The sequence below is a fragment of the Somniosus microcephalus genome, chromosome 12 (assembly GCF_052327205.1).
Source record: "Somniosus microcephalus isolate GS21.2 chromosome 12, FLI_Smic_1.0, whole genome shotgun sequence".
Lineage (NCBI taxonomy): Eukaryota > Metazoa > Chordata > Chondrichthyes > Squaliformes > Somniosidae > Somniosus > Somniosus microcephalus.
In genome coordinates this window covers 158,990,236-159,134,414 of record NC_140998.1, presented here as the reverse complement: position 1 = coordinate 159,134,414, position 144,179 = coordinate 158,990,236, and the positions used below count along the sequence as shown (strand labels likewise).

At 45.7% G+C, this 144,179-nt stretch overlaps 1 protein-coding gene and 1 long non-coding RNA gene across 2 annotated transcripts; both read right to left on the bottom strand.

Moving 5' to 3' along the window:
- Nucleotides 1-37,202: 37,202 nt before the first annotated feature.
- On the bottom strand, nucleotides 37,203-78,460 carry LOC147109627 (DNA repair protein RAD51 homolog B). The gene is made up of 7 exons (XM_086002331.1): nucleotides 78,409-78,460; nucleotides 72,292-72,383; nucleotides 70,804-70,898; nucleotides 58,894-59,007; nucleotides 46,677-46,806; nucleotides 43,493-43,614; nucleotides 37,203-38,231 (listed from the first exon to the last, which is right to left on the bottom strand). The coding sequence occupies exons 1-7, from the start codon at nucleotides 78,458-78,460 to the stop codon at nucleotides 38,108-38,110; spliced, it is 729 nt and encodes a 242-aa protein (XP_085858457.1). The 3' UTR covers nucleotides 37,203-38,107.
- A 26,958-nt stretch (nucleotides 78,461-105,418) lies between these two features.
- On the bottom strand, nucleotides 105,419-141,934 carry LOC147109626 (uncharacterized). The gene is made up of 3 exons (XR_015080323.1): nucleotides 141,631-141,934; nucleotides 125,124-125,214; nucleotides 105,419-105,551 (listed from the first exon to the last, which is right to left on the bottom strand). It is a non-coding gene; the product is annotated as an uncharacterized LOC147109626 (long non-coding RNA).
- Nucleotides 141,935-144,179: the final 2,245 nt, after the last annotated feature.

Sequence of the window (144,179 nt, the reverse complement as noted above, 5' to 3'; positions counted from 1 at the left end):
CGATCCTGTCACTGCTTTCCAAGTGCTCTGCTATTACATCTTTTATAATAGACTCTAGCATTTTCCCCACTACCGATGTCAGGCTTACTGGTCTATAATTCCCCGCTTTTTCTCTACCACCTTTTTTGAATAGTGGGGTAACATTAGCTACCCTCCAATCCATGGATACTGTTCCAGAGTCTATCGAGTTGTGGAAGATGACCAGCAATGCATCTACTATTTCTAGGGCCACTTCCTTAAGTACCCAGGGATGTAGATTATCAGGCCCTGGGGTTTTATCGGCCTTCAGTCCCATCAATTTTCCTAACACCATTTCCCTACAGATACTGATTTCTTTCAGTTCCACCCTTTCATCAGACCCTATGTTCCCCGGCATCTCTGGGAGGTTATTTGTGTCCTCCTTTGTGAAGACAGAACCAAAGTATGAATTTAGTTGGTCTGCCATTTCTCTGTTTCCCATTATAAATTCCCCCGATTCTGACTGCAAGGGACCTACGCTTGACTTCACCAATCTTTTTCTCTTCACATATCTATAAAAGCTTTTAGTCAGTTTTTATGTTCCCTGCAAGCTTACTCTCATATTCTATTTTCCCTTTCTTAATTAATCCCTTTGTCCTCCTTTGTTGAATCCTAAACTGCTCCCAATCCTCAGGATTATTGCTTTTTCTGGCCAATTATATGTCCTCTCCTTGGATAAGAACATAAGAACATAAGAAATAGGAGCAGGAGTAGGCCAATCGGCCCCCCGAGCCTGCTCCACCATTCAATAAGATCATGGCTGATCTGATCCTAACCTCAAATCTTCTATCACTCTGCATCCACCCGAACCCATGTGATCTCCCGGGAGAGGCGAAAAACCAGATAAAGACCCAATGGCCAATTTGGGAGAAAAAAATCTGGGAAATTCCTCTCCGACCCATCTAGGCGATCGAAATTCTTCCAGGAGATCACTCTGTCCCTATATTTTCTACAGTACTTACCTTCTGTAAAGGCGATCTCCACCCCAGCCAGGAACAGGAATAAAACCATCTCCTGAAATCTAACACAGAATTAGAACACAGTAGGTGCAGAACAAGGCTACACGGCCCCTGGGCCCGCTCCACTACCCACAGGGCCATGACCATTCCGAACCTAGACTCATGTCCAATTTCCTGCCCGCTCCCCGTAACCCTCAATTCCCTTTACTTCTAGGAAACTATCTATTTCTGTTTTAAATTTATTTAATGATGTAGCTTCCACAGCTTTCTGGGGCAGCAAATTCCACAAACCTACCACCCTCTGAGTGAAGAAGTTTCTCCTCATCTCAGTTTTGCATGAGCAGCCCCTTATTTTAAGATTATGCCCCCTAGTTCTAGTTTCACCCATCATTGGGAACATCCTCACCACATCCACCCGATCAAGCCCCTTCACAATCTTATATGTTTCAATAAGATCGCCTCTCATTCTTCTGAACTCCAATGAGTAGAGTCCCAATCTACTCAACCTCTCCTCATATGACCACCCCCTCATCCTCGGGATTAACCGAGTGAACCTTCTTTGTGATCTTATGCTATCCCTAATTTCCCTTGTTAGCCACGGTTGAGTCACCTTTTTTGTTTTATTTTTATGCCAAACTGGGATGAACAAATTCTGTAGCTCATCCATTCGGCCTTTGAATGTTTGCCATTGCCTATCCACCGTCAACCCTTTGAGTGCCATTCCCCAATCAATCCCACCCAACTCGCTCCTCAGGCCATCGTAGTTTCCTTTATTTAAATTGAGGACCCTAGTCTCCGAGTCAACTATTTCATTCTCCATCTTAATGAAGAATTCGATCATATTATGATCGCTCCGACCCAAGGGGCCTCGTACAACAAGATTGCGAATTAATCCTTTCTCGTTACATAATACCCAGTCTAAGATGGCCTGATCTCTGGTTGGTACCTCGACATATTGGTCCAGGAAGCCATCCCGTAAACACTCCAGGAATTCCTCCTCCACAGTATTGTTACTAATTTGGTTGGCCCAATCTATATGTAGATTAAAATCACCCATGATGACTGCTGTGCCCTTATTGCGCGCTTCTTTAATTTCCCTTTTAATGCCATCCCCAACCTCCGCCTTACTGTTTGGAGGTCTATATACCACTCCCACTAATTTTTTTTCCCCTTAGTATTTCTCAATTCTACCCATACAGATTCCACATCATCAGAGCTAATATCCTCCATTACAATTGTATTAATCCCTTCTTTAATCAGTAATGCTACCCCACCTCCCTTTCCTTTTTGCCTATCTTTCCTGAATATCGAATACCCCTGGATGTTGAGTTCCCAGTCTTGGCCATCCTTGAGCCACATTTCCATAATCCCAACCAAATCATATTCGTTTACCTATATTTGCGCAGCCAATTCATCCACCTTATTGCAAATGCTCCTCGCATTAAGACACAAAGCCTTCAGGCTTTTTTTAACGCTCTTAGACCTATTAGAATTATTATTTACTGTGGCCACGTTTGATTTAAACCGTTGATTTCTCTGACTGCCACTTTTGTTTTTCTCCTTCCTATCTTTTGCTTTTATCCCTGTTTCCCTTTCCTCTGTCTCCCTGCTCAGGTTCCCAACCCCCTGCCATTTTAGTTTAAACCCCCCCCAAAACAGTGCTAGCAAACCTCCCCGCAAGGATATTTGTCCCGCTCTGGTTCAGGTGCAACCCGTCCGACTTGTACAAGTCCCACCTTCCCCAGAAGCAGGCCCAGTGATCCAGGAAACTAAAGCCCTCCCTCCTGCACCAACTCTTTAGCCACACATTCATCTGCTCTATCTTCCTATTCCTATACTCACTAGCACGTGGCACCGGGAGTAATCCAGAGATTACAACCTTTGAGGTCCTACTCTTTAATCTGCTACCTAGCTCCCTAAATTCTTGCTGCAGGACCTCATCCCTCTTCCTACCCATGTCATTGGTCCCAATGTGAACCACGACCTCTGGCTGTTCCCCCTCCCCCTTCAGAATGCCCTGCAGCCGTTCAGTGACATCCTTGACCCTGGCACCAGGGAGGCAACAAACCATCCTGGAGTCACATCTATGGCCACAGAAATGCCTCTGTTCCCCTTACGATAGAATCCCCTACCACTATTGCTCTCCCATGCTTTTTCCTCCCTTCCTGAGCAGCAGAAGCACCCCTGGTGCCAGGAAGTTGGCTGCTGCTGCCTTCCCCTGGTAAGTCATCCTCCTCAACAGTATCCAAATTGGTATACCTGTTTGAAAGGGGGATGGCCACAGGTGTCCCCTGCACTACCTGCCTGCCTCTACTGCTATGCCAGATGGTCACCCATTTCCCTTCTGCCTGTGCAGCCCTAACCTGCGGTGTGACCAACTCACTAAACATGTAATCCACGACCCTCTCAGCATCGCGAATGCTCCAAAACTCATCCATCCGCAGCTCCAGCGCCTCAATACGGTCCGCTAGTAGCTGCAGCTGGATGCATTTCTGGCACACATGGTCGTCAGGGGCAGCGTCCCTGAATTCCCACATAGAGCAAGAGGAGCACAACACGGGGCTGGGCTGTCCTCACATGACTTACCCTTTAATTAATTTAATTAAATCAATACCACCAATTAAAGATCTACTCTAGGGCGCTTATTTACCAACTGTCCCCACTACACCACAGAGACCCTAGAAAATATAAACCGCAGAATTTAAGCTTGTAAAAAAAAGAGAAAATACTCACCAACCAATCACTTATCTGCTTTCTGGTGACGTCACACTTCAACTACTTTTTACCTCTCTCTCCGCTCGGAGCTCTGAGATTGGAGATTGGTGGGGCCTACCTGGTCCTTGGGGTCGCTTTTATATCCGCTCCGCTGCCGCCGCCTCTGCTTCCCACACAGGTCCGACTCCGCTCTGGGGCCTACCTGGTCCTCGGGGTCTCTTTTATAGCCGCTCCGCCGCCGCCTCTGCTTCCCACAGAGGTGCGACTCCGCTCTGGGGCCTACCTGGTCCTCGGGGTCGCTTTTATAGCTGCTCCACTGCCGCCTCTGCTTCCCACACAGGGGAGATATGAGGCCAATTGCCTATTACTCCACCCAACAAACCCCCATGGCTAAAGGAATGGCGAGATGCATGGTGGTCCTCGACTGCGCCGCATGGGCGGTGCAGATATGTGAGCCCGTCACTATGTCAGGACAGCTGATATTACACACGCAACACAGTGTGGACCTGCTAAAACAGGTAAAATGAAGGCTGTATCAGACAGAAGGAGGGCGGTTTGGGAAGCAGTATTGATACCCAAGGACAGATCAGACCAGATTATAAGGGACCATAGAGTTAACCCCGCAGAGAGAATGCTATCAGAGGGTGAGGCACACGAGTGTCAGTTAGTATTCGAAGAAGAGGTCAGAGGAACCGTATCAGAATCGCCCCTTGAAAATCCCAAAACCACCTTTTATGTAGATGGATCTCGCCGATATATAGATGGAGAGCCACACACTGGTTGGGCAGTAGTATCAGAGAATGGAGAAACAGTCGCAAAGGGAGTGCCTGAAGGAGGAACCTCAGTGCAGGAGGCAGAACTAGTGGCTCTCATGGAAGCATTGAAATTGGCAAAAGGAAAACGAGTAAATATATACACAGATAGTAGATATGCGTTTGGGGTAGTGCATGATTATATGATAGCGTGGAATAGGAGAGGATATGTAACCTCCGGAGGAGGACAAGTACAGCATGAGGAAGTAGTGAGAGACCTAGTAGAAGCAGTAAAAGGAAAAGAGGTAGCAGTGATTAAAATAAAGGCACACCGCAAGATAGCGAGCGAGCAACAAAAAGGAAATATGCTAGCTGATCAGGCAGCAAGAGCAGCAGTGGACACAGAGATGCCTACACCAATAGCAGCAGGTAGAATAACAGCAGAGGAAGTGAACATTAAAAGAATCGAAGAGGAGACCAAAATGGAGGAGCAGGAGCAGTGGACAAAGAGAGGCACAGCCAAAGGTAGAGATGGAATATGGAAAAAGGATCACAGGGCGGTAGCCCCTCGCTGTATTCAGGAGAATTTGTTGAAAATATACCATGAGCCAGACCATGGGGGGCGGAATGGCTAAGTACAGATTGGTGGTGGAGTGGAATGGGACAAGATGTGGCAAGATACTGCAGACGCTGCATCATCTGTGGACAGCACAACCCGGGTAGGCCCATAAAGGTTAGAATGGCCCTCCAGCTATGACCCAAAGGCCCCTGGGAAAACTTCCAGATAGACTTTACTGGACCCCTGCCTAACAGTAGAGGGTAGAAATACTGTTTGGTGATCATAGACTAGTTTACAAGGTGGGTAGAAGCATTCCCTACCAGAGACTGTAGTGCTGAGACTGTGGCCCAAATATTTGCATACGACGTGATACCGAGATGGGGGGTCCCGTTGCAAACAGATTCAGATCAAGGTACCCATTTTACGGGAAAGGTAATGAAAGAAGCTGGTAAGTTACTAGGAGTAAGACAGAAGTTCCATATCCCCTATCATCCGCAAAGTTCAGGCATGGTAGAGCGAATGAACAGAACCCTGAAAACAGCCTTAAGCAAGGCCATAGCCGAAACCAGACAGGGATGGGTGGATGTCCCTCCATGTATCCTGATGAGGCTGAGAGCCACCCCAAACAGGGTGACCGGACTGACACCATATGAACTCATGACTGGACGAGCAATGCTTCTGCCGGAAGGAGTAGCATCTGGTAGTGAGGGACTTTAACAAGAAGTTAAAGAACAATAAGACATCAGAGATAAAAATACACAAGAGCAGGAGGCCTTGGAGCCCCCACCCAAGGTGGGCAATTAGGTATTTGTTAAAATATTGCCAGAGAGATCAGGATTCTCACCTAGATGGACTGGACCATTTGAGGTTATCATGACCAGCGATACATGCGCATGCATAGATATGAGGGAAAAGGGAGATGGAAACATTAGACCCAATTAAAACGATATAGCAATAACCCATCTGATCTTAATTCCCACAGGAACAATGGAATAAACACCGGAGATAAACTAACCTCTGGTGACGACCAGGCTTCTGCTTAATTTACAGGGAAGCTTCACCATGAAGGTGGGATTACTGCTGGGAATCGTATGCATCACGAAATAAGTGAAGGGACATCCCACATTACACGACAAGTACATGATGAGGAAGCACCATGTTTTAATGGAACGATCACATTCGGAGTCTCATCCACGGCTCCCAATACACAGAAAGAAGAGACAAACAAACCGAGGATGCTACAATGTCCAGATATGAAACCTGGACCTATGAATGGACGAGTAGTATTTACCGAGGGAGAACAATTGTATGGTAACGGGAGACACAAAATTGTACCGGTGCTAAGGAACTTAACTATGTTGCAATGGCCAGGATATTGTGAAAGGTTTACTAAAACTAGAGAATTGTATGCCTATATGATGAAGAATGTAATTAACCAAGCTGCTGATGCGAAAGGGGCCACTAGTTTCAGGGGACATGCTGCATTCCACCAAAGGATTAAGAGGAGCTTAGGAATCGATATACTCACGGGAATAAACATGGGGACATCATTCATTAATGCCCTAGATATACAAGGAGTCCAGAGTAGTGTGGAGCGACTACAAAGGGTATTACAACAGATTTTAGAGAAGGAAACTACTTTGGTTCGACAAGGATCAGAGTTAGGAGAACACACGATAAGGAAATTACTCGAGTGAATCAAGGTTATAGAGGACCATGCTAGCATTATCAACAAACTAAACCATAGAGATGAGGAACAGACAAAAGACAGGGTAGGGCGAGGCATGTGTCATGCCTATGGCCAATGGATTACCGGATAGTTAAAACATAATCTGGCACAGATACAGCAAGGCGAGGTACCAGACTGGATTGACAGCACACAGCTCCATGGCCTGAGCCAGAATCCAGGCCCTCGGAGTGCTTGCATCCTCAAAGGGATGACCAGAGTATATCCGGCGATACAAAAATGTAAAGCAGAAGTGACAGCAATGATAGGCATGGTACTCCTGATACCAGTGGGGGGACTAGGCACGACTCCATACCCACAGTACCAGGTAACAAACATAGGCATAGTGAGGGGTGAGATATACCTCCAATACTATCCAATTGATACCTATGCAATCAGAAAGAATGGTACTATGAGAGGAGTCTCCCTAAACGGATGCCATGGGAAAGGCACGCTTACGATATGCCCACACCTGCTTGGGATATAGAGGCGAAGGGGAGTATTGTATAGCCACCACAGAGACTGAGTACCAATATAGTAACATTGCATGTGCAATCACAATGCCTAAACTTCTGCTTTATGCCAAAGATCCCTGTGACAATTGGACACACCAGATTGGTGTATGTACATTCAAGGAAGGAGATAAAACTAAATGTGCCAGATAGTTTAAGGGATGAGTTGGTCAATTATGGAGATCCAGTAGGGGCCACAATACCCCGCCTGCAAGAGGATCTGCAAGAAATGAAAGAGGATTTAAGTAAGATGGTGAAACAATACATAGTGTTGCAAAGGAATCTTGGAGAATTAGAAAAGGACATGGAGGTAGAGCTGCAGGAAGTCCCGTGGTGTGAGAACTTGTGGGATTGGGGAATGAATGTCAACATACACCCATGGATCTGCACCATTTCTTATATATTAGTGATAGTACAGTTAGTCATGGCTTTGGATGGGGAATAGCAGCATGCACCGCTTGTAAAAAGAAACGGACCAAACAAAGAGCTAAAGCGAGTCGAAAAAAGCTGGAAAACACAAGGTTGCTCTAAACATGATGGGTATGCGGGGCCTCCCGAATCAGCGACAGATCATTGCATGGGGCAGGAGGCACAGCGATGCTTATACATGTGGTGTAACTTGGGCAGGGGCCAAGTACCAAAAGGGGGGAGGATTACAGTGGGGAAAGAGTTAAACTGACATCGCTGGCAGTTTCACTGAAAGGTGTAAGGAAGATAGGGACTAACATGAAAGACCACATCCATAAAGATGCGGTCAAAGATAGCTGACCTTTGGAGAGATATAAAGCAATTAAATGGAGACAGGATGTCCAGCATTTCAACTGCCCGTAAGAACTTTATTACCTAGCTTACATTCCAAGGTATCTTTTAATTAGCATTCAGCAGTTTGAGTGATTGATTGAAGAGGCAGCTTATACATGTTTATATTAAGATTCGTAACCAATCCGTGAAGGAGCATGTGGGCCAAGATCCAATCAGGTGGCAGGAATGAATTGTGCATGAGATGGCCATGTGTATTGTAATGTATAAAAATGTAGTGTTTGCTGTAATAATTTGGAGAAGTCTGGCTAAGACAGAGCAGACTGTTTCCCCACCAGTGTAATAAAGACAACTTGACTATCGATCTAAAACCTTGTGTCGAGTGTTGGTTTAAAATACTCCACAATCCCCCTCACCAGTTAGTCTCAAGCTCAACCTGACTGTTCACAACCTCAATCATTGTATTTGATCCTGAAGTGACCTTATGACCCCATAATCCTCTCCATCACATAGACTACCTGCTTCCACCCCTTCCTCAGCCCATCTACTGAAACCCTCATCCAATACTATTGTCCCATTCTCCACACTCCGTAAACATCAGCTCATCCAAAGCTCTGCTGCCTGTATCAATGTTCCCGTTAATCTGTTTTGGTTGCATGGCCCCTTTAAATGCATGGTTTTTGCCACTGAAAAGCTGGTGATCCAGCTGCGTGGGAGGTTCAGAGTTGCGCGCAGCTTAAGGGGAACATTAGCCATCACCGTTGTCCTTGCTGAGTGACATTAACTCACGGTCCCCCAATGCCTCCAAGTTAAAGTTCTCATCCTGTGTTTAAATCCCTTTATGGCCTCACCCCTCCCAATCTCTAACCTTCCACCTGTACCATACCACCTCCAAACCTCTCCGTTCCTCCAACTCTAGCCTCTTCTGCCTCCCCCGACTTTTTGCAGCGGTGCCTTCAGCCATCTAAGGTCCACACTCTAGAATTCACTCCTTAAACCTTTCTGCTTTTCCACCTCCCTCCTCCTCTAAGAACCTCCTTAAAACCCACCTCTTTGACCAAGGAGGTCACCTCTCCTAATATCTTCTTCTTTGGCTTGGTATCCATTTTTGTTTAATTTCTCTGCAAAGCACATTGGGCTACTTTAAAAAAAAATAAAAGATGCTGTTTCAATGCAAGCTGCTGTTGCAATCTTTCAATGAAAACAACAGTCTACTGTGAAAGCGAGTAAACAATAATATTGTGATCTATTGGTTAAGGTATGTTTCACCAAAGAAGGTATATAGCATTGTGGGATGTGGAAATGGTTGACAATCTCAACCATGAGACATCACGCCTCAACACTTATACAGCCCAGGGAAAAAAAAGCAAAAAACACTGGCTCTAATCTGGATGGAAACCATAGAGTCGTAATTTTCCAAAATGCATTTTTTGCATTAAAATAAAAGTAAGAAAGGGACACGCATGCAACCTGAAAAATTGCAGTACAAGGTCATAATACTGCCGAATATGTTGATTTTAAAAAAAATTCTACATATAAAACTATACTATAAACAGGTAACAGATTGTATATCCTACAAGGTCTTCAATCTTCAAATTAAAACATCCTTTACATAGGTCATTAAGTGCAAGTCGTCAATGAAGGAAAAGTGCAAGTCGTCAATGAAGGAAAAAATATCACTTGGACATTACCAATAAGATTATATGATGATGAAGCACCATCCAAGAGGCTTTCCCTTCCTGTACAATATAAAGGTGATTTTGTTTTTCATTTAACGTCCTGATGGAGTAAGAAATCTAACAGCAAAACTACATACAGCCACAGATGGGCTTTGGGGCTGGTTGGTTGGTTGGTTTCTTGGCACGTAGAATATTGCTTTTGTGGGAGAATCATGCCAGCCCTACAAGATATATAAACCTTACTTGCTCCTTCATTCCGACACCCTTCACATCTAACAACAGTCTGTCCCAGTAACACCGCACCTGTACAAAGCAGATTAAAATGACAGAGAAACAAAGAATTCAAATCACAATGGGGAAACCCCATAACCCCACACTTCAGAGTTCACATACAGATGAGGGAAGCTATTCAGGCCATCCATCCAGAACAAAGCAGAACTTTACAGCACAGAAATGGGCCATTTGGCCCAATATGTCTACATAGGATATACGGCACAGAAACAGGCCATTCAGCCCAACCAGTCTATGCCGGCGTTTATGCTCCACACGAGCCTCCTCGCATCTTTCCTCATCTAAATCTATCAGCATAACCCTCTATTCCTTTTTCCCTCATATGTTAGTTTAGCCTCCCCTTAAGTGCATCTTGACTATTCACTTCAACCATTCCCTGTGGCGGTGAGTTCCATTCTCATCACTTTTTGGGTAAATAAGTTTCTTCTGAATTCTCTATTGGATTTCTTGATGACTACTTATATTGATGGCCTCTAGTTATGCTCTTCCCCACAAGTGGAAACATTCTCTCTGCATCCACTCTATTAAAATTTTCATAATTTTAAAGCCTTCTTTTTTCAAGAGAAAAGAGACCCAGCCTGTTCATCCTTTCCTGATATGTATACCCTCGCATTTCTGGTATCATCCCTGTAAATCTTCTCTGCACCCTCTCCAGTGCCTCTATATCCTTTTTATAATATGGCGACCAGAACTGTACGCAGTAACTCTTGTAAGTGTGGTTCGATACAGATTTAGCATGATTTCCCTACTTTTCAATTCTATCCCGCTAGAAATAAACCCTAATGCTTGGTTTGCTTTTTTTATGACCTTGCTAACCCGTGTTGCAACTTTTAGTGATTTGTGTATTTGTACTCCGAGATCCCTTTGTTCCTCTACCCCACCTAGACTCACACCCTCCAAGTAATGTGACCTCCCTATTCTTCCTACCAAAATGTAATGCCTCACATTTATCTGTGTTGAACTTCATTTGCCAATTATATGCCCATTCTGCAAGTTTACTAATGTCCTCCTGTAATTTGTTGCAGTCCTCCTCAGTATTGACTATCCCCCCCAATTTGGTGTCATTCGGTATTTATACTCCACATGGGCCTTCTCCCACCTTACTTAATCTAAAAACCCCATCAACATATCCTTCTATTCTTTGCTTCCTCGTGTACTTATCTAGCTTCCCCTTAAATGCATCTATGCTGTACACTACAACCAGTCCATGTGGTATCGAGTTCCATATTCTCATCACTGAGTAAAGAAGTTTCTCCTGAATTCCTTATTGGATTTATTGGTGACCAAGAGGGAGAAGATCAGAATTGAAGGTGTGGTAGTGATAGCGGATTCTATAATTAGGGGTATAGATAGCGTCCGCTACAGCCACAAATGAGAATCCCGAAGGGTGTGGTGCCAAGGTAAGGGATATCTTGAGGCGGCTGGAGAGGAATTTGGAAAGGGAGGGGGTAAATCCAGTTGTCGTGGTCCATTTGGAACAAACAACATAGGTAGGCATAGAGAGGAGGTCCTGCTGAGGGAGTATCAGGAGTTAGGAGCGAAATTAAAAAGCAGGACCTCGAGGGTTATAATCTCTGGATTATTGTCTGAGCCACATGCAAATTAGCATAGAAACAGTCAGATTGGGAGAATTAACATGTGGCTAAAGAGCTGGTGTGGGAAAGAGGGATTTCTTTTCATGGGACACTGGCACCAGTACTGGGACATGAAGGAGCTGTACCGATGGGACGGGCTCCACCTGAACCGGGCTGAGATCAGTGTCCTAGCGGAAAGGGTAAATAGGGAGGTGGTGAAGGCAAATAGGGATCTACAAGAAATGAAACCAGCCTAAATATAAACAAAACAGGAAAGGAGAACATAGGAAAGAATAAAGTAAGGGAGGACACTGATGACCAGGGAATAAATAGAGTTATAGAACAGGAGTGTAAAAGATGGTTAACAATAAAGTGAGAGGAGCTACTATTAATAATGAGTTAAACTGTCTGTACAGCAATGCGCACAGTGTCCGTAATAAAACGGGAACTGGAGGCAATAATACGTTGCGAGGAACCAGATATAGTAGGGATTACTGAGACATGGCTACAGAAAAATCAGGACTGGGAATTAAACATTGCAGGGTATAATATATTTAGAAAAGATAGAGGGGGAAAAAGGGGAGGTGGAGTAGCTGTACTTATTAGGGATAACAACGTCAGTAGAAAAAAGTGACACAGATATCAGCAAGACAAAAGATAGAGATAAAAGATAATAAAGGTTCAATCACACTAATAGGGGTACTCTACAGACCACCAAATAGTGGAAGGGAGGTGGAGGAAGAAATATGCAAACAAATGAGGGAATTGAGTAAAAAAAGAGTAATAATCATGGGGGATTTCAACTACCCCAATATTAACTGGCCAGAACAAATAGGTAAAGGGGATAAGGGAATGGAGTTCCTACACTGTGTACAGGACTCCGTTCTAACCCAATATGTAAGAAGCCCAACAAGGGAGGATTCGCTATTGGATCTAGTAATGGGGGATGAATCAGAGCAGATAAAAGAAGTAAAAGTAGAGGACCATCCAGGCAATAGTGACCATATAATACGTTTTAAGATAATAATTGAGAAGGATATAAGTATGACGAAGATCAGGGTAATAGATTGGAGAAAAGCGATTTTGCAGGGCTGAGAATAGAATTTGGGATAATAAAATGGACAACAATTTTGGCAAACAATGATGTAAAACAGCAGTGGGAAATATTTAAAATGGTGTTCAACAGAGTCTGGGAAAAATATATTCCACTAAAAAACAAGAACAAGCTAAACTCTAATGAGACACCATGGATGAATAAAGACTTGAGGGAAAAATTGAGGGTAAGGAAACAGGCATACGCTAAGTACATGGACAGCATGACGAGAGAATGCAAAGGAATTAGGAGAGAAGTTAAAAAAAAATTAGAAAGCTAGAAAGGAACTATGAAATTAAATTATCAAGGAACATAAAACAAAACTGTAAAATATTTTACAGGCACATAAATTTTTTTTAAAAGTCAGGATGGAAATAGGGCCACGAAGGGATGGACAGGATAATATCACAGGCAGCGATAGGGAGATGGCATGAATATTATGGCCCAGAAATTCGGGTCCCAACACGTGAGTACGGATGGAGTACTCACGCGTGGACCCGATGGAAGTGCCGGAATCTTGCATGCGCGGGAAACCGGCACTTCCGATCCTCTGAACCAAGGGGTTCAGAGGTCGAACGCGCGCGCGAGTCTGTGCGTGCGCGTTGAACTTCCTTTTTTTTCCTCCAGGTTTTAACGTGCGGGTAAGCCTGTACATTTTAGAAATGTAAAAAGCAGCCGTAAGGACTTCATTTTCAAAGGTAAGTGGTCAATTATTTAAAATTAAAACATTTTTCCCCCACAGGTTTTTTACTTTTAAATAGTTTAAAGCAAGGTAAGTTTATTTTCAGCCCCGTTTTTAATAAAATTATTTTTTTCAAAAATTTAAATTTTTGTTTAAAATAGTTATTTAATGTAATTTATAGTTTACTAGCTGGAGTGCCCGGTGGTGCCGAGGCTTTTTTGAGGGCATGTTGTTGTTGGAAGAGAGAGAGAGAGAGGGCGCGACTGGGGGGGGGGGGGGGCAGAGAGAGGTCGCGGCTGGGGGGGGGGGCAGAGAGAGGGCGCGGCTGGGGGGCCGGAGGGAGGGCGCGACTGGGGGGCCGGAGCGAGGGAGGGCGGGGGGGGAAAGGGAGGGCGGGCGGGTGGGGGGGGGAAGGGAGGGCGGGCGGGGAAGGGAAGGGAGGGCGGGGGGGAGGGGGGAAGGGAAGGGAGGGCGGGGGGGGAGGGGAAAGGGAGGGCGGGGGGGAGGGGGGAGGAAGGGGGGGCGGAGGGAGGGCAAGGGGGAGGGAGGGGAGGAAGGGGGGGAAGGGAGGGGAGGGGGGAAGGGGGGAGAGGGGGGAAGGGAAGGGAGGAAGGGAGGGCTTGAGGCTGAGAGACGGCCACGGCCACGCCCGGTTGCCGGGGTAACCCTGCCGCGCCGCCCCGCCCCGCACTCCCGAGAGCCCCGCTCTCGAAGCCGCAGCCGCCCCGCACACCCGAGAGCCCCGCTCTTCGAGCCCGCCCCGCTCCCCAAGCCCCAGCCAGCCCGCACTCCCGTTGCCGGGGTAACCCGATCCGCGTGGCTGATGCCGTTGCCCCGGGTAATGTGACACCGGGTTTTGTGGGGGGGGGGAGGAGCTTAGCAGCAGCCCAGTTACCTAGCTCGGGCCTGGCTGGGCAAGAAAGGCCCAGGCTTTCAGGCCTAAGAAAAAAACAGGCAAAGGTAGGAAAAAGAATGTTCAGGTGAGATAAAATATTTACAAATGAGTGATTTATTTTAAAAGAATTTAATAAATTGAATTTTATTTTGCTGGAAATGTATATTTGAAAAGAAAGACGCAGAAAGCAGAAAAAAGAATGGAAGCAAGATGGCGGCGACTCACCTCGGTTCAGAACGATAAGGCCCGCCCACACACGCACCGATTGGTCGACCGTCAGGTCACCAAAGCGCAGGATTGGTCAATCGTCCCGTCACTCGACCGTAGGAGGGCCTGGCCGCACGCGGCAGCAAGCCGCCATACGATTGGTCGACCTCGAGGTCACTCTGTCGCTAATGAGCAGATAATGGGATGCTAATGAGCAGAACGTTGAAGGTTTTTCGGATACCGCGGGCGCTCTTTTAGCCCGGCCGAAACGTAAATACGCTTAAAACCGTCTCGGAAGCGTAAGCTTTCTTTGGAGGTAACTCACGCGTAGGTACGCCCTGTAACTTTCGAGCGCATAGCCCGACAGACGCACAGGCGAAGACAGACAGACAGACAGACAGACCGATTTATATATATAAGGTTTATAATACAAAGTGTGATTTTAAAAAAAAAATTATTTGAAGGTAAAGTACAGTTTTACAGCCTCAGCATTTATACGTTTTGACAGGTCTGTCAAGATTATGAATGGAGCATTCCCTGCTCCGATTGGCTGCTTGTTGCTCACGTGATCCCAGGGGACGCTTCGCACTAACTACGCCCCTGGGACACGCCAGCATAGCGCGCCGGCCTCTGGGACAGGCCTCGGAGAGGAATTCCACGCAGGCCAAGAGGTCAACTGCTGGTGCGCTAGGTAAGTGTAGGTCGGGGGCTTGCACCTGCAGGAAGCCCCCGACCCGAATTTCTGAGCCAATAAATACTTACTTTCTTCAGTATTTACCAGGGAGACAGAACAGGTGGACATGACATCAGATGATGAGATTAGAAATGAGATAACTGCATTTAAAATAAAAAGAGGGGATATATTAAATAAACTAATCAAACTCAAAGGGTATAAAACCCCTGGTCCGGACGGATTACATCCACGCATTTTAAAAGAATCTAGGGAAGAGATAGCAGAGGCATTACTACACATATTTCATAATTTGTTCGAACAAGGTGTACTGTCAGAGGACTGGTGGATAGCTAACATAATACCTATATTTAAGAAGGGAGATAGAACATGCCCAGGGAACTACAGATCAGTCAGCTTAACATCGGTGGTAGGAAAAATAATGGAATCCCTACTAAAGGAGAAAATAGAACATTTGGAAACCAAAAATATAATAATGAATAGTCAGCATGGATTTCAAAAGGGAAAATCTTGCTTGACCAACCTCATTGAATTTTTTGAAGAGGTAACAGAGAGTAGACAAGGGTAATGCAGTAGATGCAATTTATCTAGATTTGCAAAAGGCCTTCGATAAGATACCACATAATAAACTAATGAATATGGTTAGAGCATGCAGCGTCAGGGGACAAGTAGCAGAATGGATAGCTAGCTGGTTTCAAGACAGAAAGCAGAGAGTAGGGGCAGAGAGTGGCAGAAGGTGGTAAGTGGTGTTCCACAAGGATCAGTGTTGGGACCACTGTTGCTCACAATTTATATTAACAATTTAGATTTTGAAATCAAAAACAATTTCTAAATTTGCAGATGACACCAAATTTGGGGGGGAAGGAGGGGGGGGATAGTCAATACTGAGGAGGACTGCAGCAAATTACAAGACAACATTAATAAACTTGAAGAATGGCATATAATTGGCAAATGAAATTCAACACAGATAAGTGTGAGGTATTACATTTTGGTAAGAAAAATAGGGAGGTCACATATTACTTGGAAAATATGAAACTAAGTGGGGCAGAAGAGCAAAGGGATCTCGGAGTACAAATACACAAATCACTGAAAGTAGTGACACGGGTTAATAAGGCCATAAAAAAGCAAACCAAGCACTAGGGTTTATTTCTAGAGGGATTGAATTGAAAAGTAGAGAAGTTATGCTAAACTTATATTGAACCTTTGTTAGACCATATTTGGAGTACTGCATACAATTCTGGTCGCCATATTTTTAAAAGGATATGGAGGCACTGGAGAGTGTGTGAAAAAGATTTACAAGGATACCAGAAATGCGAAGGTATACCCATCAGGAAAGGATGAACAGGCTGGGCTCTTTTCTCGCTCACTAGAGGAAATAGTTTCTCCATCTAAATTCATTTGCCATTTACACACCCATTCTGCAAGTTTGTTAACGTCTTCTTGTATTTTGTTGCTGTCTTCCTTAGTATTAACTATACCAAGTGTAGATTACTAATTCAGTGAACCTCTTCCTGGAACGTGCCCTTTTCCGAGTTTTAACCTATAACCTGTTGTGCTAGTATCCTGGTATACCCTGAAGTAGTGCTCCAGATTTACTTTATTTACAACATTTAATTTCTTTGCATACTTCTTCAAGATCCCCTCTCAGTCACCTTCACCGAAGGTGAAAAGGCCCCAGTTTCTCCAGTCTTTTTTCAGGATTCAATGGTTGAATGGCAGTGATCAGCATCATGGCTCGAATATTTCCTTCCAACTTGGTGACCAAAACTGAACACAGTACTCAAGGTGTGGCCTGACTAGGCAATATACAGGCTTAGCATAACATCTTCCCACTTCTACTGAATTGATCTGGCAGTATGTTGACAAGGAACACATTAGTTCCTCAGGACACTGGAACATTTTCAGCATTTAAATTACTGAATAGCAATCTCCCATCCTCAAACAAAATTAGGAAAATTCCTGTAAAATATACAAGTATTCAAACATGTAGTTTAAATTGCAGCAAATGTAAATATAATGGTCTTTAGGTACAGAATGCATTTATAAATGTTCCAATAACACATATCTAGTTTTGAATTAATCATTCCAGGTGAAATGCTAAAAAAAACTATTACGACTAAATTATCTCAGACACTACACATAGATCAAACATTTATTGAGGGAAAAAATGAACACTCACCTGTTCTGACAAGATGTTTTTAGTTTGGAAGGGTGTGACTCCCTCAAGTATTTTCCCCCTTTATTGCCCACAAAACATTTCATTTGCATTGAGAAGGCTGGGCAGCAATGCCACTCTAAAGCCAGTTGCCAGGAACTATTTGGAAGTGACCCGAGACAACTCCCTCGATCCCACCTCCCCCGTTTCCCTTTATCCCTATGGGAAGGCCACTTGGCACTTCTACAGAGCAGAGATCAGGAATTCAGATAATGCTCTACCATTCTATGGTGCAGTGTATTGGGGCTTCAATGTTGTGAATCCCACTGAATCATCATTTTTGCACTGTACATTACTTTATTAGCTTGCAATTTAAAACCAGCAGCTCTAACACTTCATTTGTGGAAAAACTATTTAAATTAGCATAACGGTGACATTCTCATGGAATAGCATTCTTTGTCGATGGCTACTTTATGGAAAGAAAGTGAAATAAGGCTTAAATTGTGGGTTAAGTGCAAGTGAAATATAAACCAAGATAAGTGATATGGCATTTTATTTAATGTTACACTTTCTTGATAACCCAATGCTTTTCTGTTCTTTGCCTTCCTCCCCAAATGAAAGCTAGTAATCCTGCCACCCTTGCTTTTGTCTCCCAATTGCATTAAGTACTATTTAGGGAAAAGAGAGATGGACATGACTGCAAATTATAATTTCAAGGGAGCATTCACTGAGATGCACTCATTTTTAATTGAAATACTATTGTCCAAATGGCTCCTCTCTTCACTAGTGCATAGCAATCCAATGCAACATAATGTTAATTGAGACTATGTTACTTACCGACAGCACCATCACAGACACTCTGGTTTAAGTTCAGGCTTTCAAGTGAATTTGAGCAATTACAAGATCACCAGAGAGTGGAAGAAATGGATGCGATGGTGAAGTCACGCTGCTCAACAATGTGAGGTAGGGGCGCACAGGGCTGCCACTGGAATACCTCACGTTGGTAAGCATGCACAAATATACTGGATGGTCAATGTCATGTTAGGATCACAGCCAACTGAATGCAAGACATTGTGGCATGCATTTGTAAACATAAAAAGCTTCGCCAATTCATAAAGATGAAGAACATTTTGAAATTTAAACATCAGAAACTGCAGGGGAAAAAGTGATAACCAAACCAGCCAGTTACAACAGTATTTTTACATGTGGAAAGAGCTTTAAATAAGTCACTTGGCAGTATTTCTGCACATTATTTTCACAGGCGTTACTTATCACACGTAACAGAAATCGGTTGAATACAACACATCTTAAACATACTTGCTAAAGCACATCTAACAACAGGAATACCAATACTAATATGACAATAGGGAATTCAGTCGACTATTTTGGATAATCAAACAAAAAATTTAGCCCAATATTTTGCTCAGCCCCTGGAAATTGCATCTCAGGATATTTTAGCATCTAACAGCTAATAACTTCACACAATGTGCTGAACCAGAAAGTTAGTTATAAATAATGAAAAAAAGCATGTCCAGCAGCCTTTCCGCAAACAGTGTAGGCAGCAAATGTTCCATTGGGAGACAAACGTTTTTTGTTTTTTTTAAAAGCAGCATTTGATCTTGCAATTATCAGAAGCAAGAGTAAATTTAACCAAATAAACCAATACTATAATATAAATGTGTTCAGTGTCTTGCATTTCGTTTTAGATATTGTGCTGAAGGAACAATGGCTCTTTTGAACCTTATGTTTCTCAACTGAAGATACTGCTTGGATAATAGTTTAAATGAGGTGGATCTCGGGCAGGGGTTCTCAACCAGGAGTCCAACAAAAATAAGATTCGAGCAGCTAGAACCTTATTTTTGGCGGACCCCTTGAAACCATCTCTCGACCCCTAGCTGACTGCCTTCCGCCCAGCACCACCTCTCATCATTGACTGGCAGCGATGCCCTTTATGCCCTTATTTATAGCGGGAGGGCGAAGCTGTGGGAAAACAGCTCAAAGCAAGAAATACATGCATTTATACAGGACCTTTCATAACCACTGGTCGTCCGAAAGCACCATACAGCCAATTAAGTACTTTTTGAAGTGTAGTCACTGTTGTAATGTAGGAAACGCGGTAGCCAATTTGCACACAGCAAACTCTCACAAACAGAAATGTGATAATGACCAGTTAATCTGTTTCAGAGATGTTGATTGAGGGATAAATATTGGCCAGGACACCAGGGATAACGCCCCTGCTCTTCTTCGAAATAATGCCATGGGATCTTATACGTCTGCCTGAGTGTAGACGGGGCCTCGGTTTAACGTCTCATCCTAAAGACAACACCTCAGACAGTGCAGCACTCCCTCAGTACTGCACTGGAGTGTCAGCCTAGATTTTTGTGCTCAAATCTCTTGAGTGGGACTTGAACCCACAACTTTCTGACTCAGAGGTGAGGGTGCTACCAACTGAGCCACTGGCCGACACGATAAGGATTGAGGGTGAGGAACAATGTCAACTTCAATTTTTTTTTGTGCGCAGTCCGTTTAACTGGCTGCACGACCCATTCAAATTTTCGCACGTGCAGTTTCTTCCATGTAAAAGCCAGTGAGCGGCCTGCACGAGACATCCAGACGGCTGCACGGCCAAGCAGCTTAGCAGGAATGTTGATGCGGAGCGCAGAGCCGATCAGAAGTGGGGAGCATCTCAACCATGCTGCAGCGTAGCTCACGTGGTGCCAGCTCACGGAGCTGCAACATGCCCGTAGACTTGCACAAATAGTCGGGATCTCTCGCCCTGACGGAGGTGGACGAGAAGTCGGCGCGGCTTTTCCATGTCAAATATGACAACGTGGACATAGATGTGCTGGCTGAAGTGCTGACCCCGACCCAGGTACTGACTGCAGCTGAAAGCCGAACACACAGGATCCATTACAGAAACTTGGAGCGTACAAGAGGCAAAAAAGAAAGACGAATTCATCTGCGTGTAAAGTGCCTAATGGCACGTGAGGGAATCAATCCAGCTGGTGGAAATTATAATACTGATCGGGGGTGGGGGGGAAAGAGGGACCACTGTCGGGCTGACCTGAACATTGGGCTACACGCTGCGTGCCGTTGTATCTGTTGTGTATGTACCTTTAAGAGAATAACTGGTCTCATGCTGCAGTACCGGCAGTGACCACCCCTGTATAAAGGCGCTAGTGAGCCTCTGTGTTTTTAGTTTCACTATGGACTTCCACCAGTAAAGACTTATTTTGTTCACTCCTGCTGTCCGTGTCTCAATTATTCACGGACGTAACACTGGCGACGAGTAAGAAACAAACTTTCCTGCAACTCGGCAGCACCTCAGACGACGTTATTGAAGGTCAAAGCCAGAAGAAAAAATAAATAAATAAAATCCAAAGAAACTCGAGAAACGGGCGTCGACCGTGGGCAACCGCCCTCCAAATCGTCGGATTGAAAACTTGCAGGAGAGACTGTCCAGAGCCAGGCCTGGTTCCTCGGTCTGTGGTTTCCCAACTAATCGGGCTGGTGGCAGGTAGTGCACTGATCCTTCCTGGGCTGCGGCGGGCTAGAGCTCGATCGGGTGGCTTTTCAACGGGGCCGGGCAGCGAGTCGGGAAGCAAAGAGAGAGAGGGTGGAGCACACAGGGCGCGGCCGGTGCTTCGAAGCCGGGCAGCGTTCGGACCTAAGAAGAGGGAGGGAAGTGTCCCAGAGGGGCCGCTCCACGACGGGAAAATAATAAAAGAAAAAAAATCAATATTAAACGCGCAAGAAACCGTGGAAAGCAGCGCTAACAACAGCAGGGAAGAAGGCAAAGCGCGGGAGGCGCCATTTTGTTAAATCGGGGAAGAAGGCAAAGCGCGGGAGGCGCCATTTTAGATTTGCAAGATGCCGAAGACTGGCTGTATCACTGCTTTTGATAATACAATAGAGGACTGGACCACGTATGTGGAAAGAGTCGAGGTATATTTTGAGGCAAACGAAATAGCTGAGGAGAAAAAGGCATCGATATTGCTAAATTTAATGGGCGCTAGAACGTACGGCCTATTGCGGGACCTGATTACTCCAGCCAAACCGAAGGCGAAGAGTTTTAACGAAATTGTTGCTGTCCAACAGGAACACTTAAACCCTGCACCGCTGTTGATAGCAGAAAGATTTAAATTCCACAGGAGAACTCAGCACAAAGATGAGAGCAATGCTGAGTATCTTACGGAACTACGCAAGCTATCAAAGCACTGCCAGTTCGGCGCAGGACTGGCAGATACCCTACGGGACAAATTTGTCTGTGGACTCCTGAGTGAAGGAACACAGAAGAAGTTACTCGCAGAAAAAGAGCTGACGCTAGAGAAGGCTTTCAGCGTGGCAGTATCGTATGAAGCAGCAGCCAGGGGAGCTGCAGAAATTCTACAAAAACCACAGGAATACGGCACCCACGAAATGACACGGGGATTTGCAAAATGTTATCGCTGCGGCAGAACTAACCATGACCAGAAGGACTGCTGGTCCAAAGACAAAATATGCAGGCAATGCGGGAAGATGGGACACATTGCACGAGTTTGCAGGTCTGGGAAGAAGACCAGCGACAACAAAAAGGCTACTAAGGAACCGTACAAGAAAGTACAAAAGATGACGGACAGTAGTTCCGAAGACCAGATGAGCGATAGTGAATCCGGGAACAGGAGACTAAGCTGTCTCAAACTTCACAATGCAATCGCAAAAGAGGATCACCGAACCATTTGGGTCACCCTCACGATAGCAGGGTCCCAAGTTAAAATGGAATTGGATACAGGATCAGCGCTAACCGTCATGAATCGATGAGACTATGAGCGGCTATTTTCACACATACCCTTGAGAGAGACATCCATCGTCTTGACGACGTATACGGGGCAAAAAGTATACCCCAGAGGAAAAATAAGGGTGCCTGTCGAATACAATGGCAAGAAAATACGGAAATTGTATCTCTACCTACTGCCAAATGGTGGACCACCGTTATTGGGACAGGAATGGATCAGGAAGATAAACTTAGATTGGCATTCCATTCATGCAATGACGGTGGACGGTAAAAAAGATGAAGACGTCACTCCTGGACGATTGTCAACAATCTTAGCTAACGCCAAAGAGGTATTTCAACAAGAACTGGGCACACTTAAAGGCGTAACCGCCTCGATAAAAATAGGAGAGAATACAGTTCCCAAGTTTTTCAAAGCAAGACCGGTACCATATGCAATTCGCCCAGCCGTCGAGGCGGAGCTGGAGAATCTGGAGAAGGCGGGCGTGTTGTCTAAGGTCGACTGGAGCGAGTGGGCGACGCCCATCGTTCCTGTCATGAAGAAAACGTTAAGCAATAAGTCCGGGGAGCCAAGGAAGATTCGCATCTGTGGGGATTTCAAGGTGACGGTGAACCCAGTCCTTCACACAGTACAATATCCTCTTCCAAGGATAGAAGACATCTTCCCCTCACTGTCTGGAGGGAAGCGTTTTACAAAAATTGACCTAGCACAAGCATATTTGCAGATGGAGGTTGAAGAGTCCTCTAGGAAGTATCTCACGATAAACACTCACAAAGGTCTTTACCAGTATCATCGATTGGTATTCGGAGTAGCATCGGCTCCGGCGATATGGCAAAGAGCGATGGAACAAGTCCTGCAAGGGATTCCGGGGACTCAGTGTTACTTGGACGACATCCTTGTAACAGGTGAAGATGACAGTCAACACCTTAACAACCTAGAACAGGTGCTCACTAGACTACGGGAACATGGGCTGCGAGCCAACCGCCCCAAGTGCGAATTTCTTAAGAAACAGATATTGTATTGTGGCCACGTGATTGATGAAGAGGGGTTACATAAGTCCCCTGACAAAATTGAAGCGGTTGTTAAGGCCCCAGCGCCTGAAAATGTGTCGCAACTGAGGTCGTTCCTCGGATTGGTGAATTACTATCATAGGTTTTTGCCGAATTTGTCGACAATTCTGCACCCACTGAACGCCCTGCTACGAACAGGGGTAGCATGGAAATGGAGCGATGATTGTAAGCGTGCTTTTCAGAAGAGTAAGGACTTAATCACTTCAAGGGAAGTTTTGGCTCACTACAACCCAGCACTGCCAATCAGGCTGGCGTGTGATGCGTCTCCCTACGGCATTGGGGCGGTACTGTCACATAAATTCCTTGATGGTTTAGAGAGGCCGATAGCTTTTGCGTCACGCTCGTTAACTTCTGCCGAGCGTAACTACGCCCAGATTGGGCAGCACCTCAGACGACGTTATTGAAGGTCAAAGCCAGAAGAAAAAATAAATAAATAAAATCCAAAGAAACTCAAGAAACGGGCGTCAACCGTGGGCAACCGCCCTCCAAATCGTCGGATTGAAAACTTGCAGGAGAGACTGTCCAGAGCCAGGCCTGGTTCCTCGGTCGGGTGAAGAAGTTCAATCACTACCTGCACGGTCAAAAATTTACTCTACTAACCGATCATCAACCTCGTCTCCATTTTCAACCCTCAGAAGGGCGTACCGATAATGGCAGCACAACGGCTGCAGAGATGGTCCCTTTTCCTAGGGGCACACCAATATGACATCGAGTACAAAGGAACTAAACAGCATGGAAATGCTGATGGATTGTCACGTCTACCGTTGCCGACGGTGGAAGAAGACCTTGCAGTGGATCCAATGGAGTTATTCCACTCGACCATAGTCGAATGGCTCCCTGTGACGAATGCAAACATAGAAAAGGAAACACGGAATGACCCGACACTATCACGGGTCTATGATTTAACGGTGAAGGGATGGCCAGCACATGGCGAACCACTGCTGCCAGCATTCTCGCCGAGAAGAGGACAGCTGTCAGTGTGCAGAGGAACCTTGATGTGTGGATCCAGAGTAGTAATTCCACCTAAGTTGATGGATAGAGTGCTCAATGAGCTTCATGAGGGTCACCTGGGTGGGGTAAAAATGAAGAGCTTAGCCAGAGCGTTTGTGTGGTGGCCGGGAATCGATAGAGAAATCGAAGAGATGACCAAGAGCTGTGCAGGATGCCAGAAGGTCCAAAACGCCCCACCACAAGCTCCTCTACATCCATGGGAGTGGCCCTCATCGCCATGGCAAAGGGTGCACATTGATTTTGCTGGTCCCTTCATGGACTCGATGTTTTTAATTGCGGTGGATGCACATTCAAAGTGGCCAGAGGTAATAAAAATGTCCTCAACCACCACGGAAAAAACTATCACAGTTTTACGAACCATATTCGCCAGGAATGGGCTGCCTGAACAGATTTGCTCTGACAATGGACCACAGTTTGTGTCTGAGGAGTTCCAGAGGTTCTTAAAGAACAATGGTGTTAAGCATTACACATCTGCCCCATATCATCCAGCCACTAATGGATTGGCCGAGAGGTTTGTCCAAACATTCAAGAAGGCTATCAAGGCAATGTGTAATGAAGATATACCCCTACAACACAAGGTGGACAACTTCTTGTTTGCCTACCGGAATGCGACACATGCGGTTACCAACCAAACTCCAGCCATGATGTTCTTCAATCGAAGACTACGATGCCGCTTGGATTTGGTTAAGCCAAACGTCCGAAGAGATGTGGAGAACAGGCAGTTTCAGAATATGAATGAAAGGCCGACCAGGAGTTTTAAGATAGGTCAACCAGTTTTGGCCCGGGACTACCGCACTGAGAAATGGCAGCCAGGAACGATTTGTACACGACAAGGACCTCTCATGTATACTATGGACATTGGGGAGAGCATTGTAAGACACCATGCTGACCAGATTCTAGAGTCACTGGAAAACGTCAACTCCACACCACGATCTGATACACCTGGTAATGAAATCGACGTTCCAATTGCAGCTACCGCAGAACCGGTAATATTGGAAGCAGATGAACCAAACAACGACATTGATCCCGACTCAACATTGCCAGAAGAACCTGATACCCCAAAGAGGCGTTATCCAGACAGAATCAGGAAGCCTCCTCAAAGACTGAACTTATAATTGCTTAAACTTAACCAATGTATCTAGCAACAGTAATTGTGATTGTAATTAGTTATCATTTAGTTGTTAAATGTTATGTACTGTTTATCTAAAAGGGGAGGAATTGTTGTGTATGTACCTTTAAGAGAATAACTGGTCTCAGACTGCAGTACCGGCAGTGACCACCCCTGTATAAAAGGCACTAGTGAGCCTCTATGTTTTTAGTTTCACTATGGACTTCCACCAGTAAAGACTTATTTTGTTCACTCCTGCTGTCCGTGTCTCAATTATTCACGGACGTAACAGTATCACCTTTGGCTTCTGTTATTATTAAACCTGGATTTCAATTTTATAACTATTGGAAAGCAAACTGAATACTGAAATATTTCTTTAAAAGTGACTGCAGAAGCTGTGTTTATCTTGCTGCTGCCAAGTTGGCTGCCATACTCTTACACCACGTCTTGAGCCTCCTGCATGAGCCCGTTCGACTGTTGGTCGCAAACTTTCCAGAGATTAAAAATAAACAAACCCCTTAGGGAATTTTGATATAATTTTTTTTAAAGTTAGGAAAAAGTAAGTATTTATTTTTATAGACATCTCCACTTATGTCAAGTTCTGTGTAGGCTTAGAAACACGCAGTTGTTTGTAGGATACGTTATTTATAATTTTATGATGAAAGCTGGGGCAAATGCCGCGGGAGATTTTCCCGCCCCGCCAGAAGCTCTGAAATTTCCCGGTCATAGTGTACCAGAATTGCTCTGCAGTCCGTCTACTGAATACCATGGGACCACCACTTATAACTAAATCAGTTTAGTCAGACTTTTAAGAAAATGTGGTCCTAGGGTCTTTCCACAAGATCATGATAATTACAGATGAGGTAGGTCATTCAGCTCACCTTAATTCAACCATCCAAATTTCAGATTAAGTAAAACAAAAATATATATATATGTTTAATTGTATGACTGATTTTTTTACCCAGAAAAATGCTTGGGTGCTGTGTTACAGGGGGTCCGTGGAAATTTTATAACACGGGGGGGGGGCCTCAGAAGTAAAAAGATTGAGAACCCCTGATCTAGGGTATAGAGATACACAAATCATTAAAAGTAGCAACATAGGTTAATAAGGCCACAAAAAAGCAAACAAAGCACTGGGGGTTCATTTCTAGAGGGATAGAAAATAAAAGCAGAAGTTATGTTAAACTTGTATCGAACCTAGGTTAAACCATACTTGGAGTACTGTGCCACAGTTCTGGTCTCCATATTAAAAGGATATAGAAGCACTGGAGAAGATGCAAAAAAAATTTACAAGGACGATACCAGAACTGAGAGGTTATACTTATGAGGAAAGACTGAACAGGCTGGGGCTCCTTTCTCTAGAAAAGAAGGCTGAGGGGTGACCTAATAGAGATCTTTAAAATTATGTAGAGATGTTTCCATTTATTTTGGGGGGGGGGGGGGGTGAGGGGGAGACCAAAACTAGGGGCCAAAAATATAAGATAGTCACCAATAAATCCATTAAGGAATTCAGGAGAATCTTCTTTACCGAAAGAGTGGCAAGAATGTGGAACTCGATACCGCATGGAATGGTTGAGGTGTATAGCATAGTTGCATTTAAAGGGAAGCTAGATAAGCACGAGAAAGAAACGAATGGAACGATATGTTGATGGGGTTAAATGAAGAGGGGTGGGAGGAGTCTCATGTTGAGCATAAACGGCATCATAGACCAGTTGGGCCGAATGGCTGTTTTCATGCTGTAATTTCTATGTAAGTATGCATGTATTGTCAGCTGTCCACTGAGTATGCCAAAGGCCAAAAGGTAATATCCATCTCAACAAGACCACTCCTCTGCAGAAGACACAAATGACCAATTCCAAAAGAGGATAGAGCACTGCAATATGCCAATGTGTCTGACTGAGCAAATCAATGTGATTAGCAGAAAATGAGATAATACTTTTGAGTAGATCCTACCACATGAAATTGGCCCATTGCTAAATCTATACAAACTGTTAATGCAATGGGTTAGACACTGGTCTTTCACCTTTGGGATCTAGTTTTAATTCCTGCTCAGATTGATGGGATAGAGTCTTGTTTCTGCTGGCTGCAAGGTTCTCAAGTGAAATGAATCTGAGCAATTGCAATCTAGTTCCTAGCTGGCATGGATGCAAGGCACAAGTAAGGAGTGTGATGGGATACTCTCCACTTGCCTGGATGAGTGCAGCTGCAACACTCAAGAAGCTCGATACCATCCAGGACAAAGCAGTACGTTTGATTGGCACCCCATCCACCACCTTAAACATTCACTCCCTCCACCACCGGCATACCGTGGCTGCAGTGTGTACCATCTACAAGATGCACTGCAGCAACTCGCCAAGACTTCTTCACCAGCACCTCCCAAACCCGCGACCTCTTCCACCTAGAAGGACAAGGGCAGCAGGCGCATGGGAACACCACCACCTCCAAGTTCCTCTTCAAGTCAAACACCATCCTGACTTAGAAGTATATCGCCGATCCTTCGTCGCTGGGTCAAAATCCTGGAACTCCCTACCTAACAGCACTGTGGACTGCAGCGCTTCAAGGCAGCGGCTCACCACCATCTTCTCAAGGGCAACTAGGGATGGGCAATAAATGCTGGCCTTGCCAGCGATGCCCAGATCCCATAAGCAAATAAAAAACTGTCCTGAGTGAGGTTGTCAATTTAAGAAGTCACAGGTTGGCTGATGTGGGAAATGGACATATTTCACTGAAAGTTCAGGGCACTCTTCAATGGTTGGAGCGGAGACAATTTAATGGGAAAAATGGAGGAAGCTTTACTTTGTATAACCAGGCTATCCTGACACAGGAATACAGTATGGTTTGTGGTAAACCACTGTTATTGTATATTGTTACCTCTGGGTGGCGCTGTGTACCAAGGCATGCCTCAGCTGACTCTGCCCACATGACCAGGTATAAAGGTGGGGGTTTCGCCGACTCACTTCCTTCTTGGAACCAGCCACCCACGAGAGGCATGCTCTGTTCTCTAGTTAATAAAAGCCTTTTCATCACCTTCCTGATTCATCGTCTTTTATGGAGTAATTGATAAGCGTATCAATTTTATTAACTAGAAGTAAAATGGCGACACCTGAACAGCAACAACAGCAGGCGTTGCTGCGAGCCCTCAGACCGGCATGCCTGGACCTCGGCCCTCAAGCAGCGGGTTCATCAACCAATTTCGAACACTGGCTGAGCTGCTTTGAATCCTTCCTAGGAGCCTCCGCCGTGACATCGGAGAACAAACTAAAAGTTTTGACCGCCCAGGTGAGCCCTCAAGTATATACGCTCATCCGGGACGCTACTACGTACGCGGCGGCCCTCGAACTACCAAAAGGGCAATACACGCGCCGAGTGAACACGATTTACGCCAGACACCTCTTGGGATCCCGCAGGCAGCAACCGGGGGAATCGGTAGAGGCATTTTTACGGGCGTTACAGACGCTCTGCAGAGACTGCGACTGTAAGGAGGTAACGGCTGCGGGGCACGCGGAGGGACTTACTTGTGATGCCTTCGTCAGGGGCCTCCAGTCCGACTACTCCCGGCAGAGACTGCTCGAAAGCAAGGAGCTCGACCTGAAGACGGCCGTAGCCCTTGCGCTCTCGCTAGATGCGGCCCACCGAAACCTCGAAGCATACTCACGTAACGGCGCCGCGCCATGGCCATCGCGACCGTGGGACATGGGACCGCCGCCCCCGGCACCAACTGCTGCAGCGATGTCCCGAAATCAACTGGGACAGCCGCCCCCGGTAAGAACCGCAGCGATGCCCTGTAACCAGGCCCAAAAATGCTATTTCTGTGGCCAGTTAAAACACCCTAGAGCGCACTGCCCGGCTAAGACCGCTACCTGCTCGGGCTGCGGGAAGAAAGGCCATTACGCCAATGCCTGCAGGGGGAAACCAGCGAACGCCAGCAGCGCCGCGTGCGAACCATGGGGGCAGCCATCTTATCCGCCATTTTGTGCACCTCCGGCCGCATGGCCGCCACCATTTTATCCGCCGCACTCAACCGCCACTTCGTCTCCGGACTCGACCACCGTCTCGTCGGACGACCATACCGACTCACTAAGCCATACACTGGCCTCCGTTACGCTGGATCAAGCCCTCCCTCATCATCTATCCAGCTCCATGATGGATATCACGGTAAACGGCCTCGCCACCACTTGCCTAATCGACAGCGGGAGCACAGAGAGTTTTATTCACCCAGACACTGTACGCAGCCACTCCCTCACGGTCCTGCCGACGCGCCATCGGATTTCTATGGCGTCCAAGTCCCATTCAATGGACGTCGGCGGCTACTGTGTGGTGACCCTTTCGGTTGGGGGCACAGAATATAAAAATTTTAAACTTCTAGTCCTGCCCCGTCTCTGCGCTGCCGTGCTGCTAGGGTTGGATTTTCAGTGCCACCTTAGCATACGGTGGACCCCTCCCCCCACTCACAGTCTGCAACCAACACCTTTTAAATCGCCCGCTGCAAACCACCTGCAGCCTTTCCACACTAAAAGTCCCACCCCTCCCTTGTTCGCTAACCTCACCCACGACTGTAAACCCATCGCTACCAAGAGCAGGCGGTACAGCACCGGGGACAGAGCTTTCATTAGCTCTGAGGTGGAGCGGCTCTTGAAGGAGGGCATTATCGAAGGGAGCACTAGCCCCTGGCGAGCCCAGGTTGTAGTCGTTAAAACCACTGATAAACGCCGCCTGGTCATTGACTACAGCCAAACCATAAACCGGTACACTCAGCTGGACGCATACCCCCTTCCTCGCATATCTGATATGGTCAACCAGATTGCGCAATACCAAGTATTCTCCACCATTGACCTTACGTCAGCATACCACCAGCTCCCCATCCGCCATGAGGACCGCCAGTATACTGCCTTCGAGGCGAACAGCCGCCTCTACCACTTCCTTAGGGTTCATAAGAACATAAGAAATAGGAGCAGGAGTAGGCCAATCGGCCCCTCGAGCCTGCTCCACCATTCAATAAGATCATGGCTGATCTGATCCTAACCTCAAATCTTCTATCACTCTGCATCCACCCGAACCCATGTGATCTCCCGGGAGAGGCGAAAAACCAGATAAAGACCCAATGGCCAATTTGGGAGAAAAAAATCTGGGAAATTCCTCTCCGACCCATCTAGGCGATCGAAATTCTTCCAGATCACTCTGTCCCTATATTTTCTACAGTACTTACCTTCTGTAAAGGCGATCTCCACCCCAGCCAGGAACAGGAATAAAACCATCTCCTGAAATCTAACAGTAGGAGCAGAACAAGGCTACACGGCCCCTGGGCCCGCTCCACTACCCACAGGGCCATGACCATTCCGAACCTAGACTCATGTCCAATTTCCTGCCCGCTCCCCGTAACCCTTAATTCCCTTTACTTCTAGGAAACTATCTATTTCTGTTTTAAATTTATTTAATGATGTAGCTTCCACAGCTTTATGGGGCAGCAAATTCCACAAACCTACCACCCTCTGAGTGAAGAAGTTTCTCCTCATCTCAGTTTTGAATGAGCAGCCCCTTATTTTAAGATTATGCCCCCTAGTTCTAGTTTCACCCATCATTGGGAACATCCTCACCGCATCCACCCGATCAAGCCCCTTCACAATCTTATATGTTTCAATAAGATCGCCTCTCATTCTTCTGAACTCCAATGAGCAGATTCCCAATCTACTCAACCTCTCCTCATATGACCACCCCCTCATCCCCGGGATTAACCGAGTGAACCTTCTTTGTACTGACTCGAGAGCAAGTATGTCTTTTCTTAAGTATGGACACCAAAACTGTATGCAGTATTCCAGGTGCGGCCTCACCAATACCTTGTACAACTGCAGCAATACCTCCCTGTTTTTATATTCCAACCCCCTAGCAATAAAAGCCAACATTCCATTGGCCTTCTTAATCACTTGCTGCACCTGCATACTAACTTTTTGAGTTTCGTGCACCAGGACCCCCAGATCCCTTTGTACTACAGTACTTTCCAGTTTCTTGCCATTAAGATAATAACTTGCTCTATGATTTTTCCTGCCAAAGTGCATAACCTCACACTTTCCAGTATTGTATTCCATCTGCCAAATCTCTGCCCACTTACTTAGCCTGTCTATGTCCCTTTGCAGGTTTTTTATGTCCTCCTCACTCACTACTTTCCGTCCCATCTTTGTATCATCTGCAAACTTTGATATGTTACACTCGGTCCCCTCCTCCAAATCGTTAATATAGATTGTAAAGAGTTGGGGACCCAGCACTGACCCCTGCGGAACACCACTAGTTACTGGTTGCCAATCTGAGAACGAACCATTTATCCCAACTCTCTGCTTTCTGTTAGAGAGCCAATCCTCCACCCACGCCAGAATATTACCCCCAATCCCGTGATTTTTTATCTTGAGCAATAATCTTTTGTGTGGCACCTTGTCAAATGCCTTTTGGAAGTCTAAATACACTACGTCCACTGGTTCCCCTTTATCCACCCTGTATGTTACTTCCTCAAAAAACTCAAGCAAATTTGTTAAACATGACTTCCCCTTCATGAAACCATGCTGAGTTTGCCCTATTAAATTATGTTTATCCAAATGTCCCGTTACTGTCTCCTTAATAATGGACTCCAACATTTTACCAACCACAGATGTTAGGCTAACAGGTCTATAGTTTCCAGCCTTCTGCCTACTACCCTTTTTAAATAAGGGTGTTACATTAGCAGTTTTCCAATCTGCCGGGACCTTTGCTGAGTCCAGTGAGTTTTGGAAAATTATTACCAATGCATCCACAATCCCTACCGCTACTTCCCTCAAGACCCTGGGATGCAAGCCATCAGGTCCAGGGGATTTATCCGCCTTGAGTCCCATTATTTTACCAAGTACCACTTCCTTAGTGATTTTAATTGTATTTAGTTCCTCCCCCCCTAGAGCCCCCTGTTTGTCCAGTGTTGGGATATTCTTAGTGTCCTCTACTGTAAAGACTGATACAAAATAATTGTTCAGTGTTTTTGCCATCTCCATGTTTCCCACCATTAATTTCCCGGTCTCATCCTCTAAGGGACCAACATTTACTTTAGCCACCCTTTTTCTTTTTATATAACTATAGAAACTTTTACTGTCTGTTTTTATATTTTTTGCTAATTTACTTTCATAATCTATCTTCCCTTTCTTAATCAATCTTTTTGTTATTTTTTGCTGTCTTTTAAAGACTTCCCAATCTTCCATCCTCCCACTAGATTTGGCTACCTTATATGCCCTTGTTTTTAGTCGGATACTATCCTTAATTACTTTACTTAGCCACGGATGGCTATCTTTTCTTTTACACCCTTTTTTCCTCAGTGGAATATATTTTTTTTGGAAGTTGTAAAATAACTCCTTAAATGTACACCACTGGTCATGTACCGTCTTACCCTTTAATCTATTTTCCCAGTCCACTCTAATTAATTCCGCTCTCATACCTTCATAGTCTCCTTTATTCAAGCTCAACACGCTTGTTTGAGATCCAACCTTCTCACCCTCTAATTGAATATGGAACTCAACCATGTTATGGTCACTCATTCCAAGGGGATCCTTTACTAGGACATTTTTAATTAATCCTGTCTCATTACACAGGACCAAATCTAAGGTTGTTTGCCCCCTGGTCGGTTCAGTTACATACTGCTCAAGAAACCCATCCCTAATACACTCAATGAACTCTTCCTCAAGGCTGCTCTGCCCAATTTGATTTGTCCAGTTAATATGATAATTAAAATCCCCCATAATTATAGCTGTTCCCTTATTACAAGCCTCAACTATTTCCTGATTAATACTCCGTCCAACAGAGTTGCAACTGTTCGGAGGCCTATAGACTACACCCACTAGTGTTTTTTTCCCCTTATTATTCCTTACCTCCACCCAAACTGTTTCACTATCCTGCTCCTTTGACCCAATATCATTTCTCTGTATTATAGTGATTCCTTCCTTTATTAACATAGCCACCCCACCTCCTCTCCCTTCCTGCCTGTCCTTCCTGATTGTTAAATAACCTGGTATGTTTAATTCCCAGTCATGGTCACCCTGCAGCCATGTTTCTGTAATGGCCACAAGATCATACCCATATGTCATTATTTGTGCCGTTAACTCATTCATTTTGTTACGAATGCTACGTGCATTCAGATAAAGAACTTTCAAATATGTTTTGTAACACTTAGTTCCTGTTTTTTCCCTTTTTAGTACTTTACTTTTTACTCCATACCTTCTGTCCCTTCCTGACACATTGTTTTTTAATTCCCCCACTGCTACCTAAGTCTATGACCTTCTCTGTTGTCATTTCTATTATTTGCTCTCTAGAAACATCCCCCCCACTAATTAGTTTAAAGCCCTCTCTACAGCCCTAGTTATATGATTCGCCAGGACTCTAGTCCCAACACTGGCCAAGTGGAGTCCGTCCCAACAGAACAGCTCCCTCCTGTCCCAGTACTGGTGCCAGTGTCCCAAGAAGCAAAACCCATTTCTCCCACACCAGTCTTTGAGCCACGCATTTAACTCTTTAATTTTATTTATCCTAGCCAAATTCGCTCGTGGCTCAGGTAATAACCCAGAGATTATTACCCTTGAGGTTCTGTTTTTTAATTTGACCCCTAGCTGCTCATACTCCTTTAACAGAACCGTCTTCCTTGTCCTATCTACGTCGTTTGTACCAACATGGACCACGACAACTGGATCCTCCCCCTCCCACTGCAAGTTTCTTTCCAGCCCAGAAGAGATGTCCTTAACCCTGGCACCAGGCAGGCAACACAGCCTTCGGGACTCCCGCTCTTGACTGCAGAGAACCCTATCTATCCCCCTAATGATACTATCCCCTACCACTACAACATTTCTTTTTACTCCCTCCACTTGAATGGCCCCCTGTACCACGGTGCTGTGGCCAGGTTGCTCATCCTCCCTGCAGTCCCCGCTCCCGCCCTCACAGGGAGTAAGAACCTCGATCCTGCTGGACAAGAACAAGGGCTGCGTCTCCTTCAACACTACATCCTGGATCCCTGTACCTTCCTCACTCGTAGTCACACCGTCCTGTCCCTGACCACGGACTACATCTGCAGTAATTAACTTTAGGTGTGACCATCTCCTGAAACAGAGAGTCCAGGAACTTCTCCCCCTCCCTGATGTGTCGCAGTGTCCGAAGCTCGGTCTCAAGCTCCATAACATGGAACTTGAGTTCCTCTAGCAGCAAACACTTGTCGCAGATGTAATCACCGTTAGCCTCAATGGGGTTCACCGGCTCCCACATCTCGCAACAGTAACACATCACCTGCTCCATTCTATATAATTAATTTAATTTCTTATTATTAGTTATGAAGACCCTGCCCGGATATATATAATATCATACCACTATTCAATAGGACTTACCAACTTAAAGGTATGAAAGAGAAGAGAAGGAAGAAAACCAACCAACCAGCTGATCACCAACCTCCTCCTTGAATACTGTCTGTGGAGCCTGTTTGGTTGACTCGTCTCGCTGCTCCGCCTCCACAGTGCTGTCTAAGCCTGGGAGTGGGGAATAAAACAGAGCAAAAAACACACCCTCACCTCCCACTTAGCAAAACTCCAACAGCACTCAATGCACAAAGCACTCCGTGCACTGCACTAGCCCCTCCCCTTTTATACCCGGATTCTACTTCCTGTTTAAGGTTCCCTTCGGCGTCACCAACGGGGTTTCGGTCTTCCAAAGGGAGATGGACCGGATGGTTGACGAGAACGCGCTGCAGGCCACCTTTCCCTATCTGGATAACGTCACCATCTGTGGCCACGACCAGCAGGACCATGACGTTAATCTAGAAAAATTCCTCCGTACGGCCCAACGGCTGAACCTAACGTACAATAAAGAGAAATGTATGTTTCGCACCAAACACCGCCATTCTCGGCTGCGTGGTGGAGAACGGAGTCATCGGGCCCGACCCCGACAGAATGCGCCCCCTAATGGAGCTACCCCTCCCCCACTGCCAAAAAGCACTGAAGAGATGCCTGGGGTTTTTCTCCTACTATGCCCAGTGGGTGCCCCACTATGCAGACAAAGCTAGACCCCTCATCAAATCCACCTCCTTCCCCCTGACACCAGAGGCGTGTGCAGCCTTCACTCTTATCAAGAGCGATATCGCGAAGGCCACAATGCACGCAGTGGATGAGTCGATCCCCTTCCAAGTGGAGAGCGATGCATCCGACTTCGCCCTAGCTGCGACCCTTAACCAGGCGGGCAGACCCGTGGCCTTTTTCTCAAGGACCCTCTAGGGCCCCCGAGACCCGACACTCCTCTGTCGAAAAGGAGGCCCAGGCTATTGTGGAAGCGGTGCGTCACTGGAGGCATTACCTGGCCGGAAAACGGTTTACCCTGCTCACTGACCAGCGTTCAGTAGCTTTTATGTTTAATAATAAGCAAAGGGGCAAAATCAAGAACGACAAGATCTTGAGGTGGAGAATCGAACTCTCCACCTACAATTATGATATCTTGTACCGGCCCGGGAAACTAAATGAGCCCCCAGATGCCCTATCGCGTGGTACATGCGCCAACGCGCAGGTTGATAGACTGCAGACCCTCCACAATGACCTCTGCCACCCGGGGGTCACCAGGTTCTTCCATTTCATCAAATCCCGTAACCTGCCCTACTCCATCGAGGAGGTCAGGACCATGACCAGGAACTGCCAAATCTGTGCCGAGTGCAAACCGCACTTTTATAGGCCGGACAGAGCAAGCCTGATCAAGGCCACTCGCCCCTTCGAGCGCCTGAGCGTCGATTTTAAAGGGCCCCTCCCCTCCTCTGACCGCAATGTGTACTTCCTCAACATAATTGATGAGTACTCCCGTTTCCCATCCCTTGCCCAGACATGACCAGTACCACGGTCATCAAATGTCTGAATGACCTCTTCGCCTTGTTCGGGTTCCCTAGCTATATACATAGCGACAGGGGCTCATCTTTCATGAGCGACGAACTTCAGCAGTACCTGCTAGCGAGAGGTATTGCTACGAGCAGAACCACCAGCTACAACCCCCGGGGAAACGGCCAGGTGGAAAGAGAGAACGTGACGGTTTGGAAGGCCGTCCTCTTAGCCTTAAAATCTAAGGGCCTTCCGACCTCTCGCTGGCAGGAGGTCCTCCCTGCGGTGCTCCACTCCATCCGGTCACTGCTTTGTACTGCCACTAATGCCACCCCTCATGAGCAAATGTTCGTTTTCCCCAGGAAGTCCACATCGGGAACCTCGCTACCGGCATGGCTGACTTCTCCTGGGCCCGTCCTACTGCGGAGGCACGTAAGGACCCATAAAACGGACCCCCTGGTCGAGAGGGTGCACCTCCTACACGCCAACCCCCAGTATGCCTGGGTGACATACCCAGACGGGCGGGAGGACACGGTCTCATTACGAGATCTCGCACCCTCGGGTACCCCTGAACTACCACCGTTATCCCCCACCACCCCTCCCAATCCAACCCCTGTAGACGACATGCCGGAGCCCCAGGACCCTTCGTTGACCACCCAGACACCAGATCCGACGTTGGATGCTGCAACACCGCCGCCGCCACCACGACGATCAGGACGTCAGACAAGGCCTCCTGATAGACTTAACTACACGAACTTGTAGTACCCTTCACCCCGCCGGACTTAATTTTAAACAAGGGGTGAATGTGGTAAACCACTGTTATTGTATATTGTTACCTCTGGGTGGCGCTGTGTACCAAGGCATGCCTCAGCTGACTCCGCCCACATGACCAGGTATAAAGGTGGGGGTTTCGCCGACTCACTTCCTTCTTGGAACCAGCCACCCACGAGAGGCATGCTCTGTTCTCTAGTTAATAAAAGCCTTTTCATCACCTTCCTGATTCATCGTCTTTTATGGAGTAATTGATAAGCGTATCATGGTTGAAATGGAAATTGCTTCACTCTGCATTACTCACACCCCTCAGTTTGAAGAGCACATTTGAGCAAAGTAAAAACTGCACAGATTAAAAAAACTAATTGTCAAAATAGTTTATTGATATGAATTTCAAGTTTTCCATCATTTTCAAGAATGGCTTTTTTTTAGCCTTGCTTATAAAAGAAAGATAAATGGCACCCTGTTAAGAGTACACTAAAAACAGAAGCATTTCAAATTCCTCTGTTAAAATAGTATGTTATATCATTGTTACCAAGTTTAACAAAATTATGCACTAGGTGTACCCATTTCTACAACCTCAACAGATATCTTCCTACATAAAACAAATCAAAAAAAACAAAACCAAAAGAAGGGAATCTGCTTTCTATCAGACCCTTTTTTGCAGCACAGATAGATTCAGTGACTATTAGGATTGACATATGAGCCAATTTGCTATAGATCTTCCATGGTTACGACGTGGTTCATTCTCTCTCTCCATCTCCAAAAGGGTACTTCTCATCTATAAAGCTCAGAAACCCACAAATAGTCTTACATGCAGTGCCAGCTATCATTCCTTATGTGCTCAACAAGTTTTCCAGTTTGCTACCAATGGCTTCCAGTGGTGATCCATCACAGCAGAGCCTTGAGTTACTGCCACTGAAACTGCAGCTAGTCAATCTGGAAATAATTTAACACAAACACTTAATGAATCTCTGTTCAACTAGTTTTCTCTGCCCACTTTCACCTCATCCAAACACTATAAACATGGGGTCAGAATAAATCAATCCTCCCTATGGCCCCCATTTTAATATTAGATCTGTCCGAAACATTAGATAACAATTAAGTGCGGCTTTATTCCCTGAAGCTGAAAGCCGTCAAAAGTTCCAAGCGCTTACAACACTCAGCAGGTTAGTGTGAAGTCTGCACATAGGATTACTGATCGTCTTGGGGATGTTTGTTTGTTGTCAGTAGCTTCCAGCACAAGACTAGGAAGGGTCATTCACATTTAGTCTTTAGCATCCCCAACCCCATCGGGATTGATAGCAAACATAGCCTCTGCCTCAGGCAAGCAGGGAGAGTCGTAAATCTTACAGATTCGTGTTTCACCTCGGCCTTTCCTCAAGTACAACCTGAAAAAGAAATAAAGAAAAGATAGGCAATGTGCAATTGTCTGGCAGCTGTCCCCACAACTAGTCTGGGCAATGCCTTTTCATCATCATTTATTCTCCATTCACAAGAATATTTAGTTCCTACTACTTCAAAAAAGCAGCTTAAAAGGCTCCCCGGATGGCTTCGCTAGTTAATTCAGTGAGCAGCTGAGCCATAGGAACCATGATGGTTCAATTCCTGATAGATGCTGAGTTAGCTCTTAGTGAAACAGAAGGATGCTACAATTGGCCTCAGTTGGGGAGATGATCAATCAGGGTCCCTTTTCCTCATTGTTATCCAGCAACCTCTGCTGGAAATCCACAAGTGGATGTCAGTTGAGGACAGGATCAACCTCCATGGTGGACTAACCTGTCAACACATCAATATCTATATATATATAAATCGGTCGATCTGTCTGTCATCGCCTGTGCGTCTTGCGGGTATGCGCTCGAAAGTTACAGGGCGTACCTACGCGCGCGTTACCTCCAAAGAAAGCTTACGCTTCCGAGACGGTTTTAAGCGTATTTACGTTTCGGCCGGGCTAAAATCCCGCCCGCGGTATCCCAAAAACCTTCAACGTTCCGCTCATTAGCATCTCATTATCCGCTCATTAGCGACAGAGTGACCTCGAGCTCGACCAATCGTACGCCGGGTTGCTGGCGTGTGCCGCCGGGCCAATCGGTGCGTGTGGGGCCGGGCTTTATCGTTCTGAACCGAGGTGAGTCGCCGCCATCTTGATTCCAAACTTTTCCTTTCTTTTTCCCGCTTTCTGCGTCTTAAAAAAAAACATTGCTTTTAAAACGCATATTGTTTTTTTAAAAAATGATTTAGAAAGTAATTAACTTATCTAATCTCATTAATTTTCCTACCTTTCCCCGTTTTTCCAGGTAGGCCTAGAAGCCTCGGCGTCTCCTCCGCACCCACGCCCGAGTTAGGCACCTCCCGGCCCCACTCGAAGGCTGGAGGGCCGAGCCTCAGCCCAGCGCCGCTAGGGTGCGCGCGCAGCAGGCGTTACCCTGGCAACCCCGGCCTGCCGTCTCGCACAGCCGCAATCGGCGGTCTTCACCTCGGGGGGGGGGGGGGGGCGCGGCGACCCTCGGGGGAGGGGGGGGGGCCGGCGACCCTCGGGGGAGGGCGACCCTCGGGGGAGGGGGGGGGGCCGGCGACCCTCGGGGGGGGGGGGGCCGCGCGCGCAGCAGGAGCAGCTGAGACGCGGTGTCTCTCTCTCTGGCTTGGTCAGCGTCACGGTTACCCTGGCAACCGGGCCCGCCGGCCCAGCTAGAGAGACGCCGCGTCTCAGCTCCTGCTGCGCGCGCAATCGGCGGTCTTCACCTGTGGGGGGGGGGGCGCCCCCTGCCCTCCCTCCCCCCCCCCCTTTCCCCACCCGCCCCCCCCGCCCTCCCTTCCTCCCCCCCGCCCTCTTCCCCCAGTCGTTCTCTCTCTTCCCCCCAGTCGCTCTCTCTTCCCCCCAGTCGCTCGCTCTCTCTTCCCCCCAGTCGCTCGCTCTCTCTTCCCCCCAGTCGCTCGCTCTCTCTTCCCCCCCAGTCGCTCGCTCTCTTCCCCCCAGTCGCTCGCTCTCTCTTCCCCCCAGTCGCTCGCTCTCTCTTCCCCCCAGTCGCTCGCTCTCTCTTCCCCCCAGTCGCTCGCTCTCTCTTCCCCCCAGTCGCTCGCTCTCTCTTCCCCCCCAGTCGCTCGCTCTCTCTTCCCCCCAGTCGCTCGCTCTCTCTTCCCCCCAGTCGCTCGCTCTCTCTTCCCCCCAGTCGCTCGCTCTCTCTTCCCCCCAGTCGCTCGCTCTCTCTTCCCCCCAGTCGCTCGCTCTCTCTTCCCCCCCAGTCGCTCGCTCTCTCTTCCCCCCAGTCGCTCGCTCTCTCTTCCCCCCAGTCGCTCGCTCTCTCTTCCCCCCAGTCGCTCGCTCTCTCTTCCCCCCAGTCGCTCGCTCTCTCTTCCCCCCAGTCGCTCGCTCTCTCTTCCCCCCAGTCGCTCGCTCTCTCTTCCCCCCAGTCGCTCGCTCTCTTCCCCCCAGTCGCTCGCTCTCTCTTCCCCCCAGTCGCTCGCTCTCTTCCCCCCAGTCGCTCGCTCTCTCTTCCCCCCAGTCGCTCGCTCTCTCTTCCCCCCAGTCGCTCGCTCTCTCTTCCCCCCAGTCGCTCGCTCTCTCTTCCCCCCAGTCGCTCGCTCTCTCTTCCCCCCAGTCGCTCGCTCTCTCTTCCCCCCAGTCGCTCGCTCTCTCTTCCCCCCAGTCGCTCGCTCTCTCTTCCCCCCAGTCGCTCGCTCTCTTTTCCCCCCAGTCGCTCGCTCTCTTCCCCCCAGTCGCTCTCTCTCTTCCCCCCAGTCGCTCTCTCTCTTCCCCCCAGTCGCTCTCTCTCTCTCTTCCAACAACAACATTCCCTCAAAAAAGCCTCGGCACCGCCGGGCACTTCAGCTAGTTTAGGTAATAAATGAAATACCAAAGAGCCCATTCCGCAGCAAAATGTGAATGTTTTCGAGAGAGGAAAAGGAGGAGAAGCTGGCAGTCCCAAGTTCCTCAATGGGACGGTGAAGCATTCGAGCTGGATGCTCCTACTGTGGTCAAGAGACAATGTCTTGAGAGGACATAAAATGCATTTGTACACTGCCTTTAACGTAGAAAATGTTCCAAGGTAGAGGAGGGAGAAAAAATAGGAATAGATAACTAGATCGACAGAGGGCTGACCAAAACCTGGTTGAAAAGATGAGTTCTGAAAAGGTTTTTAAGGTGGGGAGGGGAGAAGCTGAGGGGGTTTCAGAAGACAGTTCCAGAGAGTAGAACCAAAGCAGCTGAAGGCTCTTCTACCAATGGTGGGACAAATGAAAGGGAGATAGAGAAAGGCCAAAGTTGGAGGACCAATAGGGGATATAAAGCTGAAAGGAAGCTGCAGAAATATGGTGGGGCAAGGCCTCAAGGGAACTGAAGGGCAAGAACTTTAAATTTGCCTTGTGGGGGGGGGGGGGGGCGGGCGGGGTGACTGGGAACCAATGTAGACTGATAAGGGGGGGGGGGGTGGGGGGAAAGAGGTTTTTTTTGGGTGAGCTGGATGGTGCAGGACAGGTTCCAGGCAGCAGGCTTTAGGAACTTTTGGAGCTTATGGAGGGTGGAGGATGGGAGGCCAGTATGAAATACATTAGAGAAAGCCGAGAGAGTGTCAAAAGCATAGGTTTGCATCTCAGTGGCAGATGGGTTTTGATGAGTGGAAGCAGCCAATGTTGCAGAGGTGAAAATAAGCAGTCTTGGTAATGGGCTGGATGTGGAGTTTGAAGCTCAGCTCAAGGTTTGACATGGTCTGGCTCAATCTGATGGGGGCCAGGAGAGGATAGACACCAGGAGCAGCAAGGAAACTATGATTCAACCTTCACATTTTCTGCGATGAAGTGCTGGGTCTTCACCGGACACTGTTTGTTGCAGGTGAAAAAAAACAATGAATTCAGTCTTCCTGATGTTTATTTGGAGAAAGTTGTGACTCATCCACGATAATCTTGGGCATACAATCAGATGGCGTGGATGTGGTCAAGGAGAAGGAATGGTTCGGCAGAGCTGGATATCATTAGCATACATATGAAAACTGACCCTGTACCAGCAGACAATGTCAATGAGTGCAGATGGTGGCTGATTTGGTTCGAACAGTCAACTTAGTAGGTCAACAGCAGAGGTATAATGACATGGGGTAATCGATGGTAAGTGAGATGTTCTCATCGAGATCAAGGACTTGGAAATGGAGAGGTTGGCGGAGTAGCCCTTATAAACAGAATATGACTACGTGTCACAAGGTCCTTCACAGTTGCATTCCACTGCAAACGCTCCATTTACTAAAACTAAACATTTAAAACAGGTGTCGCACAGCACGTTTAAATCAAGTGCTGTACCATGAAGATTTTTTTTCTGTTCATGGGATGCGGACGTCGTTGGCAAGGCCAGCATTTATTGCCCATCCCTAGTTGCCCTCGAGAAGGTGGTAGTGAGCTGCCTTCTTGAACCGCTGCAGTCCGTGTGGTGAAGGTACTCCCACAGTGCTAGTAGGAGACTGATTCTTGTCCACACATTGCTTTGCCAATCTCGGCTGCATTTTCACTGGGAAGCGCCAGGTGAAGGCCTGGCACTTCACCACAGAAAATGTGATGGCTCAATCATAATTAATTGTGTTGTGCATCTTCTGGCAGTTGGTTTCAGACTGGCATTGATTACAGCTTGAGGACAGGTCATCAAACTGCTTAAATGGCGACACTACATAGTGTTTCAAGAAAGAGAACAAAAAACAACCAGGAGAAAGTTTGATGCTATATAGAACTGCACTACAGTTCAGACAAACACCTGCAACAAAAAGTGAACACAAGCACCAAAATGGTGCTGTGATGAAATACATTAGTTACAGTTCCAATAAGTTTATTGGTGTGGAAAACATTTAATCATCATGAGGGACTGTGCACTTCTGCCACATTCATAGCAGCATGAGCTGCAGGAGGTGGGGAGGGGAAAAAGGAAACAAAGGTCATAGCAAGACTGAGACATGTTTAATGCCAAACAGAGCAATGGCACCCAAAGGTACAATTAATCCCATAGTGAAACTCTGACCATTCACAAGCGGGATTTCTCAAAAAGGTAGATAATAAACATTGCCAAAGAATAACACAAGTGGCATGGGTCTTAAACAATGTGATTCACTACCATTTCTTAGGCGGTTCCTGGAATCTGTACCCATAAAGTGAATAATTTGCTAGGGTTTTCACCCCAATCACCATCCAGCATTTATCACATGACAGAATCAAGTGTTATCCCCTATAGTGAATAGTCTGCCCATATTCAGCGTCAAGGCTCACATGAAGAATGACCACTTGGGTGAGGTATCAGAGGGTGACCGACATCCATGGAACCATAACCCAGCAAGGGAGTCAATGCTTCCAGGTGTGGAGGGGAAACAATTGGAGAAGATTGGTGAATAATTGTCAAATAATTGAAATTAATAATTGGAAGGACAACTTTAGGGTGATAGTCTCACACAGTTGGACTTTGTAAATTGCATTCTAACTGCAGCCAGTGCAAAACAAACTTTAAATCAGATAGTCACCTCTACCATCTAGAAACTTGATTTATAACTATTTAACACAGACAAACAGCCAACTGTCCTGTCAGCTCTGCTCAAACACATCTATCTGTTTGTAAACGTAGCAAGCATTGAATGGAGAATGTGCTTTTTTTGTAAACTTTGATTACCACCTTATAATTCCATCTTACCTCGTTGTAGACGCATGAGCAATGATGTTTCCACCAATTGGCTTTTTTGGATCAGCAGCAAACATTGCTGCCCCATCGACCAGGGCCACGACCTGGTTAGTTATTACCACAGCTACCCCAAACTAGAAGAAAAATAAGTGCAAGATGTCAAGATGTGATGCACACCACTCTAATTTCTGTACAAGTTATAGAAATCACAATTCTTCTCTTTCAGTTTCCATGGCCGTGATTTCGTCAACCGTGGCAAGTCCGGTGCGGCCGGAGTAGGTGGCAGCTTCAAACCCTGCTCGTGTCTTCATCCTGCCGCCAAGTGATTTTGCCCTGATTGGGCTCGTTAAGCCCACCCTACGAGGTCCCCGGCCAATTAAAAGGAAGCCGGTCTGATGACATCATTTGATGACACGTCATCAGCCGGTTTCCTTAAAGGGCCATGTCCACATTCATTTGACAGTTCTGCTGTCAGTGTTCTACAGCATTGAGGTGCTGCCAACACTGATGAGCACTGCACAAAGGTGTACGGCTGCACTCAGGCTCTCCCATGACTCCCTCCATGTGCTTATGGAGGGAGTCACAGCATGCAGGGAGGTTCCCTTCCCTTCCATTGGGCGGAAGAGACCTCCCCAGGAGACCAACGCAGCCTGGTTGCACACTGCACAGGAGGACACAAGCAGGGATGTCATCAGGAGGACCAGGCTGCAGTGGCACAAACATTTCTATGATCTCAGTAGATCATGAAACATTACTGTAAAGCCACACTCAACCGCATTCTGCTGTGCCACTCATCACATCCCCATCACTCTGCCTTCCCTACCCTACTCCTGAACATCCTTACTCACACCAGCTTACCTTATACCTCCACCCATCCCTTTCTATCTGTATTATCACTTCCACCCCATTCACTCACCCTCATCCTTGTCCAATCATACCAACTAACAACACACAAGGGTAGGCACTTGGGTGTTTCATGCAATGTTCATGTAGTTTCTGTAAATGTGGTGTCAAACATTGAAACCTTTATTTTCAACACGTTGCCTTCTTGGACAGATGTGTGTGCACTTTTGGAAGTGGCTTAGTGAGTTCCAGTAAATGGTTAGACATGACATCCCCCAACCCCAATGGTGATGAGTGTGAAAGGAATGGCTTGGACATTGTAGGGGTGCTTTATGGTGCTGGTGTGGGGTGGTGCCAGCCTGGCACATCATGTGGCAGCCAGGGTGTACAGCGTCAACTGAAGTAAATCTGGCCATGGTGAGGCCATCGCTGGCATCCCGGGCAGCAAGGTGGTCAGGTGCTGATGCCATGTAGCATCAGGTGGTTGCGGAGAATGTTGGTGTGCCTGGTGATGTTGGTATTGGGGCTGATCGTGGTGGGATTCCGAGGACCAAGGTGAGATTTTTTCAAGGGCACCGATGCTGCTGGAATAGCTGAAGTTGAGATAACAGAAGCGATCTGTCAATGCTGAGAGGTGTTGCTCCAAGGAGATGACAGTGGGTACAGAGTTTACTCCAAACACTTCCAAACTGCATACAGCTCAAAAGTGTCTTCCAAATCCTGAAGGCTCAAGCTTCTGACATTGGAAAAAGTGAACAGCTGTGAAATGGTAGCGTTTATACCACTTTTGCAGCTGTCACCTATTCACAGCAATGGAGAGTCATAGAGATCCCCAAACGACAGGAACCTTGTGGAAAAGTTGAAAAAATGGCCAGAAAGGTGGTAAAATGCTGTTCAACTACCTATAAAGAGCCTCTTAATTATCTCAATTGGCTGACCCGCCGCTTAGTGCCGGGTCTGCAAAGCACAGGCAGACACCGCACTTCGGAAACTAACACGGAGGTGGGTTCAGAGCGGTATCCTGACCCACTGTCAACCTTTTAGATTTTGACAGCAGAACCACCTCCGAACCCGCCCTCTGAGCATCAGCAAAATTCCGGCCAGTGTCTTTTTTGAGTCCGCTAAATTTATGCACAATGGAGATATTAACATTTCAGAAAGCTAAAGTAAACAAAGCTTTTGCCAGCAGAGCCAATAACTCAAAATTACAGAACCCTGTGGCACAGATTAGTATTTAAAAGAGTAAGAACCATTAAAGTGACAATGGATTCAGGCACTAAACACACTGCGTAGCAGACCCACTAACTCTAAGCATGCAGACCTGAAAGTGCAGGAAAACAGGGCTAGTGAACTTTCAGTAAAAACACACTTTCAATGGTCTTGGCCTAGTGCCAATCTTGCATAAAAAATCTTCTTCCCAGCATGCAATATGCGTTGTATTGCAAAACGCTATGGTTAAATGCACATGTTCAAAGCTGTTAAGCATCTTTGGTTTCGAATGAACTATACAATTTAATAACTTGGTTCTTGCAATTTACCAATCAAATCCCGAGTACACCCAAGCAATTGTCCTTCATTTCAACAAAATAATACAGAAGATTTAGAATTATGAAGCGTTCTGATGGGCTAACAAGGGCAAGCCTATTTCCTTTGGACAATGAGTCAGTGATGAAGGTCAACTATCACAGAGTAAGCAGCGAGGTGAAGAGCAAATGTTCTTACGCAGAGTTGTTGGAGGGTGGAATGCTTTGCCAGAGAGATTAGCTGATGCAAAGATCATTATATCACGTGAAAAGTGGAGAAATACTTGAAGTATAAGAAGATACAGGGGTATGGGGAGAGCACAGGGCAGTAGGATTAGGGTTAGGAAAAAAGCTGCTGGAGGCACAATGGATCAAATAGCCTTCTCGGTGCCGTAAGTGCTTATGGCTCTGGAGAACATTCATGGAATTTCCCTCCCCTATTCTGGTCTAGAAAGAAAGAAAATTCAAAAATAATATGGCGTTGGGTAAACACGCTGAACACTGGAATATCTTTAAATGTTTCAGTCATTTGGATTCCACTTATTGAGAATCGCCAGCATCCACAGATTGCCCCTTACAAGACTAAACATTCACACAAAATGTTAGCAAGCTGGTTAGCAGTGATTCTCAACTCAAAGCAAACTTATGCTGCATTTTTCTTCCCCATCCTTTCCTACAGACATTTGATATAAGTCTTCACTGCCTCTCTACCCCCACCCCCCGAAAAACGTATCAAGACTGGCTTAATCCCTACGAACCTTGATACACAAATGTCTCCAAATTCAAAATTTGAGCCAACAATGTTATACAAATTTGAGTGCAAGTCTTACCTCATCTGCCAGTCGCAACAACATCCGTAGAAACCGTGCAAGATGCATCTGCCGAGCCGATAGTTCGCCTCTCCCAGAGTAGTCGGTCCTGTACAAGGCTGTTGCACTGTCTACAATTAACAAGGCATATCTACAAAGTGGGAAGACAACTTTTTTAAAAACTGCATTCAGCAACAATAGCAGAACTCGACAATACAAGGAGAGAAGTAGTCAAGGAAAAACTAAGGAAAAGCTATTTGCCCCATCATTTAATTTACTTCAAGGTAATTTTCCGGGTCTGCCTTGTCTACACCACTTAATATTGTATATACTACAATGGGACAGCCCCCCCCCCTTGAATGCCTTCTTTCTAGACCAGTTCTCAATCTTTTTGCTTCTGAGGTCCCCAATCCCGTGTTATAAAAATTCCACGGACCCCCTGTAACAACACAAGTTTTGTTTCTGTATAAAAATTCTCAGCGCCACTCCCACTCACCATGTTACTGCTGCTATCCTGGCACTGCAGAAAATAGTAGTCCCCATGCCCATCCCACTCCCTCTTTCCCTCCACATGAGCCCCAATCACCTGACGCCCCCCCCCGCCAGTCGCCCTCTTTCCTCCGCAACCCCCGACTCCCTCATTGACTGTTCCCGACATATCAGCTGGTCCCCAGTGCGCTGCTTGATTGTCAGTCAAACAGTCTTTTTCCCCCATCGCCAATGTTTTTATAACTAATAAACAAAAGTGTACAATAAGAGTGTGTTTTTTCATTTTCAAGGCCTGTATGATTTTTCTCCCAAATTGCTGGCAGCAGTGTCCAGATTAATGTTTTATTCCTGGTGGCTCCAGGACAATCCTGGAAGGTTGAAATCCTAGCTGGAGGCCAACATTGGGTGTGAACAATCAGGCCTACCTGTGATGCTTTCCTTGGCAGAGCAAGACTGCTAACACTCAAGGTTTAGGCTTGCAGGTGAAGAATGAATGAGGTTAGGCACCAAAGGGCAGCCAGCACCTTTGTAACTATACTACAGTGTGAATCAACACTTTGAAGACAGCAGGAGAGAAAATGGGGGAAAAATTAGACAGTGCAGAATTTTTAAATGAGTTTGTAAACTGTTTCGGTTTTGTTGGTAGCAAGTGTCAATCCTAATAGTTTCCCAATGTTGACATATCCCGCTCTTCTTCCTCCCCAAAGACAGCGTCTTGGTGATTGATCCCAGCAACTCCTTTCCTCCTTGCAGCTTGTGGTAAACCACTGTATTGTATATTGCCACCTCTGGGTGGCGCTGTGTATGGAGGCATGCCTCAGCTGACTCCACCCACCACTGTGTGGGTTTCGTTCAGACTTGTTCAGTCGCTCACGAAGAAGCATGGTCTCTTCTTAGCTAATAAAAGCCTTATTCATCTCTTCTTTCGACTCGTCATCTCTTCTTCGACTCATCACCTTTTATGAAGTAATTGATAAGCGTATCACAGCTGCCGCCTATTTCCTTGCCCCTTCATTTGATTGACAATCTCGACTACGTGAATAACAAACATAGGACAAATCTGCCGCTGACATTGCAGACGTTCGGGAGGGAGGGAACAGAGGTCTGAGTCGGGGCCAGAGCTGCCAGTTTGCTCAGCTCGATCCCACCTTTACATGACGATGTATTTTTTTTTAAACTTACTTTTTTTTTAATCCCACACCCCTTGGCGGACCTCTTGAAATCTTCTCACAGACACCTGGCTGTGAATCCATGTTCTAGACTACAGATTTCAAATTTCATAGAATCATTCAGCCCATCGTGCCTGTGCCAGCTCTCTGAAAGAGCTATCCAATTAGTCCTACTCCCCTTCTCTTTCCCTATAGTCCTGCAAATTTTTATTTTTCAAGTATATATCCAATTCCCCTCATTTTCTCTCATCTTTCTTTATAGCACATCTCCTTTAGACAGGATCAGTTTTGTAATTCTTCTCTGCTCCCTCTCCAAAAATATGTTTGTGTGGCATGCTAACCAGAATTGAACACTTCCAAGTGAAGTCTTGTACTCTACTCCTCTAATTGCATACCCAGCATGTTATTAGCTTTAATTGCTTCAACATATTGTCTAGACAAAAAGTAATGGGCCTGAATTTGCGGTCAGAGGCTTCCCGCGGGCAGATGTCTCTGAACCACAATAAATCTACGCACCTACCTGATCCTGGATCCACGGAGACTCACGCTCCTGGGCCTCTACGCGTAGGCCTGCGTATCCCAGGGGCGCATGCGGTTCGCAAGTGCCCCTCAGATCACGTGGGCCGGCTCAAGTAATCAGAAAGGGGATTCCCATTCTGCTTATGGGGATTCCATTTATGTACAGAATCCCCAAAGGCTTAATAAGAATCACCAAAAAACACATGTACACACTGAAATAAAAAAACTTACATGTTTAAAATAAATTAAAATCCAATTTCATTAAACATTTAAAACAAAAATTTAATTTTGTAAAATAAATGTCAACATTGTTTAAGGGGCCAAAAATAAAAAAACTTATTTTACAGGTTTTTGAATGTTAAAATGATTTAAAAATGTTATTTTAATATTTATTTTACCCTTACACTGGTAAAAGCAGGCCTTACGCCTGCTTTTACCAGGCGCAAGAGTTTCATTGATATTTGCTGGGTAAGAGTTGGGCAAATAGCCAAACTCTCCGCCAGCAAATGTCCATTTCCTGCGCATGTGGAGGATCTATCAAGAAGATTCTTGACAAATTGCAAGTTCCGGGTTTTTGCACACGCGCAGCCCATGCGTAAACCTGGAACTTGCGAGGCACTTACGGCCAAGTACGCATCGCGTACGTGGTCATAGGCCACAGAAAATCTGAGCCAATGAGTCTACCATCCCTCCCAGATCCCCTAAGATTTCCTCTGTCTTTTCAGTTCTTTGCTCTGCAGTTGGCTGCACTATACCTGACCTGGGAGTGCTTGATGCTGAAATGGCAATGTGTTCCACTGCCCAGCACAAACGCCACTCACATTGATGAGCAAATAATTACAAGCTGAGATGGGCAGAAAATTACTTTTGGGAGCCCTAGAGCACTATAGCTAGCAGTCTGCCTAACTGTAGCTGGACTTCGGAGAGAATACAATAGTTTACTGCTGTCGGTCAACTTCTACAAAGCAGGAGTCAGAGGTTCACAAGCAGCCACTAACTAGAAACCAAGTTTCCCTTCGTCTTGTCATGCAATGTAAATGTTAATATACACCCCACTGTTCTTATACTAGTAATTAACTTCTGTTAGGCCTGACTAACAGAGTTCCATCAACAAGTTTCAAGACGCTTATTTTCAGGAGAGTGCAGGAATAGGAGAAGAAGGGAATACCTTTTCATGAGCAATCCTGGTGAATAAAACATTGTTACCATGGTACCCATTTTCAATTTCAAATACTTCCATGTCAGAAACACCACAGACATATGCAAAGTAAAGCATCAATGAACCTTGACCTCAACTTCAAGAGTATCTGCTACTGTGTGAATATTAACATTTCCTGTACTAGCCATTTTATGTTTTCTGACTGAGATTGATTGACAATTTGTGCCAGATTTGGGAAACTGCTAAATGGTAGGCCTGCACTCACTGGGGCCTGGGTTAAGAAAGGTTTAAATAGGACACTTAAAGCCTGCAATTTAGAATCATAGATATTTACAGCACAGGAGGCCGCCATTTGGCCCATCTTGTCCGTGCAGATCGACAAAGAGCTATCCAGCCTAATCCCACTTTCCAGCACTTGGTCCGTAACCTTGTAGGTTACGGCACTTCAAGTGCATATCCAAGTACTTTTTAAATGTGAGTTCCAGGCCCCACCACCCTCTGGGTGAAACAATTTCTCCTCAAATCCCCTCTAAACCTCCTAGCAATTACTTTAAATCTATGCCCCGGTTATCGATCCCTCTGCTAAGGGAAGTAGGTCCTTCCTATCCACTCTAGCTAGGTCTCAATTTTATACACCTCAATTAGGTCTCCCCTCAGCCTCCTCTGTTCCAAAGAAAACAACCCCAGCCTCTCCAATCTTTCCTCATAGCTAACATTCTCCAGCCCAGGCAACATCCTCGTAAATCTCCTCTGTACCCTCTCTAGCGCAATCACATCTTTCCTGTAATGTGGTGACCAGAACAGCACGCAGTACTCTAGCTGCGGCCTAACTAGTGTTTTATACAGTTCAAGCACAACCTTCCTGCTCTTATATTCTATGCCTCGGCTAATAAAGGCAAGTATCCCGTATGCCTTCTAACTACTTTATCTACCTGTCTTGCTACCTTCAGGGATCTGTGGACATGCACTCCAAGGTCCCTCTGAACTTCTCAGTGTCCTACCATTTACTGTGTATTCCCTTGCCTTGTTAGCCCTCCCCAAATGCATTACCTCACACTTCTCCAGCTTGAATTCCATTTGCCACTGTTCTGCCCACCTGACCAGTCCATTGATATCTTCCTGCAGTCTACAGCTTTCTTCTTCATTATCAACCACACGGCCAATTTTTGTATCATCTGCAAACTTCTTAATCATACTTCCTACATTCAAATCCAAATCATTGATATATACCACAAAAAGTAAAGGACCCAGTACTGAGCCCTGCGGAACCCCACTGGAAACAGCCTTCCAGTCACAAAAACCACCCTTCAACCATTACCCTTTGTTTCCTGCCTCTGAGGCAATTTTGGATCCAAGGTTTCGACCCGAAACGTTGACTCTCTCTCCACGGATGTTGCCTGGCCTGCTGAGTTTTTCCAGCATTTTCTGTTGCCACTTTGCCTTGGATTCCATGGGCTTTTACTTTCGTGACCAGTTTACCATGCGGGACCTTATCAAAAGCCTTGCTAAAATCTACATAAGCTACATCAAATGCACTATCCTCATCAACCCTCCTTGTTAGCTCCTCAAAAAATTCAGTCAAGTTAGTCAGACACAACCTTCCCTTAACAAATCCATGCTAAATGTCCCTGATTAATCCATGTCTTTCTAAATGAAGATTTATCCTGTCCCTCAGAATTTTTTCCAATAATTTTCCCACCGAGGTTAGGCTGACTGGCCTGTAATTACTCGGTCTAGCCCTTGCTCCCTTTTCAAACAACGGTACCATGTTAGCAGTCTTCCGGCACCACACCTGTAGCCAGAGAGGATTGGAAAAAAAAAATGGTCACAGCCTCTGCTATTTCCTCTTTTACTTCTGTCTGGGGTACATTTAATCCGCGCCTGGGGATTTATCCACTTTCAAAGATGCTAAACCCCTTAATACTTCCTCTTTCACTATGTTTATTTAATCTAATATTTCACACTCCTCCTCTCCGATTGCAATTTCTGCATCGTCCCTTTTGTGAAAACAGATGCAAAGTATTCATTAAGAACCATACCCATGTCTTCCGCCTCCACACACAGGTTAACTTTATGGTCCCTAATAGGGCCTACTCTTACTTTAGTTATCCTCTTGCTCTTAAGTGCATTTATAAAACATCTTTGGGTTTTCCTTGATTTTACTTGCCAGTATTTGCTTTCCTAATTTCCTTTTTAATTTCACCCCTGCACTTTCTATACTCCTCTAGGGTTTCTGCAGTATTGAGCCCTCAGTATCTGTCATAAGTTTCCCTTTTTTTCTTTATCCTTCCCTGTATGCCCCTTGACATCCAGGGAGCTCTAGATTTGTTAGTCTCACCATTTTTCTTTAAGGGAACATACAGTAAACTCTTTCGTATCCGGCAACTGCGGGACCGGGATGGTGCCAGTTGATTAAAAATTCTGGATAATGGAGAGGTATACCTACTGAGGCAATTTATATAATCGGCCGACCTCGGACCAGAAGAGACAATGGAGTGACAATGGCCCAAGGTACGAGAGCCCCGTTACTCAGCCACAGGTGCAGGAACCCCGGTTACACAGCCACAGGAGCCGCGGTTACACGGCCACATGTGCAGGAGCCGCAGTTACTCGGCCACTTGTGCAGGAGCCTTGGTTACACGGCCACAGATCCAGGAGCCCCGGTTACACAGCCACAGATCCAGGAGCACCGGTTACACGGCCACAGATCCAGGAGCCCCGGTTACACGGCCACAAGTGCTGGAGACCCGGTTACACAGCCACAGGTACAGGGGACCCGGTTACACAGCCACAGGTACACGAGCCCCGGTTACACAGCCAGAGGTGCAGGAGCCATGGTTACACGGCAAAAGGTACGAGAACCCCAGTTACACAGCCACAAATATACAGTAAAACTTACCTTTGGGTACTCCTGAATTTTGCCAGTTATTAAAGAATTCCGGATGATTAAAAGTACCGTTTAAACAAGAGTTTACTGTATTTGCTCTGAGCCCTCATTACCTCCTCCTTGAATGCCTCCCACTGCTCTGCCACTGATTTACCTTCAAGTTTCTGTCTCTAGCCCACTTTGGCTAAATCACATCCCAGCTTAGTAAAATTAGCTTTTTCCCAATTGAGAACTTTTATTCCTGGTCTATCCTTGTCCTTCTCCATAACTATGATAAATCTAACTGAATTATGATCACTACCACCAATATGCTCTCCCACTGATACCCTTTCCACCTGCCCAGCTTCAGTCCCTAAAACTAGGTCCAGAACCGCCCCCCTCTCTTGTTGGGCTTGCTATGCAGTGTCTAAAAAAATTCTCCTGAATGCATTTTAAGAATTCTGCTCCCTCTATACCTTTCACACTAATTTTATCCCAGTTAATATAAGGGAAGTTGAAATCCCCTACTATTACTGCCCTATGTTTGCACTTCTCAGAAATTTGCCGACATATTTGCTCTTCTATCTCCCTCTGACTGTTTGGGGGTCTATAGTACACTCCCAGCAGTGTGACTGCCCCTTTTGAAAGATGACTTTCATTTCACCAATCTGCACTAGATTCAAATTCAGGTCTTAGAAGGTGAAGGACTCAACTGCAATACCTGTTGTGTATGTAACCGTTTACCTTTAAGGGAACTATAGAATGTAACCGTTCGCCTTTAAGAGCACTACTTTAGGGTGGCACTATTTATTGGCTCATGTATACTGTAATACCGATAGTGACCACACCAGTATATAAGGGTTGGAATACGTTAACTAGGGCAGAAATCGCCCAGACCTCTGAATAGTAAAGACCTGTTTTGTTTGTACTTCTAAAGTCTCTGAAGTTATTTACTGCACAACCTACAGACTTTACAGTGGCGACGAGTCCGATCGTACCCTGCGGCAAGACTAACCAGTAGCAGAGAGCTTCAAAAAGAAAACACGAGGCTCCGTCTACTAAAAGTATAGTACTTACTGGAAGCTGGAAGATTAACAGCAAAGCTGCGGCAGCAACAGGCACAGATTACCCTGCTACCACATCTTGAGTGAGCCAATCAGCCTAAAACAAGGCGGCCGAAGAGACTGTGAGTAGGAAAAAAAATTAAAGCAAATAAATAAAAAAAAACGGGGTAGAAGTATTTGGAGGAGAAGGGCAAAGCATTCGGGTCCAACGACGTCGGGTGACAGCCGGACCGGGCAGTGTGAGAAGCCGTGCAGCAACCGCTGCCACGAAGCGCTGAGCCTGCGAGTAGGCGCGGGAGTGTCAGAGCCGAGAGCCGCGCGAGCGGGGGAGCCAGAGCCGAGCGGGAGGCGTTGCAAGCCAGCGATCGCATCTCCAGATAAGGGCTGAGAGCCGCGAGAGTGATCGCATCTACAGATAAGGGCCGGCAGCCGCTTCGCGATCCAGCGATCGCATTATAGATAAGGGCCGCACTCGGGCTGACAGACGGCGTCAGGGGACCAGGTGAAGACCGCCAAGCGCGGGAAAACCGCCATTGAAGTGGGCGGGGAGAGCGAGAAGCGCGGGAAAGCTGCCATTTTCGCGGGGAAACCGCTGAAGAAGAAGAAGATGGAAGCGGGAAACCGCCATCTTGGAAATTATTAAGAATTTTCAAAAATTAATAATAAGTAAAGAAATACTTGTGTTGTTCTCGAGAAGAGAAGAAGATGCCTAAACGAGGTAATATCACCAAATGCTATCGTTGTGGGAAGTCAACACACGACCAAAAGCAATGCTGGGGTAAAAACCAGGAATGCTGGAAATGTGGCAAGATCGGGCACATAGCTAAAGTGTGCCGGTCAGGAACGACGTGCAACAATAATGAGTCCTCACAAAAATGGGACAGAAAGGTACATGATGCAAATAGGAAGAGTCTGAAGGAACAGAAGTCGGACACACACGCCAAAGGCAGAGGACTGGACGGTCTAAGAATTCACAACGTGAGCAATGAAGCCGACCGTCAAACTATTTGGATAACGCTACCGATTGAAAAGGTCCCAGTAAAAATGGAAGTGGACACCGGATCGGCGTTGACGGTCATGAATAAGCATGACTATCAAAAGTTTTTCAAGCATATTCCACTACGGGATGCGGGTCTGATACTGAAGACATACACGGGGCAAAAAGTATTCCCCATCGGGAAGATAGAGGTCAAGGTGAAATACAAAGATAAAGTTCACCACCGGTTGGAGCTGTATGTGTTGTCTGAGGGAGGCCCACCACTTCTGGGACGGGAGTGGATCCAGAAAATAAAGATGGATTGGCATGCACTAAACACCATGACGGTGGAGCCCGAAAAAGAGGACGTCAAACCTGAACGGTTGGCCAGAATATTAGACGAAGCTAAAGAGGTATTCCAGCAAGGACTGGGAAAGCTACGAGGTATTAAAGCAAAGGTCAAGATTGCAGAACATGCAAGCCCAAAGTTTTGTAAGGCCAGGTCGGTACCGTATGCAATACGACCGGCAGTGGAGGCAGAACTAGAAGAACTTGAACGATCAGGGGTTCTGTCAAAAGTAGACCACAGTGAGTGGGCCACGGCCATTGTACCCGTCATGAAATCCTCACCAAGTAGTAAGCCAGGGGGACCGGGGAAGGTCCGTATCTGCGGGGATTTCAAGATCACAGTGAACCCGGTGCTTCAGTCGGTACAATACCCGCTGCCAAGGATTGAAGATATTTTCGCTTCGTTGGCTGGAGGAAAACACTTCACGAAGATAGACCTAGCTCAGGCATATTTACAGATGGAGGTTGAGGAAGAGTCACGCCAATACCTAACTATCAATACCCACAGAGGGTTGTACCGTTATAACAGACTGGTCTTTGGAGTGGCTTCGGCACCAGCAATTTGGCAGAGGGCCATGGAACAGGTGTTACAAGGAATTCCAAGCACGCAGTGCTATTTGGATGATATCCTAATCACGGGAATGGATGAAGAGGAACACCTCACGAATTTGAAACTGGTACTCACCAGGTTAAAGGAGTATGGCCTTAGGGTTAACCGCAATAAGTGTGAGTTTTTCCAAAAACGAATCTCATACTGCGGTCATATCATTGACCGTGAGGGACTACATAAATCACCGGAGAAGATAGAAGCAGTCGTGAAGGCTCCCGCTCCAGGGAACGTGTCACAGTTAAGATCATTCTTGGGGTTAATCAATTACTACCACAAGTTCCTACCAAATTTGTCCACGGTGCTGCATCCACTGAATGAGCTGTTGCGAAAGGAGACACCATGGAAGTGGAGTGAGGAGTGCAAAAAGGCTTTTCGCAGAAGCAAGGAGTTGATTACCTCTGAAGAAGTGTTGGCTCATTTCAACCCAGCATTACCCCTTCGGCTGGCGTGTGATGCTTCACCGTACGGAATTGGAGCAGTACTTTCGCACAGGCTACCAAATGGCTCGGAAAGGCCAGTGGCTTTTGCGTCCCGATCTTTGACACCCGCGGAGCGAAATTACGCCCAGATAGACAGGGAGGCCCTCAGTCTTGTGTGGGGCGTGAAGAAATTCAACCATTACTTGCAATGTAAGAGGTTCACATTGCTGACAGACCACCAGCCGTTGGTGTCCATATTTAACCCGAACAAGGCCGTGTCCAACATGACAGCACAAAGGCTACAAAGATGGTCAGTCTTACTTGGGGCACACCAGTATGATATTGAATACAAACGGTCCAAGCAACATAGAAACGCTGATGGGCTATCACGCTTGCCATTGCCAATGGTAGAAGAAGCGAGGACAGTAGACCCAGTAGAGTTGTTCCACTCATCAATAGTGGAGTGTTTGCCGATCACGAACTCAATGATCGAAAATGAGACAAGGAATGACCCGACTCTTTCACGAGTCTATGACTTAACGGTGGAGGGATGGCCAGCGCAGTGCGAACCAACACTGCAAGCATTCGCACAGAGGAAAGGACAACTGTCTGTGTGTCAAGGAACCCTGATGTGTGGGTCTAGAGTGGTGATTCCACCCAAACTCCAAAAGAAAATACTCAAGGAGCTGCACGAAGGACACCTGGGGGGCGTAAAGATGAAGAACCTAGCTAGGGCGTTTGTGTGGTGGCCAGGCATCGATGGGGACATAGAGGAGATAACGAAGAATTGCCTAGGATGTCAGAGGGTTCAGAACGCGCCACCACAGGCTCCTCTGCACCCATGGGAGTGGCCCTCATCTCCCTGGCAAAGAGTACACATCGACTTTGCGGGCCCTTTCATGGACTCGATGTTCTTAATAGCGGTAGATGCCCACTCCAAGTGGCCGGAAGTAATTAAGATGACCACCACCATGACGGAAAAAACCATTACGGTGCTAAGGACAATGTTTGCGCGGAATGGTCTGCCAGAACAGATCTGTTCCGATAATGGGCCGCAATTTGTGTCTGAGGAATTTAAGAAATTTCTAAAAAGCAATGGGGTTAAACATTACACATCAGCCCCATACCATCCCGCCTCCAATGGACTGGCTGAAAGATTTGTCCAGGCCTTCAAGAAGGCCATAAAGGCCATGAGTAATGAAGACATAAGTTTACAGCATAAGGTGGATAGCTTTTTGTTGGCCTATCGAAATGCAACACATGCGGTCACGAATCAAACTCCCGCAATGATGTTTTGCAATAGACGCCTAAGATGCCGGCTGGATTTGCTCAAACCAAACGTAAGAAGGGACGTAGAGAACCGGCAATTCCAGGGCATGAATGAAAGGGCCACCAGATCTTTCCAGATGGGGCAACAAGTTTTGGCCCGGGACTACCGTACGGAGAAATGGCAGCCTGGAACTATTAAAAAAAGGCTAGGACCGTTGATGTACACGGTGGACATTGGGGACAAGGTAATAAGGCGCCATGTTGACCAGATCATAGGGTCCGCCACAAATGAGCAGCCGACTTCACCACCTTACCCGAGTAATGTTGAAACTGAAGTACCCAGAACACCTACTTCTGATCTAGTAATACTAGAATCAGATAAACCTGACACTGTTGTTCCAGCTGAATCGACTTTACCAGAGACACCTACTGGATCGCTGGGAATGACGACACCACTGCGGCGTTATCCGGACAGAATCCGGAAACCTCCACAGAGACTGAACCTGTAAACTGTTTCCACTAAGAGTATGTTGCAACTGTTCCTACGGAGACTGAATCTGTGATCTGTTTTGACATGAAGTTATATATGTTATTATGTTATGTTAAACATGAAGTTATATGACGTTGACTCCATCGAGAGTATATCTGCAAACTGTCTATATAAGTTGAAGATTGTATGTTTAACGGGATTCTGTAAGTAATAAGCTAGAAAGGGAGGAGTGTTGTGTATGTAACCGTTTACCTTTAAGGGAACTATAGAATGTAACCGTTCGCCTTTAAGAGCACTACTTTAGGGTGGCACTATTTATTGGCTCATGTATACTGTAATACCGATAGTGACCACACCAGTATATAAGGGTTGGAATACGTTAACTAGGGCAGAAATCGCCCAGACCTCTGAATAGTAAAGACCTGTTTTGTTTGTACTTCTAAAGTCTCTGAAGTTATTTACTGCACAACCTACAGACTTTACAATACCCACTCATAACAACTACTATATTAAAAAAATATACACTTATGTAGACTTGTTTCTCATGTAAAGAAAGCAGTAAAGGCTTTAAACCAAAAAGTCATCTTGAAACAGGAGGGTGATTTATGTGTAGAATAAAGTTTAAATGCAAGCCTGATCCACGTACTAAATATTTGAATAATCCATGCTTTCCCTGGTAGGAAATGTGACTTTCTGTGTGTACTTAACTTGAGTAACATACTTCAATACAGTTAATAGGCTAAGATTACTACTAGGTCATAAAAACAAATGGTAAATAATGAAGTGAACTCTCCTGCAGTAGCTGAGATTTTGAATGGTCTGAATGAAAATGCTCACTGAACAATTATAAAAGTTGGTACCTGGATTCTGTCATCATGGCAGATGCTTGGTACAATAGCTGGGTCTGGTGATCAGTGTTGAAAGCTCGAGCATATGCAACATTGTCCAGTACATCACTTCCTGAAAGGTTGTATCTGAAAGGTGTAAGAAATGAGGCTTTAGTGGGTAGACTCCAACAACTTTCCTACTCTACTCAGTTCCAATCAATGCTTAAAAATAATTTAAATAATTAGTCTGTATTTCTATCTTTATGATTCACTGGCACCATAAAATGCATTTACATTTAAGGCTGGACGCTGAAGTGGCTGAGGCATTAAGTGTTTCCGTGTTACGAGAGATTAACAAGCCTGGTGCTAGGCCAGGAATATCAATATTTAGAGGCACAAAAAGTCAAGGAACCACAAATTAAAACATGTTCCATTGTTATGAAGTATTATTGTTAACACTGTACCTGGCAAACTTTCTAATTCCAACCCTAAATAATAGGATTTTCAAGGTAGTGGACAAAATCCTCTGCAGAAATCAGAGGCATTTAAACACCCTCCACACATTTACAATATAACCCAGACAAATACATCCAAAACCCATGGACTAGTGAAGCATATGGAACTTATCGTACATGCGAGTGGAACCTACACAACTCACCTACAGAACCTGCAAGCTATTTAGCACTCGATTCAATGGTCCTGGCCCTGCTCTCCCTCACTGGGAGGACAGTGCAGGAAAAGTCAGATGCACGAGTGGACTGGGTAGGTAGGTAGCTAAAAGGAAGACACCAGAGACTTGTAGTGAATGGGAATGTGGAGGAAGAGAAGAGAAATGAAGGTCTGACAAAAACAACCTGGAAGCAGGGAAGAACAGAAATCCACATGAGTTCAAAACAAGCTGAGAAACAGGATTCTTGAAGTCCATGTTACTATTGAGGTTTGCCTGTTCCAAGATTTAAAAAAAAATTAATTCACAGGATGTGGCCGTCGCTGGCAAGGCCAACATTTATTGCCCATCCCCAATTGCCCTAAAGGTGGTGGTGAGTCGACTTCTTGAACCACTACAGTCCGTGTGGTGAAGGTACTGCCACAGTGCAGTTAGGTAGGGAGTGCCAGGATTTTGAAACAGTGATGATGAATGGTGATATATTTCCAAGTCAGAATGGTGTGACTTGGAGGGGAACTTGGAAGTGGTGGTGTTCCCATGCATTTGCTGCCTTTGTCCTTCTAGGTGGTAGTGGTCGTGGGTTTGGGAGGTGCTGTCAAAGAAGCCATGGCGAGTTGCTGCAGTGCATCTTGCAGATGGTAAACACGGCAGCCACGGTACGCTGGTGGTGGATGGAGTGAATGTTTAAGGTGGTGGATGGGGTGCCAATCAAGCGGGCTGCTTTGTCCTGGATGGTGTCGAGCTTCTTGAGTGTTGTTGGAGCTGCTCATCCAGGGAAGTGGAGATTATTCCATCACACTCCTGACTTGTGCCTTGTAGATGGTGGAAAGGCTTTGGGGGGTCAGGAAGTAAGTCACGCACCGTAGAATACCCAGCCTCGTAACAGATCACTTCTGACCCAGTGCTACATAAGAATTAGGAGCAGGAGTAGGCTATGCAGCACTTAGAGCCTGCTTCGCCATTCAAGAAGATCAAGGCTGATCTTCTCCCTCAACTCCACCTTCCCGCACTATCCCCATACCCCTAGAGTCCTTTAGTATCCAAAAATCTGTTGATCTCTGCCTTGAATATACTCAACGACTCAGTATCCACAGCTCCCTGGGATAAGGAATTCCAAAGATTCACAATCCTTAGAGTGAAGAAATTTCTCCTCATCTCAGTCCTAAATGGCCAGCCCCTTATTCTGAGACTGTGACTCCTAGTTCTAGACTTCCCAGCCAGGGGGGCACTTTCTCCCAGCATCTAACCTGTCAAGCTCCTTAAGAATTTTATATGTTTCAATGAGATCACCTCTCATTCTTCTAAACTCTAATAATAATATAATAATTCAACTTTGTCATTGTACAATGCACAAGTACATGAACAACGAAATGTGATCTTGCAAGCTCCCATGAGTCCCGTACAAATAACATTAACATTAAACGTAAATAGCACCGTCCTGGGAGAAGCAAAGCCGCTGCGTCTGTGCGCGCCGCCATTCCATTTCCACCATTCCTCCTGTCCGACAATCTTCAGCCCAACACCCGGGCCTGCTCACCAGCCGCCCCTCCCGGGGCTCCTTCCGTGACCTTCTGCACCTGGTCTTCCCTGATGGTCACCCCTCCAGGTACTAACCAGGCCTGGCTCTAGCTTAGCTTCCAAGCCTTGCCAGTGACCCTGTCCCTAGTCCCAGGAACAGAACTAGGGCATATCCCCATCCTCAATGATGGCAGAGCCCAGCACTTCAGTGCAAGAGGCAAGGCTGAAGCGTTTCAAACCATCTTCAGCCAGAAGTGCAGAGTAGCTAACCCATTTCTACCAGTTTACTCAATCTCTCCTCATAGGACAATCCCCCCATCCCAGGAATCAGTCTAGTGAACCTTCTAAGGCAAGTATATCCTTCCTTAGGTAAGAAGACCAAAACTGTACACAGTACTCCAGCTGTGGTATCACCAAGGCCCTATATAATTGCAGTAAGACATCTTTACTCTTATACTCCAATCCCTTTGTAATAAAGGCTTACATACCATTTACTTTCCTCATTGCTTGCAGTAACTGCATGTCAACTTTCTGTGATTCGTGTAGAAGGACACCCAGGTCCCGCTGAATACCAACTTTTCCCAGTCTCTCATCATTTAAAAAATATTCTGCGTTTCTATTTTTCCTACCAAAGTGGATAACTTGTCGCTTCTCCACATTATATTTCATCTACGATGATAGTAATGCCATTGAATATCATGGGGAGGTGGTTAGACTCTTTTTTGTTGGAGATGGTCATTGACTTGTCAGGCACGAATGTTACTTGCCACCTATTAGCCCAAGCCTGAATGTCGTCCAGGTCTTGCTGCATGTGGGCATGAACTGCTTCATTATCTGAGGAGTTGCGAATGGAACTGAACACTGTGCAATCATCAGCAAACATCGCTACTTCTGACCTTATGATGGAGGGAAGGTCCATTGACTAAGCAGCTGAATATATAAGCAGCCCGACAAGGGAGGATTCGCTACTGGATCTAGTAATGGGGAATGAACCAGAGCAGATAAGAGAAGTAAAAGATGGGGAACATCTAGGAAATAGTTACCATAAGATAATAATCGAGAAGGACATAAGTATGACAAAGACCAGGGTAATAGATTGTGGAAAAGCTGATTTTGAGGGGCTGAGAATAGAACTTGGGAAAATAAAATGGACAACAATATTGGCAAACAATGATGTAGAACAGAAATGGGAAACATTTAAAACAGTATTCAAGAGAGTCCAGGAAAAATATATTCTGCTAAAAAACAAGAAAAAGCTAAACACTAATGAGACACCATAGATGAATAAAGACATAAGGGAAAAATTGTGGGTAAGAAAAGAGGCATACACTAAGTACATGGGCAGCAGGGGAGAGTATGACAAGGGACAATACGAAGAGATGCCAAAAAAAATTAGGAAGGTAAAGAACTATGAAATTAAATTATCAAGGAGCATAAAAAAAAGTAAAATATTCTACAGGAACATAAATAAAAAAAGTTGGGATGGGAATAGGGCCACTAAGGGACGGGTCAGGATAAAATCAGACAGCGAAATGGCAGAAATATTAAATAATTACTTTGCTTCAGTGCTTACCAGGGAGATACATCAGGTGGACATAACATTGGATGATGAGACTAGAAATGATGTAACTGCATTTAAATTAAAAACGGGAGAAATATTAAATAAACTAATCAAACTCAGGATAAAACCCCTCGTCCAGACGGATTACATCCGCGCACTTTAAAAGAATCTAGGGAAGAGATAGCAGAGGCACTATTACACAAAGTTAATAATTCGTTAGGAAAAGTTGTGCCAGAGGACTGGCGGATAGCTAACGTAACACCTATATTTAAGAAGGGAGATAGAACATGTTCATGGAACTATAGACCAGTTCACATCTGTGGTAGGAAAAATAATGGAATCCCTACTAAAGGAGAAAATAGAAGAACATCTAGAAACCAATAATAACAATGAATAGCCAGCATGTATTTCAAAATCGAAAGTCTTGCTTGACCAACCTCATTGAATTCTTTGAAGAGGTAAGAGAGAGTAGGACAAGGATAATGCAGATGATGTAATTTATCTAGATTTCCAAAAGACCTTTGATAAGGTACCATATAATAAACTAATGATTAAGGTCAGAGAATGCAGAGTCAGGGGACAGAATGGATAGCTGGCTGGCTTAAAGACAGAAAGCAGAGAGTATGGGTAAAGGGTAGCTATTCAGAGTGGTAGAAGTTGGGTTTCCACAAGGATCAGTGCTGGGACCACTGTTGTTCACAAGTAGATAAGTCACCAGGACCAGATGGGATGCATCCTAGGATGCTGAGGGAAGTAAAGGTGGAGGTACTGGTCATAATCTTCCAATCATCCTTGGATACGGTGGTGGTGCCAGAGGATTTGAAAATTGCAAATGTTACACCCTTGTTCAAAAAAGGGTGCAAGGATAAACCCAGCAACTACAGGCCAGTCAGCTTAACTACGGTGGAGGGGAAGCTTTCAGAAACGATAATCCGGGACAAAATTAACAGTCACTTAGACAAGTGTGGATTAATTAAGGGAAGCCACCATGGATGTGTTAAAGGCAAATCGTGTTTAACTAACTTGATTGAATTTTTTGATGAGGTAAGAGAGGGTTGACAAGCGAAATGCAGTTGATGTAGTGTACATGGACTCCAAAAGGCGTTTGATAAAGTGCCATATAATAGGCTTGCCAGCAAAGTTGAAGCCCATGGAATAAGAGACAGTAGCAGCATGGATATGAAATTGGCTAAGTGACAGAGTAGTGGTGAACGGTTGTTTTTCGGACTGGAGGAATGTATACAGTGGTGTTTCCCAGGGGTCGGTTCTAGTACCACTGCTTTTCCTGATGTATATTAATGATTTGGACTTAGGTGTACAGGGCACAGATTCAAAATTTGCGGATGACACAAAACTTGGAAGTATAATGAACAGTGAGGAGGATAGGGATAGACTTCAAGAGGGCAAAGACAGGCTAGTGGAATGGGCGGACACGTGGCAGATGAAATTTAACGCAGGAAAGTGCGAAGTGAGGCATTTTGGTAGGAGAACGAGGAGAGGCAATATAAACTAAAGGGGGTGCATGAACAGAGACCTGGGAGTATATGTGCACAAATCGTTGAAAGTGGCAGGGCAGTTTGAGAAAGCGATTAAAGAAGCGTACATATCCCGGGCTTTATAAATAGAGGCATAGAGTACAAAAACAAGGAAGTTATGAACCACCTTTACAAAACACGGGTTTGGCCACAACTGGGAGTATTGTGTCCAATTCTGGGCACCGCACTTTAGGAAGGATGAGAAGGTTTTAGAGAGGGTGCAGAAAAGATTTACAAGAATGGTTCCAGGGATGAGGGATTTCAGTTACGTGGATAGACTGGAGAAGCTGGGCTTGTTCTCCTTAGAGCAGAGAAGATAGAGAGAAGATTTGATAGAGGTGTTCAAAATCATGAGGGGTCTAGACAGAGTAGAGAGAGAGAAACTGTTCTCATTGGCGGAAAGGTCGAAAACACAGATTTAAGGTGATTGGCAGAAGATCCAAAGGCAACATGAGGAAAAACTTTTTACGCAGTGAGTGTTATGATCTGGAATGCACTGCCTGAAAGTGTAAAATTTTGAGAAATTATCATACCAGCCAATTTTTGCAAGAAATTATCACACCAGCCAATTTTTTCCTCATCTTTTCAACATCCTGGCCCTAAATTTAACAGTTGTTAGTTTCAACATTAATAGGATTTACCCAGTAGTTTTGCATTTCCAGTGGAACTTGAACAAATAAAATTTAGATGTGACCTCATTGCAACGCTGCATTTTCCTAGCTCCCACCCACCACCTTTATTCACCAAAAGCAAAAAAATTTCTTTTACTTTCGTGCATAGGAAAATTCCAATTTATGAATTTCCATTGCCCAGAATTTAACCAGTGCAATCTTCTCCACAAGAGACACATTAAAACATATTATTTATCTACTCCGTTAAGTCTCCAATCAGGAAAGGAGTGCGTGTATTACATTTCCTGAAATCAGCGCTGTATATTATGCATTGCTGACAACCTCCTCACCACCATAAATTTGCCATGCAACTTCAGCGTCTCCTCTAACTGCACATGCTCAGGAGACGCAACACCACCGATTCCGAATCCAACTGGAAGGCACGTGTGCTGTCAAAATCATTACTAAAATATAGTAGCATATAATTTGCAGTGGAATTGCTCACCAATGAACCTCATCTCTGACATCAACAAAGCAGCTTGGAGCTGAATGAAAGACGTGACGCATCAAATCTCCATAGGTAGGGCAAAAGGCAACTGAAAAGATATATCTCCTATTCGATACCTAGCTAATACACATCCTGGCCTTTTCTGTTGAAGATCTTAAGTGCCACTGTGTTCAAAGAAAAAAAAACTGAGTACCAGTTCCAAACTCTTGTTACCACTGTATCCCTGCCTCCAGTGTCAGTTGTGGTTCAGTTGGTAGCACTCTCGCCCGAGTCAGAAGGTTGTAGGTTCAAGCCCCACTCGAGACTTCAGCACAAAAATCTAGGCTGACACTCCAGTGCAGTACTGAGAGTGCTGCACTGTCGGAGGTGCCGTCTTTAGGATGAGACTTTAAACCGTGACTCCGTCTGCTCTCTCAGGTGGATGTAAAGAATCCCATGGCACTATTTCGAAGAGCAGTGGAGTTATCCCCGGTGTCCTGGCCAATATTTATCCCTCAATCAACATCACAAAAACAGATTATCTGGTCATTATAACATTGCTGTTCCTTGGAGCTTGCTGTGTGCAAATTGGTTGCTGAGTTTCCTACATTACAACAGTGACTGCACTTCAAAAGTACTTCATTGGCTGTAAAGCGCTTTGAGACATCCGGTGGTCATGAAAGCTGCGATATAAATGCAAGTCTGTCTTTCTTTCCAAACAAAAATTCTCAACTGTGTTGTACTGGATTGTACTTGCCCAAGCAGAACTTAGGGAATTCAAGGTAACCAATAATGTCGCTTGTCCATATGGAAGTGCTTTTCCCTTTGTTGAAACCTCTTACTGGATTTGTCCTAAGCAGCAGAGGCAAGAAAAGCCTCACCACAAAATAAAATGTAAAGTCAGGCATTAAACACACAGAAACACTAAATCAAATCCTCATGGCCAGAAGCTAAAACAGATGCAACAATGTAGAGGCTCAGCCATACTTGCAGAAATAGCCACTGCCTCCTTCTCTACCCCATCTTCCAGCCCCAAACCTACCTCACTCAAACTGCACCGCATTCCTCCCTCCCAGCCTCATTTCTTAAGACAAGACCCACCTCCTGCTCCTTCAACCTCGTCAGCACAATTTTGACCAACTTCCTCTCCTTGCCCCATTACATAGTCAATGACTTTCTTAGCAGGCGCCAATCCCCACATCTTCAAGACAAAATCATACCCTCAATCCTCTCGACCGTCCACAGCTAGCCTCCCATTCCTCTTCCAGTTCCTAGATTACATCACCAATCAGCTTGTTGCATATCTCTCTCCAAATTCTCTTTCTGAATCCCTTTTTCACTATCTCCACAGCAGAGACTGTCCTGCTCTATCAACAATGACACCCTCTGTGAATATGATTGTGGCATGTAATCCCTGCTTGTCTTCTCAACCTCTGGCATTCAACATGGTCACACCCTCCAGTCTCCTCCACCACCTCCTCTATAGTCCACCTCCAGAGAATTACCCTTGCTTGGTTCCAGTCTTGCCTGTGCATCCAGCACATCTTCAGCAATAACTTCTCCTTCTACTCGAGCACAGTAACCACGAGAGTACCCCAGAGTTCCATCTGGGCTCCCTCCTTTTCTTTTACATGTGCCCCCCTCAGACATTGTCCACAGGCATGGGCGTCAGTCTCTATATGTATGCCGACAGCATTCAGTATTCCTGCGCCACCTCGATTGTCAGACTACCTGACACCAAGTGGCAGATTAGCCAGAACCTCCTCCAATTGAACACTGAGGAAATCAAATCCATCTTATTCACCTCCCACCAAAAACTCCACACCCTTATGCCGACTCCATCCTACCTTGCCAGTTGATCCTTCAGGCTGAACCAGCTGGTTCTGTTCAGCACAGAGCCGAGCTTCAAATACTGAATTTGATCCATCACCACAACTGCTTACTTCCACCACAACTGAAACTTTTATCCATATTTCAATACCGCAAAATTGCTATCTTCAAAGCCCTCCTACAGAGTTCCACCCATCACAATCGACAACTCACCCAAAGATATGCCATCAACATCCTGTCCTGCAGTAAGTCCCATTTGTTAATCACCCTTATCCTTGCGAACTTCCACTGGACCCCTGTACCCCAACACACAGAATTCAAAATCGATGTCCTTGCTTACGAATCCCTTCATGAACCTAATGCTGCAACCCCATCCAACCCATGTCCTTCAGCCCTCTGACTGTTTCCTCCATTGCTCCCCTGCTGGTCCATTCGTTCAACTTCATAAACTTCTTTGCCTTGCTACGTCCCTCTACTCAAGACACATTTTTGACCACAATTTCAGTCATCTCTCCTAATTCTTACCATTGCGCAGCACTTTTAGAAGATTCATTATGGATAGCTGTCCATCGGAACAGAGATAATGTCTTGATCAGAACAAAGCCTGGCGTGTTAGGATAATGTATCTCTTCTCATTAGTTTTGATGTGCCTCATTAGTCCAAGATGTGGAGATGCCGGTGTTGGACTGGGGTGGACAAATGTAAGAAGTCACACAACACCAGGTTATAGTCCAACAGCTTTATTTGAAATCACAAGCTTTCGGAGCGCTGCTCCTTCATCAGGTGAAGTGGAGAGATGCATATAGGCACAGCATATATAGTCAGAGAATACTGCCAGATGATTACAGGTAATCTTTCTAACTGCCCTTTATCACACCTCGGCAGAGAGATAATCACAGCAATCAAAGGTATGAATGATGTCCAAACAGGTCAGTCAGGAAAACATTACATCAAAGAACAATGAGGTGGGGTCACAAGGGGTCAAATGTTGCAGATGCTGGGGTCTGTATGAAAAACAAAAAACAAACAAAAAACAATTTTTTTGCTGGAAATCACAGCAGGTCTGGCCGCATCTGTGTAGAGAGAACAAACCAACGACGACTCGAGTCTGGATGACTCTACGTCAGGTGGGGTTACATGTAGCGTGACATGAACCCAAGGCCTGGTTGAGGCCGTCCTCATGAGTGCGGAACCTGGCTATCAGTTTCTGCTCGACGATTTTGCGTTGTCGTGTGTCTCGAAGGTCGCCCTGGGGAATGCTTACCCGAAGACTGCTGAATGTCCTTGGCTGCTGAAGTGTTCCCCGACTGGGAGGGAACACTCCTGCCTGGCGATTGTTGTGCGATGTCCGCTCATCCGTTGTCGCAGTGTCTGCATGGTTTCGCCGATGTACCATGCTCCGGGGCATCCTTTCCTGCAACGTATGAGGTAGACAACGTTGGCCGAGTCACATGAGTATGTACCATGTACCTGGTGGGTGGTGTCCTCACGTGTGATGATGGTATCTGTGTTGATGATCTGGCATGTCTCGCAGAGGTTAACGTGGCAGGGTTGTGTGGCATCGTGGTCGCTGTTCTCCTGAAGGCTGGGTAATTTGCTGCGAACGATGGTCTGTTTGAGGTTAGGCGGCTGTTTGAAGGCGAGTAGTGGAGGCTTGGGGATGGCCTTAGCGAGGTGTTAGTCGTCATCGATGACATGTTGAAGGCTGCGAAGAACATGGCGTAGTTGCTCCGCTCCAGGGAAGTACTGGACGACAAAGGGTACTCTGTTGGTTGTGTCCCGTGTTTGTCTTCTGAGGAGGTCTATGCGATTTTTCGCTGTGGCCCATCAAAACTGTCGATCGACGAGTCGAGCGTCACATCCTGTTCTTACGAGGGCGTCTTTCAGCGTCTGTAGGTGTCCATCGCGTTCCTCCTCGTCTGAGCAGATCCTGTGTACTCGCAGGGCTTGTCCATAGGGGGTGGCTTCTTTAACGTGGTTAGGGTGGAAGCTGGAGAAGTGGAGCATCGTGAGGTTGTCCGTGGGCTTGCGGTAGAGTGAAGTGCTGAGGTGTCCGTCTTTGATGGAGATTCGTGTGTCCAAGAATGAAACCGATTCTGAGGAGTAGTCCATGGTGAGTTTGATGGTGGGATGGAACTTGTTGATGTTATCGTGTAGTCTTTTCAGTGATTCTTCGCCGTGGGTCCATAGGAAGAAAATGTCATCGATGTATCTGGTGTATAGCGTTGATTGGAGGTCCTGTGCAGCGAAGAAGTCTTGCTCGAACTTGTGCATGAAGATGTTGGCATATTGGGGTGCGAATTTGGTCCCCATGGCTGTTCCATGTGTTTGGGTAAAGAACTGGTTGTCGAAGGTGAAGACATTGTGGTCAAGGATGAAGCGGATGAGTTGTAGGATGGCGTCTGGAGATTGGCTGTTGTTGGTGTTGAGGACTGAGGCTGTCGCAGCGATGCCGTCATCGTGGGAGATACTGGTGTAGCGTGCCGAGACGTCCATCGTGGCGAGGAGTGTTCCTGGTTCAAATGGTCCGTGGGTGCTGAGTTTCTGTGAGAAGACATGCAAAGCGCATGCGCTAAAACCCGGCACTTGCGATCTGTCAAGAGTTCTCTTGACAGATCATCCGCCTGCCCGGGAGATGAGCCTGCGCGGGCAGGGAGTTGCACTTTCTGCACATCTTCCGCCCGCTGAAAACCTTTAAAAATCTTACACCTGGTAAAAGCAGGTATAAGGCCTGCTTTTACCAGCATAAGAGTTTTTAAAAAAAATTTAAAAATTTTCATTTAGAATTTTAAAATAGTTTATTTTTAGCCCCGTAAAAAACTTAAATTAGTTTTTCCAAAAATGTAATTATTGTTTAAAATATTTAATTTAATAATGTAATTTTAAATAATTTTAAATACGTGATTTAAAAAAATGTATTTAATGTTTAACTGTTTTTAAATGTGATCCCCATTCATACTTTCGATAGATCTGTGCGTAGAGACCTGTCAAAAGTGTGAAGGAGGATTCCCTTCGATTGGTTCCCCGTGGCCCACATGATCCCAGGGGCGCTTGCGAACTGCATGCGCCCCTGGGATACCTGGGCCTCTGCCCGTGCGGACCCGGAGAGGCCCAGGATCGGAAGTCTCGGGATCTACGGAGTCAGCAGGTAAATGCGTAGATTTTTTTACGATCAGAGGCATCCGCCCGCAGGAAGCCTCCGATCGGAAATTCCGGGCCTATAAGTAATGAGGCCAAACAGTTCTGAAATATTTCTTACGCGCTGCTCTGGTACTGACTAATTTAACAAGGAATATGGGGGCGAACTAAATATAATGGTAGACTATTAACTCCGAATGTTCATCCAATCCGATGAACATTTTCAACTACAGGAAACTTTGTGCTATCCGGAAGTGAGCTATCTGGCAATCTGGAGCCACCGCCAAAAATCAGCAGCCGTTTTTTATTCTTTGTTTGTTTTTTTTGCTTTGTTTGAACAGTCAAGCTGTGCAAGGTCTGCAGCTATAGCAACAGCTTCAGCTACAGAGCTTTAGGGCCACACCCGAGTGTTTATAGGCTGTTGCTAAGCAACAATGTTTGTTGTCAAATACGGAGATAAGAAACTCCGTATCTCTCAACATTAACTCTGGAGAGTACGGCAGTTTTGAGGCAACGGCAGCAGCTCGGTCCCGTGGGTGCCGGATAGCACAAAGTTTCCTGTATTAGAATTTAACAATTACGGCTGCAATACAAACCTTTCAGCAACAGCTAGAAGGCGTTCTGGGCGGAATGTACCTTTAGTATCAATGTACATAGCTTTTCCCTCTGCACCACCACGGTCAATAGGTAACTGCATGTCAATAAAAGGGGAAAAATTAATAAACTTTCAACAAAGCAGAAAAAGAATTGCACTTTTTAACATTAACAACTTCCATCTCCTTTAACTGCCTTTAACTGGGAGGTACTGAAAGGGGTTTGCTTCACCACAATGGTATTTCACACTGAACAGGCGTCACTGCCATGAGATACCAAGGGGGCGATTTTGCCAGCCCTGGGGAGGCGGGACTGCCAGGAAAATGGCAGAATTTGGGGGCTGGTGGCAAACATGCCCCCAATCGCCTCCATGCCATCTTCCCAGGAGGCGGGTTGCCGTCCTGCACCGGGTCCCATCTCCTTGGAGGCGGGAGGGGATTAAAGCCTATTAACAGGCAGAAAATAGGATTATCCCCATTTTGCCCTCACAAGTGCGGGCTTCCCAAAGGCTCCAAAACCTGGCAGCTTGGGGTCTTGTATGCAAGACCTCATCAAACTGCAGAGATTGTCACTGTTTGACAGCTTCACAGAGCTGTCAAACGATGACAATTCATCTGTCAAAAAATCTGTCAACGTTGATGTGCTCTGCAACCTGCTTTCCCTCAATTGGCCTGCTAAGCCCGCTGGGCGGGCTTAACAAGGTCAATCAAGGGAAAATAGCATGGGTTGACCACAAATCGATGGAAGCAGGACTGAAACCCGACAAGCAGCAATCCCGCCTCCAACGCAACGCCATTCACAAAATCGCCCCTTAAGTGTCCCCATATTTGGTCTGGAATGGCAGAGACACTTATGCATTTCTCTGCAACAATTTGGCTGGTAAGGTTATAAAACGAAACCTCTGGATTTCCCACAAGGATACTGGCAGATTTCTCCCCAAAAGGAGAGATGCCATTATGAGCAGGTCCTTAGAAAATGTCAAGTGGAGTAGAAACAATTCCCCAGAGAGCAGTCACTTTCTTTTAAAATAAATATTACAAATAAGCTGAGCAAGGCAGGCTCAGAATGGTACCGACAGAAAGAAAAGGATAGATGTTGGTCAACTGTTCACCACCTGAAATATGTAAAATCAAATGCAATGCTTGGTGGAGGTGGGGGAAGGAGATGGCAACTTCAGTAGGCAGGATAATTGAGAAATAGTGATTTAAGCAAGGTGATCAAATGAGGAATAAAAAAATACTGTATATGACATAATAAAACTCACTACGCACTTGGTTTGAGCATAAAGCAAGGCTTTAATCAACTTATTTCAGAACATGGAGGTCTAGTTGTATTCCACTAGCTCCTTGTCTTTACAAAATGTCCCTGGCAAGCTGGGGCCAATGCCCGAGTATTTATACTCCTTGGATGGCGCCACCAGCTGGCCGTCCAGTGTTATTTCATAGGTAGTTTCTCGATGATGAGATTTATTGACAGTATATATTAGGTACCTGACATGTCACTGCCAGTGTGTGACAGAGCTGGGTCTTCCCAGTACGAAACTCTCCAAACATCTCAGTGATTGAACCAGTCTCAATTCCACCTGCAACACCAAGCACAAATCATAGTATCACAGTCTTAATACAAACAAGATCTTGATCCAGAAACATTCATTTCTGGTTAAAGCAAGACTAGGATCCATTTTCAAACCACTTATTGTAAAGGATCCCACACACCACACGTTCCTGTGGATTATGACAGATCCTGAGGAATAAAACCTGGCAGTGTCAAAACTACAAGCCATTCATGGGAAATACAGCTGCCTTTACCATCTCTCCTCTACTGAAGGCACTGGCTCATGTTAGGTTACAATTCCACAAATGTCAGTCATGCAATAGTAACTCGCCCAAGTTGCCATTCTTCATATGCAAGCCTAAATAGAGAGCTTTTTCCAGCAATGGCTTCTCCTCCCACCTATGCACCGTCACCCCCAGAGTTCCCCAAGGATCCATCCTTGGTCTCTGCATTTTCCTCATCCACATTACCCCTTGGCAGCATCATCCACAGACGTGAGGTCTACTTCCACATGTATGGAAATGACAATCAGCTTTATCTCTCCACTACCCGTATACCTTCTGACTGCTTGTCCAACACCCAGTCTTGAATGATCGTATGGAGTAAAAGGTAAAGTAGTAAAAGGGGAAAAAACAGGAACTAAGTGTCACAAAACATATTTGAAAGTTCTTTATCTGAATGCACGTAACATAATGAATGAGTTAATGGCACAAATAGCTACATATGGGTATGATCTTGTGGCCATTACAGAAACATGGCTGCAGGGTGACCATGACTGGGAATTAAACATACCAGGTTATTTAACAATCAGGAAGGGCAGGCAGGAAGGGAGGGGAGGTGGGGTGGCTATGTTAATAAAGGAAGGAATCACTATAATACAGAGAAATGATATTGGGTCAAAGGAGCAGGATAGTGAAACAGCTTGGGTAGAGATAAGGAATAATAAGGGGAAAAAAACACTAGTGGGCATAGTCTATAGGCCTCCGAACAGTTGCAACTCTGTTGGACGGAGTATTAATCAGGAAATAGTTGAGGCTTGTAATAAGGGAACAGCTATAATTATGGGGGATTTTAACTATCACATTAACTGGACAAATCAAATTGGGCAGAGCAGCCTTGAGGATGAGTTCATTGAGTGTATTAGGGATGGGTTTCTTGAGCAGTATGTAACTGAACCGACCAGAGGGCAAGCAACCTTAGATTTGGTCCTGTGTAATGAGACAGGATTAATTAAAAATGTCCTAGTAAAGGATCCCCTTGGAATAAGTGACCATAACATGGTTGAATGTCATATTCAAGTACAGGGTGAGAAGGTTGGATCTCAAACAAGCGTGCTGAGCTTGAATAAAAGGAGACTATGAAGGTATGAGAGCGGAACTGATTAGAGTGGACTGGGAAAATAGATTAAAGGGTAAGACGGTACATGATCAGTGGTGTACATTTAAGGAGTTATTTTACAACTTCCAAAAAATATATATTCCACTGAGGAAAAAAGGGTGTAAAAGAAAAGATAGCCATCCGTGGCTAAGTAAAGTAATTAAGGATAGTATCCGACTAAAAACAAGGGCATATAAGGTAGCCAAATCTAGTGGGAAGATAGAAGATTGGGAAGTCTTTAAAAGACAGCAAAAAATAACTCAAAGATTGATTAAGAAAGGGAAGATAGATTATGAAAGTAAATTAGCAAAAAATATAAAAACGGATAGCAAAAGTTTCTATAGTTATATAAAAAGAAAAAGGGTGGCTAAAGTAAATGTTGGTCCCTTAGAGGATGAGACTGGGAAATTAATGGTGGGAAACATGGAGATGGCAATAACGCTGAACAAATATTTTGTATCAGTCTTTACGGTAGAGGACACTAAGAATATCCCAACACTGGACAAACAGGGGGCTCTAGGGGGAGAGGAGCTAAATACGATTAAAATCACTAAGGAAGTGGTACTTGGTAAAATAATGGGACTTAAGCCGGATAAATCCCCTGGATCTGATGGCTTACATCCTAGGGTCTTGAGGGAAGTGGCGGTAGGGATTGTGGATGCATTGGTAATAATTTTCCAAAACTCCCTGGACTCAGCAAAGGTCCCGGCAGATTGGAAAACTGCTAATGTAACACCCTTATTTAAAAAGGGTAGTAGGCAGAAGGCTGGAAACTATAGACTGGTTAGCCTAACATCTGTGGTTGGTAAAATGTTAGAGTCCATTATTAAGGAGACAGTAACGGGACATTTGGATAAACATAATTTAATAGGACAAACTCAGATCCTGGGATCTTTATGTAAGAGAAGTCAGGGGCAGAGCCAAGAGCCAAGACCAGGAACATTCCAGGTTAGTCAGGAAAGAGGAAGTGAAACTATACACCGTGTGGGGGAGGGTAATATACATGAGTGCAAAACGAATACAGGCAAGCCAAACACATTTCATTACAACGGGATTGGGGGTAATATTCTGGCGTGGGTGGAGAATTGGCTCTCTAACAGAAAGCAGAGAGTTGGGATAAATGGTTCATTCTCAGACTGGTAATCAGTACCTAGTGGTGTTCCGCAGGGGTTAGTGCTGGGTCCCCAACTCTTTACAATCTATATTAACGATTTGGAGGAGGGGACCGAGTGTAACATATCAAAGTTTGCAGATGATACAAAGATGGCAGGGAAAGTAGTGAGTGAGGAGGACATAAAAAACCTGCAAAGTGACATAGACAGGCTAAGTAAGTGGGCAGAGATTTGGCAGATGGAATACAATACTGGAAAGTGTGAGGTTATGCACTTTGGCAGGAAAAATCATAGAGCAAGTTATTATCTTAATGGCAAGAAACTGGAAAGTACTGTAGTACAAAGGGACCTGGGGGTCCTGGTGCACGAAACTCAAAAAGTTAGTATGCAGGTGCAGCAAGTGATCAAGAAGGCCAATGGAATGTTGGCTTTTATTGCTAGGGGCATAGAATATAAAAACAGGGAGGTATTGCTGCAGTTATACAAGGTATTGGTGAGACCGCACCTGGAATACTGCATACAGTTTTGGTGTCCATACTTAAGAAAAGACATACTTGCTCTTGAGTCAGTACAAAGAAGGTTCACTCGGTTAATCCCGGGGATAAGTGGGTGGTCATATGAGGAGAGGTTGAGTAGATTGGGACTCTACTCATTGGAGTTCAGAAGAATGAGAGGCGATCTTATTGAAACATATAAGATTGTGAAGGGGCTTGATCGGGTGGATGCGGTGAGGATGTTCCCAATGATGGGTGAAACTAGAACTAGGGGGCATAATCTTAAAATAAGGGGCTGCTCTTTCAAAACTGAGATGAGGAGAAACTTCTTTACTCAGAGGGTGGTAGGTTTGTGGAATTTGCTGCCCCAGAAAGCTGTGGAAGCTACATCATTAAATAAATTTAAAACAGAAATAGATAGTTTCCTAGAAGTAAAGGGAATTAAGGGTTACGGGGAGCGGGCAGGAAATTGGACATGAGTCTAGGTTCGGAATGGTCATGGCCCTGTGGGTAGTGGAGCGGGCCCAGGGGCTGTGTAGCCTGGTTCTGTTCCTACTTCTTGTGTTCTAATTCTGTGTTAGATTTCAGGAGATGGTTTTATTCCTGTTCCTGGCTGGGGTGGAGATCACCTTTACAGAAGGTAAGTACTGTAGAAAATATAGGGACAGAGTGATCTCCTGGAAGAGTTTCGATCGCCTAGATGGTTCGGAGAGGAATTTCCCTGATTTTTCCTCCCAAATTGGCCATTGGGTTTTTTATCTGGTTTTTCGCCTCTCCCGGGAGATCACATGGGTTCGGGTGGGATGGAGAGTGATAGAAGATTTGAGGTTAGGATCAGATCAGCCATGATCTTATTGAATGGTAGAGCAGGCTCGAGGGGCCGATTGGCCTACTCCTGCTCCTATTTCTTATGTTCTTATGTTCCTCCAGCTACACACTGGCAAGACCAAAGCCATTATACACAGCCCCTGTCAGAAACTCTGGGCCCTTGCCGCCAACTTCAACCCCAGCCACACTCTTAGGCTGAGCCAGACTGTTTACAACGTTGGTGTCCTGTTTGGCCCCAAGATGAGCTTCCACATTCCACATTCTCTCCATCACAAAGATGTCTTCCATCTCAGTTCACCTAACCTGCCTCATTCATGCATTAGTCATCTCCAGGCACAATTATTCCAATGCTCTCCTGGCCAGCCTCTGATCTTCCACCCTCCTTCAACTTCAGCTCATACTAAAACTGCTGTCCATATCCTATCCCACACCAAGTTCTACTTGCCCATCACTGCCATCCTCTTGACCTACATTGGCTCTCAGTCCTGTAACACTTTAACTTTAGAATTCTCATGTTTGTGTTTAAATCCCTCCATAGCCTCATCTCTCCCAACCGCTATATCCTTTTCCAGCCCGACATCCCCACTCTGTTCCTCTTATTCCAGCTTGTTCATTACCCCACAGCCCCCCTCCCGCCATTCCAATACTGACATTTATGCCTTCAGATGCAATGATCCCACTCTCTGGGATTACCTCCCTAAATCCCTCTGCCCGTCAAACCTCACTATCCTTCTTGAAGACCCTGCTTAAAACCGATCTCTTTGACCAAGCTCTTTGCTCAGCATCTGTTTTTTTTACCTCATGCCTCTGAAGCACATTGGGATGTTTTTCTAAGTTAAATGATTTACTTCAATGCAAATTGTTGCTTTTGGCAGACTATTTTCCCATGGGCCAACACAGACAATCCTGTCCCCACCCAAAGTCCACACCCAAACTTTCCAGCAGTGATTATTGGGAAGCCCAAAAGTAGCCGATTTAGCCCAGGTCATTCTACAGATCATTGGTTAGCTTAATATACACCAAGGATCCAATTTGGGATCTTCATCACTTAGTTATGCTCTACTTGTACCAATGGAGCCATTGGAGAGTTTTAACTTCTAAGTATACCAGGACATTATCAGATCATTACTTGCACTGAACGATTACCCCAGACCTTGCAGCTGCTAGTTACAACACTAGTACCCAATGGGATATTCGACAAGGAAGATTATTTAAGAAGGGAAGTAAGGAGAAACCAGGATACTACAGACCTGTCAGTGGGAAGTTACTGGAATCTGAACACTTTTAGACAAGTATGAGCTGATCAAAGACAGCATGGATTTCTGAAATACAGGTCATGTCTGACTAATCTCGTTGAATTTTTTGAAAAGGTCACCAACTCGGTGAATAGGGGAGTGTCTATGGATATTGTCCACGTGAGCTTCCAGAAGGCATTTGCTAAAGTTCCACACAAGAGATTATTAGCAAAAGTGAGAGCACAAAGAATTGGAGGTAACCTTGTGACATGGTTGGGAGGTAGGAAACAGCAGCGATAAGGGAAATGTACTCTGATTGGCAGGATGTGACAATTATTGTTCCCCAGGGATCTCTATGGGGGCTTCAGCTTTTCACCATATATATCAATGACTTGGATGAATGAATAGAGTTGTATATCCAAGTTTGCAGATGACACTAAATTAAGAGACCCAGTAAGTCATGTAGATGGGAGCAGGAAACATGGACAGATTAAGTGAGTTGGCAAAATTGTGGCAGACGGCATTCCATGTGGGGGAAGTGCATGGTCAGGCACTTTGGATCCAAGAAAAACAAATCATAATATTTTCTTAATCAGCAGGAGCAGAATTGTATCCCACCACAATCTGTAACCTAATGGCCCGCCATATCACTCACACCTACATCACCGTCAAGCCAGGTGATCAACCCTGGTTTAATGAGGCGTGTAGAAGAGCATGCAAAGAGCAGCACCAGGCATAACTGAAAAGTGAGGCGACAACCTGGTGAAGCTACAGAACAGGATGGCTTGTATGGTAAACAGAAAAAGCAAAATGCAGTAGGCAGAACTGAGCAATTGCACAACTGAGCAATTGCACAACCAACAGATCAGGTCAACGCTCTGCAATCCTGCCACATCCAGTGATAAATGGTGATGGACAATTAAGCAGCAACTGACAGGAATATCCCCATCCTCAACGACGGCAAAGCCCAGCAATGAGAGTGCAAAAGACAAGGCTGCAGCATTTACAACCATCTTCAGCCAGAAGTGGCGAGTGGATGATCATTCTCAGGCTCCTCATGATGTCTCCACCATCAGAGACACCAATCTTCAGCCAATTTGATTCACTCACAAGTTACACCACCTAGACGAACAAGGGCAGCACATGCATGGGAGCATCACCCACCTCCAAGTCGCACACCATCCTAACTTGGATACATAATCGCTGTTCCTTCATTGTTGCTGGGTTAAAATCCTTGCCAGCAACGTCCACATCATGAAAAATTAAAAATACATACCCTTACCCAATAAAAATCTGCCGATCTCGGTCTTGAAAATTTTAATTAACCTAGCATTCAGTCTTTCGGGGAAGAGAATTCCACATTACCACTACCCTTTGTGTATGGGGGAGAAGTGCCTCCTGATTTCATTCCTGAATGGTCCAGCTCTAATTTTAAGGTTATGCCCCCTTGTACTGGATTTCCCCCACCAGAGAAAATAGTTTCCCTGTATCTTCCTTATCGAATCAGTTACAAAAGCAAAATACTGCAGATGCTGGAAATCTGAAATAAAAACACAAAATGCTGGAAATACTCAGCAGGTCAGACAGCATCTGTGGAGAGAGGAACAGAGTTACCATTTCAGGTCGATGACCGTTCGCCAGTTCTGACCTATGTACCTATGCACTTTTAACAATGTGTGTACCTGGACTCCCAATTCCCTTTTCTTCTCCACAATTCCTAGTCTCTCGCCATTAAGAAAACATTCAGATGTCTTTCTTGGATCCAAAGTGGATGGCCTCACACTTCCCTACATTGAACTCCCTCTGCCACAGTTTTGCCCACTTATTTAATCTATCTATATCCCTTAGTAACTTCCTGTCCCCATCTGCATTACTGTGCCTCCCAACCTAGTGTCATCTTCAAACTTTGATATACAACTCTCTATTCATTCATCCAAGTCATTGATATATATGATGAAAGGCTGAGGTCACAGAACAGATCCATGGGGAACACTAATTGTCATATTCCTTTATCCCTACTTTCTGTCTCCTACCCTCCAACCAATTACCAACAAATATGCCCACAGAATTTCTGAGTCATCAGTGTGCGTTTCACCAATCTTACCAAGCCATCTGTGGGAGGTAGGAGAGAACATATACCAGGACTGATTTTATCATTTTGCACTAAATGATGGTGGAGGCAAAGAACAAATAAATAAATCCATTAAGGGGGGGGGGGGGGGGGAAGAGAATCCAATTTTTGTGAGTTGCAAAACTAACACAACAGAAGGATTCTGCTGCCACCTTAAACTACTGAAGTGAGAGTCACTTGAATTAAGATTTTGCAAGATCTTAATTGATTCCTGGTCATCTTGTTTTTCTTCCCATCTACTAATATGGGCACAGGATTATTTCTACTATTTCCAAAAATATCACCATGAATGTACCTGTGGCTGTTAGCCTCTTGGACACAATTTATTTGCTTGTAAGAAATTGGGCAAAGGATTTTTTTTTAATGCATCATTTACAATAGGCAGTTCTTCAAAAATGGTAATATAAATAATGGGGAACAAAGAAATGGCTGACCAATTAAATACATACTTTGGTTCTGTCTTCACAAAGGAGGGCAGAAATAACCTCCCAGAGATGTCGGGGAACATAGGTTCTAATGAGAGGGAGAAATTGAATGAAATCAGTATTTGTAGGGAAATGGTGTTAGGGAAATTGATGCGATTGAAAGCCGATAAATCCCCAGGGCCTGATAATCTACATCCTAGGGTACTTAAAGAAGTGGCCCTATAAATAGTAGATGCATTACTGGTCATCTTCCAAAATTCTATCGACTCTGGAACAGTTCCCATGGATTGGAGGGTAGCTAATGTAACCCCACTATTTAAAAAAGGTGGTAGAGAGAAAACGGGGAATTATAGACTGGTAAGCCTGACATCGGTAGTGGGGAAAATGCTAGAGTCCATTATAAAAGATGTAACAGCAGAGCACTTGGAAAACAGCGACAGGATCAGACAAAGTCAACATGGATTTACAAAAGGTAAATCATGCTTGACTAATCTACTGGAATTTTTCGAGGATGTAACTGGTAGAATAGATAAGGGAGAACCAGTGGATGTGGTGTATTTGGACTTTCAGAAGGCTTTCGATAAGGTCCCGCATAAGAGATTAGCGTGCAAAGTTAAAGCACACGGGATTGGATAGAGAACTGGTTGGCAGACAGGAAGCAGAGAGTTGGAATAAACGGGTCTCTTTCCTAGTGGCAGGCAGTGACTAGTGGGGTACCGCAGGGATTGGTGCTAGGACCCCAGCTATTCACAATATTTATATATAAATGATCTAGATGAGGGAACTAGATGTAATATCTCCAAGTTTGCAGGCGACACAAAGCAAAGGATTCGAGTACAGGAGCAAGGATGTCTTACTGCAGTTGTACAGGGCCTTGGTGAGACCATACCTTGAGTATTGTGTGCAGTTTTGGTCACCTTATCTGAGGAAGGATGTTCTTGCCATGGAGGGAGTGCAGCGAAGATGCACCAGACTTATATCTGGGATGGCAGGAATGACGTATGAGGAGAGATTGGGTCGATTGGGCTTGTACTCGCTGAATTTAGAAGAATGAGAGGGGATCTCATTGAAACTTATAAAATTCTAACAGGACTAGACAGACTGGATGCAGGAAGGATGTTCCCGATGGCGAGGGAGTCCAGAACCAGGGGTCACAGTCTAAGGATAAGGGGTAAGCCATTTAAGACTGAGGTGAGGAAGAATTTCTTCACCCAGGAGAGTGGTGAACCTGTGGAATTCTCTACCACACAAGGCAGTTGAGGCCAATTCATTAAATATACAGGAAACTTTCTGGTATCCGGCACTGACGGGACCGAGCTGGTGCCGGTCGATCAACACTGCCGGAGAAACCAGTGCTAATGTTAAAACATACGGAGCTTCTGAGCTCCATATCTAGCAACAAACCCTGTTGCTTAGCAACAGCTTCAAAACAGTCGGCGCAGCTTGCAAGCGTCTCTGTAGCTAAGCAACAGCTTCAGCTAGACGCTTGCAGAGTCAGGAATGGAGAAAAAAAAAGCAACGAAAAGTAAAAAAAGTTATCTGAACCGACTCCTGAATTTTGCCGGTGGATAGAGCATTCCGGAGATTTAACCTCCGTTTAAACTAAAGTTTCCTGTATTCAAGAAGGAGTTCGATATATTTCTTACGGCTAAAGGAATCAAGGGATATGGGGAGAAAGCAGGGACAGGGTACTGAATGGTGGAACAGGCTCGAGGGGCCGAATGGCCTACTCCTGCTCCTATCTTCTATGTTAAACCATGCATGTAATACAAAAGACTGCAGTAGTACTATGCAACAAACCCCTTAATAGGAGTTTGCTTAACTAATACCAATATTGTCAGTGATTTCAATAAAACATAACAGAGCATAGGAATTTTTTAAAATATCATTGCCTCTTAAATTGTGGGCATACATCCATCAGTACAATTGGATTACAGGTTCTGTCACAACTTATGCCTCGAGAGGGTATTTTGAGCTATGTACCACAGTGGTGAAGCACTGGTGGTAGTAATTTGAGCTCATGATTTAAGAACACCACAAGATGCAACATGACACAGTAAAGCATATTAGCTTGCGTCATATTCCCATAACATATTGGTGTCAGGGCAGTAAATAAAACCAGTGATTTTTTTTTCATTGAAAAACAGAATGAAAGGCCAAGACCCTTAGTGTAAGACACCCTACTAAGGTTGAAAATAAAAAAAAATTTTAGTATGTAAAATCAAAAAAGAGCAATTAGGTGATGCCAAGCTTTGTGGAAAAGAAAAGGGAGGTAATGAGTTCCACATTTTTGAGGTCATGGGAAAGAGAGTAAAACACTGTGATGTGTCTTGGTTTATAACTTTCGCTGAAAGAGAAATGGCACATATGGCAGCATATTTGGTGCTTGAAGAACAAGGAAAATTCAGGAGCACCAATGATTGCAGTATCGATAAAATAGAGACAGAATTAGGGGTAGGCAGCGCAAGAACAAAAAAGAGAAAAAACTTATGCAAAGCGGTATTGTATGAGCCATCAACTCCAGCACAGATGAAACAATCAGAAAAGAAAATCTGAGCATAGCTTTAGTGGGAGGCTATATGATAACTTGCATAGCTATATTCCATGCCAGACTGTATCAAAGGCTTTGGAGGTGTTCATGGCAATGACAGATCATTCACTGAAGTGTTCAAATGAGCAACAAGATAAGCAATGAAATAGCCAAGCATTACACCTTCGCTGGTGATGTGGATCAGGCCAGAACTTCTAACGGTGATGGATAATGAGAGTTAACAGTTACTTCAATAACTTTAGACGGTTCAGGTGCAAGGCCAATACAACAGTAGCTTGAAGGGCAAGAATCACCTTTTCTAATGACTGAGTGAACACAAGCAAACTTCCGAATAGAAGGAAGGTTGGACTGGAAACAAGATTGAAGAGACGGCAAGAGGGGAATTCTCAAAGGCACACTGTCTTCATGGTAAAATAGATAAGGGAGGACCAGTGGATGTGGTGTATTTGGATTTTCAAAAGGCTTTCGATAAGGTCCCGCATAAGAGATTAGCGTGTAAAATTAAGGCACATGGGATTGGGGGCAAGGTATTGACTTGGATAGAGAACTGGCTGGCAGACAGAAAGCAAAGAGTTGGAATAAATTGATCTTTTTCCGAGTGGCAGGCAATGACTAGTGGGGTACCGCAGAGATCGGTCCTTGGACCCCAGCTATTCACAATATATATTAATGATCTGGACGAGGGAACTAGATGTAATATCTCCAAGTTTGCATACAACACAAAGCTGGGTGGGCGTGTGTGCTGTGAGGAGGATGCCGAGAAACTCCAGTATGATTTGGACAGGTTGGGTGATTGGGCAGAAGCATGGCAGATGCAATATAACGTGGATAAATGCGAGGTTATCCACTTTGGTGTCAAAAACAGGAAGGCAGATTATCTGAATGGCAATAGATTGGGAGAAGGGGAAGTGCAACGAGACCTAGGCGTCCTTGTGCACCAGTCGTTGAAAGTAAGCATGCAGGTGCAGCAGGCGGTTAAGGTGGCAAATGGTATGTTGGCCTTCATAGCAAGAGGGTCTGAGTACAGGAACAAGGATGTCTTGCTGCAGTTGTACAGGGCCTTGGTGAGACCACATCTTGAGTATTGTGTGCAGTTTTGGTCACCTTATCTGAGGAAGGATGTACTCGCCATGGAAGGAGTGCAGCGAAGATTCACCAGGCTGATACCTGGGATGGCAGGAATGACGTATGAGGAGAGATTGGGTCGATTGGGCTTGTACTCGCTAGAGTTTAAAAGAATGAGAGGGGATCTCATTGAAACTTATAAAATTCTAACAGGACTAGACAGACTAGATGCAGGAAGGATGTTCCCGATGGCGGGGGAGTCCAGAACCAGAGGTCACAGTCTAAGGATAAGGGGTAAGCCATTTAAGACTGAGACGGGGAGGAATTTCTTCACCCAGGAGAGTAGTGAACCTGTGGAATTCTCTGCCAAAGAAGGCAGTAGAGGCCAATTCATTAAATATATTCAAGAAGGAGTTGGATATATTTCTTAAGGCTAAAGGGATCAAGGGATATGGAGAGAAGGCAGGAACAGGGTACTGAATTTGGATGATCAGCCATGATCTCATTGAATGACGGAGCAGGCTCGAGGGGCCTACTCCTGCTCCTATCTTCTATGTTTCTATGGCTTTGGGACTAGAGCTCGAGTCCAGTGTGTGGAATTTTGACGGGGGTTCTTCTGCAGATCGGTGGAAACCTCGTAGTGTTAATGGTTAAAAACAGCTCCCCCCACCCCCCCACAGCGTTCCGCTACAATTATGACAGAAGATTAGGAGAACCCCACAGAGATTCCAGGTCCAGATAGTTAATAATCTGGTCACACAGCATGAGGGAAGTTCTTCATCAGGATTTGAATTGGTGGATAAAAGTAACTCAAAAAATGTCAGTTTTCCTCAAGAGACAACCACCAAGGTGGCTAGCTACCAGACTGCAAGAGAAGTAAAGGTAGATCTGCACAAATGACAAATATAGAAAGACTTGCATTTATATAGCGCCTTTCACGACAACCGGATGTCTCAAAGTGCTTTACAGCCAATTAAGTACTTTTGGCGTGTAGTCACTGTTGTAATGTGGGAAACACGGCAGCCAATTTGCACACAGCAAGCTCCCACAAACAGCAATGTGATAATGACCAGATAATCTGTTTTTGTTATGTTGATTGAGGGATAAATATTGGCCAGGACACCGGGGATAACTCCCCTGCTCTTCTTCAAAATAGTGCCATGGGATCTTTTACATCCACTCGAGAAAGCTGACGGGGCCTCAGTTTAATGTCCCATCTGTTAACCAACCATGGAACTTCATTGTGTTTTCATGCACTCCCTCAGCACTGCACTGGAGTGTCAGCCTAGCTTTATGTGATCAAGTCCCTGGAGTGGGACTTGAACCCACAACCTTCTGACTCAGAGGCGAGTGTGCTGCCAACTGAACCACAGCTGACACATACATTACACAGAAATATAAGTTACAAGGAAACAGCAGGAGTGGCAGGAAGACAGCATTTAATGCTTTTCAATAAAGTTGGATCTAGCAGCTCTAAAAATGCATTTAAGGTACAAACAAGTTGGCTCAAGTGGTTTCAGACTGATTGATGTGTCAGGTATGACAGGGAAAGCTTTCAAGGCGGCAGAATGATGCGCTTGACTGAATTAAGACATAGCATCAAGATATGATGTGGGGGTGGGGGAAGCATGAAGCATGGAATCCTTCTCCACCAAATGGACTGGAATTAGTTCATTAACACAAATAGAAGGGTGAAAGCAGCAGTTGGACCAAGGAAAGCAACAAAGAATTCTCTCCAAGGCCATCCCATAAGACTATACATATCAACTGTACTTCATGAACTCGCTGAACATTTGGTTGAAGTTACTGCAAGGAACTTCATTGTGTTTTCATGCATCGTATACCAGTCAGCTGGTTTAAATGTAAACTGTAAAATTGTAGAGTGGAACTCCATAAGTATTTTTCCCTCAATGTTCAAAAGGTACTGTATAAAAAGTGAAGTAAAATGATGTAAAAGCCTCTTCTTGCCATCGCTCCAAGTAATGAGATACTGATCCTTTCATAATTATGTGAATATGTACTTAGTTTATAAATTTTTTCCCTCCTTTTCCTAAAAGCACGGCCTCTTACAGTGAAATGGTCCCACAGGCACCACCAACCTTGTAGCATTTCAGTCCAATGGCTTTTCATATGAATACAGACAGCAAGAGTCTGCATGCTAATCAATACTAAGGCATTGCAGCTGATCTGACCATAGGTCCATGCATGTATAGTTTTCAGAAGTCAATGAACAACAATCAGGTTGAATTTCATCTAGCCCAGTGATACTAAGGCTTACTTTAGTCTCCCAACTGCTGCCCTGACTAAGATCAGCTAACTCAGCACAGGCCGAGGATTAACCTGGGTCCTTGTGAATTGTAATGTTTAGTACGTTGGCCTTTACATGAATATGATTTTAATGCTGCCAGTGACCATACAGCTGAATTTTGACCAAATACAACTAAAACAAAATAGGGTGCTTCCCATCAAACAGTTCCAAAGAAACTCTGGTTACCACATTGTACAATAAATGTGCCTTTGTAATTCAATCTGACCCAAACTCATGGTTTAGTCAAAAATCTTCATTCCGTTCTTTTTAAGTTGGAAGAATCTGCAGTACATGAAAATTACATGGCTGTTTCTGATAAGGCAAACCAACCATGGAATTACACATTTTGGAATACCCTTTTCCCCTTTGCCAAGAGCATTTTCCAGCAAAAACAAAAAAAACATATACCATTCCATGAGCTTCTGCCCGCAAATTTCAAAGTCCTCCCCGCTCTTATGTCAACACTCCTTTTTACCCACATTCCAAGAATGTCACTTTCAAGAAACATAAAATTTCTACTTCAGTGGTTTTTCATCATCTCAATCAAAATGGATGACCATATTAATTTTGAAGAAATTAAAAAACATACTATTCTCAAATCAAGTCCCTAACTCCCTTCACAAAAAAATTGACTAATACAGTAAAGCAAATATATACTGCAAAATATCCACACCAGAACAAAACAGCCTCCCACTCTAGTGTGGAGACATAAATGTGGGGGCGGGGGGCAAGAGCGGGGTAAATGAAGTGACTCATTTCAAAGTTGTGTGTTCCAATTACAAAGCCGTGGCAAGCAGTAAAACAATTGCACTTTCGGGAAAGTTAAGGGAGACATTAATCCTCATGAGATCACAGAGGTGGGGGTTGTCCATTTTAAACAAAAGATCCAGTGAATTGGAGAGTTAGAAGGTATACACATTTTTGTGAATAATCTAACAAAGCAAAGAGTTTCCTTATAATACAAACATGTATCATAGCCCAGTAAACTTTGGTCAGTGATTGGTCTGCCATCAAAACTTGTAAAAATCCCCCTTCTGCAGTCATGTGGTACAAAACCACATCGCAATACTCATTCATCAACAGACGGGCCAGCAGTTTGGGGGGGGGGGGGTGCAAGGGGGAATGCTAAATTTGAAGTAAAATTCAAAGATTATAGAAAAAAAACATATAATGGAGGAAAAATATCAAAACTTTTCATGGGTGAAACATGTTCTGGGCTTGGACGATATTCATTAAGTTGCTCCCATAGTTTACACTCATGAACCCCATGAACGTCGCAGCCTGGTAATAATCCTAGCTATAGCATCCTCCATGTAAAGTTTAAAGAATCCTAGGGAATAACCATACATGTTGACATCTTTCACCATAAGAGCTGTTGTAGCCCACTCACTCAATCCTGCAACATAGAACCCAGTATCTCAGAATCTTGATGGCACATTGCACAGCCCTATAGAATTGCCAGTGTGGACTCAAAACAGGTCATCACCTCTTCACTGTTTTCAAAATGTAAGCTGCACTCTTCCATTCATTGCAAATACATTTTTCTATGCATATTACTATTTTTCCTCACTCGATTATTAATTCTGGCAGAAGTATCCCACTGCACTAACCCTCACAGTCATAGCATATAGATAGGAAATGGTGACGGAAATCAGCCCCAATAGAGGCTCAAACGACAGACAATTCAGACATTTCAATCTCATAGGATGCAGATCAGTGGTGCTTGTCCTAAATGACTCCATGCTGGTGGTGGTGGGGGAAGCTTTTATGTGAAATCATGCTATTGCGAGATACAAGGAAGAAAGAACTTGCATTTATATAGCACCCTTCACAACCTCAGGCATCCCAAAGCTCCTTCGGCCTCCCCCAGCCCCAATTGTCAGCCACCCTCCACTCAACACCACCAGCCCTCCCACCACCACCTCCCCCAACCCTCCCGATCAGCAGCTGCCAGCCTCCCCTCAACCCTCCATATCTCCTGTCTCACGACCCCCAGCCCCACCCCACCCCCCCAACCCTCCCAATCAGCAGCTGCCAGCCTCCCCCCAACCCTCCAGATCACCAGCCTCACGACCCCCAGGCCCAACCCACCCACCCCCCCCCCCCCAACCCTCCCGATCAGCAGCTGCCAGCCTCCCCCCATCCTCCCGATCTCCAGCCTCACAACCCCCAGGCCCACCCCACCCCTCCCGATCAGCAGCTGCCAGCCTCCCCCCATCCCTCCAGATCTCCAGCCTCACGACCCCCAGCCCCACCCCCGCAACCCTCCCAATTAGCAGCAGCCAGCCTCCCCCCATCCCTCCCGATCACCAGCCTCACGACCCCCAGCCCCACCCCCCCCAATCGTCGGCCTTTCTCCCTACACATCAAATTCTCATGTATGCAAATTGGCAGGTGTAGTTCTCAACTCGACAAAATAATAATGTTAAGTCAGTTACAGGGAGAAGTGGTGGTAGCAGCAGCAGCAGGCTCCAAGCAACTTTCAGCTGTTCTCCTTGCCTCCATCTCAAACCCAGTTGTGAAGCAGCCTCTGCCTTCACAAATACCAACATGTTGAGCCATAAACAAAAATGGGCTGGCTTTGGGAGCCAAAGTTGGTTTCGTAAAGCTTTTTTTGGTGCTCTTAAAAACCTTCCAGCATAGTATCTACCAAGGTTACGAAGATTTGTTGCTGTAAATGGGATTTCTTGGAGCCCAAGTTGCAGATTAAGTAAAAACCAGATATGCTGAGCCAAACATGCCTACAAAGTAGTGTCATTTGGACTGCAGTATACTATAACACCCCCCCACCACACATTAAAGGCTGTGAATTGTGGACCCCTACAAGATGTACTCATCTTTAAAAAAGCTGACAAGACACACCCAGATAACTATAAGTCCATTAATTTGACATCAGTAATGGGAAAGATGCTCGAGGGAATCATTAGGGATGCAATATATGATTGCTTGGATAGAGATATTGGGGACATCCAACATGGCTTCATCAAACTTCATAAAATGCCTTACACTAAAAACTGAAAATGCTGGAAATACTCAGCAGGTTAGGTAGCATCTGTGGAGGGAGAAAGAGAGTTAACGTTTCAGGTTGATGACCTTTAGTCAGAAGTGGAAAAAGTTGGATATAACAGGTTTTAAGAAAGTGCCATGGCAGGGAAATGGGGTATTGCCGGGGGGGGGGAAAAGAAAGAAAGAACAAAAGGTAAGGTCTGTGATAGGGTGGAATGCAGGAGAGATTAAATGGCAAAAGGAATGATGGTGCAAGGCAGAAGGAGATGGTCGTGGGACAAGTAAAGAAACAAAAGATGGGTCTAGAAGAGGTCTAAATGGGAATAGCAGAATCATCAATAGCAGCCGTCCAAAAACATGGGGGTAGAAGTTTTGATCTGAAATTGTTGAACTCAATGCGGAGTCTGAACGTCTGTAAAGTGCCTAATCGAAAGATGAGGTACTGTTCCTCGACCTTATGTTGAGCTTCATTGTAGGAGGCCGAGGACGGAGAGGTCAGAGTGGGAGTGGAGCAGAGAATTAAAGTGACAAGCAACCGGAAGCTCAGGGTCACGCTTACAAATCTGATTGCATTTTTTGAAGAAGTCACCAAGATGGTGCATGAGGGAAACCCAGTAGGTATTATCTACTTCAGACTTCCAAAAAACTTTTGATAAGCTCTACAAGATTGAAGCCTCTAGTAGTAATGGTAATATATTGAGCTGGATTGAGAACTGGCTGGATAGTTGTAGGCAAAAAGTAGTTATAGATGGATTTGGATCTGTTTCGAGACCGGTCACCAGTGGTGTTGGGACAGTTACTCTTTACTATTGCTATTAATGATCTAGATATGGGTGTTGGGGGCACATTTGCAGATAATACTAAGGTCTGTGCGAGTGTTAGGACTGTAAACGATGCTCAACGGCTTCAGGCAGATCTGATCATGTTGGGAGATTGGGCTCATGACTGGCAAATGATGTTTAATTTGGAAAAGTGCAGTGTTATGCTTGTGGGCAGAGCAAATGTTCCACATACCCTTTAGAGAAAAGCATTAAAGAAGGTGGAGAGAGAGATCTGGTCATTCTAGTGCATACATCTCTAAAGGTACATGAGCAATGCCGTGAAGCAATAGCTAGGTTTTGGGGTGATTTCATAGCACAATTGATTTTAAGGTGAGGCATACTATTTTGACCTTGTACAAGACCTTGGTCAGGCCTCATTTGGAATATTGTGTCCTATTTCAGTCTCCTCACAGGCCGGGTGATATTGAGGCTTTGGAAAGGGTGCAGAGAAGTGCCACTAGACTAATTCCCAGTATAAAGCATCTTAGTTATCAGGATAGATAGACTAAAAGAGTTGGGAATTACACTTTAGAGAAGCGTAAACTTAGGGGTGATCTGATTGAGGGTCATAAGATGAAGGGAATATATTGTGTTCCAGTTGACAGTTTGTTCCAATTACATAGATTAGGAAAGACCAGGGGTCACAACTTTAAGTTGTATAAGGCCAGAACTACGTTAAATATCAGGAAGTGGTTCTTCCCCCAGAGAATAGTGGACCTGTGGAACAGGCCGCTGTCTCGTGTAGTGGACCCCATTTAGCTGAATTCCTTCAAGCGAGAGCTGGGCCTGTTTCTAGCTGGGGCGGTCTTACTCCTTACAAAAAGGTAGTTACTGCAGGGAATTCAGGGTTAGACTGATCTCCTAGACTAGTTTCAATCGCTGAGATGGATTTGAGAGGAATTTCCCAGGTTTCCCCCCCTCCAAATTGGCCTGGGTTTTTACTTTTTTTTGCCAAGAGATCACATGTGAGGAGACCAAAACTGAACACAGTACTCCAAGTGAGGCCTGACCAAGGTCTTGTACAAGGTCAAAATAGTATGCCTCATCTTAAAATCAAAACCATGGCATGCAGTATATATATTGTGATACACAAGGTATCACAATTGTGTAGGACAGACTGAATGGATCAGAGGGCCTTTAACCGTCTCATTGTTCGTAAGACATTTATACTCTGAACACAAGAGGTTGGGATCTGAAGCCAGGCACATCTGTGAGGTAAGGCCACTGACTGCAAAATAAAATATATATCATGGGTTTCCAAACCAGCACGTCCCACAGCTCACCAGATATTTATTTTTACATATGTTAACTTACAAATGTTATTTCTATTGCTGTATACTAACAAAAGCCATTTCTTAATGACACCAGTTATCCTCAGGGTAGCTTTCAGATGTCAGAACAGAGGTCAGGGTGTATCAATACTTGAAAGTGGTCCCAAACGGAGAAAAGTTTGAAAATAACTGCCCTATAATCAAGGCTGGCAATTATGCATTTCTGCTAAAGCTCACCAGTGTGAAAAAATTAGTCTGGATACTACTTCTAGCATGGTTGAAGCTCCAGTCGCAAATATATTTGTGGAAACACAACGCAAAAACAGTGGGATGTAGATAAATTCACTAAACTTAGAATGGAATGAATAATCTCAGCAGAATTGTCAGTGACGTACAGGTCCAACTGCGACCAAAACTGCACACAATACTCAAGATGTGGTCTCACCAAGGCCCTGTACAACAGCAGCAAGACATCCTTGTTCCTGTACTCAAATCCTCTCGCTACGAAGGCCAACATACCATTTGCCTTCTTAACCGCCTGCTGCACCTGCATGCTTACCTTCAGCGACTGGTGCACAAGGACACCCAGGTCTCGTTGCAATTCCCCTTCTCCCAATCTATTGCCGTTCAGTTAATAATCTGCCTTAATAACAGAAAATGCTGGAAAAACTCAGCAGGCCAGGCAACATCCGTGGAGAGAAAATAGAGTCAACGTTTCAGGTGAACCCTTCATCAATCATCTGCCTTCCTGTTTTCACCACCAAAGTGGATAACCTCGCATTTATCCACATTATACTGCATCTGCCATACATCTGCCCAATTACCCAATCTGTCCAAATCACACTGGAGTTTCTCGGCATCCTCCTCACAGCACACACGCCCACCCAGCTTTGTGTCGTCTGCAAACTTGGAGATATTACATCTAGTTCCCTCGTCTAGATCATTAATAAATATTGTGAATAGCTGGGGTCCTAGCACCGATCCCTGCGGTACCCCACTAGTCACTGCCTGCCACTCAGAAAAAGAGCCGTTTACTCCAACTCTTTGCTTCCTGTCTGCCAGCCAGTTCTCTATTCAAGTCAGTATCTTGCCCCCAATCCCATGTGCTTTAACTTTACATGCTAATCTCTTATGCGGGACCTTATCGAAAGCCTTCTGAAAGTCCAAATACACCACATCCACTGGTTCTCCCTTATCTATTCTACCAGTTACATCCTCAAAAAATTCCAGTAGATTAGTCAAGCATGATTTACCTTTTGTAAATCCATGTTGACTTTGTCCGATCCAGTCATTGCTTTCCAAGTGCTCTGCTATTACATCTTTTATAATGGACTCTAGCATTTTCCCCACCACCGATGTCAGACTTACCGATCTATAATTCCCCGTTTTCTCTCTACCACCTTTTTTGAATAGTGGGGTAACATTAGCTACTTTCCAATCCATGGGAACTGTTCCAGGATCTATAGAATTTTGGAAGATGCCCAGCAATGCATCTACTATTTCTAGGGCCACTTCCTTAAGTACCCTAGGGTGTAGATGATCAGGCCCTGGGGATTTATCGGCCTTCAATCCCGTCAATTTCCTCAACACCATTTCCCTACAAATACTAATTTCATTTAGTTCCTCCTTCTCATTAGACCCTATGTTTCCCGACATCTCTGGGAGGTTATTTGTGTCCTCCTTTGTGAAGACAGAACCAAAGTATGTATTTAATTGGTCTGCCATTTCTTTGTTCCCCATTATAAATTCCCCTGATTCTGACTGCAAGGAACCTACGCTTGACTTCACCAATCTTTTTCTCTTCACATATCTATAGAAGCATTTACAGTCAGGTTTTATGTTCCCTGCAGGCTTACTCTTATACTCTATTTTCCCCGTCTTAATTAATCCCTTTGTCCTCCTTTGCTGATTCCTAAACTGCTCCCAATCCTCAGGTTTGCTGCTTTTTATGGCCAATTTATATGTCCTCTCCTTGGATCTTAAGCTATTGCTAATTTCCTTTGTTAGCCACGGTTGAGTCACTTTTTTTTATTTTTATGCCAAACAGGGATGAACAAATTCTGTAGCTCATCCATTCGGTCTTTGAATGTTTGCCATTGCCTAGCCACAGTCAACCCTTCAAGTAACATTCCCCAATCCATCCTACCCAACTCACACCATCGTAGTTTCCTTTATTTAAATTCAGGACCCTAGTCTCTGAGTCAACTACTTCACTCTCCATCTTAATGAAGAATTCTATCATATTATGATCGCTCCGCCCCTAGGGGCCTCACACAACAAGATTGCTAATAAATCCTCTCATTACATAATACCCAGTCTAAGATGGCCTGATCTCTAGTTGGTTCCTCGACATATTGGTCCAGGAAACCATCCCATATACACACCAGGAATTCCTCCTCCACAGTATTGTTACTAATTTGGTTAGCCCAATCTATATGTAGATTAAAGTCACCCATGATAACTGCTGTGCCCTTATTGCACGCGTCTCTAATTTCCCGTTTAGTGCCATCCCCAACCTCGGCATTACTATTTGGGGGTCTGTATACAACTCCCACTAACGTTTTCTGCCCCTTGGTATTTCTCAGCTCTACCCATACAGATTCCACATCATCAGAGCTAATATCCTTCCTTACTATTGTGTTAATCTCTTCAACTAGCAATGCTACCCCGCCTCCTTTTCCTTTTTGCCTGTCCTTCCTGAATATTGAATACTCCTGGATGTTGAGTTCCCAGCCTTGGTCACCCTGGAGCCATGTTTCCGTAATCCCAATCATATCATATCCATTTACATCTATTTGCGCAGCTAATTCATCCACCTTATTATGAATGCTCCTCGTACTAAGACACAAAGCCTTCAGGCTTGTTTTTTTTAAACACTCAGACCTTTTAGAACTATTATTTACTGTGGCCATGTTTGATTTAAACCCTTGACTTCTCTGCCTGCCATTTTTGCTTTTCTCCTTGTCTTTTGCTTCTATCTTTGTTTCCCATTCCTCTGTCTCCCTGCACAGGTTCCCAACCTCCTGCCATTTTAGTTTAAACCCTCCCCAACAGCACTAGCAAACACTCTCCCCTAGGACATCGGTCCCGGTCCTGCCCAGGTGCAAACCGTCCAGTTTGTACTGGTCCCACCTCCCCCAGAACCGGTTCCAATGTCCCAGGAATTTGTATCCCTCCCCCTTGCACCATTCCTCTAGCCATGCATTCATCTGAAATATCCTTCTATTTCTACTCTGACTAGCACGTGGCACTGGTAGCAATCCTGAGATTACTACCTTTGAGGTCCTATTTTTTAATTTACCTCCCAGCTCCCTATATTCAGCTTTTAGGACCTCGTCCCGGTTTTTACCAATATCGTTGGCACCTATATGCACCACGACAACTGGCTGCTCACCCTCCCCCTCCAGAATGCTCTGCAGCCGCACCTAGACATCTTTGACCCTTGCACCAGGGAGGCAACATACCATCCTGGAGTCTCGTTTGCGGCCGCAGAAACGCCTATCTATTCCCCTTGCAATTGAATGGCAGGGCAGGCTCAAAGTGCCAACTGGCCTACGCCTGCTCCAATTTCTTATGTTCTTATATAAACGAGTCATTTTCCGGTTGGCAGTCTGTAACTAGTGGGGTGCCGCAAGGATCAGTGCTTGGGCCTCAGCTATTTACAATCTATATTAATGACTTAGATGCAGGGACTGAGTGTTATGTATTAAAGTTTGCTGACAATACAAAGCTAGGTGGGAAAGTAAGCTGTGAGGAGAACACCGAGTCTGCAAAGGGATATAGGCAGGTTAAGTGAGTGGGCAATAAGGTGGCAGATGGAATATAATGTCAGGAAATGTGAGGTTATTCACTTTGGTAGGAAGAATAGAAAAACAGAATATTTTGTAAATGGTGAGAAACTATTAAGTGTTGGTGTTCAGAGAGATTTAGGTGTCCTCATACACAAAACACAGAAAGTTAGCATGCAGGTGCAGCAAGCAATTAGGAAGGCAAATGGCACGTTGGCCTTTATTGCAAGGGGGTTGGAGTACAAAAGTAAGTAAGTCTTGCTACAATTGTACAGGGCTTTGGTGAGACCACACCTGGAGTACTGCGCACAGTTTTGGTCTCCTTATCTGAGAAAAACATGCATGTCTTGGAGGCGGTGAAACAAAAGTTCCTATTTGCACACATTCTCTTGCCCAAGTCCAGACAGTTTAGGCACAGGTTAGCAAGAGCCAAAGCTTAGGGCAACACCCCTCAAACCCCAGTGCACATAGGCTAACACTGGAGTTTAACCAGCTCAAACAATGTAGCCCAACAGCAAAGAGAAGTAATAAGCTTCCCAATGCTCGTCAAGCCAGGACCATCCTACCTGTTGGGACATTGGTTTAAGGGCTTATCTAGGGACGACTGGGAAGAATCACATTCCTAGTGACCAGTCTACCATTCCTGATTCTGTTAATGAGCCAGCTGATTTATCAAGAGCTTGTCTGGCTCAAAGATTGGATTACGGAGTCTGCTACAGAGGGTTGACTTGGTTTCAATTTTCCACCATGCAGCATCTTGGAGCAATTTTAATCGCAAGAGACCACATCTCCTCCGCCCCCGCCCACCACCTCCCCAAAGAGGATAATCACAATTTGCTCCCTTACCAAAAACACATCTATTTGTTTCAAAGTAATTTATGCTGGTGATTATAAACCACACAAAAGTGTTCTCTAGTTAAAACTTAAATTACTTTATGCCAATAATTTAAAATTACTTAATTGTAGTGTTCACAGAAGGAGCTCTCACAATTATTCTACCCTCATGTTAAAAATGTCTAAATCATTTGCAATTTTGTTCAACAGTTTTCCATTGCACACCATTACATATCACATCAAGAGCAAAGAACAAACAACTTTTTTCTCCACACTAACTGTGCTTCTTTGGTAATTCAGGACTAAGATCCAGAGTACTAACAGAATAAAATGAGGCACGCCAGAAGGCCTAGGTCTCAGCACCCAGTAACCAAATCCACCGACTTAGATTGTTGAAATACAAGATGTCCCTCGTCTGATTGCAGTCATCATCTTCAAACAGAGGTACCCAGAATCAGATGCCCCATAACACTGAAAACCTCTCAGCCTGCCCTGGTCCTTGATGAACTGCCTTTGTTTTGCTGCTGAAATGTAAAGGACAATAATTTTCTCAAGTTGAGATTGCTGCCTAATTGTGGTTGCAGCTCCTGAATGTTTTACTTCAGGACATACACCTCTTTGTTGCTTCTACAACATCAAGTTCATTAAGGCTGGAGTGGAAGGCTCTTAGAATATGACTAATCAAGGCATGGAATTAAACTGAATAGAGCACTGGGGCTCACTATCCAATGAGAAAGTACAACGGCTATCATTTGGCTCTCTGAAGCTGTAACCCTGTAAAGTGCCTCCCTCTCCATTCAAATATTAACCAAGGTCAGAGAATTAGACAAAGCTCTGTATGAGAAGTTTGTTTCCAGAACCTGCTGTAGCTGAACCCATATTTGTACCTCTGTTCTCCCTCTAAGTACTGGTCTGGCGTTCAGAAGGCCAACAGATGTTGACTGTTGGACCCAATAACTAATAACTATCAGCAGGCCTGAATGGATGACAAGAGGATTATCCCCATTTTACCAACAGAGGTGCAGGCTTCCCGATGTCAAGAAACCCTGCCAGGGTCAGCGAGGCGAGCAGTGGGTCTGCGGGGGTGAGAGGGGTCCAAAAGTGCACTGTGGAGGTGAGTGATGGGTGCAAGTGTGGAGAGGTAAGTATGAGAGGTGAGTGAAAAGTGTTAGAAAACGTTTACTTACCTTTGTTTCTTCCTGCAAGCTTCAATCGTTGGGGATCCGGAGGCTCTGGCATCTCCATAGCAGAGATGACAGAATGGCTGCTGCATCTTCCGATGCAACAGCCATCTACTTTCTGCTCAGAAAATAGGTTTGGTGAGTCTTGAGTACAAGAACTCACCAAACAACAGAGAATGTCAGTATTTGACAGCTTCTCAAAGCTGTCAAACGATGACAATTCATGTCAAAATTGACAGATGAAACATCATGCGCTGACATTCTCTGTCACTAGCTTTCCCTTAATTGGCCCGCTAAGCCCACTGGGTTGGCCACAAGTTGATGGAGGCGGGACTAAAACCCGACAAGCAGCAGTCCCGCCTCCAACGCGCCGCCATTTGCAAAATCACCCCCATAGTATCATAAGGTTTAGGTTAGCTATGGAAAAGGACAAAGAGCAATCTAGAATCAAAATACTTAATTGGAGGAAGGCCAATTTCAATGGGTTGAGAACGGACTTGGGTAAATTGAAATCAAAGATTGGCAGGCAAAACTGTAATCGAACAATGCGCTGCCTTTAAAGAGGAGATGGTTCGGGTACAGTCAATGTACATTCCCACGAGGGGGAAAGGTAGGGCACCCAAAGCCAGAACTCCCTGGATGACTAAAGAGAAACACAGAAACATAGAAGATAGGAGCAGGAGTAGCCCATTCGGCCCTTCGAGCCTGCTCCGCCATTCAATGAGATCATGGCTGATCATCCAAATTCAGTACCCTGTCCCTGCCTTCTCCCCATATCCCTTGATCCCTTTAGCCTTAAGAAATATATCCAACTCCTTCTTGAATATATTTAATGAACTGGCCTCCACCACCCTCTGTGGCAGATAATTCCACAGGTTCACCACTCTCTGGGTGAAGAAATTCCTCCTCATTTCAGTCCTAAATGGCTTACCCCTTATCCTTAGACTATGACCTCTGGTTCTGGACTCCCCGATCATCGGAAACATACTTCCTGCATCTAGTCTGTCCAGGCCTGACAGAATTTTATAGGTTTTGATGAGATCCCCTCTCAATCTTCTAAACGCCAGTGAGTATAAGCCCAATCGAGACAATCTCTCCTCATACGTCATTCCTGCCATCCCAGGTATCAGCCTGGTGAATCTTCGCTGCACTCGTTCCATGGCAAGAACGTCCTTCCTCAGATAAGGCGACCAAAACTGCACACAATACTCAAGGTGCGGTCTCACCAAGGCCCTGTACAACTGCAGCAAGACATCCTTGTTCCTGTACTCGAACCCTCTTGCTACGAAGGCCAACATACCATTTACCTTCTTAACCGCCTGCTGCACCTGCATGCTTACCTTCAGCGACTGGTGCACAAGAACACCCAGGTCTCTTTGCACTACCCCTTCTCCCAATCTATTGCCATTCAAATAATCTGCCTTCCTGTTTTTGCCACCAAAGTGGATAACCTCACATTTATCTACATTATAGTGCATTTGCCATGTTTCTGCCCAATCACCCAACCTGTCCAAATTGTACTGGAGTTTCATGACATCCTCCTCACAGCATACCCTCCCACCCAGCTTTGTGTCGTCTGCAAATTTGGAGATATTACGTTCAATTCCCTCGTCCAGATCATTAATGTATATTGTGAACAGCTGGGGTCCTAGGGCCGATCCTTGCGGTACCCCACTAGTCACTGCCTGCCACTTGGAAAACGACCCGTTTATTCCAACTCTCTGCTTTCTGTCCGCCAACCAGTTCTCTATCCAAGTCAATACCTTGCCCCCAATCCCATGTGCCTTAATTTTGCACGCTATTCTCTTATGCAGGACCTTATCGAAAGCCTTCTGAAAGTCCAAATACACCACATCCACTGGTTCTCCCTTATCTATTTTACCAGTTACATCCTCAAAAAATTCCAGTGGATTAGTCAAGCACAATTTATCTTTTGTAAATCCATGTTGACTTTGTCCGATCCTGACGCTGCTTTCCAAGTGCTCTGCTATTACATCTTTTATAATGGACTCTAGCATTTTCCCCACTACTGATGTCAGGCTTACCGGTCTATATTTCCCTGCTTTTTCTCTACCACGTTTTTTGAATAGTGGGGTAACATTAGCTACCCTCCAATCCATGGGTACTGCTCCAGAGTCTATCGAGTTCCGGAAGATAACCAGCAATGCATCTACTATTTCTAGGGCCACTTCCTTAAGTACCCTAGGATGTAGATTATCAGGCCCTGGGGATTTATCGGCCTTCAGTACCATCAATTTTCCTAACACCATTTCCCTACAAATACTGATTTCTTTCAGTTCCACCCTTTCATCAGACCTTATGTTCCCCAACATCTCTGGGAGGTTATTTGTACCCTCCTTTGTAAAGACAGAACCAAAATATGTATTTAAGTTAGTCTGCCATTTCTTTGTTCCCCAATTAGAAATTCCCCTGATTCTGACTGCAAGGGACCTACGCTTGACTTCACCAATCTTTTTCTCTTCACATATCTATAAAAGCTTTGAGTCAGTTTTTATGTTCCCTGCAAGCTTACTCTCATTCTATTTTCCCCTTCTTAATTAATCCCTTTGTCCCCCTTTGTTGAATCCGAAACGGCTCCCAATCCTCAGGATTATTGCTTTTTCTGGCCAATTTATATGTCGTCTCCTTGGATCTTATGCTATCCCTAATTTCCCTTGTTAGCCACGGTTGAGTCATCTTTTTTGTTTTATTTTTATGCCAAACTGGGATGAACAAATTCTGTAGTTCATCCATTCGGTCTTCGAATGTTTGCCATTGCCTATCCACCGTCAACCCTTTGAGTGACATTCCCCAATCAATCCTACCCAGAGAGAGAGAGCAAGAAAAAACAGAAAAAAGGGGCATATGACAGATGTCAGGTTGAGAATACAAGTGAGAACCAGGCTGAATACAAAAAATTCAGAGGGGAAGTGAAAAAGGAAATAAATGGGGCAGAGAGGGAATATGAGAATAGACTAGCAGCTAACATAAAAGGGAATCCAAAAGTCTTCTATAGGCATTGATGCGCTATTACTCATAAAAGACAGAGAGTTAGGAGAGTAACTAAAGGCTTTTATTAGCAAAGAACAGAGCATGCCTCTCGTGGTTGACTGGGTTCCAAGAAGGCAGGGGGCTGCAGGTCAATCACCTTTATACCTGGGCCTGTGGGTGGAGCCAGCCGAGGCATGTTGAGGCATGCATAGGTACAACAGTGTGCAGCAACAACAACAACAGTGAATAACAATAACAGTGGTTTACCACAGGCATATAAATAGTAAACGGGTAGTAAGAGGAGAGGTGGGGCCGATTAGGGACCAAAAAGGAGAGCTATGCATGGAGGCAGAGGGCATGGCTGAGGGACTAAATGAGTACTTTGCATCTGTCTTTACCAAGGAAGAAGATGCTGCTGACGTCATAGTGAAAGAGGAGGCAGTTGAGATATTGGATGGGATAAAAATTGATAAAGAGGAGGTACTAGAAAGTATTTAAAAGTAGATAAGTCACCAGGACGGATGGGATGCATCCTCGGATGCTGAGGGAAGTAAAGGTGAAAATTGCGGCGGCACTGGCCATAATCTTCCAATCCTCCTTGGATACGGGGGTGGTGCCAGAGGACTGGAAAATTGCTAACGTTACACCCTTGTCCAAAAAAGGATGCAAGGATAAACCCAGCAACTGCAGGCCAGTCAGCTTAACCCTCGGTAGTGGGAAACCTTTTAGAAATGATAATCCGGGACAAAATTAACAGTCACTTGGACAAGTGTGGATTAATTAAGGAAAACCAGCACGGATTTGTGAAAGGCAAATCAGGTTTAACTAACTTGATTGAATTTTTGATGAGGTAACAGAGAGGGTTGATGAGGGCAATGCAGTTGACGTGGACTTCCAAAAGGCATTTGATAAAGTGCCACATAATAGGCGTGCCAGCAGAGTTGAAGCCCATGGAATACAAGAGACAGTGGCAGCATGGATACGAAATTGGCTAAGTGACAGGAAACAGAGAGTAGTGGTGAACGGTTGTTTTTCAGGCTGGAAGGCGGCATACAGTGGTGTTCCTCAGGGGTCTGTACTAGGACCACTGCTTTTCTTGATATATATTAACGATTTGGACTTGGGTGTACAGGGCATTATTTCAGAATTTGTGGATGACACAAAACTTGTAAGTATAGTGAACAGTGAAGAGGATAGGGATGGACTTCAAGAGGACAGACAGGCTGGTGGAATGGGTGGACACGTGGCAGATTAAGTTTAAGTTTAACTGAGAAAAGTGCGAAGTGATACATTTTGGTAGGAAGAACGAGGCGAGGCAATATAAACTAAAGGGTACAATTCTAAAGGGGGTGCAGGAACATAGAGACCTGGGGGTATATGTGCAGAAATCATTCAAGGTGGCAGGGCAGGTTGAGAAAACAGTTAAAAAAATCATATGGGATCCTGGGCTTTATAAATAGGGGCATAGAGTATAAAAGCAAGGAAGATATGGTGAACCTTTATAAAGCACTGGTTCTGCCACAACTGGAGCACTGTGTCCAATTCTGGGCACCACACTTCAGGAAGGATGTGAAGGCTTTAGTGAGGGTGTAGAAAAGATTTACAAAAATGGTTCAAAGGGACTTCAGTTACGTGGATAGACTGGAGAAGCTGGGGTTGTTCTCCTTAGAGTAGAGAAGATTGAGTAGAGATTTGATAGGTGTTCAAAATCATGAGGGGTCTAGACAGAGTAGATAGAGAGAAACTGCTCCCATTGGCGGAATGATCGAGAACCAGAGGACACAGATTTAAGGTGAATTGCAGCAGATCCAAAGGCAACATGAGGAAAAACTTTTTTACGCAGCGAGTGGTTATGATCTGGAATGCAGTGCTTGAAAGGGTGATGGAGGCAGACTCAATCGTGGCTTTCAAAAGGAAATTAGATAAGTACCTGAAGGGGAAAAATTTGCAGGGCTACAGGGAAAGAGCAGGGGATTGGGACTAGCTGAAGTGCTCTTGCAGAGAGCCGGCACGGGCCAAATGGTCCCCTACCGAGCTGTAATGATTCTTCTACAGTGTGCGCTGTTGCAGTCTTCACAGAATCAGTGACTTGACCTAAACTTCAACATTTTACGTACGATTCTCGCTGTAAAACCATTAAAAATGTTAAGCCTTGTTGAATGAGGTGTAACTGAGTTTTTAACGGCATACTAAGTCATAATTACTGAACAACATCCCTAGCCCTGAAAAACTAAATTAATAACTCTGGAGTTTCATTGCCTCCATTCCATGATAAAAAAATCCATAGTGTAGCAGTACCACCGAGTGTCCCTTACTTACCGGTCATAATTCCCTTTAACGAGGTATAGATACAGTTTGCCTGTGCGGGGCGCTCCCCCTTTGGGAGCGCGGGAAAACGCGATGACGCGGGCAAACGCGATGACGTCACGTCGCACATCACATGACCGCCCCAAGCGCGGGCAAACGCGATGACGTCACGCCGCACATCACGTGACCGCCCCAAGCGCGGGAAAACGCGATGACGCGGGCAAACGCGATGACGTCACGTCGCACATCACATGACCGCCCCAAGCGCAGGCAAACGCGATGACGTCACGCCGCACATCACGTGACCGCCCCAAGCGCGGGAAAACGCGATGACGTCATGACGCAATCCCCAGGACTGAGTCCTCGTGGCGTCTCCGTCTGGTTAAGACCTACTTAACGGCTCTCCTGTACCGATCTCAGCCAGCTGTTGGAATTCGATTATTCTTGCATTAAAGAACTATTTGATTGTTCTCCTGGAGTCGACCTCGATTATTTGATAGGCATTCGCCCAACACCTACAATTGGTGAACCCGAATACCTACAATTGGTGACCAACGACGTGAGGACGGGAGCTTATCAATACCTACATTGGTGACCCCGTTTTTCGTGAACGTTTTTCACGAAAGAAGCACGCATGGCAGCTACAGCCGTTCTCGCTCAGCTATCGCAACACTGGGAGCAACAATCGCCCTCGTGCTTTATTCTGGTAGAAGCCCCGTTCGCCCTGTACAACATCGATACAGCGCAGACCACGTACCTGGATACGGTCTCCGTTTTCGACAGCTCTACCGAATTTCGGAGCGTCAGCCTCTTCGACAACCCCACGGCAGAACAGTAAGTATAACACCCTCCCAGCGCGGGTGCAGCATGTTTTCGGGCTCACAGGATCGGAGCGCGCCCCGGCGGAGAGGCCACGAGGACTCAGTCCTCGCAAACCACCCCTCGCAACCCACGAGGCCTCACCCCTCGCAACCCATGAGGACTCGCCCCTCGCAACCCACGAGGACTCGCCCCTCGCAATCCACGAGGATTCGCTCCTCGCAACCCACGAGGACCCGCCCCTCGCAACCCACGAGGACCCACCCCTCGCAAACCATGAGGGCTCCTCTCTCACAAACCACGAGGATTCCTCCCTCGCAAATCACGAGGACCTGTCCCTCGCAAACCACGAAGATTCGCTCCTCACAAACCACGAGGACCCATCCCCCGCCGACGCCACACCAGCCCGTCAGCCTGCTGGTCTGTTTCTTCTACCATGCTTTTCGGCGCGAAGGCGAAGCGTTGCCGCCCTCCCGGCAGTTTTCCCGCTAAATCAACAACAACTAGAAGCATTGCCGCCCTCCTGGCAGTTTTCCCCCTAAATCAACAACAGCTAGAAGCGTTGCTGCCCTCTCTACAGTTTTCCCCTCAACAAAAGCAAACATCTACTGATGCTGCGACCATCGATGACGGGTCCAACGGGCATCCCGCGGCCGCGATCGGCCACGCGAACATTGCTGTCACCACTGATCACCGATCACCGCAGCATCGGGTTACTCTCGTCTGCGTTCCCGACTGCCGAAGAGTTCACTGATCAACGCAGCAACGGTTCGCTCTCTTCTATGTTACCGTAGTAGCACTACGGCACACACCGTTCCGTGCGTTCCTGACTGCCGAAGAGTTCACTCGCCTGTCGGCGAGTTCACCGACCTGCCTAGACCAACGCTCATTTCCTCCTGGATCGCCCGTTCGGCATTCCTACAGATTTCGCCAGACTGGGGACTTTGGTTTTTTTTCTCCAACATCGACAGAGCCATAGTCCACGCCTGCCCAGCTAGCAAGCCACCACGAGTCGGCCAGCATATTTTGACCTCGCCCGCCACGTCGAGACAGCACGACCACCCGCCTGACCATCAGCCGCCCATCGCCGTTACGGCACACCAGGTCCGATCATCCGCCTGACCAGCAGCTACCCATCGTCGTTACACCAACCCAATTACAACCGCCCGCCAGACCGCCAGCCACCCAGCAGTCTCGAGACTGCAGGAGTCGTTCGGACAGGCTCGTCAGACCACCTCACCTTTTGACGTCCGTTAAAGCGAATTCTGGGGGGGGGCATGTAGCGATGCCACAGAGTGTCCCTTACTTACCGGTCATAATTCCCTTTAACGATGTATAGATACAGTTTGCCTGTGCGGGGCGTTCCCCCTTTGGGAGCGCAGGCAAACGCGATGACGTCACGCCGCACATCACGTGACCGCCCCAAGCACGGGAAAACGCGATGACGTCATGACGCAACCCCCGGGACTGACCAGTCAGTCCTCGTGGCATCTCCGTCTGGTTAAGACCTGCTTAATGGCTCTCCTGTCTCGATCTCAGCCAGCTGTTGGAATTCGATTATTCTTGCATTAAAGAACTATTTGATTGTTCTCCTGGAGTCGACCTCAATTATTTGATAGGCATTCGTCCAACACCTACAATTGGTGAACCCGAATAACTTAAAAAAAAAACACACTATTGTAGGTAATGATATTTCAGCTTCTGCCATATTCCTAGGTTTATGTCCCCAATCTTTATTTTGCTCTCTGTAAAATGATTAAAAAGTAATGATAATCTGTGCTTTTTAGCTCCTGGTTTGATGTCTGTGAGAATTCTTCAATCTGATTGGCTACTCAGCCTGCTTGGTGACTTCATTGTTCCTGGACGGCAGAGATCCCCTATAGATGACGCCAGAATGAAATTGATGACTTAATGGTGGAAATCGACACCACAGAGCCCACTAAATCTTTGTGGGCAGCTTTCTTCGAGGTCAGCAGCGAGCGCCATCCCTTCATCGCTGGCCACAAAATCCGGGCCAATATGTTTAAGCGTACTCAAATGGCTTTATGCCAAGGTGATTCAGACCATATTTACACTTTTAAGGCTTAGATTTTGTGGTAAATCATTTGTATTCATTAACCATGCTTTGTTGTTTTTTTCTAGATGCAAATCTTAGAAACAGCTTTCAATATAATTTTTAAAAATAGGAAAAAGAGTGCGAAAGGAATGAGCAATGACAAAAAAGGAAGACTTTGGAAAGTACAAAAATTTTAAAAAGTGAAGTGATTGTCTTAGTTTTGTAGGTTTAATATTGATATTAGGCTATGCCCAACTTAATTAAGTTTATTTCAGTATGTGAGCTGAAAACTTTACACAAAAAGCTGGCATATAAAATCTAGAACTTTCTTTACTTTTTAGCTGCACATAAGTTATTAGACAATATTCAGGGAGGAGCAGCTTGGCAGCAGGTCCTTTCAGGTCTTACTTAAAAAATATATATTTTGAAATGGATACAGGGTTTAGTTCCACTCTTACCAGTATCTTCTCTGCTTTAGCTTCACTGATGCCCTTGATATTTAGCAGTTCTTTCTTTGGGGCATAGGCCACTGCCTCCACTGTATGGAAACCAGCCTCTTCCAGTTTTTTCACATCATTAGCACTGATCCCACATTGCTGAGAATAGAAGCAAAGTCAGTTCAATTTTATAGGGATAACAATCTTGCTTTAAAATCCATTCACTACAAGTTAAAGCTGAATTACAATTCACATAACAGCAACAACTTGCAGTTATGCAGCACTACTACATCCTGAAGTGCTTTAGGGATCAGAGAATAAAACAGGCACCAAACAGGATGAAAAATAGGTAAAATGGAACTAAGAGCAGGGCAAAAATACAACTGAGAAAAGTCTTTACAGTAATAGGTTTGTAAAAGCAGGGAAGGAGGAGATAAGGCAGAGAAACTTTGAAAGGGAGCTCCAGGGGGCAGGGGCATGGTGACTGCAAAAGCGGCTGCTATTGGTAGAGGGAAGAGTATAGGGAATGAGCAGCAGACTGTTGTTAGAAGTTAAGAGTGTAAAAAGGAGAGAAGGCAGAACAAAGTTATTGAGGTGGACTGGGTGAAGCTGTGGAGACATCTGATGGGGTGAATAAGGATTTAGAAATATATTCTCAGTACAGCCTGGTGGGGGTGATGGCAATGGAAGTGCAGGGAATTTGAGTGTGCAAGAACACAAGCTGTAATATTCTGAATAAACTGCAACTTGTGCAGGGTGAAAGCAGGGATACAAGGTAGGACAATACCTGAGCACTGAGCCACGAGGTAATGAAGGCATGGAGCAGGGACTCAGTAGCAGAAGGGGAGAGACAGGGCCAGAGATAGTAAGGTGGTGGTTTTGGTGAAAGAACAGATGTGAAGAATTAACTCAGCTTGGAATCAGTGACATCGCATGGCTGAACTACAGATTTTGTTCATCCCTGTTTGGCGTAAAAATAAAACAAAAAAGGTGACTCAACCATGGCTAACAAGAGAAATTAGGGATAGCATAAGATCCAAGGAGGACGACATATAATTTGGCCAGAAAAAGCAGTAAACCTGAGGCTTGGGAGCCGTTTAGGATTCAACAAAGGAGGACACAGGGATTAATTAAGAAGGGGAAAATTGAATATGAGAGTAAGCTTGCAGGGAACATAAAAACTGACAGTAAAAGCTTTTATAGATATGTGAAGAGAAAAAGATTGGTGAAGTTAAGCGTGGGTCCCTTGCAGTCAGAATCAGGGGAATTTATAATGAGGAACAAAGAAATGGCAGACCAAGTGAATACATATTTTGGTTCTGTCTTCACAAAGGAGGACACAAATAACCTCCCAGAGATGTCAGGGAACATGGGGTCTGATGAAAGGGAGGAACTGAAAGAAATCAGTATTTGTAGGGAAATGGTGTTAGGGAAATTGATGGGATTGAAGGCGGATAAATCCCCAGGGCCTGATAATCTACATCCTAGGGTACTTAAGGAAGTGGCCCTAGAAATAGTAGATGCATTGCTGATCATCTTCCAACATTCGATGGAATCTGGAACAGTACCCATGGATTGGAGGGTAGCTAATGTTACCCCACTATTCAAAAAAGGTGGTAGAGAGAAAACGGGGAATTACAGACCGGTAAGCCTGACATCGGTGGTGGGGAAAATGCTGTAGTCCATTATAAAAGATGTAATAGCAGAGCACTTGGAAAACAGTGACGGGATCGGACAAAGTCAACATGGATTTACAACGGGTAAATCGTGCTTGACTAATCTACTGGAATTTTTTGAGGATGTAACTGATAAAATAGATATGGGAGAACCAGTGGATGTGGTGTATTTGGACTTTCAGAAGGCTTTTGATAAGGTCCCGCATAAGAGATTAGCGTGGAAAGTTAAGGCACATGGGATTGGGGGCAAGGTATTGACTTGGATAGAGAACTGGTTGGCAGACAGAAAGCAAAGAGTTGGAATAAATGGGTCTTTTTCCGAGTGGCAGGCAGTGACTAGTGGGGTACCGCAAGGTTCGGTCCTTGGACCCCAGCTATTCACAATATATATTAATGATCTAGACAAGGGAACTAGATGTAATATCTCCAAGTTTGCAGACGACACAAAGCTGGGCGGGCGTGTGTGTTGTGAGGAGGATGCCGAGAAACTCCAGGATGATTTGGACAGGTTGGATGATTGGGCAAAAGCATGGCAGATGGATAAATGTGAGGTTATCCACTTTGGTGGCAAAAACAGGAAGGCAGATTATTATCTGAATGGCAATAGATTGGGAGAAGTGCAACGAGACCTGGGTGTCCTTGTGCACCAGTCGCTGAAGGTAAGCATGCAGGTGCAGCAGGCGGTTACGAAGGCAAATGGTATGTTGGCCTTCGTAGCGAGAGGGTTTGAGTACAGGAACAAGGATGTCTTGCTGCAGTTGTACAGGGCCTTGGTGAGACCACATCTTGAGTATTGTGTGCAGTTTTGGTCACCTTATCTGAGGAAGGATGTTCTTGCCATGGAAGGAGTGCAGCGAAGATTCACCAGGCTGATACCTGGGATGGCAGGAATGACGTATGAGGAGAGATTGTCTCGATTGGGCTTGTACTCGCTGGAGTTTAGAAGAATGAGAGGGGATCTCATTGAAACTTATAAAATTCTGACAGGACTGGACAGACTAGATGCAGGAATGATGTTCCCGATGGTCGGGGACTCCAGAACCAGGGGTCACAGTCTAAGGATAAGGGGTAGGCCATTTAGGACAGAAATAAGGAGGAATTTCTTCACCCAGAGAGTGGTGAACCTGTGGAATTCTCTAGCACAGAAGGCAGTAGAAGCCAATTCAGTAAATATATTCAAGAAGGAGTTGGATATATTTCTTAAGGCTAAAGGGATCCAGGGGTACGGGGAGAAAGCAGGGACCGGGTACTGAAATTGGATGATCAGCCATGATCTCATTGAATGGCGGAGCAGGCTCGAAGGGTCTACTCCTGCTCCTATCTTCTATGTTTCATCAGAACTTCATTGATTTTAAAGCACTTTGGGATGTTCCGAGGCTGTGAAAGGCACCATTATAAATGCAATGCATTTGTGTTTTTTCTTTTTAACTACAACCTCTGCTTCCTAGAGCGATTTTAGTCATTCGCTTTCCATGGCTCGAACAACCTTTTTATAATGGTATACTTAGGATGACACCCAATATTCCCACTGTGGTCAGACCAAGTTCTGTACAAATTCAGCATCATTTCTTGCTTTCACAATCATTACCCAGATGTGTAAAATCCAGAATCACATTTGCCTTTACAACCTTTTCCAGCTACACTTTAAAAGGTATGTGCAATTTCACTTTAGTTCTCTCTGTTCCTCCACTTTTAAAGTGTCTTAAACCTCTGGACCATGACTCGATTTGTGAGCACCAGTCATCATTTTCCAGACTACGACTGATCTTATCTTTTAGGAACATAGAAACAGGCCATTCAACATCTTGAGCTGTTATGCCATTCTATTCGATCACAGCTGATCTGTATCTCAATTCCATTTACCCAGCCTTTCCCCATAATCCCTCAATACCCTTATCTAATTAAAAAATCTAGCAATCTCAGACTTGAAAATTTCAATTGACTCAGCCTTTTGGACAGAGTTCCAGATTTCCACTACCTCAGAGATCTTACTGATTCACTAAACTAACTGTCCCTCTAATTCTACTCCCACCCCTGCTTTGCCCAGTCCCTATCCACCTACATCTGTGACCCCTCAGCTGCTTTTATGATTTTACTAATTGTTTCCTTTTCACCATGGACGTACATTCATCAGCATGGTCTCCCTCGACTTCTTCCTTGAAAAGCAGTGCAACCAGTCTCCACCCACGACCACTTGGCTCAACTTGACTTTAATAACTTCAGCCACTGAACAATATCGCTTTCAATTCCACTCACTTCCACCACATAAAAGTTGTTGAACCGCATGTGTTCCAGCTATGACCTTTGTACAGATCATCAAAAAGACCCTCTTCCAATCCAAATCCTATCGGATGATGTTTCTTCTCACCCAGTTTCCTGCAGAGTGCATTCTTTTCTTCATCAGATCTGCAGGGATGACTCCACTTTCCAGACCCGTGTTTCTAAAATATTGCCCTTTTCCCTCAGCCAAGGTTTCTACATCACAAAAGTAAAGTGAGCAGTCCTCTAGAAAGCAGAGTGTCGGCAGGGCCCTTAACTGGGTCCATTCCATTTCCCAAGCCTCTGCCCTCACACCCTTTCCTGCCTCTCACAATCATTCCTCTTTTTTTCTAATTCTTTCATGGGATGTGGGCATTGCTGGCATGGCCAGCATTTATTGCCCATCCCTAATTGCCCTCGAGAGGGTGGTGGTGAGCCGCCTTCTTGAACCGCTGTAGTCGCTGTACTGAAGGTACTCCCAAAGTGCTATTAGGGAGGGAATTCCAGGATTTTGACCCAGCGACGAAGGAACGGTGATACATTTCCAAGTCCGGATGGTGTGTGACTTGGAGGTGGTGGTGTTCCCATGCACCTGCTGCCCTTATCCTTCTAGGTGGTAGAGGTCGCGGTTTGAGAGATTCTGTCGAAGAAGCCTTGGCGAGTTGCTGCAGTGCATCTTGTTGATGGCACACACTGTAGCCAGTGTGCCAGTGGTGGAGGGAGTGAATGTTTAAGGTGGTGGATGGGGTGCCCATCAAGCAGGCTGCTTTGTCCTGGATGGTGTCGAGCTTCTTGAGTGCTGTTGGAGCTGCACTTGCCCAGGCAAGTGGAGAGTATTCCATCACACTCCTTACTTGTGCCTTGATGGTGGTGGAAAGGCTTTGGGGAGTCAGGAGGGGAGACACTCGCCGCAGAATACCCAACCTCTGACCTGCTTTTGCAGCCTCAGTATTTATGTGGTTGGTCCAGTTAAGTTTCTGGTCAATGGTGACCCCCAGGATGTTGATGGTGGAGGATTCAGCAATGGTAATCCCATTGAATGTCATGGGGAGGTGGTTAGACTCTCTCTTGTTGGAGATAGTTATTGCCTGGCACTTGTGTGCCGTGAATGTTAGGCCACTTATCAGCCCATGCCGGAATGTTGTCCAGGTCTTGCTGCATGTAGGCGGGCTGCTTCATTATCTGAGGAGTTGCAAGTGGAACTGAGCACTCTGCAATCATCAGCAAACATCGCCACTTCTGACCTTATGGTGGAGGGAAGGTCATTGATGAAGCAGCTGAAGATAGTTGGGCCTAGGACACTGCCCTGGGAAATGCCTGCAGCAATGTCCTGGGGCTGAGACGATTGACCTCCAACAACCACAACCATCTTCCTTTGTGTTAGGTATGACTCCAGGCAGTGGAGAGTTCCCCCCACGATTCCAATTGACTTCAATTTTACTGGGGCTCCATGATGCCACACTCAGTCAAATGCTGCCTTGATGTCAAGGGCAGTCACTCTCACCTCACCTCTGGAATTCAGCTCTTTTGTCCATGTTTACACTAAGGCTGGTGAGGTCTGGAGTCGTGTGGTCCTGGCATAACCCAAACTGAGCACTGGTGAGCAGGTTATTGGCGAGTAAGTGCCGCTTGACAGCATTGTCGATGACACCTTCCATCACTTTGCTGATGATTGAGAGCAGACAGATGGGGCGGTAATTGGCCAGATTGGATTTGTCCTACTTTCTGTGGACAGGACATACGTAAAGAAAGACTTTCATTTTTATAGCCTTTCACAACCACCGGACGTCTCAAAGCCCTTTACAGCCAAATGAAGTATTTTTGAAGTAGTGTAGTCACTGTTGTAATGTGGGAAACGCGGCAGCCAATTTGCGCTCAGCAAGCTCCCACAAACAGTAATGTGATAATGACTAGATAAACGGTTTTTGTTATGTTGATTGAGGGATAAATATTGGCTAGGGCACTGGGGATAACTCCCCTGCTCTTCTTCGAAATAGTGCAATGGGATCTTTTACGTCCACCTGAGAAAGCAGGCGGGGCCTCGGTTTAACGTCTCATCCGAAAGACGGCACCTCCGACAGTGCAGCACTCCCTCAGCTCTGCACTGGAGTATCAACCAAGATTTGTGTGCTCAAGTCCCTGGAATGGGAATTGAACCCAGAACATTTTGACTCAGACGAGTGTGCTACCAACTGAGCCACAGCTGACACATGGGCAATTTTCCACATTGTCAGATAGATGCCAGAGTTGCAGCTGTACTGGAGTACAGGTCTTCAGCATGACAGCCAGGATGTTGTCAGGTGCTAAAGGAAGGAAAGCTGGATGCAAGTGTGGTGAACAATGAGGTGATTGTGTTTGGTAGTCTGCATCCAATGCACTCAAGCCATTTCTTGATATCATGTGGAGTGAATCGAATTGTCTGAAGACTGGCTTCTGTGATGGTGGGGACCTTAGGAGTAGGCCGAGATGGATCATCCACTCAACACTGCTGGCTGAAGATGGTTGCGAATGCTTCAGCCTTGTCTTCTGCACTCACATGCTGGGCTCCGTCATTATTGAGGATGGGGATGTTCGTGGAGCCTCCTTCTCCCGTTAGCTGCTCAACTGTCCACCACCATGCACGACTGGATGTGGCAGGACTGCAGAGCTTTAATCTGATCCGTTGGTTGAGAGATTGCTTAACTCTGTCTATAGCATGCTGTTTAGCATGTAGTCCTGTGTTGTAGCTTCACCAGGTTGGCACTTCATTTCTAAGTACGCCTGGTGCTGCTCCAGGCATGCTCTTCTACACTCCTCATTGAACCAGGGTTGGTCCCCTGGCTTGATGGTAATGTTCCACCTTAATGCCTTTAAATTCACCAGATCATTTCCCATCAGTTCCAACATGCCCCTACCAAACACAATCTTCTTCACCTCATTGTTCACCACACTTACATCCAGCTTTCCTTCCTTTAGCACCTTCCTGCGCAACTTGGGAAGAAGCAATCCAGGCCCTGCAATTACCTAGTCACAGACCTTTTATTGGCCCCCTCTCACACCACTACCTAGAGACCTAAATATTTCTTCCATGTAAAACAATTTATGTGTATATCTTTAAATCTAGTATAGTGTATCACCGTGATGTCTCCTCTACATTAGTAAGACCAAACACAGATCAGGTGAACCACTGTGCTGAACACCTCCGTTCTGTCTGCAAGTGTAACCCTGACCACCCAATGGCTCACCACTTGAACTTGCCATTTCATTCCCACTCTAAACTGTTTGGTCTCCTACACTGATTCAGCCAGATTCAACTTAAGTTCCTGAAACATTACCTAATTTTTCCAGCATACTCTACACCGCAACAGCCTGAACATTGACTTTAGTAGCTTCAGACCTTAGCTATATATTTTCTTCACAGCAGGGGTGATTTTGAAGGTATTGGGGATCTGCACCCCTGGTGTTTCCTTGATTTTCTCTTCTCATGACTGTGCCACCAGCATTTTTAGTTTTCATTTCAGATCTACATTTGCAGTTTTTTTTCTCCACTATCTTGCTTCCCCCATTTTCTAGCCCTTTTATTTGTGTGGGCCTCTGCCATGCCTTTTCACCCTCTTAAGTTGAGGGAATTAATTCCAGAGCTTGGGGCCTAAGCAGCTGGAGGCACAACAGTCAATGGTGGGGCAATGAAAATCAGGGATGTGCAAAAGGCCAGAACTGGAGGAGTACAGAGACCTGAGGGTTGTAGGGCTGGAGGAGGTTATAGAGATAGGGAGGGGCAAGGCCACAGAGGGATATGAACACAAGGATGAGAATTTTAAAATCGAGGCATTGCCAGACTGAGAGCCAATGTAGGTCAGTGACCACAGGGGTGATGGGTGAACAGACTTGGTGCGAGTTAGGATACAGGCAGCAGAGTTTTGGATGAGCTCAAGTTTACGGAGGGTGCAAGATGAGAGACCGGCCAGAAGAGCATTGGAATAGTCGAATCTAGAGGTAAAAAGGGCATGAATGAGGATTTCAGCAGCAGATAAGCTAAGGCGGGACAGAGATGGGCAATGTTAGGCAGTCTAGCTGGAGAGGATTTGGGGTCGGAAGCTCAGCTCAGGATTAAATAGGATGCCAAGGTTGCGAACAGTCTGGTTCAGCCTCAGACAGTGGCCAGGTAAAGGGATGAGTCAGTGGCTTGGGAATGGAGTTTATGGCAGGGACCAAAGACAATGGCTTCAGATTTCCTAAAATTTCATTAGAAGAAATTTCTGCTCATCCAATCCTCGATGTGGGACAAGCAGCATGACAAATCAGAGGCAATGGAGGGGTCAAGAGAGGTGGTGGCGGTGAGCTAGAACTGGGTGTTGTCAGCGTACATGTGGAACCTGACTTTGGGGTGCTCAGGGGTAGGGTGCTGATGAGAAATGGGAGGGGGCCAAGGATAGATCCTTGGTAGACTCCAGAGATAACAGTGCAGGAGATTCTCTGGCTATGATTGGATAGATAGGAATGGAACCAGGCAAGGGCAGTCCCACCCTATTGGACAACAGAGGAGAGACATTGGATGGAATGGTGTGGTCAATCATGTCAAAGGCTGCAATCAGGTCGAGAAGGATGAGGACTGATAGCTCATCACTATCTGTCACATAGGATGTAATTTGTGACTTTGATAAGGGCCGGTTCAGTGTTGGGGCAGGGGCAGAAACCTAATTGGAGGGGTTCAAACATGGAGTTTAACTTGCCATTTAAGCTACACTTCCTTTCACTTTGTCCTCCCCCCCTCAAAAATGTATAATTTCACATTTCTCTACATCTGTCACCTACTTGCCTCCTCCACTAAACAATGTCCGTCTGCATTTTGTTTCTGCTGCTATACTTGCTAATTTGACATCAGTAAACTTCAATATCGTTCCTCATGTCTATATCCAAGTCATTTATATTGATGAAAAACCAAGAGGTCCCAGCAGATTCCTGAGCCACACCACTAACCATATTCCATCAATCCATAAAGATCCATTTACCCCTGCTACTTGCTCTCTGTCCCATAGCTATCTCTTTCCTCTAGGCATATCACATTTCCCTGTAATACCACATGCCTTAATAACAAATCTCTTCTGTGATACCTTATTATATAACGATCACAATGAGATTTTGTTGACCATTTTTCCATAGAAAGGATTTGGGAAAGTTCATTTTAAATTTGGGGTTTAGCCGTATATTCAGAAGTTTCTTTTAAAAAAGCAGAGATGAAAGGTGGTTAATATGCTAATGCACTAGACATTGAAGTTGATTTCCTTAAAAATAAGCGATTCATTAGCCCCTCAGTAAACATCTCACCCCTATCATGTTGGGAAGTCTCTGGTCCTGGGCACTCAGCGTTTAGGAGCCTGCCAGACTTTCCCTTCTGGCTGTGAATACGGAGATAAAAAAGAAACCGAAACACTCACTAAGAGTCAGGTCCAACAAAGGCTGCAAACTCAGTAAAATTTCAAACAGAAGACTAAGTGGACAAGTTTTGGCGAGGCTCAGAAGGAGAATGAAGGAGGGTTATTTTGTTTAAGTCAAGCAAGACAACTGACATGGGGAAGTGTACTCTGTTCCTTATTTTGTATTATATAAGATGAGCTATACCGATTGAATTGAGTCCAATCATAACTGTTGGTCTCTGTGTTCTTTGCCGTTTGCAAAATAAAGCAACTTAACTATTTGTAGCTGGCCTAATCCTACTCGATGTTCTCTTAGTCTGCCTTCAAAAAAGGATTGGGGAGGCAGGTGAGGCATGTGTGAAAGATAAGAATATCTGGTTCCTATCACAAGGGGACACGTCTGTCACGCTCTGGGTAGTCATCAGTAGGTACTGGGCAGCGAGAGTCTACAATAGCACAAAGGGTGTGGGATCAACATACGGGAGCAAGTTACATCACTGAACCCAAGAAGGTATCTACAGCAAACCTGAATTTGTAACAATACATTAATGTTGTGCAATGCACTATTTGGCACCATAAATAAAAGTTGTTGTTGTATAGTGCTGTACACTTCAGTGCTACACCATTTACTTTTTATTCACCTGTTTAATGTAAATAAAACTAGTTAATGGTCCAAAGTTGACCCTTGGCCTGGGTCTCAGGTGGAGGCATGTGATTCTTTACAGGAGCCTGGGTCTTGCTGTCATTTGTAACCAGCTGATTCTACAGATGTGTTAAGACCTTATCTTAAGATACATTAAACCTTCTACTGCAAAGTACTCTGGAGAAGACAGGATTTACAGTCCATACAAGTTGGCACTCTAACCCCAACGTGATTTTAAAATTCCAGTAACTTTAATGTTCTTTTTACAATAGTTCCAATGTAAAACGTCAAATTCCTAGCAGTCAGGAAGTCAGCCCATTATCCTGCAGGTGGATCAGCTTAACTTTATGCTGTCAACAGCACTCCTGCAACCGCAGCTTGAATGAGCAGCACAAAAGACCAGTTCACAGCACACTGTTTAAGCACATCAGGAATGCAACCAAAAATACCCACCCAAAAAAATGGGGTAGAAAATTCTAGCATAGGATTTAGGGACAATTTACAGCAGACAGTAGACGTGCCCATAATGAACAGGAACCATGCTCTGTATAGTTACCATGTAATTTAAGTAATTATTCTCATAAAAAGGGCATTTCCAAGCAGTGAATTCCTACCAATTTTGTTCCCATTCGAACGGCATATTTTATTCATTTATATTTATTTGACTGCTGTTTGTGCTTCTTCCCAAATTTCAAGAATTGGTTTGTCCAACCATTCTCTCGGTACCCCTAACGTTAATTTATGCCTAGCCTAACAAACCATCAAAAATAGGATTTCGGGGGAGACGAAGAAAAAATGTTGCAAAACACCAATCCAGCATTAAAAAAAAGCCGCCCCTTCAGTATTTCTTTCAAAAGTCTTAAAGAATTATGACTGATAATCTTCATTAACCCGCTCCCCAATCAATTTGTTGATTCAGCAAGCACTGATGATTATCTTTGAAGAAACTGGCTTGGAAGACGAACTGAGCTCAATCGTTGACTGATATACAACGGATTTGATAGGCTGAACAGAATTTTCTCTGTCCATGCTTTATGTTCTTCTATTGCCGCAGGTAAGGGATACGATTTTTAGTTGTTAATTTACATACATACATATAATTTATTTATTATATTTATATAAACTCTTATGTCTTAATGACTCAAAAGCACAACATGAATTATTTTTGAAGTCATAACTTATTAGGACAAACTGTTCTGAGCCAGCAATTTCTCAGCCATAAGATCAGCTCATTTGTTATCTCCAAGATAGTCCCTACAATGCAATGATCAGCATTTAAAGCCTTTAGCAAATACAAGCAGCACATCACTTAATTGAACAAGCTGAAATACATCAACATAGAATAAAAATTACCAAGAACGTGGGGTCAATGGGAGCTTACCACATGAAGGGGCCCGAGACAGTGGTTGGGAGGGGGGATGTAGGGAAAATGCTAGAATCTATCATTAAGGACATGGTAACAGGGCACTTAGAAAATCGTAACACGATTAAGCAGAGTCAACACAGTTTTATGAAAGGGAAATCATGTTTGACTAATGGAGTTTTTTTGAGGGTGTAACTAGCAGGGTAGATAAGGGTGAACAAGTGGATGTATTATATTTGGATTTTCAAAAGGTATTTGATAAGGTGCCACATCAGAGGTTGTTACACAAGATTAGGGCTAATGGGTTTGGGGGTCATATATTAACTTGGATTGAGGATTGGTTAATGGACAGAAAACAGAGTAGGAATAAACGGGTCATTTTCAGGTTGGCAGGTTGTAATTAGAGGGGTGTCGCAAGGATCAGTGCTTTGCCCTCAGCTATTTACAATTTATATGACTTAGATGAGGGGACAAAGTGCAATGTAACCAAATTTGCTGATGATACAAATCTAGCTGGGAAAGTAATCTGTGAGAAGGATACAAAGAGACTGCAAAGGAATAGAGACAGATTAAGTGAGTGGGCAAGAAGGTGGCAGATGAAGTATAATGTGGGGAAAAGTGAAATTATCCACTTTGGTAGGAATAGAAAAGCAGATTTTTTTTGTAAAAGGTGAGAGACTATTTAATGTTGGTATACAGAGGGATTTGGGTGTCTTTTTGTCTGAATCACAGAAAGTTAACATGCACATACAGATAGCAATTGGGAAGGCAAATGGTATGTTAGCCACCGTCTTCTGTCCCCACCACAAACTCCGTCCCCTAGCCACCGACTCCATCACTCTCCCTTGTAACGGTCTGAAGCTGAACCGGACTGTTCGCAATCTTGATATTATATCTGATCCAGAGATGAGCTTCCAATCACATATCTGTGCAATCACTAAGAACACCTATGGATGGTCCAGAGACCATCACCCCAGCTAGCTCACAGACTAGTCAAGCAACAGCCTGGCACAGTCATACTCACAGAATCATGCCTTTCAGCCAATGTCCATCCCTGGGTATGTCCTGTCCCACCGATGGGACAGACCGACCAGACATGGCAGCACAGTGGTAAACAGTCCGGGGGCAGGGAGGGGGTGAGGGTAGGGAGGAGTAGCCCTGGCAGTTCTCAACAATGACTCCAGACCCCATGAAGTCTCATGGCTTCAGGTCAGCATGGGCAAAGAAATTTCCTGCTGATTAACACCTACTGCCCTCCCTCAGCTGACGAATCAGTACTCCTCTGTGTTGAACACCACTTGGAAGAAGCACTGAGGGTAGCAAGAACAGAAAAGTTACTCTGGGTGCGGCACATAAATGTCCATCACCAAGAGTGGCTCAGTAGCACCAATACTGACAGAGTTGGCCAAGTCCTGAAGGACACAGCTGCTAGACTGGGCCTGCGGCACATGGTGAGAAAACCAACAAAAGGGGAAAAACCTATTTGACCTCGACCTGACCAACATACCTGTCACAGAGGCATCTGTCCATGACAGTATTGGTAGCAGTGATCACCGTACAGTACTTGGAGACGAAGTCCCGTCTTCACACTAAGGACACCCTCCATTGTGTTGTGTGGCACTACCACCATGCTAAATGGGATAGATTCAGAACAGATTCCACCACAATCTGCAACCTCATGACCCGGCATATCCCTCACTCTACCATTACCATCAAGCCAGGGGACCAACCCTGATTTAATAAGGAGTGTAGAAGGGCATGCCAGGAGCAGCACCAGACGTACCTAAAAAATGAGGTGCCAACCTGGGGAAGCTACAACACAGGACTGCATGCATGCTAAACAGCAGGAGCAGCATGCTATGGAGAGAGCTAAGCGATCCCACAACCAACAGATCAGATCAAAGCTCTACAGTCCTGCCACATCCAGTCGTTTGAATGGTGGACAATTAAACAACTAACGGGAGGAGTTAGGCTCCATGAGCATCCCCATCCTTAATGATGTCAGAGCCCAGCACGCGCGAGTGCAAAAGACAAGGCTGATGCGTTTGCAACCATCTTCAGCCAGAAATGCCAAGTGGATGATCCATATCGGCCTCCTCCTGAGATCTCCACCATCACAGAAGCCAGTCTTCAGCCAATTCAATTCACTCCACGTGAAATCAAGAAATGGCTGAGTGCACTGGATACAGCAAAGTCTATGGGCTCCGACAACATCCCGGCTGTCGTGCTAAAGACTTGTGCTCCAGAACTAGCTGCATCTCTAGCCAAGCTGTTCTAGTACAGCTACAACACTGGCATCTACCAGACAATGTGGAAGACAGCCCAGGTATGTCCTGTCCACAAAAAGCAGAACAAATCCAATCCGGTCAATTACCACCCATCAGTCTACTCTCAATCATCAGCAAAGTGATGGAAGGTGTCATAGATAGTGCTATCAAACGGCACTTACTTACCGATAACCAACTCATCGATGCTCAGTTTGGGTTCCTCCAGGACTACGCGGCTCCAGACTTCATTTCAGCCTTGGTCCAAACATGAACAAAAGAGCTGAATTCCAGAGGTAAGGGGCGAGTGACTGCCCTTGACATCAAGGCAGCATTTGACCAAGTGTGACATCAAAGAGCCCTAGTAAAATTGAAGTCAACTGGAATCAGGGAGGAAAACTCTCCACTGGCTGGAGTCATACCTCACACAAAGGAAGGTGGTTGTTGGAGGTCAATCATCTCAGCCCCAGGACATTGCTGCAGGAGTTAATCAGGGCACTGTCTTAGGCCCAACCATCTTCAGCTGTTTCATCAATGACCTTCCCTCCATCATAAGGTCAGAAGTGGGGATGTTCGCTGATGATTGCAGTGTTCAGTTCCATTCGCAACTCCTCAGAAAATGAAACAGTCCATGCCCGCATGCAATACGACCTGGACGACATTCAGGCTTGAGCTGATAAGTGGCAAGTAAAATTCACGCCATGCAGGTACCAGGTAATGAATATCTCCAACAAGAGAGAATATAACCACCGCCTCCCCATGACATTCAATGGCATTACCATCGCCGAATCCCCCACCAACAACAACCTGGGCGTCACCACTGACCAGAAACTTAACTGGACCAGCCACATAAATACTGTGGCAACAAGAGCAGGTCAGAGGCTGGGTATCCTGCAGCGAGTGTCTCACCTCCTGACTCCCCAAAGCCTTTCCACCATCTACAAGGCACAAGTCAGGAGCGTGATGGAATACTCTCCACTTGCCTGGATGAGTACAGCTCCAACAACACTCAAGAAGCTCGACCCCATCCATCACCTTAAACATTCACTCCCTCCATAACCAGCGCACCGTGGCTGCAGTGTGTACCATCTACAAGATGCGCTGCAGCAACTCGCCACCTAGAAGTACAAGGGCAGCAAGCGAATGGGAACACCATCACCTCCAAGTTCCCCTCCAAGTCACAAACCATCCTGACTTGGAAATATATCACCGTTACTTCATAGTCACTCGGTCAAAATCCTAGAACTCCCTCCCTAACAGCACTGTGGGAGTACCTTCACCACACGGACGGCAGACGTTCAAGAATACGGCTCACCACCACCTTCTCAAGGGCAATTAGCGATTGCCAATAAATGCTGGCCTTGCCGGCGACGCCCACATCCCAGGAACAATTTTTTTTAAAAGCTAAAGAAGGGGCAGCCATTAGAGATGAGTCAAAGGTAGGTTTATTGAGAATTGGCTGATGATGGCACTTTTCAAAATGGAAAGGGCTTTGCCTGAGCAAAGGGAGCCATTAACAATATCAGCCACAATAAGTTTTCACTGGGTAGGGGAGGTTTTTACAGGATGGGGGAGGTTGAGTGATCAAGAAAGCTGGAAGTGGGTCTCATAAAAAAGTGTGTGGTGACAGCAAGGGGGAAATGGGAGAGAAACTACAGAGTGACGGGGAACAAGGCTGGAATGGGCAGGAATAGGTTGGCAGAAGCAGTTGAAAAATGATTTCAATCACTAAAACAATGAACTCCACGGCCCCTTCGCACCTGGTATTGCAGATAAAGATGGGGAGGGCAGGAGAAAATGGCTTTGAGGAGGCAGTTAAACTTAGAGAGAAGAAGCCTTGAGTTGAACTTGCCATCCAGTATGGTCCTAAAGTGGTAGGTGGATTTGATTGAAGAGAGTGATGCACAATAATGCTCGATATGGTCAAGCCAAATTTGGCAATGGACGCCTCGACCAGTTGTGCACCAGTTACATTTGAAGTTGCGACTGCCTGATGCAGCAGCAAAGATGGGGACTGTACTGGAGCATAAGAGACTGACTGATTTGTTGAAACAGGGGCTTTAAAGCTGCAAGTGAAGGAACAATTTACCACAATGACATCAGCAGAAATGCCATGACAGATGGGGGTCATGTGAAGAGAGAGATGGAGGTTTGAGAGTGAATTTCTCAAATTCCTATTACCAGTACTTCAATGTTGGGTAACACAGCTCAAGATGCTGGCTCCAAAACTTGCAAAGGTAAAATGCAAGTTCAAGTTGAACAGCTGAATGCTTTGCCACATTAAGTAGATACAGTAAGAACATATCACATACCCATTACACATTACCAAAATCTTAATGAGAATACTGACTGAAGAATTGGAACTGATCCACCTCAGGGGAAGAACCAAAAAACAATCAAAAAAGGCCCAACCAATTAGAGAACTACAAGAGAAATGCAACTGATGTATATGGGATTAAAAAAATAGGGTCAAATGTGAGCTCCTTCTAACAATCTCAAGATTATTACAAAAAAAACTTACCTCCAAACTGTTGTGTATGTAACCTGTTCCACCTTAAGAGAGCTTAAGCCTGTTCCACCTTAAGAGATGTACTACTTTCTCGGGCTGCTGTAGACGTAATACCGGGGGTGAACACACCGGTATATAAGCACTGTGCAGTAATCTTGTATTCAGTATAGTCCCTACCTCCAACCAGTAAAGACCTGTTTGAGTTATACGTTTAAGTCTTTGTGTTAATTGTTCAATACAATACACATACTTAACACTGGCGACGAGTCAGGTTCTTACCCTGCGGCAGTTATTCCACGGCGGTTGAAGAGAGGTTTCAAACCTCACCACTCACCACCCCACTGGAAGCGACAGGCATTAGGACCCTGAAGCCTCCATCAGCTTGTGAACCGGAGTAGAAGACAGGACTGGGGAAGAGAGAGGTACAGGGCGATAGCGATCGGCAGATAAGGGCCGGGCCGCTTTGAAGTGAGGGGCGCAGCCGGGCCATCGATCGCAAGCACTGATAAGGGCCGCACTCGGGCTGAAAGGCGCAGCGTCGGCAGACACTGAAGGCGCGAGAGCCGCGGTGAAAAGCGCGGGCCATCGATCGCGGCGGAGATAAGGGCCGCACTCGGGGCTGAAGGGAGACGGCGTCGGGGGACGGGTGAAGACCGCCAAGCGCGGGAAAACCGCCATTTTGTGGGCGGAGGACGACGGCAAGAGCAGGAAGCCACCATCTTGGACAGCAGTAAAAAAAAAATCTGAGAAATTGCAAATCTGATAAAATACTACAATGCCTAAACACGGGAATATTAGCAACTTTGATAGTGACATCGAAGATTGGGCCATATATGTTGAACGAGTTAAAAATTATTGTAAGGCCAATAAAATTCGTGAGGCTGATAAAGCACTAACATTATTAAATTTAATGGGTGCGAAGACATACGGGCAATTGAAACACCTGTTATCACCAGATGAACCGGCGGATAAGACGTTCGATGAGATTGTTACTGTCCTGAAAGATCATCTAAACCCCACGCCGCTGATGCTAGCGGAACGATTTAAATTTTACGACAGAAGGCAGCTACAGCATGAAAGCAATGCTGAATATTTGCTGGAATTGCGTAAATTAGCGAAATATTGCCAGTTTCGAACGGGCCTGACAGATGCACTACGAGACAAATTTGTGTGTGGTTTATTTAAACAGGATACACAAAAGCGACTGCTCGAGGAGAATGAGCTGACGCTTGAGAAGGCGGTCACTATGGCAGCAGCACACGAAGCCGCAGCGAGAGGCACGGCAGTAATGCAGCTACGGTCACCGGAGCTCAGTGCATACAAATTGGGTGTGAGTTCTGTTAAATGTTATCGTTGTGGAAAGACAACGCATGATCAGAACCAGTGTTGGTTTAAAAACCAAGAATGCAGAACATGTGGTAAGCTTGGACATATAGCTAGAGTATGCAGGTCAGGGAAGAAGACCAGCAACAAGAAGTCACCGCAAGGGAAATACGCAAAGGTACACAAGGTGGCCAAACAGGAGTCCGATTCAGACGCTAGCAGTAATGAACTGGCTGGCTTAAGCAGTATTGAACTGTCTAGCTTAAGGGTACTCAACGTTGGTAAGGGTGCAGACCTCCAGACAATTTGGGTTACTCTTCAGATAGAAGGAGTCCAAGTAAAAATGGAATTGGACACTGGATCGGCATTGTCGGTCATGAATAAGAAAGATTACAGAAGGTTATTCCAACATATTCCCCTACAGGATACGGAGATTATATTGACAACCTACACGGGGCAGAGAGTGTACCCCATCGGGACAATAAAGGTTGCAGTGGCCAACAAGGGCGAAGGAAGTCAAATAATGGACTTATATGTGCTACCGGAGGGAGGTCCACCACTACTAGGCCGGGAGTGGTTTAGAAACATAAATATGGACTGGCATTCGCTAAAAGCCATAAAGAGTGAGAACTCGGTGCAGATAATCAGCCCAGACTCTAGAACTGATGATGGTAAGACCAACCCATGTGCAAAAGACAAAGTTTCAGCACAGAATTCCACTGAGCAACAACAACATAGTTTAACAGAGAATTCTGAGTCTGTCAAGTCTACTGATATGCACATTTTTGAGGGCCATTGGGCTCGAACTCAACTCCATTTCAAACTACAACAGCAATTAGAACAAATGATTCGCCGTTTTGAGCAAGAGATGAATGAAATAAAAAAGTTCTTTGTTACAGAGTGGGAGAATCTGGAAAGGCAACAGAAGCAACTGATGGAGAAAATGGAGCAGGAGCACACCAACCATCTGCGCGAGGAGGCCGAACGAATCAAAGCTGATTCAGGTTCTGAAGGTGCGTGCCATAATCTGGTGTCAGAAGAGTTAACGGTCAGCCAACTCCTTCATATGCTGAGGGACAAGACTCTGAAATGGGAAAAACTTGAACACGAGCTGCGATCTTCAAAGGGAAGGGGTTCGGAGCTCTCAAAAGTCATTGAGATGGCTGATGTGACGACACAGACTGAAACGACTGCAACAGAGCAGCCATTGGATGCCAAAAGTACGCTGACTCACGTCAATGTAGAACAACAGACCGCTGAAACAGCTGCTCCGGTAGAGGGATTGCATAGTCCGACCAATCAATCTCCAAAGGAAGTTGAAGTATTAAAATCACAAATGAGGTCACTAGTAAACGACTTGCTGAAAGCCCAGAAAAAGCTGGATGCAGAGGTACACATGAAGAAGTCTCTTCAGGAAAGATGTCTGGATTTGGAACAAGAGCTGGCTAACGTCCAGCTGGGTATGGAGGAAATAGACGACCCTCTCACTGGTCTAGCTCAGGACGACACCGAATATTACTATGACCTGGTGGACGACACCGAATATTACTATGACCTGGTGGACGACACCGAATATTACGATGTCCTGTCCTGCCCAGCTTGTAACTTCGACTCCCAAAGTGCAGAAATCATGGAGGAGCACCAAAAGTCTACGGAACATCGGGAGAAGATGGCTCTACGACGGAAACAGGAGGAAGAGAAGGAGGAACTGCGCATGCAGCTGGCAGCTGTGGCAGCTGACAATGGAGCCCAGAGAGTCTCCAAGAAGCAGAAAAGGAAAAGTAAAAACAGAAGATGACCCATCTGAACCATTATCACCTCTACCAGATCACACACGTGGTCCCTCCGAACGGAGCCAAATCAGTTCGGAAGTTCAAGCTGTTAAATCCATGAAAGGACTATTGAATGAGTAACGTGAACCGACTACACCACAGAGATTGAATCTGTGAACTGTTTTCCGCAGAGACTGAATCTGTGATATGTTACGTTAAACATGAAGTTATATATGTATATATGTTATTACGTTATGTTAAATGGGGGGATGACTATAAAGCTAAGAAGGGAGGAGTGTTGTGTATGTAACCTGTTCCACCTTAAGAGAGCTTAAGCCTGTTCCACCTTAAGAGATGTACTACTTTCTCGGGCTGCTGTAGACGTAATACCGGGGGTGAACACACCGGTATATAAGCACTGTGCAGTAATCTTGTATTCAGTATAGTCCCTACCTCCAACCAGTAAAGACCTGTTTGAGTTATACGTTTAAGTCTTTGTGTTAATTGTTCAATACAATACACATACTTAACACAAACGAGATATAGCTTGTGGCCCAAAGCTTTCCTCTTCCACGGCAGCATTCTCCTCAGTTCGTGGTTGCATTGCCATTTTGGAACTGCAAGTACAGAAACTGAAAATTAAATAAAATTATAACTGACAAAGGATTATGGAGACAGCACCAACATTTCAGCAGTTCTGTCAGGTCAAAATGTTTCCACAAACCATGCCCTGTACCAAATTAAGTTTTCTTTAAACACAAAACAGATCGATACAAAAAAGACAGAACAGTGGGAGTATATTATAAGCAATCTCAATTAAAATGAGTTATTAATGTAGACATACCACTACCAGACCTACCCAAAATAAATAATGCACTTTGGACTTCATTAGTAATTTCACTGCACCTCATCATAGGATGGTTACAGCACAGAAGGAGGCCATTCGGCCCGTCGAGCCCGTGCAGGCTCTCTGCAAGAGCACTTCAGCTAGTCCCACTCCCCCGCCCTTTCCCCGTAGCCCAGCAAAAATTTTCCTTGAGGTACTTATCCAATTCCCTTTTGAAAGCCATGATGATTGTGTCTGCCTCCACCACCCTTTCAGGCAGTGCATTCCAGATCATAACCACTCGCTGCGGAAAAAAGGTTTTCCTTCATGTCGCCTTTGGTTCTTTTGCCAATCACCTTAAATCTGTGTCCTCTGGTTCTCGACCCTTCCACCAATGGGAACAGTTTCTCTCTATCTACTCTGTCCAGACACCTCATGATTTTGAATACCTCTATCAAATCTCCTCTCAACCGTCGCTGCTCTAAGGAGAACATCCCCAGCTTCTCTAGTCTATCCACGTAACTGAAGTCCCTCATCCCTGGAACCATTCTCGTAAATCTTTTCTGCACCCTCTCTAAGGTCTTCACATCCTTCCTAAAGTGTGGTGCCCAGAATTGGACACAATACTCCAGTTGAAGCCAAACCAGCGTTTTATAAAGGTTCATCATAACTTCCTTGCTTTTGTACTCTATGTCTCTATTTATGAAGGCCAGTATCCTTTATGCCATGATATAAGATAGTTAGGAAGGAATCAAAACCCTAAGAGGCTCACTGGAAATTAAAAATGAGAATGTGGAGATTATAAAAATGCGAAATCATCACTTCCTGTAAGTCCTCACAGGGAGGTCACTAACCAGACAGTGTCCAACTTGAAACACATGCTGTGTGTGCTTTAAAACTTCGATATTAGCAACGCACAATCATAGAAATTTACAGCAGAGAATGAGGCCATTCGGTCCTTCGTGTTTGTGCCAGCCAAAAAAAGAGCTATCCAGCCTAATCCCACTTTCCAGCTCTTGGTCCGTAGCCTTCTAGGATCTGGCACTTCAAGCGCATATCCAAGTACTTTTTAAATGCGATGAGGGTTTCTGCCTCTACCACCCTTTCAGGCAGTGAGTTCCAGACCCCCACCACCCTCTGGGTGAAAACATTCTCAACAACCCTCTAATCCTTCTACCAATTACTTTAAATGTATGCATCCTGGTTATTGGCCTCTCTAAGGGAAATAGGTCCTTCCAAATCACTTTATCTAGGCCCCTCATAATTTTATACACCTCAATTAAATCTCCCCTTAGCCTCCTCTGTTCCAAAGAAGAAAACCTCAGCCTACCCAATCTTTCCTCATAGCTAAAATTCTCAAGTCCTGGCAACATCCTCATGAATCTCTTCTGTACCCTCTCTAGTACAATCACATCTTTCCTGTAATGTGATGACCAGAACTGTACGCAATACTCTAATCTGTGGTCTAACCAGTATTTTATACAGTTCAAGCATAACCTCCCTGCTCTTATATTCTATGCCTCAGCTAATAAAGGAAAGTATCCCGTATGCCTTCTTAACCACCTTATCTACCTATCCTGCTACCTTCAGGGATCTGTGGGCATGCACTCCAAGGTCCCTCTGTTCCTCTATACTTCAGTATCCTACCATTTATTGTGTATTCCCTTGTCTTGTTAGCCCTCCCCAAATGCATTACCTCGCACTTTTCCGGACTGAATTCCATTTGCCACTTTTCTGCCCATCTGACCAGTCCATTGATATCTTCCTGCAGTCCACAGCTTTTTCCCTCACTATCAACCACACAGCCAATTTTTGTATCATCTGCAAACTTCTTAATCATGCCCCCTACATTGAAGTCTAAATCATTGATATATACCACAAAAAGCAAGAGTCCTAGTACCGAGCCCTGTGGAACCCCACTGGAAACAGTTCCAGTCATAAAAACACCTGTCAACCCTTGGCTTCCTGCTACTGAGCCAATTTTGATTCCAACTTGCCATTTTCCCTTGGATCCCATGAGCTTTTACTTTTCTGACCAGTGCCATGTGGTACCTTGTCAAAAGCCTTGCTAAAATCCATGTAGACTACATCAAACGCGCTACCCTCATCGACCATCCTTGTTACTCCTCAAAAAATTCAATCATGCTGACTGTCCTTGATTAATCTCTGCCTTTCTAGATGACGATTAATGCTGTCCCTCAGAATTTTTTCCAATAATTTGCCCACCACCGAGGTTAGGCTGATTGGCCTGTAATTACTTGGTCTATCCCTGATGTGCCTTCAATAACCACAAAACTAGAAGTTATAGGCTTAAACAAGTTGGCTTTTAATCACTAAGATCAGAGCTACATCTCAACACACCGACTGGCTCACAGGAATGAGTCATACAGATCCGGGGATCTTTATGTAAGAGAAGTCAGGGGCGGAGCCAAGACCTGGAACCTTCCAGGTTAGTCAGGAAAGAGGAAGTGAAACTATACACAGTGTGGGGGAGGGTAATATACATGAGTACAGGAAATACAGGATCAAGACAAACAGATTTCATTACATTCACCCCTTCTTTAGATTTAGTCCATCGGGGTGATGTTTCTTAAAAGTTGGTATAAGTGAGTCTGTCAGGAGGTTTTGCGGTTCTCAGTGATCGGCGCAAAGCCGGTTGGGGTGCCTCTAGGGGAGTGGATTCTGGTTCCTCCGCTGTCCGGGCCTCCGCAGTGTCTTCCAGGTTATCTGCAGTGTCCTCCAGGTTAAAGTTGGGTATTGATACCTCTGGGCATCCTGTCTCTTTTTGGTGTAGGTCTTCCTCGGGTAGTCTCTCATCGTTCTCTCCGCTCCCCGAGGGAGCGAGGTCTTTTATGGAAACAGTGTCCTCTCGCCCGTCAGAGTATTCGATATAGGCGTACTGAGGGTTTGCATGGAGGAGCTGTACCTTTTCCACAAGGGGGTCCGTTTTATGGCCTCTCACGTGCTTCCGCAATAGTACTGTCCCCGGAGACGTCAGCCACGCGGGTAGAGATATGCCTGAGGTGGATTTCCAGGGGAAAACGAACATCTTTTCGTGAGGGGTAGCGTTAGTGGCTGTACATAACAGAGACATTATGGAGTGGAGCACGTCTGGGAGGACTTCCTGCCAGCGGGAGGTCGGAAGGCCTTTTGACTTTAAGGCTAATGTGACAGCCTTCCAAACAGTAGCATTCTCCCTTTCCACTTGCCCATTACCCCGGGGGTTGTAGCTAGTGGTTCTGCTAGTGGCTATCCCCTTTGAGAGCAAGAACTGGCGCAGTTCGTCACTCATAAATGACGTCCCCCTATCGCTGTGTATGTAGTTCGGCATGCCAAACATGCAGAATAGATTACCGAGACACTTGATGACCGTGGCACTGGTCATGTCTGGGCAGGGAATGGCGAAGGGGAAGCGGGAATATTCATCGATGATATTGAGGAAGTATACGTTACGGTCGGCAGAGGGAAGGGGTCCCTTGAAGTCCAGACTTAGGCGCTCGAATGGCCGTGTGGCTTTGATAAGGTGTGCACGGTCAGGCCTGTAGAAACGAGGCTTGCATTCCGCACAGATGCGGCAGGCTCTGGTCATTGCCCTGACCTCCTCGATGGAGTGGGGCAGATTGCGGGACTTTATAAAATGGTATAGTCGGGTGACCCCTGGGTGACAGAGGTCGTTGTGGAGACCCTGTAGTTTGTCCGTATGAATGCTGGCACACATTCCCCGCGATAGGGCGTCTGGGGGTTCATTAAGGGCTCCCGGCCTGTACATAATATCATAGTCGAACGTGGATAGTTTGATCCTCCACCTGAGTATTTTGTCATTCTTGATTTTCCCCCTTTGTTTGTTATTAAACATGAAAGCCACCGACTGCTGGTCGGTGAGCAGGGTGAAACGTTTGCCGGCTAGGTAGTGTCTCCAGTGCCGCACTGCCTCCACTATAGCCTGTGCCTCCTTCTCGACAGAAGAGTGCCTGATTTCAGGTCCCTGAAGGGTTCGGGAGAAGGCGGCCACAGGTCTCCCAGCCTGATTGAGGGTCGCAGCTAAGGCAAAGTCTGACGCATCGCTTTCGACTTGAAAGGGAATGCTTTCGTCCACTGCACACAGTGCAGCCCTTTCAATGTCCTGTTTGATACTGGTGAAAGCCTCCCGAGCTTCAGCTGATAGTGGGAAGGACGTCGATTTAATGAGGGGTCGGGCCTTATCAGAGTAATTGGGCACCCATTGGGCATAATACGAAAAAAATCCCAGGCACCTTTTTAAAGCTTTGGGATTGTGTGGCAGGGGCAGTTCCTTTAGGGGGCGTAATCGGTCAGGGTCCGGTCCAATTACCCCATCTTCCACCACACAGCCGAGGATACAGAGACGGGTTGTGTTGAAGACACATTTGTCTTTGTTGTAGGTTAGATTCAGCTTTAGGGCAGTTTTTAATGATCTCGCAAGATTTAGATCGTGGTCTTGCTGGTTGTGCCCGCAGATAGTGACATTGTCCAGATAGGGGTAGGTAGCTTGTAGTTTATTCTCGTCAACCATGCGGTCCATCTCACGTTGGAAGACCGAGACCCCATTTGTTACCCCGAAGGGCACTCTGAGAAAATGGTAGAGGCGTCCGTTCGCCTCGAAGGCGGTGTATGGGCGGTCCTCCGTTCTAATGGGGAGCTGGTGATACGCGGATTTGAGGTCGATAGTCGAGAAGACTCGGTATTGCGCAATCTGGTTGACCATTTCTGATATGCGGGGTAAAGGGTAGGCGTCCAGCTGGGTATAAATATTAACAGTCTGGCTGTAGTCAATTACCATCCGTTTCTTTTCGCTATTTTTAACTATGACTACTTGGGCACGCCACGGACTGGTACTGCATTCAATAATGCCTTCCCGCAGGAGTCTGTCCACTTCCGCCTTGATAAAGTGTCTGTCTTCCAGACTGTACCGTCTACTTTTGGTCGCTATGATCCTACAGTTCGGAGCGAGATTAGCGAATAAAGAGGGCGGGCTGATTTTTAAGGTTGATAGGCCACAGACTGTGAGTGGCGGCTGGGACCCGCCATATGCTAGCGTGACACTTTCGTGGTGGCACTGGAAGTCCAGGCCCAAGATTGCATTAACACAGAGTTCTGGCATCACGAGGAGTTTAAAATCTTTGTAGTCCGTGCCTTTTACAGTCAGTGTTACCACACAGTAGCCCAAAATGTCCAAAGTGTGGGGCTTAGCAGCCATAGCAATTCTGCTCCGTGTAGGGGTTATCGTTAATGAGTGCCGCCGTACCAGGCTAGGGTGGATAAAACTCTCGGTACTCCCACAGTCAATTAAACATTTCGTTAAATTCCCGTTTACCTGTATGTCCATCATGGATTTTGTCAACGGGTGTGGCCTGGATTGATCCACCGTGATCGAAGCCACTGTTGGGCCCTGGGCGGCCGTTGAGTCGGGAAAAGATGGCGGATCCCAAGATGGCGGCCCGCACGAGGCGGTGACGGAGTTGGAAATCGGATTCCCCCTGCAGACTTTGCTAAAATGCCCCTTTTTCTTACATTTGAAGCATGTAGCGTCCTTCGCTGGGCATCGTTGTCTGGGGTGCTTGGCCTGGCCGCAGAAGTAGCATTTCGGGCCTCGAGACATTGCCGCTGTAGTAGGACTCCTGGGTGAACTTCTGTGTGGGGACTCCGGTGGTGTAGAGCTGGTCTGAGACCTGGATGGGGAAGATGGCTGATTCCAAGATGGCGGCCCGCTCGGCGCGCACGAGGCGGTGAGGGCCGCATGGCCGGAAGAATAAGAGTCAGAGTTTTTCTGGGCCACGTCCAGCGATCGCGCTGTGGCCACTGCCTTTTTTAAGTCCAGGACCTCCTTCTCCAGCAGTCTCTGCCGGATATAATTCGATTTGAGGCCCGTGATGAAGGAATCGCGGACCAATTCGTCAGAGTACACGTTGGCCGTCACGGCCTTGCAGTTACAGTCCCGGACCAAGTCCTATAGGCCCTGTAAGAAATCGTCCATTGATTCCTCAGGTCGCTGCCTGCGTGTAGCCAGCAGATGTCTGGCGTACACTTCGTTTACCGGCCTCTGGTATTGGGCCTTCAGGATAGTGATGGCCTCCATGTAAGAGGTGGCGTCCCAGATGAACGAATAAATCCGATGACTAACACGAGTAGTCAGCAGACTCAGTTTATCTACCTCGCTAGTGGATGAGGCCCTCGCGAAGAGTTCGAAGCATTTGAGCCAGTGTCCAAATTGATTTGATGCTTCAGCAGAATGTGGATCCAAGTCCAGACGCTCTGATTTTAGGAGTCGATCCATCCTAGTATTCTTTAGTGATTAAAATTGATGTGCCTTCAATAACCACAAAACTAGAAGTTATAGGCTTAAACAAGTTGGCTTTTAATCACTAAGATCAGAGCTACATCTCAACACACCGACTGGCTCACAGGAATGAGTCATACAGATCCGGGGATCTTTATGTAAGAGAAGTCAGGGGCGGAGCCAAGAGCCAAGACCTGGAACCTTCCAGGTTAGTCAGGAAAGAGGAAGTGAAACTATACACAGTGTGGGGGAGGGTAATATACATGAGTACAGGAAATACAGGATCAAGACAAACAGATTTCATTACAATCCCTTTCTCCCTAGTTAAACAACAGTACATTAGTCCTCCAGTACCACACCTGTAGCCAGAGAGGATTGGAAAATGATGGCCAGTGTCTCTACTATTTCCTCCCTTGCATCTCAACAGCCTGGGATACATTTCATCCGGGCCTGGCGACTTATCTACTTTCAAAGATGCTAAATATTTTCTCTCTCACTATGTTCCTCTCATCTAATATTTCACACTCCTCCTCAACTACAATGACTGCATCGTCCCTCTCTTTTGTGAAGACAAACGCAAAGTATTCATTAAGAACCATACCAATGTCTTCCACCTCAACACAGTTACCTTTTTGGTCTCTAATAGGCCCTACTCTTTTAGTTATCCTCTTGCTCTTTATGTAGTTAAAAACATCTTTGGGATTTCCTTGATTTTACTTGCCAATATTTTTTCATGCCCTCTCTTTGCTTTCCTAATTTCCTTTTTAATTTCACCCCTACACTTTCTATACTCTAGGATTTCTACAATATTTAGCTCTTATCCTACCCTGTATGTCCCTTGACATCCAGGGGGCTCTAGATTTGTTCTGAACCCTCACCATCTCCTCCTTGAATGCCTCCCACTGCTCCGACACTGATTTACCTTCAAGTAGCTGTCTCCGGTACACTTTTGCTAAATCACATCTCAGCTTAGTAAAATTGGCCTTTTCCCAATTGAGAACTTATACTCCTGGTCTTTGTCATTTTCCATAACCAAGCTAAATCTAACTGAATTATGATCACTACCACCAAAATGCTCTCCCAATAATACCCTTTCCATCTGCCCAGCTTCATTCCCTAAAACGAAGTCCAGAACGGCCCCCTCTCTTGTTGGGCTTGCTACGTACTACCTAAAAAATTTCTCCTGAGTACATTAAGAATTCTGCACCCTCTATAACTTTATACTGATTCTATCTCAGTTAATATTAGAGTAGTTGAAATCCCCTATTGTTTTTGCACTTCTCAGAAATTTGTTCTTCTATCTCCCTCTGACTATTTAGGGGTCCATAGTACACTCCCAGCAGTGCGAGTGCCCCTTTTTTGTTCTTCCGTTCAACCCATATGGCCTCATTTGACGATCCTTCTAACACACAGTGTCAGCTGTGGCTCAGTTGGTAGCCTCTGAGTCAGAAGGTTGTGGGTTCAAGTCCCACTCCAGGAACTTGAGCACATAAAGCTCAGTTGACACTTCAGTGCAGTGCTGAGGGAGTGCTGCACTATCGGAGGCGCCGTCTTTCGGATGAGACGTTAAACCGAGGCCCCGCCTGCTCTCTCAGGTGGATGTAAAAGATCCCATGGCACTATTTCGAACAACAGCAGGGGAGTTATCCCCGGTGTCCTGGCCAATATTTATCCCTCAACCAACATAATAAAAAGATTATCTGATCATTATCACATTGCTGTTTGTAGGACCTTGCTGCGTGCAAATTGGCTGCCGCGTTTCCGAAATTGCAACAGTGACTCCACTTCAAAAGTACTTCATTGGCTGTAAAGCGCTTTGAGACATCCAGTGGTCGTGAAAGGCGCTATATAAATGCAATTGCTTGTTTAACCAATATTGCAACCCCTCCTTTTTTATATCCCCCTCTCTATCTCGTCTGAAATCCAGGAATGTTGAGGTGCCATTCTTGCCCTTCATTCAGCCATGTTTCAGTAATAGTTACGTGTCTATTTATGCCCTCAGCTCATCTGCCTTATTCACTAGACTCCTTGCATTGAAATATATACCATTATTATTAAGCACTGCCAAACTCCTTTGTTGTCTATTTTCTAGCCTTTGTTTCCTCTGCCTTCCAAACTCACTTACTAAGTTTCTGCCTTTCATTTCCAGTTTTGCTTCTGAATTTATGCTCAGGTTCCCATCCCCCTGCCAGGCTAGTTTAAACCCTCCCCAACAACACTAGCAAACCACCACCACCCCACCCCACCGCAAGAATATTGGTCCTGGCCCCGTTGAGTTGCAACCCATCCGGCCTGTACAGGTCCCACCTTCCCCAGAACTGGATCCAATGCATCAAGAATCTAAAGCCCTCCCTCCTGCACCATTTCTCCAGCCACGCATTCATCATCTCTATCCTCCTATTTCTGTACTCCCTAGCGCATGGCACCGGGAGTAATCCAGAGATTACTACCTTTGAGGCCCTGCTTATTAATCGCTTTCCTAGCTCCCCAAAATCTGCCTGCAGGACCCCATATCCATCTTTTTAGCTATGTCATTGGTACCGATATGGACCACGATCTCTGGCTGTTCACCCTCCCCCTTCAGAGTCCTGCAGCCGTTCAGTGGCATCCTTGACCCTGGCACCAGGGAGGCAACATAACATCCTGCAGTCACGTCTGCGGCCACCGAAACACCTGCCCGTTTCCCCAACTATTGAATCCCCTATCACTATTGCTTTTCTGACCTTCCTCCTCCCCCCCCCCCACTCTGTACAGCTGAGCCACCCATGGTACCGTGGACTTGGCTCTGGCTGTACTGCCCAGAAGAACCATCGCCCTCACCAGTATTCAGCCGGTTAGGGAGCAAGATGCACTCAGGGGACTCCTGCACTACCTGCCTGGTCCTCCTTGCCTGTCCGGCATTCACACATTCCCTCTCTGGCTGCAAACTCTTAAACTGTGGGGTAACCACCTCCTGAAACATTTTATCCACGTAGCTTTCAGACTCGCAGATGCACTGAAGTGACGTCAGCCATTGCTCAAGCTCTGAAACCCAGAGTTCGAGCTCCTCCAGCGGACGACACTTCCTGCACATGTGGTTGTCCAGGACACAGGAAGCACCCTTAACTTCCCACATGGCACAGTATGTGAATTCGACGGGACTGAAGTGCCCTGCCATGCCTCTATTTATTAGACTACTAACTAAACTTCTTCGTTTAATCCACTGCCCTAACTTAGAGAGAAAAAAGACAAAATTTACTCAAGTTTACCAACAGAAATTTAGCAGAGATTCATAAAGCACTGACTCTCATATTGAGGAACATTGGGGAGGTTTCTTATCTACATGCTGCCCCTCGGCGACATCATCTGAAAACACAGCGTCAGTTTTTGCATGTACCATGATGACACACAGCTCTACCTCACCATCCCTTCTCTTGACCCCTCCACTGTCTCTAAATTGTCAGGTTACTCGTCATTCAGTCCTGGATGAGCAGAAATTTCCTCCTACTAAATATTGGGAAGACCAAAGTCATTGTCTTCGGTCCCCGCTACAAACTCCTTTCCCTGGACACCGACTCCATCCCTCTCCCTGGCCATTGCCTGAGGCTGAACCAGACTGTTTGCAACCTTGTTGTCATATATGACCCCGAGATGAGCTTCCAACCACATAGCCGCACCATCACCAAGGCCGCCTATTTCCATCTCTGGCCCATCGCTCGACTCCACCCCTGCCTCAGCTCACCTGCTATTGAAACCCTCATCCATGCTTTTGGTACCTCTAGACTTAGCTATTCTGCTGCCGGTATCCTAACTTGCACCAAGTCCCATTCATCTATCACCCATGCTCGCTGACCTACACTGACTCCCAGTTAAGCAACGCCTCGATTTTAAAATTCTCATACTTGTTTTCAAATCACGATGGCCACACCCCTCCCTATCTCTAATTTCCTCCAGCCCCACAAACCTCCAAGATATCTGCACTGCTCTGATTCTATCTCTTGAGCATCTAGGGCCAAGGCAGTTGATGCACAAGAGGCCAGAATTGGAGGGGCGCAGTGATTGCTAAGCTTGGAGGGCTGGGAGGAGGGGAGGCCATGGAGCAATTTGAAAACAAGGATGAAGATTTTTTTAATTGAGGCGTTGTTGGACAGGGAGCCAATGTAGATCAGCAAGCACAGGGGTGATGGGTGAACGAGACTTGACACAAGTTAAGATACAGACAGCAGAGTTTTGGATGAGCACAAGTTTATGTAGGGTGGAAGATGGGAGGCCGGCCAGGAGAGCAGTAGAATAGTCAAGTCAAGGGTAACAAAGGCATAGATGAGGGTTTCAGCAGCAGATGAGCTGAGGCAGGAACAGAATCGGGCGATGTTACAAAGACGGAAGTAGGCAGTCTTGGTGATGGAGTGGATATGCTGTCAGAAGGTCATTATGGGATCAAACACAACACCAAAGTTGTCAAACACAATAACATTAGTGATCCCTTCAAGGACTGCCCGTTGGGCCACTGGCAAATTGGAAAAACTAGTTGGAGCTTGCACGGCACCTGTTCCATCTAGCTTTACCACACATTTTATGGAAGGGTACGGAAATAGGGACAGGAGCCTTCTTTGCATATTTAAATTAATCAAACCTTGATTTCAGGCAGCCGCCAGCAATGTCTAAAATCAGTGAGGACCAATACGGCAGCAGAGACGAAGTGCAGGACCTTGCAGACAGAATTTGGCTTGTTCTACACCCAAAGAACTGGCAAACACATACTAATTTCTACTCCAGTGTGTCCAAATAACTTTTGCTGAAAGTGGGCTATGGCAAGTGCCAGGATGTCACATCAGGCCCACCATGGAAATTGAGTTTGACATCCTTGTTTTGCATGAAAACAGACAATAAGGAGCGATTTAAAAGAAATGGTAAACACTGGAAACACCCAGCAAGTCCACCAGCATCGAAAGAAAAAGTAAGTTTGTATTTTAGGTCAAAACACCTTGATTTCACCCCCCCCTGTGCATGTGTTCATCACTGCCCATTTTTTCAACACTGACACCTTTCTGGAGAAGTGCAGTCAGAGGACAGTCACCCTCCAGTACCTCACCCAAGCAGCCATCTTCATGGAGGTTATTCAGCCACAGCAGGCAACGCAGCCAAGCCTAAGCCTGACCATGGCAGCATGCAAAGCCAGACACTTTCAGTTGGATGAGGGCCTCTCGGCCAATCCTTTCCCCCTCCCTAAATCCTTGGGCTCGGAAATCACCACCTTGATTGTTAACTCAGCACAGGGCAAACATAGAAGATAGGAGCAGAAGTAGGCCATTCGGCCCCTCGAGCCTGCTCCACCATTCAATGAGATCATGGCTGATCATCCAAGTTCAGTACCCTGTCCCTGCCTTCTCCCCATAGCCCTTGATCCCTTTAGCCCCAAGAAATATATCTAACTCCTTCTTGAATATATTTAATGAATTGGCCTCAACTGCCTTCTGTGGTAGAGAATTCCACAGGCTCACCACTCTCTGGGTGAACAAATTCCTCCTCATCTCTGTCGTAAATGGCCTACCCCTTATCCTTAGACTGTGACCCCTGGTTCTTGGCTCCCCGGCCATCGGGAACATCCTTCCTGCATCCAGTCTGTCCAGTCCTGTCAGATTTTTATAAGTATCAATGAGATCCCCTCTCATTCTTCTAAACTCCAGCGAGTATAAGCCCAATCGGCTCAATCTCTCCTCATACGTCATTCCTGCCATCCCAGGTATCAGTCTGGTGCATCTTCGCTGCACTCCCTCCATGGCAAGAACATCCTTCCTCAGATAAGGTGACCAAAACTGCACACAATACTCAAGGTGTGGTCTCACCAAGGCCCTGTACACTGCAGCAAGACATCCTTGCTCCTGTACTCGAATCCTCTCGCTATGAAGGCCAACATACCATTTGCCTTCTTAACCGTCTGCTGCACCTGCATGCTTACCTTCAGCGACTGGTGCACAAGGACACCCAGGTCTCGTTGCACTTCCCCTTCTCCCAATCTATTGCCATTCAGATAATAATCTGCCTTCCTGTTTTTGCCACCAAAGTGGATAACCTCGCACTTATCCACATTATACTGCATCTGCCATGCATCTGCCCAATCACCCAACCTGTCCAAATCATACTGGAGCTTCTCGGCATCCTCCTCACAGCACACACGCCCACCCAGCTTTGTGTCGTCTGCAAACTTGGAGATATTACATCTAGTTCCCTCGTCTAGATCATTAATATATATTATGATGAATAGCTGGGGTCCTAGCACCGATCCCTGCGGTACCCCACTAGTCACTGCCTGCTACTCGGAAAAAGATCCGTTTATTCCAACTCTTTGCTTTCTGTCTGCCAACCAGTTCTCTATCCAAGACAGTACCTTACCCCCAATCCCATGTGCCTTAACTTTACATGCTAATATCTTATGCGGGACCTTATCGAAAGCCTTCCAAATACACCACATCCACTGGTTCTCCCTTATCTATTTTACCAGTTACATCCTCAAAAAATTCCAATAGATTAGTCAAGCACGATTTACCTTTTGTAAATCCATGTTGACTTTGTCCGATCCTGTCACTGTTTTCCAAGTGCTCTGCTATTACATCTTTTATAATGGACTCTAGCATTTTCCCCACTACCGATGTCAGGCTTACTGGTCTATAATTCCCCATTTTTCTCTCTACCACATTTTTTGAACAGTGGGGTAACATTAGCTACCCTCGAATACATGGGAACTGTTCCAGAGTCTATACAATTTTGGAAGATGACCAGCAATGCATCTACTATTTCTAGGGCCACTTCCTTAAGTACCCTAGGATGTAGATTATCAGGCCCTGGGGATTTATCGGCCTTCAATCCCATCAATTTCCCCAACTCCATTTCCCTACAAATACTGATTTCTTTCAGTTCCTCCCTCTCATTAGACCCTATGTTCCCCAACATCTCTGGGAGGTTATTTGTGTCCTCCTTTGTGAAGACAGAACCAAAGTATGTATTTAATTGGTCTGCCATTTCTTTGTTCCCCATTATAAATTCCCCTGATTCTGACTGCAAGGAACCTACGCTTGACTTCACCAATCTTTTTCTCTTCACATATCTATAGAAGCTTTTACAGTCAGTTTTTATGTTCCCTACAAGCTTACTCTCATACTCTATTTTCCCCCTCTTAATTAATCCCTTTGTCCTCCTTTGTTGAATCCTAAACTGCTCCCAATACTCAGGTTTGCTGCTTTTTCTGGCCAATTTATGTCCTCTCCTTGGATCTTATGCTATTCCTAATTTCCCTTGTTAGCCACGGTTGATTCACCTTTTTTGTTTTGTTTTTATGCCAAACAGGGATGAACAAATTCTGTAGTTCATCCATGCGATCTTTAAATGTTTGCCATTGCCTATCCACCATCAACCCTTTGAGTAACATTCCCCAATCAATCCTACCCAACTCGCGCCTCATACCATCGTAGTTTCCTTTATTTAAATTCAGGACCCTAGTCTCCGAGTCAAATATTTCATTCTCCATCCTAATGAAGAATTCTATCATATTATGATCGCTCCGCCCCAAGGGGCCTCGCACAACAAAATTGCTAATTATTCATTTCTCATTACATAATACCCAGTCTAAGATGGCCTGATCTCTAGTTGGTTCCTCAACATATTGGTCCAGGAAACCATTCCGTATACAATCCAGGAATTCTTCCTCCACAGTATTGTTACTAATTTGGTTAGCCCAATCTATATGTAGATTAAAGTCACCCATGATAACTGCTATGCCTTTATTGCACGCGTCTCTATTTAATGCCATCCCCAACCTCCGCATTACTGTTTGGGGGTCTGTATACAACTGCCACTAACATTTTCTGTCCCTTGGTATTTCTCAGCTCTACCCATACAGATTCATCAATCATCAGAGCTAATATCCTTCCTTACAATTGTGTTAATCTCCTCTTTAACCAGCAATGCTACCCCACCTCCTTTTCCTTTTTGCCTGTCTTTGCTGAATATTGAATACCCCTGGATGTTGAGTTCCCACCCTGAAGCCATGTTTCCATAATCCCAATCATATCATATCAAGATGAGGCCTGGGATTTTTCTGGGCTGCAGGGTGGGTGGGGAGGGAACGGGGCTCAGCTACTGACTGCCTTATCCATCCAAATCTTCATTTAGAAAGACACGGATTAATCAGGGACAGTCAGCATGGATTTGTTACTCGAATTTTTTAAGGTAACAAGAAGGGTTGATGAAAGGTAGTGCATTTGATGTAGTCTATATGGATTTTAGCAAGGCTTTTGATAAGGTCCTCCATGGCAGACTGGTCATGAAAGTAAAAGCCCATGGGATCCAAGGCAAAGTGGCAACTTGGATCCAAAATTGGCTCAGAGGCAGGAAACAAAGGGCAGGAAAAAAAGGGTAATGGTCAAAGGGTATTTTTCTGACTGGAAGGCTATTTCCAGTGGGGTTCCTCAGGGCTCAGTACTGGGTCCTTTGCTTTTTGTGGTATATATCAATGATTTGGACTTGAATGTAGGAAGTATGATTAAGAAGTTTGCAGATGATTCAAAAATTGACCGTGTGGTTGATAATGAAGAAGAAAGCTACAGGCTGCAGGAAAGTATCAATGGACTGGTCAGGTGGGCAGAACAGTGGCAAATGGAATTCAATCTGGAGAAGTGTGAGGTAATGCATTTGGGGAGGGCTAACAAGGCAAGGGAATACACAGTAAATGGTAGGACACTGAGAAGTGCAGAAGATCAGAGGGACCTTGCAGTGCATGTCCACAGATTCTTGAAGGTAGCAGGACAGGTAGATAAGGTGGTTAAGAAGGCAGATGGAAAGCATACGGGATACTTGCCTTTATTAGCCGGGGCATCGAATATAAGAGATGGGAGGTTATGCTTGAACTGCATGCAGTTCTGGTCACCACATTTCAGGAACGATGTGATTGCGCTAGAGGGTACAGAAGAGATTTACGAGGATGTTGCCTGGGCTGGGGAATTTTAGCTATGAGGAAAGATTGGAGAGGCTGGGGTTGTTTTCTTTGGAACAGAGGAGGCTGAGGGGAGACCTAATTGAGGTGTATAAAATTGAGACCTAGCTAGAGTGGATAGGAAGGAACTGTTTCCCTTGGCAGAGGGGTCAACAACCAGGGGGCATAGATTTAAAGTAAATGGTCAGAGGTTTAGAGGGGATTTGAGGGGAAATGTTTTCACCCAGAGGGTGATGGCAGACTGGAATTCACTGCTTGAAAGGGTGGTAGAGGCAGAAACTCTCACCACATTTGAAAACAACTTGGATGTGCACTTGAGGTGCCCTGGTCTACAAGGATACGGACCAAGAGCTGGCAGGTCGAATTAGGCTGGATAGCTCTTTGTCGATAGGTGCGGACACGATGGGCCGAATGGTCTCCTTTCGTGCTGTAAATTTCTATGATTCTCAGGCCAGCTCGGGGAACTTGGGCCGGTTACAGGAAGTCATAACGGCCCATCGAGTCTGTGCCGGCTCTCTATGGAGCAATCCAGTCAGTCCCATTCCCCTGCTCTATCCCCGGAGTCCTGCAAGTTTATTTCCCTCAAGTGTCTATCCAGTCTCCCCTTGAAAACATTGAGTGTTTCTGCCTCCACCACTTCCGTCGGCAGCGAGTTCCAGGTCCTCACCACTCGCTGCATAAACAAGTCAAGTTTTTCCTCACATCTCCCCCGCCCCGCCCCAAAGAGCGAGCAGCTCCAAGAGGTAGCCACCGAGTGCAGGCTGGCCCGGGGACTGGCGGCCAGGGGCAGGGTCTTCAAACACATTAAATCAACTACTGGGAGCGACGGGCCCCGCGATTATCACCATTCAACGCGGGGGCCCCGGTCTGAGCTTCAGCAGCCTCGGGGCCACCGCCGCCCAGCCCAGCCCAACCGCCTAAAGGTTATTTACTGACTTATTTACCTCAGAATAAAGGGCTGGAGCCCTGATCCTGACTCCCGACAGTTTCCCCGGGCCCTGACCGAGACTCCCGACAGTTTCCCCGGGCCCTGACCGAGACTCCCGACAGTTTCCCCGGGCCCTGACCGAGACTCCCGACAGTTTCGCCAGGCGGCTGTCCGTTGCTCTTGCGTTGTTTTCCAAAACGCCCGCCACTTCGCGATGACATCATGGCGCAAGCGCGTGCAACGTCAGCAGGAACGTGCGCGCACCCCACGTGAGCAAGCACGCGCCCAGTTGGATGAGTTGCCTTCTCGCGCCCGCCTAAAGGAGGTTTGGAGAAACGAATGAAGTTGCATTGATAACGTCACCTTTCACACATCGTTATTATTGTCTCAGCAAATTCGGCAAATCAGTCTCCCACAAAGTGCAAATGAGCTAAGAACATAAGAAATAGGAGTAGGCCATTTGGCCCTTCGAGCCTGCTCCGCCATTCAATACTTCTTCTTAGGCAGTCCCTCGGAACCGAGCATGACTTGCTTCCACACTAAATATGAGTTCTCAGGTGACTGATGAATCCAATGCGGGACCTACAGTCTCTGTCACAGGTGGGGCAGATGGTGGTTGGGGTGCTTCGGTTGACGTGCACTCCTTCCGCTGTTTGGGCTTGGCTTCTGCTTGCTCCCGGCGAAGAGACTCGAGGTGTTCGGCGCCTTCCCGGATGCTTCTCCTCCACTTTGTGCGGTCTTGGGCCAGGGATTCCCAGGTGTCGGTGGGGGTGTTGCACTTTTTCAAGGAGGCTTTGAGGGTGTCCTTGAAGCGTTTCCTCTGCCCACCTGGGGCTCTCTTGCCGTGTCGGAGCTCAGAGTAGAGCACTTGTTTTGGGAGTCTCGTATTGGGCAATCAGACGATGTGGCGCATCCATCGAGCGTGGTCAAAAGCTTCGATGCTGCGGATGTTGGCCTGAGCGAGAACACTGACGTTGGTGCGCCTATCCTGCCAATGGATTTGCAGGATCTTGCGGAGGCAGCGTTGGTGGTACCTCTCCAGTGCTTTGAGGTGCCTGCTGTACATGGTCCATGTCTCTGAAGCATACAGGAGGGTGGGTATCACTACTACTCTGTAGACCATGAGCTCAGTGCTGGGTTTGAGGTCCTGGTCTTCAAACACTCTCTTCCTCAGGCGACAGAAGACTGCACTGGCACACTGAAGGCGGTGTTGGACTTCGTCATCGACGGTTGCCCTTGCTGACAGTAGGCTCCCGAGGTATGGAAAGTGGTCCACGTTGTCCAAGGCCTCGTCATGGATTTTGATAATCGGGGAACAGTATTGTGTGGCGGGGGCAGGTTGGTAGAGGACTTTTGTCTTATGGATGTTCGGTGTAAAGCCTATGCTCGTACGCTTCGGTGAAGGTGTTGACGATGGTTTGGATGGCTGATCTTCTACCTCAACTCCACTTTCCTGCACTATCCCTTGATTCCCTTAATATCCAAAAATCTATCGATCTCGGTCTTGAATATACTCAACGACTGAGCCTCCACATCCCTCTGGGATAGAGAATTCCAAAGATTCACCACCCTCTGAGTGAAGAAATTTCTCCTCATCTCAGTCCTAAATGGCCGACCCCTTATTCTGAGACTGTGACCCCTGGTTCTAGACTCCCCAGCCAGGGGAAACATCCTGCATCTACCCTATCAAGCCCTGTAAGAATGTTGTATGTTTCAATGAGATCACCTCTCATTCTTCAAATTTCAGCGGCAGCAGCGAAGCTATAAAAGGCTCCCAGAGACTCTTATGTTCATTAATAAATAGACGTTCTTATTATGAACACAGCTAGCTTCTGCTAGACACTTTATTGAGCACATGTGGACTAGGTACAGTATCTGTAGAGGCTTCCATCTTGACTGTTGCCTTGTGGGTAGCCTAGTGCCTCATGGGTAATGTAGTCTTAATATCTATACAGCTGGGTAGTGTAGTCTTATACATAAAGCTCTACACAGTTCTACGGCTCCACCTAGTGTCCACTATACAATGACATGTTATTGATCGTTACAGAGACCAGGTAGGCCTCAGAGCATCGGCGGGAATTTCAGCGGCGGCAGCGGGGCTATAAAAGGCTCCAAGAGACCAGGTAGGCCTCAGAGCGTCGGCGGGAATTTCAGCGGCGGCAGCGGGGCTATAAAAGGCTCCAAGAGACCAGGTAGGCCTCAGAGCGTCGGCGGGAATTTCAGCGGCAGCAGCGGGGCTATAAAAGGCTCCAAGAGACCAGGTAGGCCTCAGAGCGTCGGCGGGAATTTCAGCGGCGGCAGCGGGGCTATAAAAGGCTCCAAGAGACCAGGTAGGCCTCAGAGCGTCGGCGGGAATTTCAGCGGCAGCAGCGGGGCTATAAAAGGCTCCAAGAGACCAGGTAGGCCTCAGAGCGTCGGCGGGAATTTCAGCGGCGGCAGCGGGGCTATAAAAGGCTCCAAGAGACCAGGTACGCCTCAGAGCGTCGGCGGGAATTTCAGCGGCGGCAGCGGGGCTATAAAAGGCTCCAAGAGACCAGGTAGGCCTCAGAGCGTACTAATCTCCAA

Coding starts and splice junctions, on each gene's coding strand:
- LOC147109627 (XM_086002331.1), bottom strand. CDS start 78,460: ATGAGGAGCCTGAGAATGATCATCCACTCGCCACTTCTGGCTGAAGAT. Junction 72,384..78,408: donor ACTTCTGGCTGAAGATGGTT/GTAAATGCTGCA, acceptor TTGGTGTTGCAG/GTGGAATTGAGACTGGTTCA. Junction 43,615..46,676: donor TGTTGCGACTGGCAGATGAG/GTAAGACTTGCA, acceptor TTTTTCTTCTAG/TTTGGGGTAGCTGTGGTAAT.